This window comes from Marmota monax, unplaced genomic scaffold, assembly GCF_021218885.2.
Source record: "Marmota monax isolate L192 unplaced genomic scaffold, Marmota_monax_Labrador192_F-V1.1 WCK01_AAM20220418_F8-fsc00010, whole genome shotgun sequence".
NCBI lineage: Eukaryota > Metazoa > Chordata > Mammalia > Rodentia > Sciuridae > Marmota > Marmota monax.
Genome location: NW_026692321.1, coordinates 6,670,511 through 6,814,689, shown reverse-complemented (window position 1 = coordinate 6,814,689; position 144,179 = coordinate 6,670,511). Strand labels below are relative to the sequence as shown.

The following is a 144,179-nucleotide window of genomic DNA, read 5'->3' as shown; positions in this document are numbered from 1 at the left end:
CTAAGCCATATCCCCAGCCCAGGTGAATTTTTTAAGAAAGAAAGAAAAGAAATAGAATGCAGAAAAAAACAATTTACAAAACAACTTGAAGTACATTATTAATAGCATGAAAATGTTAACATTACTAGGATGTATTTGAAAAAAACACATTCTGAAGAAGAGCGCTACTACCTAAGGTAAAGATATAAAAAATAGTCCTCCATATAGATCTTTTAAACAATAAGAAGAGAAAAGGCTGAGTAGAGATTGCAGAAGCCTTGAAGTTGCTAATGCTGAGCCTGAATTCTGCAAGCTGACCCAAAAGAGAAATATTTGTATAGCTTGGAGATCCGACTTCATTGTGATCTCTTCTCCTCAGTGTCTCAGTGTGAGGCCTCAAAAATGTCACCACTATTACCACTGACCTCACTCTGCTCCAAAGGCATGAGTTGGTCATTTCCTCTCAGGCCAGGTGTCCCGACTCCCTCCTTGGTCTTCCCAAGCAGAGGTCCACAGTCACGGCTCCTTTGGTCATTCTCTGGGAGACAAAAATCCTCTTTGCTGATCAGCCTTCTTAGTGAGGAACAAACTTTGGCAGCCCTGTTCCCAGAGTCAGCCACTGCCCAAGTCTGAGTCCCAGCTGCCCGAGGCCATGGCAGTTGTAGGAAGCAAGACCTGGACTGGGCAGCCTCTGCCAGGACCCGCACTCTGCCTTCACTTTTTAAAATTTTCCTCGCACCTAGACTTTCTGAACTGCGGATTTTGGGAGGAAAAACACAAATCATCAATGACCTGGTCCCACACAATCTGTCCAAAGCCCTGTGAAGTTAGGACCTTCTTGTAATCCTGTTTCCCCAGGTTAGGAACTGTGGGTTAGTGACATTAGTCCTAGGCTCACACACAGAGAGTGGCACAGCAGAGGCAGGAACCACACCTGTGCCTGGATGCCACAGCAAGACACCCTGCCCGAGGTCATCTCGTCAACCCTTCTCCTGAGCAGTTAGAATGCCGGTTTCCTTAGGCAGCTCTCTCAGCTGGGTTCAAATAAGCTCTTTGTTCTTGCATTTGGTGAACCTCAAAGTACAGCCAAGTCAACAGATTTGAAAGAGAAGGAGGATTGACAGAGGAACGCTTCACAAATAGTAACACTTACCAAATATCCACGTAAAGCAGGTAATAAGGGTTTAGCCTTCCACTCCTAAATACTAGGGCAGTGTGCATTGGGTAGACACGGAAAGACAAGTCCAGAGAGGTTCTACAACTTTCTCAAGGTCAAGACTCAAACCCAGGGTTGCCTAATCCAGGGCTGTCTGTGCTCTTGACCAGTGTGTAGACACATATCAGTCAGGGGTCACTCGGAGGCAAAGCCTCTTCTGGAGGGGTGCTTCCTGGCTTCTGAGGCCCCTCTGTCAGGGCACAGAGGGTCAGTGGTTGTCCTGCCAGGCTGGCAGGCCTGCTCCAGCCTGGTCTCTGTGAAAGGGACACCTTCCCAGTGGTCCATCCCAGCAGGCTCTGACCTTGACCTCCATGGCTGAGGTTGCTTGTTTTCTATGAGGAAGGCAGGATTTGGCTTCAGAACAGACTCATGTCAAATGTAGACGTCTATAGGTACAAATATAGGTGTGTACAAATGAGTAATGAATAGCAAAAGTGAAGAAAAGAGGGTACAGAAGGAATACCTCCCATACCTGGCAGACACACACAGCAAACGGATAGTAACAAAGGCTGGGAGGCCCAGGAGAGGCTGCAAGTCGAGTCTCAGGAACAAGCTCCTTCCACTCCCTTCTGAACCTGAAATACGCAGCCTGGGCTCCAGGAAACCTGTCTTCTTAAAGGACAAAGAACAAATGTTCTAAAGTATCCTCAGGGCCTTGGCAAGTGCTCTAAAGGGCAAGCCTCCCTGTTTCTGGATGATGTGCGCATACATCCTTACCTCCTGAGTCAGAATAAACTTTCCCCAGAATCAGAGGCATAAAGAGTAAATATAATCATGTACAGAAAAAAAAAATAGTCAAGAATGCTGGTTATATGAAGTGTTGGTCACATCCAAATGCCTCTCCTTGTCTTTGGCTCCCATATCGAATAGTTTCATGTCCAGGACACAGTTCCACAGTTAGTTATTGATGGGATTCAAATTTCTAAGAGGTTAGGTGTTAAATATTTCAGGTCATCAACCTGGTACAAAGATCTCAGTTTAAAGTAGAAATAGCAACATGAACTAGACAAGGTAAACTCCTCTAACTTTATATTTTCCCTAAAAAACTTATCTGGAATCCTGGTAGCCACAGCCACCATCAGTGCCATTGGAAGATGTCCCTTTCACAGACTTGTCGTGCCCAGAGGAAAATGTTACTGTGCGGCTTCAGAAGAGCAGGTCTGGGCACCATAATATAAACTTCTCCCATTAAAAATATTTTATTAGCTATAAAACATGATGGGGTAATAGGGGCACATGACTAATGACAAACTTACAAATTACAAAAAATGATATTTCCTGTCGTGATTTTATATAATGCAATAAGGAATGCTTTGTTAGTATGATATCTTCTTCCATCATAACATTTTATGTTTTGCTGTTCTGCAAATTCATTTATTAGACCATCAAAATGTATACTTTTTGTAACTTCATTTTCAATCTATATAATTGAAAGTGACATCAGTCCATCTTGGCAGATGAAAGATCACAAGTGATTTTTGATAATCCTTAATTTTCGGGAGGTTCTTTCTGCTGATACAACGGTTACTGGAGCTGTTAAAAAGCTTTTTATAGATCTGGACGATTCTGGTACTTTATTACCAAGCACCAGTTGTACATCTAGAACTGAGGAATCTCACTTTTTTTTTCTAAAAAGATTTAACTCTTCATACAATTGTTTGTATGGGAACCTGGATTTTATTAAAAATATGAGATTGTTCAGTGGCTCTTGAGTGTTTCCTCTGGCTTTTCCTATAATTTGTGGAGGTCAAACAAGCAACTTAAAGTGACCTTATGATTTATATTTGATTCAGAACATCCTTTAGTGCATTCCATCACTATTACTTCAATTGCAATTAAACTTAACTTTAAAATTCCCTTTCTCATCAATAAGTGCTTCTTCTGAAGCTTCCTATGAAAGCAGTGTTCTTTCTCATCAAATATAATAATCATTAAATTTAACTCATTTTTATTCCTGTGATATTTGCTCTACAACATCATAGTGGTTTTCAAAGTCAGAGACTCAAAACTCTTGAAGAATTGTAAGAACTGGCTCATATCTTTTCTTACAATGTCCTTGGCTACACTTTATTTATCCTGTTGAGGTGAAACACACGTATCACAGAGCTAACTACCTGCCATTGTGCACTGCAGTGGCATTTGGTGCATTCACAGTGTGGTCCAAACACCTCTCTGCAGTTTCAAAAATTCTGATCACCCTGGAAAGACACCCCGTGCCCATTAAGCATTCCCCGCTGCCCTGCTCCCATATCCCGGAAACCACAGATTGGCTTTTGTCTCAATGGATTTCCCAATTCTAGATATTTCACTTAAAAGGAATCAAAGTGTTGGTCAGCTTTTCATCACTAGGACCAAAATACCTGGAAAAACAACAAAGAGGAGGAAGAGTTTATTTCAGTTCATGGTTTCCGAGGGCTCAGTCCGGGTTGGCTGGCTGCAAGGCAGGAACATCATGGAACCGTGTGGTGGAGAAAGGATGATCAGCTCAGGGCAGCTGGCGATGGGGCCGGGGGCAGGCAATAGTCCCAGGGTGTGCCCCCACTGGACTACTTCCCCCAGCCATGCCTACCTGCCTAGAGTTACCACCAGTAGCCCATTCAGATTATCCAATCATCAGATGGATTAATTCCCTGATGGGGTATAGCCCTCACCATCCAACCATGGCCTGAAAGACCACCCCTGACCTCGGCTGTGTTGGGGACCATATTTCAACAGATGAGCTCTTGGTGGGACATTTCAGGCCATGGCATAACATAGAATATGTGACCTTTGTGTCTGCCTTCTTCACTCATCAAGTTTCACCCAAATTATAGCATGTGCCAGTATCTCAATTTTTTAGCGCTTATTGATGGTATGTATATAATGCAACTTGTTTATCCCTTCATTGATGAATATTTATGCTGGTTCCACCATGTGAATAAAGCTGCTATGAAAATTTGTGGAAAAAAAAAATTGAACATCTGTTTTCAATTCTTTGGAGTATTTTTAGGGGTAGAGTTGCTGAGTCATACAGTATTTCTGTTTTGAACATTTGAGGAACCACTACATTTTTCCACGGGCTGCACTATTTCATATTCCATTCAGCAAGGTCAAAAGGTCCTTATTTCTGCACATCCTTGCCAACTCTTCTACTTTCCTTTTCTTTGCTTTTTTTTTTTAAATAGCCATCATATTGAATGTGAAATAGTCCTTTCTGTGGTTTTGGTTTGCATTTTCTTAATGTTCAATGATATTTACATTTTCCATGTGCTTGTTGGACATTTCTATGACTCCTCTGGAAATATAACCACTCCAGTCTGCTCATTTGGGGAATTCTATGCCTTATATTGATGAATTAGAAGTGCTCTTTATATATTCTGGATACTAAAACTTTATATCAGGTTTGTGATTTGCAAATATTTTCCCATTCTATGGGCTGCCTTTTCACTTTCTTAATTATACACTTTTTGATCCATAAAAGTTTTGAAATTTTATTAAATCAAATTTGTCTATTTTTCCTGTGCTGCTCATACTTGATGTCTAATCTGAGGATCCATTGCCAAATCAGAAGTCATGAAGACTTAAGCTAAGACTGTGTTTTTTTTTTCTGTTTTTGAGTGTTTTAACTTGACTTTTAGATCACAGTTTCATTTTAAGTTAATTTTTAGGTAACTGATTCATTTTAAGTTAATTTTTATATGAATGAAGAAGGGGCTAAACTTTATTCTTTTGTTTGTTTACTTGCTTGCTTGATTGATTGATTGATTTTGGTACCAGGGATTGAACCCAAGGGCACTTAGCCACTGAGCCACATCCCCAGACCTTTTTTTATTTTTCCTTCTGAGACAGGATCTCACTGAGTTGTTTAGAGCCTCGCTAAATTGCTGAGGCTGCCTTTGAACCTGCACACCTCCTGCCTCGGCCCCCTGCGTTGCTGGGATTACAGATGTGCACCACCACACCTGGCTTGAATGGGGTGTTCCAGTTGTCCCAGAACCATTTATTAGGATACTAGTCATTTACTTATGGAAAGGCCTTTCCACCATTGTTGAAAATCAGTTGGCTAGAGAAATTGGGGTTTATTTCTGGACTTTGAATTCTGTTCTGTTGGTCTGTAGGACTTCATGTTTGCCAGTGCCATGCTGCTTTGGTTACTATAACTCTGCAGTAAACTTTCAAGTTGGGAATGTATAAGGCCTACAGATTTGTACTGTCTTGTTTTGATATTCTTTTGGCTACTCAGGACCCCTGGAAATTTCACATGAATTTGAACATCAGCTTTTCCATTTCATTGGAATTGGGCCCCTAGAATTTCATCAACTCTGTAGCTCTCCTTTTAGGAAGGATTATCTTAACAATAGTAAGTCTTCTGATCCATGACCACAGGATGTCTTTTTATTCATGTTAATTTGGTCTTTTCAAGATTTTTTTTTTTTTTTAGTTTTTAATGTCCAAGCCTTTTACTTCCTCTCTTAAATGCATTCACAAGTAATTTATTCCTTTTCTTCCTTTGGATACTAGTATAAATGGAATTGTTTTTTTAATTTCTTTTTCTTTTTTTTTTGCCTTAATTTTGTTTTAAAGTGTTTGTGGTGCACACATAAAGCCAACTGACTTTCGTGTGTTGATTTTGTTTGCTGAAACTTGTCTGGATTTGCTTATTAGTTGGGGTAGGGTTTATTTTCATGGGCTCTTGGGTTTTCTATTAGAGATTATGTCATCACAAATAGAGATAATTTACTCCGCCCTTCCTGGTTTGGATTATTTGGCTCCCTTCTCTTGCCTCTTTGCTCAGGCTGAGAGGGTTGCGGAGCAGGCTGAGCACCGGCAGGACCACTGCATTCAGGAGCGGGCAGTTTGAGGGTTACTTAACAGGGTTCTCTCCAGCGTCTTCTTCTCCCCTCTGCTTCTTTCTAGTATTGAGAAACATTTTTGGTGAAGAACTTCAGTGGGTTTTGAACTCACCTGTAAATATATTTAAAAATGCCACCTCTTCCGGTGAAGCCAAAAAGCAGAGATGTAGGAAAGGCAGACATTCATGAGGCAAACTTCAGAAGCAAAAACAGGAAAAAGAATTCTACCTAATTGGGAATATGTATCCAGAGTCAGAGAAAAGCTAAATATTCGTATCCTGCATTTTGATCAGTGCCCCTTATAAAGCTGGAATAACATTTTTAAAATAAAATGTAATTAAGACCAGATTCCCAATCACCAGTTGGAAAGAAATCAGACTTAAAAAAATAATCATAACCAATTACATTGTTCTAAGAATGGTTTTAACAAATAATTTTAGTTAAAATGGTTTATTGAGTGGAAAAATAATTCATTTTAAGATTATGTGTCTCATTTTCATGTGCATAATTAGGAAGTAAATAAAAAGTACTGAAAGGTCAATGTAGTAGTATGTTGAGGCATAAATTCAAAGGTCTGCTCCTGAAAGTGTTGAGTGATCAAAAGGCTTTGGAAACTTGTCACAGACATGCATGTGTGTGATTCATGTCTAATAGCACACCATAACATTGAAGAAATCAGTTTTCAATCGTTTCCTTTCTAGCCTCCACAGCACACGGTGCAATACTTTGCACATAGCAAAGGATCAGCAATTACTTTTTGAGCAAATGAAATAATAAATGAACACATGAACTATGTTGTTACTGACCTGCAAATAATGGTGGAGCGCCCGATTCTTCCTGAAGCAGTGGTCTTCACACTGACTGGACTATTTCATGGAAAGTCAGCTGAGGTCAGAGAACCCACAAAACTTCCCTTCCAGCTTCCTCTCTTCCCCTGCCAACTTGTCTGCAGCCTTCCCTCTACCTAGCAGGTGCTCACTCAACCTGCTAATTCAATCCAGCAAGACTTCCCCATGAGATATGATTCAAACATACCCACAGCAAACAAAAGCCATTAAGAATTAGATGAATGTGCCAAGAAAATAAGGAAGAAAAATGCTTAGAAGAAAGCAAGGGAGATATTATTTTCTACCTTGCAGCTAAAAATCTTTCCACGATAGATCTCTTCATTTTAGTTTTTGAGTATTGGAAAGAACACCCCGGAAACCGACAACCCTGCAGAGACACAAACTACAAAGACATATGTGAACAGGTGTGTGCCAGGAAATAATTCCTCTGGAACGTGATGGGCAACGGGCTTTGATAAAGGTAAAGGAAGATCTTGTTTTATTTCCAGTACAAATATGTAAGCAACCCAGGGAGACCCCTCCCCAGTTCCCTGGACTTTTGCTTTATAATTAAGGAGAAAAGGACACAATAAAGAATTTCTTTAAAAATCATGTATTTCTATGACAAAAACCTGGGGAAAAGGACTTCTATTCTCAGTAATGTTGGGACAGATGACTTGAACCCAATCTTCTATCCACAAAGAAAGTAGAAGACGTCCTTAAGAACGCGAGGACATCCCCAAGCAACAAACAGACTGGACATCAAAACCGCAGGCTAGTGACAGTGCACAGGAGCCACTGCTGCTAAAATCCTTGACCAATCTGACTTTACACCAGCCAAACTCCCGTTGTTTTTTTTTTGTTTTGTTTTGTTTTGTTTTTTAAACTGAGAAAGTGAGTCTCAAATCTTTTCTGGTGATGTGTCCTAATCTACAATGCTGACCGCTGACCGTGCCACTGCCCTGTTGGATACCTTCCATTTCCCGCCAGATGAAGCCCAAACTCCTTGCCACGGTTTTCCTGACCTGATTTCTGCCTCCTCCTTCAGCCTGGCTTCACCTTCCTGTCACAGGAAGTGGCACCTCCAGGCTTTTGAGGACACCGTTCTTTCTTTCTAGACACTTGGTCGTCTCTGTATTTTTTCTTTCTTATTTTCTTGGCACATTCATCTAATTTTGCCCAAGCCCTTGCTGCTCGCCAGCTCCAAATCTCCAGGAAGGGCAGGTTCCGGAGCCCTTCCCCTGTGGCCCCTGGTTCCTGTCCTTCAGCTTACCGTCCCTACCCTCGGTTCTGCCACCGTCTGTTGCTGTTAGGTCTCCCACATGTGACAGCGGGTGCAGCGCTGTCACATGGCAGGTGTAAAAAACTGCAGAAAGGGTTCGTGAATGACCACAAGCAGCAGAGAGTATTTATCTGTTTTTATATCTAAGGACAGGATACAGGACAGAGCGAGGACAAGAAGGGATTCGCCCAGGTTCTACTTTCAGCCCTCTTACAAGCTGATCGGTTACAGGCACTCCATCCACTCAGCCATCAGTTACTCACCTGCAATATTCCTCATGTGTTATTGAACCAAACCCTACGAAGTTGCTGACATGATGTTCTTATGGTTCAAGCTCCTGTAACTGCTGCAGGGGGCAAGTGCCTCTCTGATCGTATTCCTGAGGGGAGATGTCTATGCAGACAATGTTGGTAGCACATAGCAAGTGCTCCTGAAAAGAATCGCTTTATACAGTTAATTCAAATGAAATGCAAACAGTGCTTTGGATCAGTAGATCCTCGGCCTCGTGTTCATTTGTGATCAGTTTGAGAATGTTGGTACTGAAGAGTCAGCTTCACCTAAGGCAGATGATGGAGTTAGCAGTATGTATAAACCAAGGCTGAAAACATCTGCCGGGTCTCCCCTGCTGAAACACAGGATGGAGGTCAATTTTAAAGTGAGTAGACTATGAAGCAGGGCATTTTAGGGGAGACATAATGAGCACTGAGATTTCAACAGGTGTTTTATGTGGACTTTGAGCAGTCCCTGTTCCTGCTTAATGAATCTGCGGTCCTAGCTCCACAAACATCACAGGGAGAAGATAAAAGCATGTGGGAGGGAAGCCAGAGACTGCGATGAAGCAGTCCCAAGTGGCCTCGGTCACAAATGGGTCTCCAGGCACCTCAACGCTGCTTTCCCTATGAAGGCTGCAGAAATGAACTGAAAAGGTGGTTTTCTTGTTAAAAATGATACCATAACAGCTCTCCAAAGCTCCTCACCACCTTCGACCTCACGCACACAGCTGGGAGCTTGGACGCTGGCCTGTGTGCTGTCCTTTTATCCCCCACAGCTCCCACCAGAGAGTGTGAAAACTGAATTATAGGCTTCAAAAGACAGTTTTTCTTACAGCCCAAGTAGGATGTGAGACAGGCCAAGTTACCATGTCTGCTTAGAGACCCCGGAGGACCACCAGACAACAGCCTCCTCCTGCGGGCATGGGTTGACTGGGCACATGCTTGGGGACAGGCAAGCACTTAATAAACTATCGACAACCAAAATATCAGAATCAGAAAATCAAGAGTTTGCATCTTGGTGTTGTAGAAAAAGCACATGATGTGGAATCAGAGTCCTAGTTCAAATTCTTATTCTGCCACCTCATCATTTCCAGGCTACTCCTCACAGGGTTTCAGTTTCCTTATCTGAGAAGTAGGGAGAATAATACCTGCCACAAGTAATTGTGAACACTAAATATGATGATTATTTCAGAAACACTTGAACCTCACATTCCGTGTGCAGAAGTCATTCAGCAAAGACCCAGGTCCCATAAATGTGACCTGAAACCAACTAAATCATTTCCCCCTTGAATAATTATTTGTCTTCTCATCATTTTGCATGAAATCACTCCCTGAAGCTCAGCGAGGATGACAATCACAATTAGAAAACTTCACCTGGCTTGAGTGTGGATCTTCAATGACCACATAAGGTCCCTTACCCCCTGCTGCCCTCCTTCCTTGGCAGAGGACCCCTGCTGATCTCAAAGTGCTTGGAATCACTCCTCAACTGTACCCTTGTGTTAGGTTCTTGTTTATGCAGGCCTTCAAGGTCAAACATAGCAACTGCATGTTGTGCTGCGGTAGCACCTGGTGCATGGGTAGTGGGAACATTTAGCTCACACTTGCTTTATAATTTTTCTTCATCACAAAGTCCTGTACCTGACCTCCAGGAGCAAGTAACAATCTCCCCTAACCCTCAGGGGTTTTTGTTGTTTGTTTGTTTGTTTTTAACCTTAAAACAGGTATAATGATAGAAACATGAGGAATAATGAGGGTCAAGTATATCTTTCCTAAATGTGGGTACATTTTAGTGCTTAGTGAATAGCCATTACTGTCACAGTAACGTAGGTAAATACAGATGCAGATACAGATTTCATAATGACTAGCCCTGTGATGCTAAGCAGGTGAAACTGTTTCTGAGACCCTTTTTCTTGTCTATAGAAATGAAATGAAGGCTATCTATCCCTCAGGACTGCTAGAGAAATTAGAGAACACAGAGAAAGCTGCTGGGCCCTTGGACTCTTTTTTTTTTCATCTTTTTTCCTTCTCTAAACACCTGACTCTGATGCTCTGAGCTTATTTCCTCCAGAGTGTCCTTCAGAGAGGGATGCAGCAAAGGTGGCTGCTTCAAGAGGCCCCAACCAGCAGGTGGTGACTTCCAGGGAGGAGAAAGCCACCCGCCACAAGACCAGCAGAGTCCTGGCTCTGGTTCTGTCTTACCTTAAGAGCCAAAAGAGTATGCAGAGGGGCTGGGGATGTGGCTCAAGTGGTAGCGCGCTCGCCTGGCATGCGTGCGGCCCGGGTTCGATCCTCAGCACCACATACAAAGATGTTGTGTCCGCTAAATAAAAATAAAATTCTCTCTCTCTCTCTCTCTCTTACAAAAAAAAAAGAGTATGCAGAGGGGTCAGTTCACACTCGTGTCTGCCCCTCAGCTATTCTTCAAGCTCCCACGGTTTGGCTCTTGGTTATAAAATAACGTGAAGCTCTGACAGTTTGAGAAGCTTGTAAAATAACCAGAGCAGGAAGGAGAGGAAAAGCACTGGAGGGTGCAGATGGGGTTTGCAGCTGCTAGAGGAGCATTAGCCTGACACACAGCCCAACATCTACTGTGGAGCCCAAGTTCCCTTCACACAAAGGTCACCGTCACTTCAGTGTGAATAAAATCATGCTGAAGGTATGGTGCTGCGTATGCCGTTCATCTTTCCTGCATCCTGAAAGGTTTCAGCTTGGCAGCATCCTCCCCTCCACGGAGCCAACTGCCGGTGGGAAATGTCGTTCTGCTGGCATATGCATAGCTCTGCCCCTTGCTTAGGCACCTGGGATTTCCAGATCAAAGCTGCCAATCCCGTGAAGGGAGGCACCACTGGGTGGAGGAGAGCCGTTCGTCACTGGGGATGCCCAGGAGTTCATTTCTCTTCTGCCTCCTTCCCTGGTCTGCTCCTTCTTCCTACGTCAAGCTGTCAATGTCAGTTAAGCAAATGAACCTCTGCCCTCTGTGCCCCACGCAGGAAGGAGCCATGGCCCAGCTGCCCTCTCGTGATGAATGGGGGAGGTGTGGTGGGACAGAGGGGTCGCCAGGTTGCCAAGTGCATCATCCCAGAGAAAGGACGGAGCTCCTCTGTGGAAGGAGCTGCCCCTGCCCAGGCTTCCGCTCCTGCCAAGCTCTTCTCAGGTGTGAGAAGTGAAATAAATTGCCTGAAGATAGAGAGCAAAGAAGTGAAGGCATGCTTGAAACAGGCTGAGCCCAGATCTCATTCACTTGTCCTTGCTCACACAGTCAGGGCCATATGGGATACATTTCTGGGGACAGTATCCTCATCAAAGAACCTTAATTGGAAATGCAGTACAATCAGTTATTTCCTGGACGTGGCAGACCTCACAGAAGCTGCCTGTGAGCATCCACCACACACAACACAGCAATTGCATGTTTGGAACGAAAAACTCAACACTGTGCTATGTTTTGCTTATTCTGAGACTCACACACAGCCTCCTTAATTAATTCTCTGTGATCTCATGGAGTTTTGCTTAAAGCATGTAAAAAACTGGGGGTTGGGCCATAAAGTAAGAATAAACCAATTCAAAAGTTAAAAATCATATAGAATATGCTCTCTGACCACAATGAAATTAAGCTACAAAGATGCCTTCAAACATTTGGAAATTAAGCAAGACGCAAGCAAATATTGTATGCGTCAAAATGGAAACTAAAACAGACATTAGGAACTGTTTTCAGATGACTGGAAATGCACACCGTGCTAATTGTAAAATGGGGTAAAAGCATCATTAGAGGGAAATTTATACTGAAATTAAACACCAAGAAATCAAAAAAGATAAGAAACATAATAGCAGAAAAACAAAGTAGAAAACAGATGAAAACAAAACCCCCTAATCTTTGTTTCCTGAAAAGATTACTAAAAATTACAAATTAAAATAGGATGAAGGGAAGAGAGGAGAGGAACACAGAGACAGAGATGCATGAGTTACCAACATCAGAAACCACAAGGACGTTAATGACAAAGCCAAATCTGTGAAGTCTGCCAAGTGCCCAATGACAGTGACATGGATCAATAAATGGTGGCATAATTATACAATAGGATGCTACAAAGCAATGGAAATTACTTGACTCCTGCTACAGGCTTCAACATAGATGAACATCCAAAGCTTAGTATTGAGCAAAAGTGGCCTGATGCAAAACAGCACTTACTCTAACGTTAATATTCAGTTGAAAAACAAGCAAAACCAATGGATGGGAATGAAAGCAGCAGGTACCTTGCAAAGGAAGGAGGGGCTAAGGAGCCCCCAGGACATTGGTAATATTCCACTTCTGCATCTGGATGGTGCTCATAAGGAAGTGACTATTTTTGAAATGTTGTTAAGCTACACATTGTGATTTGTGTATTCTTGTATGTTGATATTTAACTTCTCCTTTAAAATAGTGGATGACATCTTAACAAAAGGATGCCATGTTTCAATGGAACTTGGTGGGAGACTGTATTTTCCTTATTTGATGCTTCTGTGGTTATAAGAAAACTTTGTAGATGAAGGGAAAAGATAGAGAAGGTCAATGGGCTCCAGGATTTTGGAGCAGCAGTTAGAGACACATATACACATTTGGGTTTTTGTATCAAATAGACTCTGGAATAAAATCTCGCTTTGGCCTCCTGAGAGCTTTGCAACTCTGGGCAAGTCACTGCAAGTTTCCTTACCTATGAATTGTGGATGATGAAATCTACCTGATAAATTTGCTAGGAGAATTAAATATTCATTGTACACAGCAGGTTCTTAAATAACCACTAGTATATTCTCTACAACAGTTTTTCAAAGTAATGCATGGGGCTGTAAACATTTCAGAGAAAGCATTTCCCCCATCTTTCCCTATTGGTCTTTTGTTTATGTGATCATCCAGAGGCCTCAAAGTACAAACCAAACCAAACCAAACAGGAATGAGGATGAGTAGTGTCCTTTTGTAGTTCAGGTTGGCATCAGTAAAAGCATGTTCCCGGGATTAGACTAAGGAAAAGGAGGTGTGTTGGGAGAACAAAATAGAGATCAAAAATCATCTAACCGAATTCAAGGCTATTCACTGTGGAAATCCACTTTGGGGCAGATATGACATTTTATTCTGTGTATTGCACAATAAAAAAAAAGAGAACGTTTATTAACTGCTATTTTCTACATGTTAGGAAATCATTTCAAGGATGGTTATGTTCTGTTGACTACATGTGAAAAAGGAAAAGGATAGAAACCTTTGATTTTGACCAATTAATATTTCTAGTTGGTATTTGTGGTTTTGCAGAAAAAGTCTGGTAACAGAAGATAAGAAGTATCTGTATCTCCTATGGGGAAAATATTTCCTGTGGGAATTTTAGGTGAAAAAAGTGACATTAAGACTTTTTATTTAAGGAGAATCTGTTGAAGTTGACTCTTGAATTCCTTTTTCTTTTATGGGCTAACCTACTGAAAAGATGCAGTCCACAAAGACCAATCACACATAGATAACTAGACGAGTCACTTGCTAAGTCCAGGTTTTATTATTCCTGCCTATGAAAGAAGAGAATTCGACTTCACTGGATAATGAACGAAGACTGAGCTGGGCCTTGATTGACATGTATGATAAATATTGATTTTCCTGAATTTTACACGTGATCAAGTACACTTAATTATAGAGAAAGCATTTCCTGTCTCCTCACTAAGACTTACAGCTAATTTCCCATTTTAGTTTGACAAATTTTCTTAGACGATCACCCTGTGTAGAATGTTACAGACAGAGACCCTGGCCCTGGCTCAGCCCTCAAATAGGATAAAAAAGAGGTGAACAAATAATTGAAACATGGTGCTCAACGTGCCAGAATAAATGTATGTGTCAGCAGGAATGGTGGTCTAAAGATCTGTAAAAACATCTACTCTTTAAAATCAATAGAGGGATTCCACCTCTTGGGTCCCCTTCTTCCTCCGGGAGAAGTCTTTTCTGCTGTCCTTTAATAAACTTCTAATTTCTACTCTGACCTTGCCTCGGCGTGCTTCTTTGGTGTTATTCTTCAACATTGGGGAAGCAAGGACTGGAAAGTTAGGAGATATGCCAGATTGCCTGGGATTGGATCTATCCAAAGGAGCTAATCCTGTAAGTAAAAGGGAAACTGAGGGACTCCCAGCAGCTGCCAGAGCCATTTTCGCTTTGGGGAATTTCCTCATCCTTCCCTGCACTGTAAGGATTGCTCCATCTCTGTCCACTTAAAAAGAAGGGACACTGAATGCAGTAAAGTCAGTCACACTGAGACCCTTGATTTTACACCTATAGTTGTCCCTATGTGAAAACATCTGGTCCACTCATGGGGAAATCTATGGTGCCACTGATAGGAGTCATAATTAAATGGAAGTTAAAAACCTGGAGAGATTTTTCTCTTATCTGGTCTCTCTATTTTAAAGGTTATTATAGATTGTTTCTTGGGGATGATCTTGGCTGAATGTTTATCTAAAAGATGATTTTTTTATTGTAACAATCTGGTATCTAAATGAGTTTGAAGCATTGCATAATCTTGCAGTTAAAAGTTGGGGTTAGGTAATTGTTTAGTTTGTGATTTCAGATAATTCATGCCAGAGAACTTAAATACTTAGGATAAAAAAATTAAAAGAATTCTACTTCCAAGTTGGCAAATAACTCCCAATCATTTAGTTTTATTTTGAACTGGGTAGCCTGAGAAGATTTCACTAGGAGTACCAGTGCATTAACTTGGGCAAGGATAGTAAATTATGATATGGTATCTGTTCCCCTCAGTGTGTAAGATTTAGGAAAAAATGTTGAATTGGAATGTTGGACTGGCTTATTGAAATAACATTGAATAGCAACAGTCTTAAATTTTTAAAGCTTAATTTTGGATATACATGGTAGTGTGTGGTTCTCTTTTAAGTTTTTTTTCAGGTGATTTAATGTAACTTAATACTACTTTAGGAACTTCAGAACAAAGGAAGTAGCTTAATGATCCTGAAGGAATTTCTTCTGATGGTGGCTTTTATATTATCAAGAAAGATCCTATTTTCAGTTTTGTGTGAGCAAGTTTTTCTAGTGTAGGAAAATGTAAAGGTATGAAATTTTATAAATTGTATCTTAAACTTGTATCATAATTTTCAACATCCAAACCTGAAAATTGTGACTTATGGTTAAAATGCCTTAGGCATGAGGTTTCTGCTCAGAATTCCAGTTTTCCCAGTTCCTTCCAGACCTCAGCCAGGACTTAAGTTGATATGCAAATAGAAGAAGCCTGGAGCTCAGTAGAAGACAGATCTGAGGCCCAAGGGAAAAAAAAGGAGTAAAAGTGTCTTTTTATGGGAATTCAAACTAGATTAAACCAAAAAGTAAATTGTATGGCATTTACTAATTACTGGCCGGTCCATTTTTTCTAGGACTTTTTTTCTTAGATTCTGTATTTTTTTTGAGCTCATGATTTTGATCCTACAGACAAGTTAATGTTTTTCTGATAAGTTCTATTTTTGATCAACTGGAGTTTTTTTTTTTTTTTTTAAACATTGCAATGAGATTTCACCTGAGAAAGCTACAAGGCCTTTACTATTGTGTTGTGTTACACTTGTGTTATGTGTTGTATGTCGGTATGTCTGTATGTGTGTATGTCCATATATCATGCAGTGATATGACAATTGACAGATGAGGAGCGCTCATGAAAAGTTAAAAAAATGGATCCAAATATCTGATTCACGTGATTCAAATAGCTCAATTTAAATTTGGCAAATAGATAAAAAAAAGAGGTCTTAAATTAAGCTTATAAGTTTTTCTAGGTGTTCAAAAAAGGCCCTAATAAAATGTTAAATCTGCTTAAATTCAAAAATTTACAAATATTGTTTCAAAATGTGAACAGAAAAAGGTTAACAGATGAGAAAGAGAAACTAAAAGGTTCTAGGTATGGATTTAATAGAGGGAAAATGTGTTTCTGGATAAGAGTCTATATGATTAAGTAATTAAGAGGGTTTAAGTAAATGATATAAAGAAGGTCTGTGTAAGTTTCTTATAAGTGTAAGTTTTTGAGCAAGTAATCTTAAAGAAATTAAACAGCTGGTTAAACAAGTACTGTTTTTAGAGAATTGTGCCATGTTATTTCTTTAAAAAGCTAAACTTGATTAATATAAAAACATCAATGTAATTGTGGTGTTAATGTGTCCATATCGTCCAGGTATACAAGTCTGTAAGGTAGAAGTTTTAAAAGAGCATTATATCAAGCTGGTGTTCTAAAGTTGTATGGTAATTTTAGGCTTAAAAAGAAAAACATGTTGGAGACTTATTTATATCATTTGTGTTCTATAACTGGACTTGTTATCAATAAGATATGTAAAGTTCTATGTTACTTTTTACACTGAGATACAATTTAAATGTATTTTTAAGCTAATGAGAGCCTAATCTGTGTGAAGGTTTTATTGCAAAACACAAAAGTACTTTGCTACTTTTCTACAAAAGGTTAAAAGCTTTCAGCCTTTCTTTAATTCATGTTTTAGATGTGATATTATGTTGTGTTTGCTCAAGTTCACAACAATTTATGTAGGCTTTGTAAAATGATGTTTAAAAAGCAAAGATCAGTTTCAGAACTACAGTACTTAAGATTTATGAAGAGCCCTGCCTTACTTGAGATAAGGCTCTGTCCCATCTCACTACATGTGAAAGTGACTATGAAAGAAGTAGGCCAGATTTCAGTACATTTAAAGTTGTGTCCAAAAGTTGGTTTTTGTCAAAATTACTAGGATCTCAAACAGGGGATTATAATGTATAACTCTGCCAAAATTCAAGGTAGCTATTACATGAACTAAATATGTTTTTACTCTTGATAATTTTATTTTGTAGTTTTCTTATAAATGGTCTAAAGATTGTTTTGCAGAGGTACTGCTTTAAGAACTCACAACCTGGGTTAATTTAAGATAAGGAGTTATCACCTACAGGATAGAGAGATAGACATTAAAGCCCAGTACTCTTAATATAAGGCTGTTGAAACTTATTTGCTGGATGTTTAAGATTAAGTTTTAAAATTAAAGTTAAATTAAAAGGGCCAAGAAAACCAATATTTGGCTCTTGCCCTCTAAGTCAGTCTGAATCAGGGAATAGGGGTCTTCTCCAAAGAGCTTTCAACTCTAGGCCACATAACCTCCCGATCAGGGAGATTAATGAGACCAGTGGAGGACAGAAAGCCAATCAGTGCATTTTCTGTGAAGAGGAGGGTCATCAGAAAAGGGAGACATCCCTGATGCTTCCAAGGGAAGCCACATGGTCAAGCAAGGCCTGGACCCATCCTAGCGCAAATGGCACTAGTGGAACTGAGAAGTTACCAGAGGACTCCCAGGGAAACTCAGCTGACTGTTAACAATAGATAGAAACAAAAGTCAGTTTGACTTGCTTCATCTTAAACACTTAGCAAAGACAGTCAAAGCCAAAATGCAGCTATCCCTGGGCATTTTAAATAATAATAATAGTTAAATGTAACTTCCAAAAATAAGTAAACTGGAGGCTACAAAAGAGATTCTCAGACAGGAATGCCTGATAACTATCAAAAGGAACTGCCAGAGTAGTTTTTAGTTAAAGGCCTTTATTTCTAACCTACACAGGTAGGCTTAGTGTTTGCTAGTATGGTTATCCAGCCCTAAGTAACAGAATTAAAGATTTCTCTATTAGACACAGAGATCATACTAGTAAAAGGATTTTGCAAGATCAGATGACATTAAATTATTAAACTATATCTTAAGGGAAAGAACATCTGTAACCCTAAAAGTTAAATGTTGTGTTTACATCCCTGACATTTCTGGCAATGTGACAAATGTCCTTAAAGATTTACATGCTCAGATAGAAGCCATGTCCTCAGCAACTTTGTCATGGAAACAATATCTTAGCTCCTGGTTCTTGGTACTTCCTGGTGGAAAACATTGTTAGTCTTTGTCTTTGCCATCATACTCATTGGCATATTCCTGTGCTATGGCATTTATTGCTGCATCAATATGGTTCCAGTACTAATGAATTCTTGTTTCTCTTATAGACCATCCATCACTCAAATGGCCCTCCAGACTATTACTTCTCAATCAGACTTCTATCATGGACCACTCGATAGACCCCATTTTTAAAGGGGGACTCCAAACTGCTTGCCCCACATCGTCCCTTTTCAGCCTGAAGAAGCCAGAAAGATCTTCTTTGCCCCCCTTCCTTACAGCATTAAGGAGTTCCCAAATTAGAGGGGGGAATGAAGCCAGATTTAAAGTTAGGTAGTCAGTGTAGTTAGGTAAATCGGGTCTAATATCGAGTGAAATCTAAAATGGAGGCCATGCGGAGAATGACTCAGGGAAAACACAGGACAACTCATGGGATGTTAATGAAGTCCCGAAAAGGCCCTAGGCCAAAGTCCACCTCAAAGAAATGTTAATGAACAGCAAAAAGGTGCTGACTCAGAAGTCCTTCCTGACCAGATTACTTCTTTGGCCCACCTGTGTCCCACCCCTTGGGCCTTCCCACCTACATTCCATCACCAAACTATAAAAAGGGGAGACAACCGCACTTCCACGGATTCCACCTCTTGGCCTCTTGGGTCCCCTTCTTCCTCCGGGAGAAGTCTTTTCTGCTGTCCTTTAATAAACTTCTAATTTCTACTCTGAAAAAAAAAATCAATAGAAACACTATCAATGGCAACATTTTGCTTTACCCCCCCCAAAAAAAAACTTTTTTGAGAACTCTCGAGATTCTTAACTCTGAAGACTTAGGGCGATTTAGGGAGGGTTTTTTTGTTTTTGTTTTTTTGTCTTCAGAAAAATGTTTGAATCTCAGTAAAAAAGAATGTTAGTTATGTGGCATCATAACTAACCCGATCCCCTTCCTCAGCACAGCTTTTCAGTAGACTTGAAATGACCTAGAAGATAGGTTTGCAGTGAAGATCAGTTGCCTGACTGTGACTTGAATGTGAGCAATGGGAATCAAGCTCCCCAATGCCTCAGACTTGAGAACAGTCGCTGTTCATTCTATCGGCACTTCCTTGACGAGATTTGTGTGAGTCAGCTTTTTATCACTGGGACAAAATACCTAAGAAAAATAATTCACAAGAGAAAATATTTATTTTGATTCATGGTTTCAGAGGTTTTAGTCAATGATCACCTGACTCCGTTGCTTTGGGACTGAGGTAAGGCTGGACACCATGGTGGGAGGGCGTGGCGCTGAAAAGCTACTCACTTCATGATATCCCAGAGGAGGAGAAAGAGACAGAAAAGAGCCAGGGACAGGGTATATTCCCCAAGGGCACACCCCCAAGGTCCCCACTCCCTTCCACTAGGTTTCTACCATGTCCCAGTAATACCATCAAACTATGAATCCCTAAGAGGATTAATCCTTAATGAGGTCAGAGTCCTCATGGTCAAACCACATTCTCACCGCCCCACCTCTGAATGTTGGGGACCAAGTATTCGACACTTTAGCCTTTGGAGAACGTTCCAGATCTAAACCATAACAAGTTTCAATGTCAGGCATTGCCTTCATTTGACTGGACTCAAAGTTTCTTATGAGAAAATAAAATTATCCCTGGATGTTGGTCAGAAACCATCTATGAGGAGCGATTAACTTCACAACTGCATGAAAAGGAGGGAGGTGTTAGAGTTAGTAAGGGATGAACAATAACAAAAGTCTTAAGTTAGAAAACTAGAGAATAGATGTGCATAGAGAGCCTTGGACATGTGTGGCCTATTCCTGAGGATCTACGAAGCCACATACATGCAGATGGCTGTCTGTCTGGGAAAGGTCTTTGAAAGGTTTATCTTTCAACTGTGGCTAACCTTATGACTCTCTAATGGTTGTATAGATTACTGAGGGAAAAAAATGTCTTGTAATCTTCTATGACTGCAATTTCTCCTTAAAGTTCTGCCAAATACCACTCTGTTTTGTTTTGTTTTTGTTTTTTTGTTTTTGTACCAGTGATGCCATCCAGGGGCCCTTAACTGAGCCACAACACTGACTCATTTTTTATTTTGAGTCAGAGTTTAAGTTGCTTAGGCCCTCATTAAGTTACTGAGGCTGGCCTCAGACTTGCAATCCTCCTGCCTCAGCTTCCTGAGCTGCTCAGATTACAGGCATGCACCACCACACCTGGCTAAACTTTGTATTTTGATGATATTTTATTAGGTGCATACAGGTTTATAATTGTCATAGCTTTAAATAGAATTCAATTTTTTTCATTATCATCTGTTACTCTCAATAGCTAATAATGCAATAAAGCCAAAGCTTTAACTGCTTTGCCTGATAGTAAAATAGATTAACTATATTGTGTTTAGCCTTTGCTTGGAGTGCCATTTTTATCTTTTCACTTTTGATGTTTCTGAATATTTTTGCCTTACACATCTTTTTAAAGTGAGTTTTAAGTGCTCTTTCTTCTTTTTCATTCAGTTCAAAAGTTTTTATTGTTATTTCCATTCAGATAACGTATAATGTAACTACTGATATATTTGGGTTTAAATTATCATTTCATCAGAACACAACAAAGCAGCAAAAACACATACAACTATAAAGCTGGACCAAATTTAGGTACTCTTTCAGGACAACAGGCATAAACAGACAGTCTGCCCGGGAGCTATTACATTGTTATAGTTTGCATCTGAAATGTCACCCAGAGGCTCCTGTGTGGAAGGCTTAGTCCCCAGCTGGTGGTGCTCTTGGTAGTGAAGGAAACGTAGCAGGTAAGGCCTACTTGGAAGAAGTAGGTCATTGGGCCGTGCCTTTAGAGGGGAGTGGGGACCCCAGCCCCGTTGTTTCTTGAGTTGAGCCCCTTTCCTCGATCGTGCACTTCAGATGTGAGGTACCACCTTGCCTTAGGCCTAAAAGCCACTTGGCCAATCAACCATGGACCAAACCTTTGAAACCATGAGGCAGATCAATTCAATGCCCTTCTTTATGCAAGGTTCATGACGCACAGAGATAATAACATCGTCCTGTTGGGCTGGTTAGGATTCCAGTAGAACAAAATCGAGTCAGCTTATTTATTTATGCCTGGGGAGAACACTGGGTCTACCTTGATCTGAACTAAGGTGGAAAAAAGTCGAAGGCCCAGGGCAGAAGGGCACTGGGAGGGCAGAATGATTTTCCACCATGTGCATCCTTACATAATTTTGCTTCCTGAATCATGTAAATGAACTTAAAAGTTCTAGGTGAGGAATTCTAGTCTGGTTTTTCACCTCAAATTTGAAGGTATGACCACATTTATCATCTTGCTCTGATTGTCTCTGTTAAGAAGTCATATGACAGTCTTTTGGGTGTGACTTGGAGAATATTTTCTTCCTGCATTTGATATGTTCTCTTGAATTTGTGTTTAAGAGTTGGCTATGACTTGCCTAGGGGAGTTACTGTTTCTGATTTGTGACCTGACATTTTCTTAAAATTTGAAAAATCTGTGTATTTATTTTGGACACTGCTCTGCACCCTCTCTGTCTCCCTCCTGATGACGCTCTGTACCTACGTGGGTTAGAGCTCTGACCTTGCCTCCTCATCTCAGCCTTTCCCTTGTGTTTTCCGTTCTTTGGTCTCTCAATGTTTTATTCTAAAAATGTCCCCCTGTCCTATTCTCAAGATCACCAATTCTTCAGTTTCTTCTGATATGGCCTTGAAAGTATCATGTTTTAAAATCATGTGTTGTATTTTTCCAGTCCTAAATTTTCTTAATTGATTTTCATATTTCTATTTTTTTGGCTGAATTTTTTACTTTAACTTTTATTTGATCTCTTTATAGATGCTAAATATTGTTATTTTAAAACTCGCACCTTATGGCTTGATTTTCGGAATTCTTATTTCTATTTTGCATCATATATTCATATTATATTTTTACTGCTTTGTTATTTCTTATCGAACACCAAACATTGTGCAGTCATCCACTATCTGTGGGAAATTGGTTTCAGAACAGGCTCAGATGCCAAAATTCATAGCTGCTCAACTCCCTTATGAAAAAACAATGTATTGTTTACGTACAATCTATGCACATATTCCTGTATACTCTAGTCATCTCTAGGTGACTTATAATACCAAATATAAAACAAACTCTATGTAAATAGTTGTTTGCTATATTATTTAGAGACTCATGACAATAAAAAGTCTGTACTTGTTCAATACAGACACAATAGTTTTGTTGTTTTTTGTTTTTTTTTTTTACATTTTTGATCCACAGCCAGTTGAATGTCTAGATGTGGCACCTATGCCATAGATCAACAACTGGACATAGGAGTTGATAGAAGTTATTTTAGCTCAGGGTGACATTTGTTTTCTCCAGAGAACAGGCAAGATCTGGAGGGAAGTATTAATTCAGATCATCTGTTATGGGATGACCTATGTCCCCCCACCCTCCAAATTCATATAAGGAACCCCTAACACTTAGTACTTCCTCATGTGTTGGTTATTGAGCAATAGGATTTTTTTTTTTTTTTAATTTTTTATTGTGGGTTGTTCAAAACATTACAAATTTCTTGACATATCATATTCCACACTTTGATTCTAGTGGGTTATGAACTCCCACCTTCACCCCATACACAGATTGCAGATTCACATCAGTTACACATCCATTGATTTACAAATTGCCATACTAGTGTCTGTTGTGCTCCGCTGCCTTTCCCATCATCCACCCTCCCCCCTCCCCACCTCTCCCCTCCCCTCCCCTCCTCTCTCTCTACCCCCTCCACTGTATAACCCTGAGGGTCTCCTTCCATTACCGTGCAATTTCCCTTCTCTCTCCCTTTCCCTCCCACCTCTCATCCCTGTTAAATGTTAATCTTCTTCTCCTGTTCTTCGTCCCTACTCTGTTCTTAGTTACTTTCCTTATATCAAAGAAGACATTTGGCATTTGTTTTTTAGGGATTGGCTAGCTTCACTTAGCATAATCTGCTCTAATACCATCCATTTCCCTGTAAATTCTATGATTTTGTCATTTTTTAATGCAGAGTAATACTCCATTGTGTATAAATGCCACATTTTTTTTATCCATTCGTCTATTGAAGGGCATCTAGGTTGGTTCCACAGTCTTGCTATTGTGAACTGTGCTGCTATGAACATCGATCTTTAAAGAGTAATCAGGGTAAAATGATGTCATTTGGTAACTATAGTCCAACACAATTAGTGTCCTCCTAAGAAGAAGATATTAGGCTCAAACACACAGAGGAAAGACCATGTGAGCACAAGGACAAGATGCCTCTCCGTAAGTCAGTAAGGGAGGCCTCGGAGGAAACCAACCCTGCAACACCTTGATCTCAGGCTCTCGTTCTGCAGAAGTGTGATAATTTCTGTCATTTAAGCCATCCAGCCTCTGGTACTTTGTCATGGCTCATACATCACCTTTATCAAAAACTGGAATCACTTAAAACCAGACTTTAATCGCTGTGAGATTCTGGGGGTAGTTCCCCCTTTCTTCTACAGTGCTGTCCACTCATGACCAAATTTGGGAACTACTTGGGTTCCCTCTCCTTGGTAGTGGGCATAGTTAATATTTTAAAGATGAAAAAAACCATATCTCAGAAAAGATACGTCACTTGCTCAAGGTCACAGAACTATCAGGGAAACGAGAAAGAGGGCAGAAAGAAAAATTCACGATGACTAGATTATCTCTTGAACTTGTAGTTCATGTTTTCGTTCAAGTTCCTGATGTTTCAGTCTGAGGCACTCAGCCCCCTGTTGGGATTTTGGCAGCCCCTATCTCTAGGTGCCATAGTTCCTTTTTTACAGGATTGACAACTTGCCATTAACACATCCATCTCCCTTCTCATGCTCTCTGTAGACAGAATTGACTTGTGACACATATTTGAGGTCATCCAGCAATGAGGAAGAGTTTTGAACAAAGCCTTGAAAAGTTTTTCTCCTTATTTTAGCATGGGGGAAGATTCCCAAATCAAGTAGATTACTTTTGCCGAGAAGAGAAACATATTTATCTTTATTCTAAACTGCTTATAATTTAATTTAATTTTAGCATCTCTAATAGAAAGACTACACTGACCAAATGAAGGGCATACTTGGTGTGCTGTGTGATGTTGGGAAAGTTTGTTTACCTCTCTGGACCTAATTCTCCTTTTCTGAAAAATGACATAGCAGATTATGCAAGCATATTTAAATCGTACCTCACATTATTCTTTGCTTTGAAAATTGTCTAATGATTAAGATTTGCCCTGTACATTTATTGTTTAATTAAGGGACCAATATATCTATGGAAGTACTGTGGGCTTCATGTTTGGGAATTAATTCTGGAATAGAATATTTCTTGGGCTTCTTTTAAACTCCAATTTCTCATTTTTCTAGAAACACTAACAGAAAACATTCTGCGTAAGTGGTTTCATTAGCAACCATAGAAAGCAAGCAAAATTGAAATCCATTTCTTGTTTACATTTTCTTTGAATTTAATCTGAAATTCTCAAAAGGGAAAGAAAGAAAAAAATCAGCTGGCATTAACCCTCTATGACAGTGTCCCTCCCACTGATTTCAGTTGAGGAGACTGAGGTCTGAGGGTCAAATGGCTGGAGCATCAGCTAGCATCATCTCCCTAGGCCTCTGACTGCTGAGAAGAACCCGGGTGTGTGCCCATCCCAGGATACACATCCCATTGTGGTAGCTATAAAACTCCACTTGTTCCAGAAGCTGCCTCCCTTTCCAATTCCCTTGAGACAAGACCCTTCAAGGGTGTTCAGAGGGACACAGAGGGGCTCTTCTCTACTGTGACAGCACATACCTGACTCAAAAACAACTTTTGTGAAATAATCACCTCATTCAGACTGATCAATAAACAACTGAAAATTAGAGTCAGGTGGGGCACAGTGGCTCACACCTCTAATCCCAGCAGCTCAGGAGGCGAAGGCAGGAGGACTGCAAGTTCAAAGCTAGACTCAGCAATTTAGTGAGACCCTAAGCAACTCAGTGACACCCTGTCTCTAAGTAAAAAATAAAAAGGGTGTGGCTCAGTGATTAAGTGTCCCTAGGTTCAATCTCCAGCAAAACAATAATAATAATAATAATAATAATAATAATAATAATAATGTAGCGTGGGGGGCATGAAAGTTCCTGTTGGCATTAAGTGGCTGATTCCCTTTACAGTGAGTGAATCTTGTGTTAGTAAATATACACTAGACTTTTTATTAATTGAATCGGTTTTAATACAGAAGGTGAAAAATAATGGCTTGAGTGATTTCTGTATAGCATTCACATTTAAATCTCTCTTTTATATGAGTAATTGGGAGCACACCAATACAGGTCAGGATTAAAGGATATTTATTAGGTGAAAGGCTTTAAGTTTAAAACTAGAGAAACAGCAGTCCATGACCTTTGACCTAAGCAACAGGTGGTAGACCAGTTATGCAAGTAAGATTTTTGTAACAGGATGGTGCTAGATTTCCGTCACTGTGACAAAATACCTGAGAGATGCCAACTTAAAGGTGGAGAGGTTTATTTGGGCTCAGGTCTCAGAGGTGGCCGTCCACTGTTGCTTGGCTCTCTCTTTTAGGCCTGTGGCAGGGCAGCAGCATACAGGGCAAGGAGCCTGTGGCGGAGCAGGCTGTCACCTCATGGCTGCCAGGAAGCAGAAAGAAGAAGAGCCAGGGTCCCAACTCTCCTCCAAAGACACAGCCCTGGTGACCTAACTTCCTCCCCCTAGGCCCCGCCTCTGGAAGGTTCCACCACCTCCCAATAGCACCCTCGGCTGGAGAATAAGCTCTTCACCTGTGGTTCTTTGGGGGACGACATTCCAGGCCCAACGCAGCAGGAATGCGAGGCAGAAAGCCAAGGCAGGTTCTCGTTAGCCAGAGACACTGCTCCAAGGGAGAGATGGGGGTGGAGATGCTCAGGGGTCAGGCGGGGTGATCTGAGCTGAATAATGAAGTGTGGATAACTTCAGCCAGAAACCGGACGGGCTAATACCTGGGAAACAGAGGACCTGCAGTAGGAGACGCCGTCCAGATGCTGATCAACTGTCCAAAACGCCAGGCAGCTGCTGGTATCCCTCCTGGCTGGTCCCAGAGATTCGCGAGCCCCACCCCGATGAGGACTGCAGAGGAGCCACGTGGACCTCTGCCCTCCACCCTAAGGTCTCACCTTAGAGGTACTCTATGGCTGCTCCTTCACTCCTCCCCAGGGGGCCCGTCCTCTGCCATCAATCACAAATGGAACGTCCCAAAGTTGAGAGTCCCTCTGCTCCACATATGTACTCTCCCCTCTTCTTTATCTCTAGACCCTAATTTCACCCTCTAAGAACCTTCTAACAGGCTCCTCCGAGGAGGAGAGAATCAGTGTTGAAATGCCCAAGTCACCCCAGTGAGTCGCCTGCCGTGGGCTCCCCTCCCCTGGAGCGCTGGTGGAACTGGGGGTGTGGAAGCCACTCTGTGATGGCTTCGCATTCCAGGAGACTCCTCAGCGGGCTGCAGAGACTATCCTGTGGCTCTGCAGAGGCCAACATAGCAGTGGTGTTATGTTGGAAAGAGCCACATGCAGGGAACTTTGGGGGCCTGTTAGGGTCTGTAAACAAGCCTGGATGGCGCCTGGCATTTTGCCAGAGGGAGTGGTTTGTGAAGTAAGGCCACCGAGCCATTAAGTGTGGAGATTCCTTATTGGTTGACTGCTGTCTCTATGTTAATTAGATAAGCTGTGTGGAATGTATAAACACCTCTGTTGTCCTACAATAAACGGCTCCCACACCTGCTGTATCAATCTACACAAGTTGCTCATCACCCCCCACCCCACCCCCGGTTTTTTTGCTGCAGCCGGACTGCAGCAGGGGCCTCTAAGCCATGAGGGTCATCTCCAGCCTCCAGCAAGTAAGAGCTCTGTGGTTTGCACCTGAAATGACCCCAAAAGCTCAGTGTCGAAGGTTTGGTCCCTGAGGGAGTGGTGCTCGATCCTGAGGGCTCTGACCTCATCAGCAGACCAGTCCACGGATGGATTCACAGTGTAATGGGCTACTGGCAGGTGGAGGAGACTTAGGAGGTAAAGCTCAGCTGAGGGAAGTGGGTCAGGGAGTACAGCCTTGAAGGCTATATCCCATCCCCGGCCACATCTTCTCTCTCCCTCTCTCTCTTTCCCTCTCAGTCGTTCTTGTACTCTCTTACTCTGGTTTCTCGTCAGCATCAGGTGAGTACCTCTGCTCTTCCACATGCTCCATGCCATGAGGCTCTGCCTCACCGAAGGCCCCAAAAAACAGAGCCAAGTGAGAGAAACCTCAGAAACTCTGATCCAAAATAAACCTTTCTTCCTTTAAAAGGATTTTCTCAGGTACTTTGTCACAGCAACAGAAAGCTGACTAACACAAGCCAAGATTCTCAGTCAAACAGCTAAAAGGAAACAGTCTACCCATAATTCCAATGAGAGCACAAGTGGATTTATTTTCCTAGCTTAGTATCCAGATGAGAATAGAGCCTGGCTAAGGCCTTAATTGCAACCTTGTGAGACCTTGAGCAGAAAACACACCTACACCGCTTCTGGACTCCCGATGCACTAATAGTGAGAGATGATAAATTTGTGCTATTTGAAGACACTAACTGTATGGTAATTTGTGACTCAGCAACAGAAAATTAATATGGCAACCTAGGCCTATTTTATGACTCCAACCAAACAGAGATCTGAGGAATGAACAATCTGTTCTCAGTGTACTTCACCTGTCCTCAACAGTGACCTGGCTTTTCTTCAGCTCCCCACGTTACAGATCCTCCTGACCTTCCACGAAGTGGATTGGGAGCCTGGGAGTGGTTAGAGTTTTTCTTGAACATAACACATAGATAAAATGATAGGAAGAAACCAAAGAGCACAGTATAAGACCACCTAAGGGAAAGCTGACAGAGGAGAGCTGTGTGGTCCGTGGAAAGCAGAAGACAGGGCAGGAGTGAGCTCATGTCATGCCCGCAGTCCTGGGTGAAGCTCATTGCCTGCCCATGGAGTTCAGGGTCCTGAGACAGGAGCAGAGAAGTGCACAGGGGCACTCTGATCTCACAGGCCTCCATCTCCAGAGCACCAGGGAGATGATCCTGTCCACAGAAGAGCTGGGCTCTGCTCTGCACACCCACGGGAACCAGAATGAGGTCTCTAGTATGCCTGGCTTTGTGCCACCCTGCAGACCATGGATGGGCGCGATGCCTCCCTTGAGTAGAGGACTTGCCTATGGCTCAGCACATCATGAGAGCATGCAGAAAGGATGCAGGGATCCTGACACCCAAGCCCCTGCTTTCCTCTCGAGGAGGGTGGTTCTCAACCCTGGACCTTGGAAAAAATGCCCTTCATCAGAGCAATTGATCATTTTCTCCAATGGTGGGAGGCAGGAATGGGGTTGGGGTTTCCCCCAATTTGTTTGTTACATTTTTTTTCTGAAAAAGTGATAAGCTTTCCAGGAGCTGCTACTATCCTGTTATATAGTTGGGGCTGAAAACATTTGCTTCATGCCATGCCACCATGAGAAGGTGGCGGCTTTAGAGCTCAGAGCAAAGCCAGCTCCAAGAGGACTTCAGGGAGGAAATTCTGAAACTTACAGATTTCAGCTGCCTGCTGCTCTGGAGATTCTCTTTTTCACAGCTTTAAGGGACACACACACACACACACACACACACACACACTCACACACTTTTTATTAACTTAGAATGAATAATGTGTCTTTCCTCCGGTCTGCAGTTTCTCTTCCAAGCTAAGATCATAAAGCTGTCCACTGTATTGTTAAAAATAAATAAGGCATTGAGCGCAGGGGGGAACCAGGATTCTTGTCTTGATGAATAACTTGTGTCATCCTGGGGAAGTCTGTTTGGTTGGCTTGAATGGCCTCGTCTGTAAAATTAGAAGGCTGACTTTGCATATCATCAGTCTTTCTAAGCTCTGAGTTTCTGATAATTTTATATCAAAAATATATAGACAAAGTATAGCTATGGCATAACTATGCAGATGGTGCATGAATGGGAAAGGTTTATGGGATACTTATTACTGGTAATTATATTTGGATGCTATGTGTGTGCATGTGCTTGTGTATATATGTGTGTGTTCTTTAGTTTTAGCTATGCTTCCCATGAAGAAAGGAAAGACCCATGGGCACTTGAAGTCCAGCTTGGTGCTTGTGAACTCCTTACTCATGGAGGCCACACATGCAGAGGCTACACAGACTCCTCATGTGCAGAGTTTACACGCATGCAGAGGCCACCCACATAGACTTTAAGAGTGGGACTCTGGAGCAACACAGGCAGAGCCCACCCTCTGCTTTAACACACAGTGATCTCATGACCATGCAAGACTTCAACCTCTGCTGGACTCTGATTCCTCATCTATAAAACTGGGATAATAATAATTCACAATTCAGAATAGCATGAGAATCCAGTGAGTCAAAAAGAAATTGCTCAATACAATGTCTGATGCCTAATATAATTTTGATAACTTTTGGCTATTGTTATGTGAATTTAATTAGCTAATATTTCCTGGCATCCCAGAACTGGTAACTATGATACCGGGGGCGGGTGTGTGTGTGTGACATTTTGACAGAGGTAGAAAATGTTTTGCTAGAAAATGTTCTCTTATTCTGTATTTTGCCAGGGTCAAAGAATTAATGAGTCCACTCTTTCTGCTAAAAAATATGTCTAGCCAGTGTGTTTGCAATCCCCAAAGCATGAAACATCAGTCAAAAGAGGAATTTTTCACAGTAATGGGAAAAAAAATACTTCTAAATTTTTCCCTCGAAAATCATGAGAAAACTTATTGCAAGAGTTCTCAGAATGTGGTTGGGAAATATCTCGGTATCTCTGGGACCTTTTCAGAGGGTCCATGGGTCAACTTTACTGCTGTGATAATACAAAAAGCCTACTTGTCTCTTTGCTCTCGTTCTGTCAGGTTTGACTGTGGGTTTCCCTGAGGTCCAGGAACTGGAACGACACCACAGTGCTGGCAGCCAGTGGTTCATGTGTGTGCTCGGGAATCTTTCGTTAAGAAAATATATATATTCGCTTTAATTTCCCTTACAGCAAATATTAATAGATACAGCTCACTTAAGCAAAGCACTTTGGAAAAAGCACTTAAACAAAGCACTTTAGAAATTTTTAAGGGTGGAAAGGGTTCCAAAACCAAACAAGTTGATAATCATGGTTCCAGCTATTCAAATCCACAACAGGATACACTTCATCATTGTAAAACATCTGTCTATCAAGCTTCTCATGATCCCAGCCCAGGAGCCCCCAGCACACTGCAGGTCAGAGCATCCCAGCTCCCCTGTACTTTGCAACCATCTAGGAACTTTAAAAACCACAAATGCTTAGGACTCCATGGTCCTGGGCCTGACATTCTTATTTAATGGGTATAGGGATTTGCCAGGGGATTCAGAATATTTAAATCTCCTAAAATTGTTCTGTTAAACGGCAGAAGTTGAGAACTACTGCTCTAGGACGGGTGATCCTAGGAGGGCAGGAAAGGGAAGAGGCTACTCTTGAGTCTCCTGGGTTTTCAGTGCTGAATGGAAGCAGAGACCCTCTGTCAAGCCTGGCCAGTGGAGCTGTTCCAGGGTCTCCCCCTCGGGAAACAACTTCAGAACCTGTGCGCATGGGCAGGAATATGAGCCCAATAGATTGAAATGTCAAATCTGAACTCTAGGATCTAGCATGGCTTAGACCATGCCCACCCCTCACTCTCTGGACCTTCCTGGCTCATGCAGAACCGTGGAAACTTGGCGCATTAGGGATCCGAGCCCTCCCCGCCGTGCCCTCTGCTAATCTAAATTGATAAATGAAGGAGCCACATGGAACACAATCTTTTTGCCGTCAGTCAGGTCAGCATGCCTGCCAAGACCCAGCAGGCTGAATCATCCTGTGGCAATTCCTAAGTGCTGCTCCCCAGAAATCACAGCCAGGCCAGAAAACTTGCTGTCTGTGTATCGGGAGATAGAAGACACCTGGGCCAAATCCCATGGTTGTCATGACAGCCAAGTCTAAAATAGACTTGCACACACAAGAGCCGTTTGGCTGACTCTGACCTACATGTGAGCATAAATATTATTCATGTTGGGAAGAAAGTGGTCCGTTTAATTCAGGGAGGTATTCAGAAATGCAGGCTGTGGATTTGCTCGATGGAGATATTGGAAAACTTGAAAAGAGCTCCTCAATTGTGAAGATGGTCATCGTTTGTGCTTTTTGCAATAATGTCCTTGTATAAGGTGACCTCAACATTCTGTAATTGCCACCTGGTTGCATGCTATGCATTCAGTCTGTATAAAGAGACACCTGAAGTTCCAAGGGCCCAAGGTGCAAAGGTGAACACTGCTTTGAATATCCTTACCCATCCTCCTTTGCCAGTTCTACCCATTCACAAGAAAAAGGGAAGGAAATAGAAAGCTGGGCGTGGAGACTGGGAGTAAGAAATAGCAGCCCCTGGAAATACCCTGGAATGAAAAATCAGGAAATCCTTCATCTCTCTTCATCTGTCTCCACTCCTTTGTGTTGGCTCTGCTGCATCCATTACAGCTCTACAATCACCTATAACATTTTCATGAGCAATAATCCTGGCATTTTCTCCAAACATTTCCACTGAATATTGTATTGGTTAAAGCACAGGATCCAGACCTGGGCCACCTAGCCTGACAGTCAGGAGTCACTTGAAGCTACCGAGCACTTGAACATGGTTGGTGTAGAGGACATTTTCTGAAAGTACCTAACAGAGGGTAAATATTTAGTATGAAAAATGTTGCAGCCATACATTTTTATACTGTTGCATATCAAATGTTGCAAGTGTGATTTTTTTATATTGGAAATGTTGCATCTGTAATGTTTTAATATTGACTACGTGTTGGCATTATTTTGGATATGTGTGGCTAAATGAGTGGTTTAAATTATATTCACCTGCTTTTTTTACTCTTTTAATATGTTTATTTAATATGTTTATTTAAAATTTTTAAGTACACATGTGGTTTATTGTAAATAGATGCACAGAAGATAGCTAGATGATAGATGATAGAGGGTGAAATGGAACAAGAGGAAGGAGAAGGGAAAGTGGGGCAGAGAGAGAGAGAGACAGAGAGGAGCCGGGCTGGGAGGGGAGCACAGGGTCTGCACTCATGTTTCCTTGACCTTGAACCTGGGCTTTTGCTGTAACTGTGGTTCTATGTGACCTTGATCACATTACTAAATAACCAACTCCATTTTCTGAAATGGAATGAAGGAAATAGTGCTTTGGAATGGCCGTGTAGATGAAAAACCAACATGGAGCCTTGTTTTTATTTTCATTACAAAGCAAAGTCTAAACTCCTTTCCCTGACCCTCAAATGCCCTCATAGTCTCATGCCCAGTTATTTCCTCAGCCCTCCATTCTTACCTCTCTTCGTTTTTTCATTCATTCTGTGTTCAGATCAAATGAATTTTGTGGAATTTACCTTGAGCTGTCACAGTGTTCTCCACTTCCACCCTAGGCCCAGGCCTGCTGCCAGCCCTCTGACCCATTGCACGTGAAGGCACCAGTTGCTAAGACCAAGCACTGAAGAGTCATCTAGGGCCCTTCTCTGGACACCTCCCACATTCCAGGCACCGCTGGCCAATTCTAATTCTGGAATATATCTAGAATTTTTCCTCTTCTCTCCCTCCCATTGCTCATCCCCATCACCCCCCACCGTCCCTCATCTGGGTCCCTGAAAAGCCTTCTCCTTCCTGCTGCGTCCCCTGGAACCTCTCCACTCGCTCCTTTCCCGGTGGGCTCCATCTCATGGTCCCATCTCTTCCCGAGTGCCACCTTCGCAGGGAGAACTCCCCAGCGGGCAGGTTAGCTACCTAGAAGAGCCCTGGACCACCCCAGGCCGTCACGGGAAAGCACTCATTTTTTATTTTTGCTGTAAAACAGCTTAGCATTTACTGCTCTGGGGTCGTCCTCTCATCCTTTGCATCCCCAGCCTGTCCTTCCCCAGGACTTGACAAGGACGCGACTCATGCCCAAGATTTAATGGATGTTTCTTTGCTTTTTCTCAGCGTGTGACCACACTGCTCCTTCTCTCGGGTTCTTCCTCTTCTTCTCTCTGAGACGTGATGAACTCCTGCCTCCTTTCAAGATGCAACTCAGTCATTAATGGCCGCGTTCCTTCACAGTTCGCCCACAGAACCCGTTGAGGACTGTCATTATGCTGCTATGTAACTGTGACTCTCTCTCTCTCCTCATTGACTGTGGGTCCTTCAGGATCAGAGTTGAATCTCTTATCTCTGAATTCCCACTGATCACAAGAAAACCTGGTATCCTTTTAGGGAGAAAAGCAAATGCATAGTGTCAGGCAAATGCATAGTGTCGGGCGAATTGGGTTGAAATCTCTCATTTTGCTAACGGCCAGCTTGAAAGGTGACACAGGACATTTCTGATTCTCCATTCCCTCACCTGTTAAATGGAAGCTTCCGGCATGATTCTCTTTCGGAATTGCTTCCATTTTCATAACCAAGTATTCAAATATTCCTTTATTTTTGCACAAATGAAAACGTACAGTACACATTAGCTTGCTCCCTGCTTCTTTCACTTAGCAATTTGTTTTAACTTAATTTAGAGATCTTTCCATATCTGCTGTGTAATGCTGCCTCATTCTTTTTGATAATTGTGTGTTATTATTATGGATAATCATGATTATTATCTGCTTCCCTATCGACAGGTATATTTAATCTTCTATAATTCCAAAATAAATATGCCTCAATTAACAGCCTTACTGTGTGTGTGGTCTGTGGAAACTCTACCAGTAAGTTAAAATTCTAAAATTAAAAGTGATTTCTGAATCACAAGATACAGCCATTTTTCATTCAGATGCTTTGATATTCATTTTTATTTTTGCATTTGACATGTCAAAGTTTTTTTTTTTTGTTGTTGTTGTTGACATTGGAGATGAACCCAGGGGCACATTACCACTGAACCAACTCCTCAACCCTTTTTCTTTTTTATTTTGAGACAGGGTCTCACTTAGTAGCTGAGGGCCTTTGTAAGTTGCTGAGGTCAGCCTCAAACTTGCAATCCTCCCATCTGAGACTCCAGAGTTGCTAGGATTACAGACATATGCCAGCACACCCAGATCCAATTATTATTAATGAGTAGTATGTTTAAACTCCCACCAGTAATTCATAATAGTATATGTTGTTTCGCAAATTCACTAATATGTTTCCAAATATTTTGATCTTTGCCAATTTTATAGTAGTAAATACAATCTAATAATTCATATTTGCATTTCCCTAATCATGAGTGGAGTATGTCTCTGTGTTTGACAGACTTTTATGCATTTTTCTATGAATTAATCCATCAGATAATTTCTCCATTAATCTACCACAATGTTAGTCTTTCCTAATTCACATCTAGAAATTTTTTTTATATTAAGAATAAGCAAATATGTTTTCTTATTATTTATTGTTTATTCATGTAGCAAAATTAATGATTTGTAGATATTTTTTTTTTTTACTTAAAGTCCTTTCCACTTCAGGATTTATTTTTACCTCTCTCATTTTCTTCTAGGATAGAGTTTTACTTCTTATGTTGAAGTCTTAGCTCCATCTATAATCCACTTTACTGTAAGTTGTGGAGGAACTCTCTGGGCTACTTTTCCAGATGGCTACCCAGTTGTCCCTACACTCTTTAAGGAATAATTGTTGGTTCTCTGTAATCATAAATTCTCAAGTGCATTTCATCTTAGTTCTATTGTTAAATGGATTCAAGTATCTCTGCCATTTGTTATAGCTCCCCTGCCCTACTGTTCTCAGAATTGTTCTGAGGGTAGAAGGTAATATCAATTAGTCTAACTCAGGATAGGTGCTCAATGAGTTTTATCTCTATTTTTAATCAAAGGCATCATTCCATTATTTCACTAATTTCAATATGTACTTAAATTCCTCTACTTAATAAAGAACTAAAGGAGTGATTGACTCAGCATTTATTGGCAACCGTTTAATTTAGCACCATCTAAAGGAATCAGTGGGGCAGAAAGTCTCCCTGCAAAGATCTTACCAGGCCCTGTCATGGCAACTGTTCGACAGTGAACTTCAAGGCAGGACAAGGGCATGTACCTGCAAGGGGAGGGAGAGAGACGGCTGTGTGAGAAAGAGAAGGGGGAGCTAATGCAGGTGTTGGCCTGATCCTTTAGTCTGTGATTAAAGTGACAAAAGAGTGCTGTGATTGACAGGCTCTAAGTGGAAGAACACCCCACCCCAAATGCCCAGACCTGAGCCACAGCACAGACCTGTGAACCAAGAATACATCTGTGAGCCAAAAAGAGACCTTCAGCCTGCAAAACCGAGTGGAAAGTAATGTGAAGCGGCTGAAATATCCATCCTGTGCAGGTCTTGCTGGCGGGGGCTGCTGGGCCAGGGTGACCCCGTCACTGAAAGCTATTTGTCCAGGGCTGAGCCAGCAGTGCTCTGACCTGGCTCCTTTAACTCTGCTGCCCCCTGAGCCTCACAGTATCCTGGGCCCACAGAGGATCTTTGGCTGCCTGAAATTAGATCCTTTAGGACTTTTGTGTTGGTGAGCTTTCCATTGCGGGAACAAGGTATCTGCATAAACAGTTCATGAGGAGGAAAGGTTTACTTTGGCTCATGATTTCAGGTTTCAGTTCATAGTTAGTTGATCCCATTGCTTTGGGGCCTGTAGTGCGAGAAGGCACCATGACAGGAGCGTGTGGCTAGGAGCCCGTGCCTCGAGGGAGAGGGGAGGCACATGGAGAGGAAGGGGGGTCCGTGCCCTGGCATTCACAGTCGGAAAGAGCAGTGACCGAAAGAGAAACTGGAAGAGGAATGGCAACCACCCCGAGGAGGGTGCGTCCTTGCACAAGGTGCCATTGGAGGGGGGAGGGGATTTGAGAATGTCCCCAAACGAAAGTACACATTCATTCAGAAGTAAGACTATAGTATTGTTTTCTGGACTTTATGTTACTTATGGTGTATTTCTGGTTTGAGAGTGTTCATCTTGTGATTTCTGTTTTCAATCTAAATATTTGCCTTTGTCTAAAACAAAGTATAATTTTTTTTTGGTCTTAAAGATAAAAAGACAGAAAAATGGACAGACAACCCAGGGTGTCCCCCACAGTGTCATGGGACATGAGCTGAGAGGGAACATATTTGGTTTAGTGGGGTCTGGAAAATAGAGTAAGTCACATCCAAATCAAGCCTCAATCAATCAGAACAGGTAAGGAAGGGTATTAGAATCATGTACGTTTGTTTGTTCCTGAAATTATCCACATTATAATGACAACAATTATCTTTGAGTACTTTCTATCTAGGAGTTATTTATTTTTCTTGCATGTACTTTTGCATTTTGTATACAATACCACATCTTAATCTCAAGAACAATTTGTATATTAGCTTCTATTATTATGTCCAACTAACAGATGAGGTATGTAAGGCTCAGAGACCTTGAATGACTTCCACAAGGCCACACAGCAGTCAGGAGGCTGAGTAGATGTGAGTATGATTTTGCCTGACTGTAAGACCAGACAGAGAAAGATGAGCAATGCAGATAATAATGATAATTGAAACTTCAAGTATGCAGCTTTATATAGTTACAAGCAGAATCTTTGAGATTAAAATTTAGTCTAAAAGTACAGTATTTGTCACTAAAAGTCTGCACTTAGGCAAACTTCCTTGACCTTCTCTGAACCTGCATTCCTCCTCTATAAAATGATGATATGCCTGCTAATTTATCCATCTGAAAATTGTGCACTTCTTTATTTCCCTGAACTATTCTGTACTTTTAGCACCAGGAAAAAAAAAATTCAATGCCATCAGCAGTCAGTTGTTAGATAGTTAAGAATCAGTTTACTTTTATATTAGAAAGTATAATATGAAAAGCAACTAGAAAATTCCTGGTACAACAAATGATAGGCCTGCTGATTTTTCTTTCAAGTGTATCACAGCTGTTGCAACTCACTGTAGAATCATGTCTTACAGGGACATTAAAATTAGATGAAATTATTAGCTGAGAAAATGCTTGCTACTATAACAAATAAATCTCCAAATTTCAGCTACTTAGCAAAAGAGTCATTTTTTTTTGCTTCGAATTGCAGTCCAATATTATTGTTGCGGTTTTGAAGACAACTTTCCTTCACATGCTGATTCAAGAATCCAGGGTACTTTTATTTCCAAGCTCCCCTGGGGTCACTTCAGCATGTTGCTCTTGGGGGACAGGAGAGGACAGCACACAAGATGTTCTCATTCCTCAAAGCCATGGCTTCTTCTCCACTCATGTTCCATGGGCTAAAACACTCGTTTCCAATTGAAAAAGAGGCTGGGGAAGGTGGTGGGAAGAAACTACATTGCTGAACAACAAGCAAACTGGGTGTCCACCCCGCTTTGTGACACTCTTCTTCCTACCCAGGGACTCACTCACATTGGGTTATAGCATTCAGTCAGCCATAACACATCCATGATCTGGAGGGAACAGACAGTGATATTTCCATCAAGCCAAGAGGAGACTACGCATGCTCTGTTGACCTTGAACTAACCAGACTGGGCATGAGTGCTCTCAACACATATCTATTGCATGAGAGTATAACTGGTACCGGCACAAGAACTAGAGATACAAACACTCAGTGGTCCATGGTCATGGTAGAGGAAGTCCCCGGAATAGCCCTGGGTATGCCCTCTGGGAGGAGGAGCTCCCCTGTCCATCATTCTCCATGACCATGGCAGTAAGTAGATCATTTTCCACTGTCCTCCATGTTCTCATGGGTGTTGGGGGCTGAAGGTCTTTTGGAGCTCACTTCCTGCTTTTGTGAACATTGGGATTCAAGAGTATTTTTGTTGAAATATCCAGAAAATTTGTTTCTTTGGCAATTTAATTTCCTCAAAAAGATTCTATTCCAGGTTGGATTGTATCACACAAAGTTAAAAAGGTGATCTTCTAACCACTAGTCCCTCAGAATATGACTTCATTTGGAGACAGGATCTTTATAAGGTTAAATTTGGGTTCTTAGGGTGCGTTCTATCCCAGCATGACTGGTATCCTTATAAGGAAAACAAATTTGAAAACAAACTTGTTTAGTTGGAAAGCACCATGGGAAGATGAGGATGGTCATCCACTGGCCCAGAGGGGAGGCCCGGAGCAAAGGCTCCGTAGACCGACTCCGCCAACACCTTGATTCTGGACTATGGCCTCCAGAAGTATACGCCCATCGATTTCCATTGCCTAAGGATCCCTCTTTGAGGAATTTTGTTATGGAAACCCTACTGTTTACTACCATTCCTGAAGACGTTTCTGGTCTATTGCAATGGATTCGTCTCAGGTACCAGAGTTCAAGTTCTTTTCAAGGCACCACGATTGGTTTTGTTTTCTTTCTCTGCTTCCTGATGCACACGTCTGTGTCTCTCAACTTCATATTTGAGATCATGGAGCCACCTGAAGGGACAGACTTGAATGGCAAGGACTCACCCCTCATCGGATCTTTTCCATAATGTTGATGCTCTTTGGATTTTAGCCAGGTAGACTCAACGACTCAACCACTCTTTATTTGATATTGACAATAGGCTGTCTTAGAGTTATGTCTTACCATTTAGGACCCAGTTGCCATTCACTGTCTAATCTGGCCAGGATGCAGGGTTCTGCACTCTGTTTCCTTATTCTTTTTCTCTCAAACCCATCTGATTTTTCCAGAGTCATCTCTTTCTTATAAAACCTGTTACAAGGCAAAGGCTGAATCACACTAAACTGGTTCTTTCTAACTGCAAAGTGACCCAGGCTTCGTAGGAATGAGGTCTGTTTGAAGGCGATGCTTTAATTGGAAGACTCAGCTAGTTCTTGGTTGTAGGTCCTGCCCAACTGCTAAGCCCATACCACTCATCTTGGGCATTGCTAAGTCCACACCCCTCAGGTATTTACCCAGTCCATACACTCGTCCTGGGCACTTACCAAGGTAGCATTTCATTTCCAATAGCAACTTTATTTGGGGAGTTGGGGTAATAGCAGCAGTGGTGACATATTAAACTCTAACGTTCAGTGATGTCTACAACAGAAGTTTACCTTTTTGCTCACATAATAGATGCATGTCAGAGCTCTTCGCACTTGTTTTGTGGTGTTTTCACGTGAGACCTCAGAGAGCCATGCTCCTTTCATGCTCAAACCTCATTCATGTCTGAGACATCATCGCCCTCTGCACCCAGTTTGCAAAATGAAGGTGGAAGATGGAGAAGACAGATGGCGTACACCACTCCTGCTCCCAGTCTGCTCTCTCAAAGCCATCCCTATGGCCCTTGCTAACCACAAGAGAGACCAAGGAATTGAGTCCAGCTGTGTGCCCAGGAGGAAGAGGGTGCATGCGTTTTGATGAACAGATGTTGTTCTGGCTGTTAGAGGTGTTAGGCCTACTTTATGGATGAGAGGTTGGAGGCCCAGAGAGATGAAGCAACTTGTCCAGGATCACACAGCTTCTAAAAGCAGCCCAGAGACGTGAATTGGTGTATATCTTCTTCAATTGGAAAAGAGGAAACCGGAGAAAACTAGTAGGATGGTTCATATTCTGGAAGCTGCAAATTTGCCACCAATTAGCAAATAAAAATACAAGCAATCAATTAAATTTGAATTTCAGAGAAGCAACAATAAAATATTTAGTATTTAGAAGTATGTCCCACGTAACCTGGACAGCTTACATAAAATGACTGTTTTAAGAGTTACAAATAGTTAAGCAGTACAAAGAAGCTAGAGAGATGAATGTGCAAAACATGTTTCAGTCTATTCCATGTAATACCCAAGACAGGATAATGCTTGGAAATGACAAGGATGCTATCTTTGGCTCAATCGGAGAAGGAGCTGGCAGTGAATTAGAACTGCTCTTCAAATGAGCTCCTCGTCACTGAAGTTGTGAGGTGAATCCTCCTTGAGGAACTAGCGGGGGAACCCCATGAACTGTGTTTTGTTTCTGAGAGACATTTTACATAAGGAACTTCTATGTGAGATGGTATTCTGAATTATTGCTGAGTATTGGGTGTGGCACTGGTGAAAAATAAGTAGACAATTATTCTAAGACACACCTTAGGAATAAGTCATTTGCAGTAGTTGGAAGGTAAATTAAATGTTTGCATTCTCTAAAATGCGGGTTTTATCACAAAATAACTGGGTAGACTTGATCTTGTTTGGCTTACGGCCTTTCTCTGAATTCCTTCTTACCATCTTATCCCATTCTGGCTATGACAAAGTCCCACCTGCTGAGTCACTCAGAAATAAAAGTACATCTCCCACAGTTCTAGAGTCTGGGAGGTGGGGTCTGGTAAGCCTTGTTCTCTCTCCAAAGATAGCGCCTGGATGGTGAGCCTCACAGGGAGGAAGGCAGCAAGAACACATGTGTGTCCTGAGGCACTGCTGGAAGGGAACCAGCCCCAATCCCAGGGCTGTAACCCTCGCAGCCTAACTGCCTCCACGAGGCCCCACTTCTTGATGCTGCCGCACAGGGGCCTAAGTTCCCACGGGAATGTTGGAGGGACACAATCATGAAACCACCGCCGGCCATTTCTGCTCAGATGCCATTAGCTTTTTCAACTCGTGCCTTTATTATTTAATACTCAGGGAAATATGGCAGGTGCTATTTGCCACATATCACAGATCAAACAAATGAGGTTCAGAGTTGTTCCAAGGACACATTTCTTAGCAGATGGAACTCATAAGACCTTGTGTTGAGTTTCTTAAGCCCTAATCTACCCATCTCTCCATTAAGGTTATTAAAAATATTTTCTGTTCCCCTGCCCACCCTTTTCATCTCTTCCCGATCTAGGACACACTTAAACTAAAGTAATAGCTGGAACATCACATGACCTGCATGCAGGGCAGTTAGATAAGAGAGACGATGGACCTCAGCACCATCTGCAGAAGGCTTTGTGTCCATGGTGGAAGTGCAGCTGGTAGAAGACCCAACCTCTCACGACCTCCTCCTGACCCCACCACAGCCACCTAAATGTGATATTCCACTCTCAGTTAAAGATGATCCATGAGTATTTTGTCTTGTTGTGTTTGTTTTTCAATAAGAGCAAATTAGAATGGCAAGTGAGAGACTGTCAGATCCCCAGCAGATGCAATCTTTGGCCGTGGCCTAAGACAGGCCTTCATCTTTCCATTAGAGCTGATGAAGCAATGACTCCTGGTCATCAAAAAGTGTTCCATTAAGCTCCACAGCTCTCCATTAATCTGCTCAGTATGTTTTTTAATACTTGGAAAATCCACATGAGTTTTCCATTCTGGCACCACTGGAGTGATTCATCCTTTTATTTTAGCAACAGTGTGGACACAAGAGGAGAGAAGGTGAATGTCAAGGGGATTTTAGAGGTTGGAGTGCGGAAAGGGCAGAGGACATGCCAGAATCATCTCGGCTGCCTAGGAGTGAACAAGTGAGCCGAAAACATGTGTTTCATAACCTAAATGTGAGTCCTGAGCCAAAGAAGGAAGCCGCACTGTGAGTTTGAAGCAGTCTATTCATGAAAAAACTGATGTCGTAAATTTCAAGTTAGCTTCATCAACCTAATCAGATGACCCCAATTGGATTTCACTGAATCTGGTTGTTTTGGGGGTTGTTTTTTTTTTTTGGTTTTTTTAGTTATTGACAAATCCTCAACCTTTCCCTTTACCTGTTTCGTTGGTTTGGATCCACATTGCTTTGTCAAATTCACTTGTACAAGTAGATATTACAGAATAAATTTTTTGTTTAGTTTTCATTATATTGTCTTCAACATTACTGAGGTATAATGAGAAATAGGAATGGTACATATCTACAGTACACTGCAATGTTCTGCTCTATGGATACACGGTGACATAATTGCCACTGTCCAATCAATTAGTATCTCCTTTCCTTCCCAGAGTTATCTTTGTGTGTTCCTGTCAAGTTGGGTGAAGATCACTTAAGATCTACTCTCCTAGCAGTTTCTTATATACAGTAACTTGTTATTAACCAGAGTCAACACACTCTACAGTAGATCTCAAGGACTCACTCCTCCTATTTGTGACAAATGGAGAATTGTTTATTTTAGAAGCAGTTTTAGAAACACCTTGGGGCTGGACTGTAGTTCAGTGGTAGAGTGCCTGCCTATCATGAGCAAGGCCCTGACTTCCATCCGAACACCGTAAAAACAGAACATGCGCACCTCAGGCTTCCCTGGGAGTGACCTGATGATCTGTCTCTCATTAGTACAGTTGTTTAAAATAGGGAGCCTTGTTCATTCATCTCCGGCACCTATATTTTAAATCTCTTCTTCCCTTTCTAATGATTTCCTCATGTGTGGGCTAGGTGTCTACTATGTGAAATTAAAATTCCTGACTCTGAATTATCTGAAATGCCTCCCACATATTATTAGCAGATGGTTAAATTAGCATGTTAAATGAAACAGCTCTGAGCAAAAAACCGGAAATGATTATCTCACTGTTATTGTCCAAAAGATGGTGGCTACTTTGTTTTTTGTTTTTTTTTTTTTCAGATACACATTTTATTACTTTTCTATCAGTGCTATAACATATAACCACAAACATGGTGGCTTAATACAGAACACATTTATTCTACTGCAGAGTCAAAATCAGGCATCAGCAGGCTCACGAGGGCAGGGCCATGCTCCCTCTAGGACACAGAGAAGCATCATTTCTTTGTCTTCGAAAGCTTCTAGAGGTACCGCTCTGAACTGCTTCACTTGCAGTCCTTTCCAGCAAATAAGCCAGCTACAAAGCATCTGGTTTGTCCTCACAGGCCTTTTGTCTAAGGTCAAATCTTTGCATCCTTCACAAGAGAACATTACATTCAGGGCCCACACAGAATTTCATAATGGTCTCCCCATCTCAAAATCCTTAGTTTGATCACATCTGCAAAGTCACCTTTGTCACATAAGATAACAGTCACAGGTTCCAGATGTTGGGATGTGGGTATCTTTAGAGACCATTTGTCAGCCTAATACATCATGTAAGAATGATTTTCTTTTTCTTTTTTTTTAATTTTTATTGTTGGTTGTTCAAAACATTACATAGTTCTTGATATATCATATTTCACACTTTGATTCAAGTGGGTTATGAACTCCCATTTTTACCCCGTTTACAGATTGCAGAATCACATCAGTTACACATCCATTGATTTACATATTGCCATACTAGTGACTGTCGTGTTCTGCTGCCTTTCCTATCCTCTACTATCCCCCATCCCCTCCCCTCCCCTCCCCTCTTCTCTCTCTACCCCCTCTACTGTCATTCATTTCTCCCCCTTGTATTATTTTTCCCTTTCCCCTCACTTCCTCTTGTATGTAATTTTGTATAACCCTGAGGGTCTCCTTCCATTTCCATGCAATTTCCCTTCTCTCTCCCTTTCCCTCCCACCTCTCATCCCTGTTTACTGTTAATCTTCTTCTCATGCTCTTCGTCCCTACTCTGTTCTTAGTTACTCTCCTTATATCAAAGAAGACATTTGGCATTTGTTTTTTAGGGATTGGCTAGCTTCACTTAGCATAATCTGCTCTAATGCCATCCATTTCCCTGCAAATTCTATGATTTTGTCATTTTTTAATGCAGAGTAATACTCCATTGTGTATAAATGCCACATTTTTTTTTATCCATTCGTCTATTGAAGGGCATCTAGGTTGGGTCCACAGTCTTGCTATTGTGAATTGTGCTGCTATGAACATCGATGTAGCAGTGTCCCTGTAGCATGCTCTTTTTAGGTCTTTAGGGAATAGACCGAGAAGGGGAATAGCTGGGTCAAATGGTGGCTCCATTCCCAGCTTTCCAAGAAATCTCCATACTGCTTTCCAAATTGGCTGCACCAATTTGCAGTCCCACCAGCAATGTACAATTGTACCCTTTTCCCCACATCCTCGCCAGCACTTGTTGTTGTTTGACTTCATAATGGCTGCCAATCTAACTGGAGTGAGATGGTATCTTAGGGTGGTTTTGATTTGCATTTCTCTGACAGCTAGAGATGGTGAGCATTTTTTCATGTACTTGTTGATTGATTGTATGTCCTCCTCTGAGAAGTGTCTGTTCAGGTCCTTGGCCCATTTGTTGATTGGGTTATTTGTTATCTTATTGTCTAATTTTTTGAGTTCTTTGTATACTCTGGATATTAGGGCTCTATCTGAAGTGTGAGGAGTAAAGATTTGTTCCCAGGATGTGGGCTCCCTATTTACCTCTCTTATTGTTTCTTTTGCTGAGAAAAAACTTTTTAGTTTGAGTAAGTCCCATTTGTTGATTCTTGTTTTTAACTCTTGTGCTATGGGTGTCTACTTTGATTGAGCTCTTCAGTCAGGTATTTAGTCAGGAATGTTCTTGAGCAGATCCAGTATTAGGGAGCTGCTTCTGGATTGATAGAATATCATTTTTCAAATGATTCAGAGCACTTTGGAGATCTTTTCTTTCTTTAATTTTAATTTGTTATATATGACAACAGGATGCATTTCAATTCATATTACATGTATCGAGCACAATTTTTCATGTCTCTGGTTGTACACAATCCTTCATGTCTTCATACATGTACTTAGGGTCATGATGACCATCACATTCCACCATCTTCCCTACCCCAAGCCCCTTCCCTTACCCTCCGTCTCCTTTCCCCTTTGCCCTATCTAGAGTTCATTTAATCCTCCCATTCCCCCCACTCACCCCTTCCCCGCAGCATATTATGGATCAGCATCCTTAAATCAGAGAAATCATTCGGCACTTTGGAGATCTTTTTGGAGACTTTGAAGTCACCAGGAAAGAAGGTATTTGGGAAGTCAGGTGGATTCGCATTTAAGTCTCAGCTCAGCCTCCAGGAGGCCAGTTGATTGTGAGAAAGTGACTTCTTTCCTCCTCTAGTTGGTGACAGATGACTGTTGTGTGAAGAATAAATTTAACATATGCAGAGAACCCCGCAGCATGTAGGAAACTCTCAGCAAATAAAATTTTAAAATGTGGTACTTCTGCATTTATTAAACAAGTTTGGCATTATTTATCCTGTTTACCATTAGTTGGCATAAATTGGATTATCACCCTGACCGACAGTATCAGAAAACTACTTTTAAGAGATCAGAACAATGCAGAATAGTAGAGTCAAAATAATAATATGTTACAAGACAATAAAGGTTCACTGGGGGAAATGCTCTCAATTCAAACATTAAGAATGAAAATAAAAGTTTTAAAGTATTTTTTAATTTTCTTTACTAACAGGTAACTAATGGTACAAATGAATGGGTTTTGCTGTGACGTTTTCGCACATGCATATGCTGAGGATTTCTCATCCCTGTCCCCATCCCCACCCTCACACCCTTTCCTCTCCCTCCCCTTCTCTTGGCCCCTCCCTTAGTCCCTAATAGTCCTCCTTCTACTTTCAGGTTGTTGTTTATTGCTTCTTCTTTTTATCTTTTTTAAGTTTTGTTTGTTTGTCTTAGTTTCCACAAATGACAGAAAACATGTGCCACTTGTCTTTTGGTGTCTGGCATGTTTCAAGCTTGACATGATGTCTTCCAGTTCCATTCATTTTCCTGAAAGTGACAGAATTTCACTCTTCTTGAAGCATCTTTTTAATATATAGCTGAGTTTGTGAAAAAAGAAAGAAAAGCACCATAAATGCAAAAATACCAACAATAAAACAGAAAGGTAGCAATTAGAGCTTGTGATTTTTGCTGAATTTAAATCCCCCAAGGTAGCATCTGCTGACCTGATTAAACTGGATCCAGGGAATGCAACAGTCTTAAGGGGAAAAGAGAAAATTTATTGTGTTAGTGAAAGGTGGGCAGCAGGAGCCGAGACCTACTGTCACCAGGCAGTACTCTGAATGGCGGAAACTTGACAGAAATACGGGCTAGACAGTATCCATCCACCAGCGAAGACAATTAAGGAATTTTTCCATCCATCATCCATGTCTTAGAAGAAGTAAAACTCTCTTCCCAAAATTTAAAACCAAAGAAAACATCATGGTGTGTGAAGAGAAAGAGTGACCTGGGGTAAAATATTAGAGTCTTTGAATTTGACAGGATGGTAGAGAGAGTAATTATCTCTATATTTTATAAGACAGGTATGCATATTATCACTTTAATAGTAAACACTAGAAAAAAGAGATGTTATAACTTCAAAACTAGTAGAAACGTACAAATGGAATTTTTAAAAATCTTCGATCAATTCAGGAAAAAAAAAGATTAGATGGGATGAAAGAAAAAAGCGGATTCAAATCCAATTATTTAAATAATCGGACAATATAAATTAACCGAATTTATATCTATAAACAGAGAGCAAAACTGTATCATTAAAATCAAATTAAAAAGAATGTTATAGCAAGGTAATAAAAATGACAATATGATGTAGAAGATGAAATAAAGAAAGAAAATAGATGATAGAAAATTATAGAAGAAAAGTGAGCTCAACATTCAAATTAGAGTAATTTCACAGAAAGAAAATACTGAAGTATGGTCTATAATCATACTATTAAACTACAAATCAGTAGTGAGATGATATCTAGAAAGTCCCAAATATTCCAATACTAACTTCAAAATAATCAATAGAACAAAGAAGAAATCACAAGAATAAATGAAAGCTAACTTGAACAATAAAATCACAACATACTGAAAATTGTGGAACAGAGTGTTAAACGTTTATATTCAGAAATTAGAAACAAATAGGCAAAGTTTCCTCATGAAATTAAGGGGAGGGAGAACAGTACTAAGTTAAATTTGAAAAGTAAAGGAATGTACATAATAAACTCAAAAGCAGAAACACATGAAATAAAAGACAAAAATCAATGGAGAAAATCAGTATTGTGAAGTCGATTCTCTGAGGTGACCAACAAGGCTGCCAAACAGATGGACAGAAGGAGAAGACAGGGTCGCACACACTGAGGAAAACAGGAGGCACAGTGTGGGGTGTGTTTTGAGATAGCAATTGACTCCGTTGGGAGTCAAAGGCTCAGAAGTATACCCCTTGATATAAAATGAGTATTGATATAATATTGGTGTATAAAATCAGTAAGAAGAAGTTAAAATTATTCATTGATGCAGGGACAATGGTGGGGACGGTATATGAAAGCCTTGTCATCACCTCTCAGGCACAGACATTCTGAGAGAAGCACACTGTCCCCAACTTCATAAGGACCTTTCTGGAGAGCAGAGCTCTACTTTCTCTTGCAAGTGGCGATTCACAAACCCGTGGGAATGTCACTCCCTCAAACTCTGACTGGTTCTTCCGTCCGTGGTGTGTGTGCGCCAGCTCCCTCCATCCAAATGCACGAGTCCGTGATGTCATTTCTGCACCAATTCTCATCTTCCTGGGGGATTTCTTTCTAATCCCTCTCTATGGTAACTACCTTGATAAATACCTTTCTTTCAAGAATGAGCTTCTTAAATAAACGACCTACTCTCCAATCGTCTTCTTGTGGTCTTTGGGAAAAGTGGGCAACCAATATAGTTATCATATTTTAAAAATTAGAGGGAAGAGAAGAAGGAAGGGGGGGGAAGAGAATGAGGAGGAGGGACATGGGAAGGAGGAGATTGGATTCCTTCTTCAGAATCCTGAAAATCAACTTAAAATTAATTCAAGCTCTGAGAATGTAAAACTTGAATTATCAAAGATGGTGGAGAATAACAGCATTTCCAAAATGTAGAAAGACCTCAAAAAATCGGCTCTTCCATAGAAGCAATTATAACCAGCCCCCTGCCCACAAAATGTCAAAATAAACTTTTTCCAAACTCTGGAAATGAACCGATGTTATACATAGTTCAATCAAGATTATTGAGTCAGAGGATAAAAAGGGAAAAAAAGAATGAATAAAGCTCGACAGAGTCTCTGAAACCTGTGTGCCACCAACAAGGACACTAACATATTCATAATGAGGTATTCAAAAGGAGAAAAAGAGATAAAGAGGTCAAAAGAATCTTTGAAAACACATTGGCAGAAGATTTCTAAAATTTAGTGGAAAACATGAATCCGCTCTTCCGAGAAGTTCAATGAACGTGCAGTGGGAAAATTTGAAGAGGTTCACACCTGACACATCATAGTCAGACTATTAGAAGATAAAGGCGGGTGGGGAACTTTGAAATCAGGAAGAGAGACCTGACTCATGGGGGCAAGGGCCTCCCAGGAGACTAACAGCTGATGTCTCCTCAGGAATTCGGAAGTCAAAGACAGTAAGGTGACATAGTCAAAGTGCTGATAAACAAAAGGATTGGGATCCAAGAATCCTATATAGCAAAACTGTCCTTCAAAAACAAAGGAGAAATAAAGATGGTCACACATAAACAAAACTGAGGTAACTTGTCTCGAGAAAGTCAGAAGGAGGCCATTTAGGGTCGAATAAAAGTTAACACTAGAAGTACCCTGAGAGGATATGGGGAGGAAGGCACAGGTAAGGTAAGCATGCAGATAAAGACAGCGAGAGCATGACGCTACCTTTCTGCCATTACTTGGTTTTTCTCCTATCTCACTTAAAAGACAATTGCACAAGGCAGTAACTGTGAAGTTGTGCTGGTGGGCTGAGAGTGTATGAAGATGGAATCCCCTCGACACAAACTACCTAGAGGAAGAGGTAGGAGATGAACGTGTATTGGCACTGTTTTGTATACTAGTGAAATGATAGACAAAATGATAGACAAAATCAAATTGTCTAAAATTAAAATAGTAATTGCATTCACCAGGACAAGCAGGAAGAACTAGAGAGTGAGAAAGAGAGAGACAGAGAAATTACAAGCAAATTAAATGATTCCCAATAAACCTTATGTCTCACCCTCTACTTACAAGTGTCTCTCTTGGTCTCCTAGCAACCTGTCCCACTTCCCTAGCACAACTGGGCTGTGGACACTGTACTCTAGAAACACAGTTTCTATATGGACTATAATATGTGCGTAAGTGTTCAGATCAACATAGATTTTAAGACCTCAAAGTCAGTCAGAAGTTATGCATGCTTACATCCAAAGGCTGATAAAGGATCTGAATAATTTTAATTTAATGGGAAATTATAAAGTAATGAAGATGTAGGAAGTAGAAATAACATCTGTATTTATATTTACATACATACACATATATGTCATATGGGTGTGTATATATAACAAAGTAGACACTGAAAATTAAAAAGTCAAGTTCCAAAAGAGCACCATATGAAGTTTTTAAATGTCCAAAATAATACCAGACTTTTCAAAGACACTTACATATATTCATAAAAGTTAATGGAAGCTCATTTTGAGAAACTAATGTGCCTCCATTTTTAAAAATAAATGAATAACAGCAGCTTCTACCTCAAGGCCTGTCCTAAGGAAGGGGGTGTGACCCTTGTCCTTGGAAAAACCCACAGAGCACTCCTAAGTGCCGCAGTCCGGCTGCAGCAAAATAACCGGGGGGTGACGAACAACTTGTGCAGATTGATACAGCAGGAGTGGAAGCCGTTTATTGCAGGACAGGAACAGTATTTATACATTCCACACAGCTTATCTAATTAGCATAAACTAGATACATCAGTCAACCGATAAGGAATCTCCACACTTAATGGCTCGCTGGTGTTACTTCACAAACCACTCCCTCTGGCATTTTGCCAGGAGCCATCCTGACTTGTTTACAGACTCTAACACTAAGTACATTCCCACCCTGCTCAGTTGTTTGTCTGTAAATAACAGGAGAGGTCTGCGGTGCCAGGTGTCCCTGACTCAGTCAGGCTAGGTGAGGACCCATAGCAACCCCCTAGCAACCTCCAATCAGCATGAGACAGGGAAAATACCCAGGATGCCAGATGACCCCCCAGTAGTTTATGGTGGTTGATAACATGTTGGGAAACCATGTAGTTCAGCACGTACACTCCTCCTGGCCTAAACCAATCAGTTAAAATAAACCCCCTTCTTGTACTAACCAATCACCCCTACCCAACTTGTTCCCGCCAGTGAACGTGCTAATCAATGTTAAGAGTTGTTGTTTGATCTTCCCGAGGTATGGAATGATTTGCTGTGTGATATTGTGACGCATAGAGCATCCCCCCAAAACTTGTAAATCCTCAGTGAACAAAGGACCGGGACTCACTCCCTGGGACCGCTTCGTGGGGAATGGTTGTGAGTCCAGGCTCGAGCTTGCAATAAAGACTCTTGTGGGATTGCATCGGATTCGGCTCCTGGAGGTCTATTGGGGTCCCACGAATCTGGCATAACAATTTGAATAATGAACCCCTACCCCAGGTTGGTGCTTACAGTTGCTGTGGCTTGGGAGAGAAGGGCAGGACTTACAGAGACTTCAACTAAACCATTCTTAAGCTGAAACATGAACACATTCTTTACATATTTTTATGTAACAGGAATAATTAATCATTGGGAATTTTAACTAAAAATTTTAATTAAAAACATAAATACCTCAATAGTTGAACTAAGTAGATCCTTACTTTGAAAATGAGTCACTCAGATTTGCAGGTGATTACAGTATCTGGGACCTGAGAAACGTTAGACACTGGCTCTAATTTTTCTAATAAGAGTAGAGGAGTAAGAAGAGATTTGGGGGAAAAGTGATGAGTTCAGATCACCACACGTTATTCAGATGGAGTCAGAGGAACACACGAGCTATTTGAACTGTTTTTCTGGAGCTCGGAGAAAGCTGGACATATTTATTTCAGTGCCACACACAAAAACTGGTAGTTTCAGTGATGAGATTTTTTTAAGAAGAGCACAGTTAGAAAAAAAGTAGTATGCTCTAAGAAGTTGCTTGCCAAGAAAACAAAACTTTTTAATAAAGAGATAGCCACACAGCCCCATGGAACACACAAGAGGCTCAGGCCAGAGGGTCACAAGTTTAAGGCCAGTGCAGGCAAAGTAGTGAGACCCTGCCTCAAAAAAAAAAAAAAAAGTGAAATGGGCTGGTGATGGAGCTCAGGACAGAGTGCCCTGGGTTCAATCCCCAGTACCATACCACAAAAAAAGAGAGAGAGAGAGAGAGAGAGTACACCAACTCTGCCAAATGCTGCTGAAAGATCATGCAAGAAAAATATTGAAATTGCCTATTGTATTGAGCAATATGAAAATGTCAGGCTATTTTAGGATTTAAAAATATATGAGCCTTAAGTTGCCTTTGGTGATGACTTAATGGCCAAAACAAATCTCCACAGCCATAGTTACCTTGAGTTCAGAGCCTCAGAGAAATAAAACTCAGTTCTACTCAAACAACGACTCAATTCAAGGCACTCAACAGTTTTGTCTCCAAGAGGAGAGGCGTTGCAGCTAGTGTGGGCTGGGCTGCTGCTACCCAACATGCGTGGACTCTCAAGGGGTCAGTGCCACCACTTCTGACTTCCCTCCTGCCCTTGGTAGATCTTCATGGACTTCCAGGCCAGTTAGCCAGCCCCAGGAAAACAGGGTAGGTTCCACTTGATTTGAGGGTTAAAAACCATAGAAATGTATCCAGCAGAAAAATATTGCTGGGATTGCCAAGGGTAGTCAGGGATTCCTGACAACTGTGTCCACCCTTCCTTTAGCTCACACTGTCTCTGCTCAGCAGTGCCTGCAGAGCCTTAGACTCAAGCCCCACTCTCCTAGTGAATACAACACTTTTGTACTAATTATACCTTTTTTAAGTTTTTTTCTCTAAATATTCAAGTATATAAGAATGCTAGTTGCTACTTTAAATAGGAAATTATTTTTATTTATTTTCCAACATGAAGCAAACTTTATTTTCTTACACCTTTATTAGCATAAAAGGCAATATTAGCAAAACTTTTTGGATTCATAACCTTGAACCCACAGGTGAAGAGTTTGAATTGATTTCTGTGATTGCCTGAAATTAATGAAGACTATGATGACTCTCCAAAATTTGACTTGTAAATTAATTTGGCTGGGAAAGCAAATGTGTGCACTCCAACTTTTGGAAATGAATAGACAATGTTTTAAGACCCATTCAAAGCAGTAATCATCCATTGCACAGGAAACCAATAATTAATTTGTTTTTCTTATTTGGTCATGCTGAGAAGAGCTGTTGCTATTCAATTTATCTTAATATAACTTAAAATAATGGCTTTGGTGGATTTTTATTGCTTCATGGCATTTATTTTTATGTTTTCTAATTCAGTAGTGGATTTGACATGTGGAAGGATTAGAAGATATTCTGAGACCCTCCATCGCTGCCTTGAAATGCAGGCTCCTGCGCTGATTACATATGTGTGTACACAGAAGACTAAAGGATTTCCTCCAGATTTCCTTTTGAAAATCGTTTTCTTCTGTTTGAACAGAGCACAGACCCACACAGTTAAGCCTTTAAAGAATGTTGTCGATTTAGTCCAAGGGTGAACTGAAGCCCAGAGAATAGAGCCACTCTAAAAATCACAAAGTGTTTGGGAAGAAGATCTTCCCCAATTCTAGGCTTTCCTTCCATGGGAAGGGAGTTCAGTTCCTCTGCCAAAGGAACTAAAGCCTTCATAACGCTTCTTCAAGGTGGAGAGGAGAACTACCCAAGGGGCAGCCATCTAGACAGGGGACCACTGCACTGGGAGCGGGGTATTCTGGCTGTTTCAGAGTTTTCAGTTCATGGTCAACCAGCTCCATGCTCTCCATGCGTTTAGGCCTATGGCAAGGCAGAAAGGTCATGTTGGAAGGATGTGGCAGAGGTAAGCTAGGAAGCAGAGAGAGAAAGGGTCATGTGACAAGACAGACTCCCCAAGAGCACACCCTAAGGACACTCTCTTCCACGGGGTTCCCCCTCCTGAAATTTCTGCCTCTTTCCAATTGTCCATTCAGCTATGAATCCGCCAGTGGGTGAATCCATTCATGAGCTCAGAGCCCTCATGGTCTGAATTTGACCAGCTCTCCAGGGTGGCCAGATACCAAGGGTGGGGATTGTACACTTGGGTTTCCCTCTCTGTCCTTGTAGAGTCTAGTTTCAGTAAGAATCCTGCTCTTGATATATATTTACAAGTCAAATGCAATTTTTAAAAATATGTGTTACATTCTATCATTTTTTTTAGGCAGGGATAAAAGCAGCAGTAGTGCAATATCTAACACAAGTGTTTATTAAAAATCGAGTACAGCCAGGTGTGTTGGCACACACCTGTAATCCCAGCAGCTGGGGAGGCTGAAGCAGGAGGATCAAGAATTCAAAGCCTTGTAATGAGGCTGGAAGATGGCGGCGAGGGGAGTGCATTGCCCCCGTGTGCTGCTTCACTGTGTGGGAGTATGACAAGTCAGGACGGCTAAAGGCTATCTTGTTAGGAATTTCCAGCAATAGTGGGGTGCCCCGGAACCTGGAGGAAGGATTTCCATCGCACGAGGATCGGCTACGGGGACTCAAACGCGAGAGGTTTGTCGCACGGAGGGTAACACTGCTTATTCAGCAAATCGCCCCGCGGCTAGAGTCTGCAGCGCGCGCTGGGAAACGAGGAGATAGCGACGCAGGAATACAGCGCTGCAGTTTCTGCCAGCCGTGCAAGCACCGTACTCAGGGCTGAATTCTGGGTTCGAGACGGGGGAAGGAAGCGGTCCATCTCGGTTCTCCACACCGGTCAGACCACAGAGGAGGCCAGCGGCCACCATGTTGGAAAGCTGACGTCACCATCCCTGTGTTTGACGGACCGCAGCTCATTCAGCCATAGAACAGGTAATTTCAGGCTGCCATTCGCCTGCGGCTTGCAGACAGATTGCTAGGGTTCAGTGCCTGGGTGCTTCTTAGAACCTGCTCTTATCGGAGCGAACACCGAGCGCGGGGCGGCCGAGTTCCGGCTCCCGGAACCGCCCTGGCCCAGGGCTGGGGAGCCTGCGGAGGCTGCTTCTTGGACCCTGCTCCTATCAGAGCATACACCAAGCACTAAGCGGCCGAATTCCGGCTCCCAGAACTGAGCCCGCGGGGACTGCTTCTTGGAGCCTACTCTTATCGGAGCTTACACCGAGCACGGAGCGGCCGAGTTCCGGCTCCCGGAACTGCCCTGGCCCAGGGCTAGGAGCCCACGGAAACTGCTTCTCGGTCCGGGTCCTGCTGAGGGCCGGTCAGGACTCACCCGTTGCTTTGGTTGCCCGGCAAGGGGAACGAAATGCTGCCATTCGCATAGGATACCAACATGGCAGAGATCTGATGTCAGCAGAAAGCGGCGGAGGAGAGAACTTCATCAATACCAGCGGCGACAGAAACAGTTGGTCTCCTGGTAGGGGGGGTGAGGCACAGACACCCGAGTCTCCTCGATTTGTCGTCGAGCCAGAGGGGAGGAGCCAGGCCGCCGCCAGCGCCCGGAGCAGGCCCAGCGGCTCGCCAGCGTGGTGACCGCATGACCCCAATTAGAGAGGGGGCGGAGCGGAGCCGCAAGGTGGGCAGACCCGCGACCCAGTGGTACACGGGCTTGGTAGGAGGGGCGGGGCAGAGCCGCCGCCCGCGCTTGCAAGGTAAACAGACCTGTGACAGACTGGCGGGTCAGGCCCAGTGGCCTGCCAGCGTGGTACACACGTCACCCCAACTGGAGTAGGGGCAGAGCAGATCCTTCGCCCACGCCCGGATCAGGCCCTGCCGGTGTGGTGGTCACGTGAACCCAATTGGAGTGGGGGCGGAGCGGAACCGCCACCCGTGCCCACAGGGTGAGCAGACCTGTGACCAACCTGCAGATTAGGCCCAGGGGTCCGCAGGCGTGGTAGGAGGGGCAGGGCAGATCCGCCGCCCGCGCCTGCAAGGTAGGCAGACCTGCGACAGACCGGCGGATCAGGCCCAGGAGCCTGCCGGCGTGGTACACACACCACCCTAATTGGAGTAGGGGCAGAGCAGAGTCGCCGCCCGTGCCAGGAACAGGCCCAGCGACCTGCAGGCGGGGTAGCCACGACACCCCAATTGGAGTAGGGGCAGAGCAGAGCCACCACCCGTGCCCGAAAGGTGGGCAGATCTGCGACCGACCAGCGGGACAGGCCCAGTGGCCTGCCGGTACGACAGACACATCACCCCATTTGGAGTAGGGGCAGAGTAGAGCAGCCGCCCGCGCCTGCAGGGTAGGCAAACCTGCAACCGACCGGCGGATCAGGCCCGGTGGCCTGCCGGCATGGTACACTCGTCACCCCAATTGGAGTAGGGGCAGAACAGAGCCGCCGCCAGCGCCCAGAACAGGCCCAGTGACCTGCCAGCGTGGTAGTCACGACACCCCAATTGGAATAAGGAGAGAGCAGAGCCGCCGCCCGCGCCTGCAGGAAAGATACGCAAGCAGTATGAAAAGACAAGGAAAGAAAGGACCACAAGCAATGCAGGTCAACGCAACTTTAGAAGAGGTAACAGCTGCAGCAGATGGAATGTCAGATAAAGAATTCAGGATATACATGCTTCAGATGATCTGGAGTATCAAGGAAGACATTAGACAGCAAAATCAGACAATGAAAGATCACTTCGACAACGAATTACGCAAACAAATCCAGGAAGCAAAGGATCAACTATACAGGGAGATAGAGGTTATAAAAAACAAACAAACAGAAATCCTAGAAATGCAGGAAGCAATAAACCAACTTAAAAACTCAATGGAGAATACTACCAGCAGAGTAGAACACTTAGAAGATAGAACATCAGACAATGAAGACAAAGTATTTCAACTTGAAAAGAACATACACAGCTCAGCAAGACTGTTAAGAAACCATGAGCAGAACATCCAAGAAATATGGGATAACATTAAGAGACCAAACTTAAGAGTCATTGGGATACAGGAAGGTACAGAGCTCCAAACCAAAGGAATGAGCAGTCTATTCAATGAAATAATACGAGAAAACTTCCCAGACTTGAAGAATGAGACAGAATCCCAAATCCTAGAAGCCTACAGGACGCCAAATGTGCAAAATCATAAGAGATCCACACCTAGACACATTATAATGAAGATGCCCAACATACAGAATAAGGAGAGAATTTTAAAAGCTACAAGAGAAAGGAAGCAGATTACATTTAGGGGTAAGCCAATCAGGATAACAGCTGACTTTTCAACACAGACTCTGAAAGCTAGAAGATCCTGGAATAACATATTTCAAACACTGAAAGAAAATGGGTTCCAACCAAGAATTGTGTATCCAGCGAAATTAAGCTGGATATTAAGGAAATTAAGGAAATAGAAATTAAGGAAATAGAAGAAACCATAAAAAGACTACCAACTAAGAAAAGCCCAGGACCGGATGGGTATACAGCAGAATTTTACAAAACCTTTAAAGAAGAACTAATACCAATACTTTTCAAGCTACTTCAGGAAATAGAAAAAGAGGGAGAACTTCCAAATTCATTCTACGAGGCCAACATCACCCTGATACCTAAACCAGACAAAGACACTTCAAAGAAAGAAAACTACAGACCAATATCTCTAATGAACCTAGATGCACAAATCCTCAATAAAATTCTGGCGAATCGGATACAAAAACATATCAAAAAAATTGTGCACCATGATCAAGTAGGATTCATCCCTGGGATGCAAGGCTGGTTCAATATACGGAAATCAATAAATGTTATTCACCACATCAATAGACTTAAAAATAAGAACCATATGATCATCTCGATAGATGCGGAAAAAGCATTCGACAAAGTACAGCATCCCTTTATGTTCAAAACTCTAGAAAAACTAGGGATAACAGGAACATACCTCAATATTGTAAAAGCAATCTATGCTAAGCCTCAGGCTAGCATCATTCTGAATGGAGAAAAACTGAAGGCATTCCCTCTAAAATCTGGAACAAGACAGGGATGCCCTCTCTCTCCACTTCTGTTCAACATAGTTCTTGAAACACTAGCCAGAGCAATTAGACAGACGAAAGAAATTAAAGGCATAAAAATAGGAAAAGAAGAACTTAAATTATCACTATTTGCAGATGATATGCTTCTATACCTAGCAGACCCAAAAGACTCTACAAAGAAACTATTAGAGCTAATAAATGAATTCAGCAAAGTGGCAGGATATAAAATCAACAAGCATAAATCAAAGGCATTCCTGTATATCAGCGACAAATCCTCTGAAATGGAAATGAGGACAACCACTCCATTCACAATATCTTCAAAAAAAATAAAATACTTGGGAATCAACCTAACAAAAGAGGTGAAAGACTTATACAATGAAAACTACAGAACCCTAAAGAGAGAAATAGAAGAAGATCTTAGAAGATGGAAAAATATACCCTGTTCATGGATAGGCAGAACTAACATCATCAAAATGGCGATATTACCAAAAGTTCTCTATAGGTTTAATGCAATGCCAATCAAAATCCCAACGGCATTTCTTGTAGAAATAGAGAAAGCAATCATGAAATTCATATGGCAAAATAAAAGACCCAGAATACCAAAAACAATGCTAAGCAGGAAGTGTGAATCTGGCGGTATAGCGATACCAGACTTCAAACTATACTACAGAGCAATAGTAACAAAAACAGCATGGTACTGGTACCAAAACAGGCAGGTGGACCAATGGTACAGAATAGAGGACACAGAAACCAATCCACAAAACTACAACTATCTTATATTTGATAAAAGGGCTAAAAGCATGCAATGGAGGAAGGATAGCATCTTCAACAAATGGTGCTGGGAAAACTGGAAATCCATATGCAACAAAATGAAACTGAATCCCTTTCTCTCGCCATGCACAAAAGTGAATTCAAAATGGATCAAGGAGCTTGATATCAAATCAGAGACACGCCGTCTGATAGAAGAAAAAGTTGGCTACGATCTACAGTCGGTGGGGTCGGGCTCCAAATTCCTCAATAGGACACCCATAGCACAAAAGTTAATAACTAGAATCAACAAATGGGACTTACTCAAACTAAAAAGTTTTTTCTCAGCAAAAGAAACAATAAGAGAGGTAAATAGGGAGCCTACACCCTGGGAACAAATCTTTACTCCTCACACTTCAGATAGAGCCCTAATATCCAGAGTATACAAAGAACTCAAAAAATTAGACAATAAGAGAACAAACAACCCAATCAATAAATGGGCCAAGGACCTGAACAGACACTTCTCAGAGGAGGACATACAGTCAATCAACAAGTACATGAAAAAATGCTCACCATCTCTAGCAGTCAGAGAAATGCAAATCAAAACCACCCTAAGATACTATCTCACTCCAGTTAGATTGGCAGCCATTATGAAGTCAAACAACAACAAGTGCTGGCGAGGATGTGGGGAAAAGCGTACACTTGTACATTGCTGGTGGGACTGCAGATTGGTGCAGCCAATTTGGAAAGCAGTATGGAGATTTCATGGAAAGCTGGGAATGGAGCCACCATTTGACCCAGCTATTCCCCTTCTTGGTCTATTCCCTAAAGACCTAAAAAGAGCATGCTACAGGGACACTGCTACATCGATGTTCATAGCAGCACAAATCACAATAGCAAGGCTGTGGAACCAACCTAGATGCCCTTCAATAGACGAATGGATAAAAAAAAATGTGGCATTTATACACAATGGAGTATTACTCTGCATTAAAAAATGACAAAATCATAGAATTTGCAGGGAAATGGATGGCATTAGAGCAGATTATGCTAAGTGAAGCTAGCCAATCCCTAAAAAACAAATGCCAAATGTCTTCTTTGATATAAGGAGAGTAACTAAGATCAGAGTAGGGACGAAGAGCAGGAGAAGAAGATTAACATTTAACAGGGATGAGAGGTGGGAGGGAAAGGGAGAGAGAAGGGAAATTGCATGGAAATGGAAGGAGACCCTCAGGGTTATACAGTGGAGGGGGTAGAGAGAGAGGAGGGGAGGGGAGGGGAGAGGTGGGGGGGGGATGGTGGAGGATGGGAAAGGCAGCGGAGCACAACAGACACTAGTATGGCAATATGTAAATCAATGGATGTGTAACTGATGTGATTCTGCATTCTGTGTATGGGGTGAAGGTGGGAGTTCACAACCCGCTTGAATCAAAGTGTGGAATATGATATGTCAAGAAATTTGTAATGTTTTGAACAACCAACAATAAAAAAATAAAAAAAAGAAAAGAAAACTGCTGTAATGATACAATTCAGAGTTTAACATCTTGAGACACTCTTTTCTAGTCAGCCAAACTAGAAAAGAAAGAGTACAAGTTGCTACACTGAATGCTAGAAAGACCTAAAACTTCTGTCTAAATAAAGATAAATTTTTATTCTGAGAAAAAAAAAAAAAAAGAATTCAAAGGCAGCCTCAGCAACTTAGCAAGGCCCTAAGAAAATCAGCAAGACCCTGTCTCTAAACAAAATATAAAAAAGGGCTGGGGCTGTGGCTCAGCGGTTAAGCGTCCTCGAGTTCAATCCCTGGTACTAAAAGAAAAAAGAAATTGAGTGTAGGTGAAAAAAATGGAGTTGTCTTCTAGGCTATTTTATTCAAACTCTTAAAATTTTTGAGTCAAAATATGGTTTCACTTATGGTATAAAAGCATAGTACACACGATGTCTATGATGTAAGACCAAAGGTGATACAATGCAGAGTACACCCTGGGGACCTCGGGATGGCGCACAATGACGTGGTTCCCACAAACTAGAAGTTTCCTGCTCAATTCGAAGCATATTTGACTATGTCAGATATACCCAGATCCTTCCAAAGACACCAAATGAGTTCTGGCCTTCAAGTTGGTCTTTGAAGATACTTATTAACAAATAGATGTGACGAACTTGGAACATAGAAAAACTGGGGATGAAGGGTGAGCAGAGGAGTGGAATGTGACAGAACTTATCTGGTTTCTCAGGTTCACTCAGAAGGTCGATCCTCACAGCAGGTCTATCTGCAAGGACAAAAGGGCTTGTAATGGCCAGCACAGAGTCCTTTCCACTCTCACAGGCCAATTCCAGCTACCCTCATCAAAGCAAGGTCATTTGCAGACAGATTTTACCAGGACCTCATTCATCAAGTGCCTTTTCTGAGTAGATTACTTGAGTGTGCAATACTGTTGAAATGAAGGTGAAACATCAGCGAGCAAAACCGCAGCAGGGAAGAAATGGAGGGATAACGGAGGAATTCCACTGAACCTAATCCCAGGAAGCTGATTGCACTGTCAGCTTGGAAGGCAACCCCAGCTAGAACAGGAAGTGAACGGGCTCCAAGAAGACTGTCTTCAAGATGAGGATGAAACAGATTCCAAGGCATAAATAGAAGGAGTAAGAAGCTGGATGAGAGGGGAATTCAGTGGCGTGGAGAAGAAAGCACAGATTTCTCCATCAAGACCAACAGACTGGTCACTTGGAGAGTCTCCGGAACACCGAGCCTTAACTACAGCAGCAAAAATACCAAATTCATACAACACACACTAAAATACAGCAAAGTTTAAGCCACTTGTTCATTGTAAGAAAGAAAAATCCCTTAGCCTTGGACAGTAGAAACAGTCTCTTTAAAATCTCACAAATCTTAACTCTGGACCCATAAAAATAGAAATGAAGTCGCAGCACCATGAGGGGTTTTACATGGAAAACTGTTTAAACAGTAATAATTATGCAGATGTTGCTTTTGCTTTTAAAACAAAGATAGGCAAAATCTGGAGGACTTAAGTATTTTTATAGATCAGTATATGTCACCTAAAGTGGATAGACGTCGGGAAGTACAAGAGTTGGGGCAAGAGAGGGAAATACAGAGCCATAGTCTCTGGTGGTAAGTCGGTGGGAAGTCAAGAGACGTATGTCTGTTTTTCAATATTATGTCATAAATATTTGTCAAATATTTATCATTTTTACATTTTATCATAAAGTGTGTTTATTAAATTTTGCTCATTTAAAAAAAATATTGTGTATACTCTTACAAACATTTGAGTAAATAAAACTTTAGGCGTTCCTATTAAAAAAGGTTTAAAAAATTATCTTCAGAGAACCCCAAATCCGCAAGACCAAGAAAGAAACTGAATTTACAAAGGCAACCAACTGTAATAGTTAAAACTAGACGTGTCTGGGAGTAGTGAAAATCTTGATAGCTATTGTTTACACAAGATAAAAGTTTGTGTCTCTCATAGAAAAATCTAGAAGGCAATCCAGAGCAGACACAGCACACAAAGTCCTCAGTGACCTAGTTTTATTTTATTTCATCTTTTTTCTGTACTGTGGGAGTCATCATTCACAAGTTTACTTCATTGTCCAGAAGAGCTGCTTGAGCTGCAGCAATTGAGTCTATATTCCAGCCAGCAGAAATAAGGAAGAGATAGAGAAGGAACCACCGGCATACAATGAGTGACCTAAAGAAAAATCCCTAGAAGCTGGCACATTCCTTTGATTCTTACATGCTATTGATCAAAACATGGTCCCACAGCCATGCCTAATTACAAGGAAAGACAGGAAATGTACTCATTCTGTAAGTCTACATTCAAAAAATAAATTAAAACCTAGGTTCTGTTGTGACAATATCTGTGTCACCAACTAAAGGCCTAGGAGGAAAACTAAATTTGGAAGGAGAACTAAAGCAGTGCAGTATAAGTGATATTCTCAGTTTTCCTAGGACCAGTTCAATGAAGCATGCTGCTAACTCAGGAATGAGAAATATATATATATAAAAAAAAAACTCAATTCAGAGATTCATTTTTTGGTATACAAAATTTAGGATCAGAAAAGCAAAAGACTAAGATGCTTTGCATCATTAAGTACATCAGCACTTACACTGAAAACATAAAGCTTTATAAATGAAAAAAAAAAAAAAGAAGGAAGACTTCATCAATACTATCCCCAGCTCAAATAAGATACGGTAAGACCTAAGCCTGGTTTGCAAGGGTTGAAGAGGGAAGGAAAAGAAGCCATTGACTTGGGTGACTCGGGTCATTGCATCTTTGCACGTGGGACACAACTTCCAGTCTTTCATCCTCCTGTTGTCCCCTTTCTGGAAATTCTTCAGTGTGTGACTCTCCACATCCTCCTCCAAGATTTAGAACTGAGGTGATGGTACAAGATGCCATCTGTCCATCAGGCGAGGAGAAAGACTTCGCCGCACCCTGTTCTCAAGTTCTCCTGCTGAAGACTGTGTGCCCAAGGCTCCCTCAAGCCGATCACACGCACAGACACAAAAAACACACAAGTGAATCTAAACCACGTGAGTATTGACTGCCCTTCTATCAAGCAACAACACGTGGAAGGGCAAAAGCTATCACTTCCTCTTCTCTTTCATTCTTACTCCTCTCCTTAACTGCTGTTAAGCCCCCCAAACTGGGATCACTGGGTACAGAGTTTTCTATTTTTACTTTTTATAGAAACCTCTGACTTTTAAAGGAGAGGTAGTAATTTACACTCTTAATGCTCGTGCCCAGTCCTACACACAAGTTTTTATATATTTGCCAATATAAGGGTTGAAAAAATATTGTTTCTTTAATTTGTGTTTATCTGACTACTGGGGAAAATCAATATCACATTATATGTTTGCCATCATTTGTACTTATTTTCTCTAATAAGTTATTTAAATATTTTCCCATTTTCTGTTTTTCTTTTTTTATCAGCTTATAAAACTATGCACATAAAAACAATATTTTTCCTGTCATCTGTATTGCAAATAATTTCTCTATTACTTATTTTTAACTCTTCATTATTTTTTCATAAAACTTGTACACATTTTTTGTTGTTCTTGTTGTTTTGTTGTTTGTTTTGTTTTGGTACTGGGGATTGAACTCAGGGGCACTTGACCACTGAGCCACATCTCCAGCCCTATTTTGTCCTTTTTATTTCGAGACAGGGTCTCACTGAGTGGCTTTGCTGAGGCTGGCTTTGAACTTGCGATCCTCCTGCCTCAGCCTTCTGAGACACTGGGATTACAGGCATGTGCCACCTCGCCCAGCTCCTTTTTTAATGTATAGGATTTTTTCCTAATTTTTAAGAAGCATCAACCTGGGCACTTGAACAGGGACCCGGGAATCCTCTCTAAAGGTAGGTAAGTTACATGTGGATCTGACTCCCAGGAGCAAGTCTACTAGAGCAGTCAGGAGTTTACATCATCCTCTCGTGCAGCAGAATCCACCAGGTCTTCAGCAACCTGAGGAGGTCCAGGATCCCAGCACTCTCTGGGGAGCAATGAATAACTCTGAGCAGGAGTTATGGTCACCTACTCAGTCATAGCTGTATCCTCATTTTGCATCAAAAGCAATTTTTTGATGCAAAAAGCATGCCTTTGTCGTTAAATGCCACCTTACGAATCACAATAGTGAATTTTTTACAGTGTGCTGCAGGAAAACAATCTCCAAATAATGGCATACATGTGTATTGCATTCGCAATTTGCTTTCACAAAAGATTCATTTAATCGGTTTTCCCGACATGCCAGTGTGTTTCACCATCTCTGTCTTCAGATGGAGAAACAGATTTACAGAGGTGAGAAGTGATGCGCTCCACTGGAACAAGGAGCGGTGGAGCTGGGCTGGGCCCCGCCCACTGCCCCCAGACACTAAAAATCCTAGTCAATTCTACACATGAAAAGGAAAGGCATAATTAAAGGCACTCTCCCATGCACTAGATATTTTGTAAATGTGCAATTCTGAAATCTGTCTGATGGCACTTGGGGTGGAGGCCCTTCTTTCGTTTTATTTTTCTTCTCCCATATAGATCCTCCTTCTGAATTTAAATCCCTACCTTCTTGGTGTCTGATCTGGGAAACAGACGCTTGCCCTGTGAGATGGGTTTCTTGAATAAGTGGTGACCTTTACTCCCTAGGTGCCCCTTTTACCTGTGGTGTTCTTCCTCTCCTTGTCTCAAAGCTGTTTCTTAAAGAGAGAGTCCTAGGTTCTCAAAATAATAAAAAGCTATTTAAGGAAAGAAGAAAATTATCAAAGTGAAATCGTTTACTACTGAGCTGTTAGTTAAAGCTTATTTCAGAGGAGATCAAAAAGGATGAAGCATGAACTCAAGGAAAACAGCTCTTTGGTCTGCGCAATGGTGGGGCCAAGAGATGGCTCTGCCGTCCACCGGCAGGTGTGCTCCTGACCCCCGTGAGGATGGCCCAGTGAAGGCAGCACTGATGCCCTTTATCAGCTTCTTGCTGTGTCCAGGCTGTTCTTTGTAAATGGACTATTTCACCTAAACATTCGCACAGACCCAGCCGACTCCTAGGGCCTGTTGACAGAGCCTCGGAGAACCAAGAGTGCCAGGCCCCAAGGGGCTAGCCTGGGTGTCGGCCGCCCTGTGTTGGGCCTTTGCACATAATCAAACTTGGTTCTGTGACCAATCTGCCAACGGTTCTTTTGCTCAATTCCAGATCAAAATCACAAAGAGGAAAAGAATAGCTCTTCAGGCCCTGTTGGCTCTCAGCTCCTGGCGTGACCAGCTCAGCCGTGGGCACTGTTGCTCAATCTGAGAGAGAAATTCTGAAAAGGCAGACAGTGCTGTCCGAGCAAGGCCGGACTGGGGCCAGTGCGTGGTGTCCCGTTCCCTGCCCGGCTGGCCGGGGCGTGCAGCTGAGAAGGTGGGCTGGGCAGGCCCGTGGGCAGCCCCGTGGGCAGCCGTCGGACAGGAACTCAGAACTTTTGCACATGTCCTCTCAGCTCTTTGCTCTTGGCACCACGGTCTGAGCTTGACGTGGTGACCTGCTCCTGCACTCTGCTGTCAGGAGGTGGGGGAGTGCTCAGCATTGCCCCCTCCCCAGGAAGCTGCAGGACAGTCCATGGACAAGGCCTGAAGGAGTCTGGTCACAGCTTCAGCAGAGGGCGATGACAGCAGCATTCGTGGCAGTGGTGGGTTTGGCACCAACAGTGGGATGGCTATTGCCATCAGTGACAGAGGTAGCAGTGACTCTGCAGTTCCTGGTGGGACATGCTGCTGTCCACTATGCCTCTCACCCCATCCCGGCAGGGCTCTGATAGTGGCCATGGCCGGTGCCTGGCATCGCAGGACCCCATCCCAACCCAACTCCATCCTACCAGTGTGGCCACGGGCTGTATCCCAGACTAAGCTGTCCCTAAAAGCAACATGTGACCAAAAAAAGACATAAAAGGTATAGAAAAATAAGCAAATCCTTTGAGGAGAGTTGGACACCCCCCTCCAATCCCATCTCAGTATGGACCCTGGGGCAGACAGAGCAGGTACTAATTGAAGAATCTGTTAGAGAAAACTTCTGAGGAAATTGGAATCTCTTGTGCAAATGTGATCTTTACCTAACCATCATGTGGTAGATGTAGCCGAAGATAATTTTTTAAACAAAAAAGAAAATGAATTTGAGGTAAGAAACTCATTATACAAGATACAATCCTTTTGGAAAGAAAAGTATTATTTAACACATTTCCCTGTGTGAGATGGCTCCAGATTGTAGGATGACTTTTCTGTATTGGAGTTCACTCAAATCCCATCTTGGGTACAATGTGCTTACAGATCTAAGTCTAAAAATATCCCTTTGTATTTTGGAACTTATAACTAGTCTACTAAGTGGGCAAAAAAAGAGTTGCAAATTTACCGTTCTTTTATTACTTAGGTGAATTGTCACAGAGCACATTGTTTATGACCTCTGTTATGTCAAAGAGATGACATTTTTTTAAAGCCTTGGTGAAATTCCTTGAACACATACAGTTCAAGGATTCCATTCAATGGAATCCTTTCCCGCTTTGATTCAAAGACTGGCTGGTTTTACTTCAGAACAGACATTCTAACACTCTTGAAGGTTTTTGTTGATGGACGGATCCACGGAAGATCCTGAACTTACTGTCAAACTGCAGAAAACTCCACTACAATCAAGAGTTGCAGCAACACTGTCAAATGACCTTTGATGAAACCAACCTACATAAAGGACTCAGGAAACTGTGTAGGTTTGTTGTTTTGATTGCAGGGTCTTCTCTGTGTTTCACAGTGGTTTGATTATACAAGCAAATCCAGGGAGTGGCATTCAGAAGTCCAGTCAGTGAACACTGATCAAGTGCTCCTGCCTCTTAGATGCCTTTATTTTGGAGAAACACTATGACAAAGGAAATCTGATGTACTTAGAAAAATATATGCCAAATTAAGAAAACAGAGAAGGATTGGTTATCATTGGTGGACTCATTTTTGTAGGTAGTATACTTTAGAATAAGAGCAATTTTTTTCTCCACATCTAACATTGGTGGCAGGAAGAGGTGTCCTGTTCATCTACTCCTGTCTATTAACATCTCAGGGAAGCTGTAGAGCAAAGAACTTGACCTTTATCCTCTGGAAACTTCGGAGTGGCATCCTGTGCTCTCCAACACACATGGCTACTTCATAAAAATTACTTAAAATAAAATCAAATTCAAAGCTCAATTTCTCAATCATACAAGCCACATTTCTCATACTTATTAATCAAATGTGGCTAGTACCTAACCTGGTACAGCACAGATTAGAAAATCCCCTTCACTATGGAAAACTCTAGTGGTAGTGTAGGTTAGAGATTAAGTAGCCTATGAGCAACAACAAGTCTGATGGCCTGCCAAATTTTGGGTTCTCTTAACTCTCTTTCTATGGCACTGAGACAAAAGTGGAAAGATCCAATGGATTAAAAAAAAATCAGTCCAAGAACTCATTATTCAGAGATTCCCTATTAATCAAAATTTTTATTAATTGAATTATGATTTAAGCTGTTTCTCAACCAGGACAACCACATTGGATTCTGGCACAAGAAAGGCATGAACTTTCCTTGGATAAAGATATAAATATTTGGGCTCATTACAGATGTTTGCTCACTCAGAGTGATGAAGCAGTTGGCATTGCAATAGAAACCAAAGCATGAGGCAGGGACTTAGCAATTAAGTAGTAAGCAACAAGAAAGCCAATACCAGACACTAGAAGGCTGAGGAGCCCTTTCATTCATAGAAAGACATTTTATTACACTGTTCCACTGATCATTTTGAAGGCAGAATCAATGTCTCCTGGACTAGAGCAGAAACAATCAGTGCTGTGTGTCAAAGGTTACTGGCTGAGCTCACCAAAGCATTGGAAGAAAAGCTTAAGATGAAAAACGTCCAGTTTGAAAGAGAGTATAGTGACACTATTCTTTTTTTTTTTTTTAATTTGAAGATCAGTTAAAAACCGGGCTTATAGAATTAGAATAGCAATAAAAATTTGAGAAGTGTTTTGAGTGACATTTGTTCCTTAAAATTTAGTTCTGGGGCTGGGGTCATGGCTCAATGGTAGAGCATTTGCCTGGCACATGTAAGGCACTGGGTTCAATCCTCAACACCACATTAAAAAAATGAACAGAATAAAGGTCTCTGTCCATCTACAACTTTTAAAAAATTAAAAACAAAAAGAATTTAGCTCTATGTCAAAATTCAGACTAGGAGTGCAGTTTTCACTCAAGTTCATTATCTCAGACGAACTCAGTAAGGTAAGAGAAAGAGGTTGTGGGCAAGAAAGCAAAGAAATATATAAGATTGAAAAAATAGGTCAAAAGCTAACTATGCATGGGTATTCTATAAGGAAACAACTATAAGAAGCAAGGGGAATTACCTACAAGTCTTGGAGGAAGCTGCATTCCCAAAGAAGCCATGAGTCTAAACAATTGATCAATCACTCTTTCAATTGACATCGACTTGAGTATTCGAGAGTAAAACAACTTCAGGCCCCAATTTGCATTCAAGGAAAAAATGTTCTCCAACACCTCAGATTTGACAATGGAGAAAAACAGCGGGAACGAAGATGTTCTTAGCCCTTTCATTAATTCACTCAGGGTAAAGATTGTGGATCCACCAACAACATATAGTTGAAAAAAATTTTGGAACAATGAAAAACTTTTTTTCTGATTTTATAAGGTCATTGAAATCAGCTAGATTGGCTTCTTTGTTAGAGTTTTATTCGATAATGCTGATGACATTATGTGTTTATCAACATACCTCAAAACTCAAACTCTTGATGGTGTACCAAACATGGGCCTTAAATTATTTTTTTTCAACACAACAATCATAGTCAATTAACTTCTACTTTTTTTTTTCAGTGCTAGGATTGAAGCCAGGACCTCAGGCATGCTAGGGAGGCGCTCACCACGGAGCTACACCTCCAGCCCTTTTTATTTTTATAAAGAATACAAGACAGGGGTTGGGGATACAGCTTAGTTCATAGAGTGCTTGCCTTGCATGCATAAGGCCCTGGGTTCAATTCCCAGCACCACACACAAAAAAAGAAAAAATACAAGATAGGTCAGCTAAGTTTCCCAGACTGGCCTCAAACTTACAATTCTCCTGCCTCAGTCTCCGAAGTAGCTGTGATACAAATGTGCACCACAACATCCAACAACTTGTTGCTTTTCTTGAAGAAGGCGAGTAGTGAATGTTGGTGTGATGAGGGTCAGGCCCTACATTTGAAGGGAATTGCCTTAAGGGAGTCTCAGATATCATAATCCAGGAATAATCCATCAACACTTGAACTCAAGAAATTGTTCAGGCAATTACAATACAACACTCTCTACCTCCTCTTATTCCCACGGGCTATGACTAGACCCACAATATTGCACTTGAACTCCTGGTCTGGAGAAGTACTAATGAAAAGAGTGTGACTTGGAAGTTGCCAGTTGTTTTCCTTGGAAGACACAACTTTTCACTTTGGAAAAGAATTCATGGACTTCACTTTGGAAAAGATTCATGATTCACAAAACAGGAAGGCAAAAGTGGTGTGGCGGGAGGTCACAACAGGGCGTGACAGCTGCCCTGCGCCCAGACATGAGCAGTCACTGGTGATCTCGAACGCCAGGCACGGAGCACATTTGGCTCAGAGGATCACTGAGGAAGTGGTTTTGTTCCTCATTCAAAGTCTGGCAGGGGCTTCAGTGGGAATCTGAGCATCCCAACAAGAGAGATGCAGGACACGATGCAGACACAGTTTTATAGTGTGACAGGATGACCCAAGCAGAAGCCAAACTGGTCTGTTGTCCCCAAACTGGTCTGTTGCTTTATTTGTCTCGCTGCATGGCCATTAGAGGAAAAAGCAACATCTTAGGAGTAAGTTCATTAAGATTCCTAGAAAATGTGGAGAAGAATCCCCCTCCCCCCAAAAAGTATCTGTCTACTAATTTGTTTCATGAACCACAAACGTGAAGATTTAATTCAAGAAAAATTTTAAAATCTTATTTACACCATAGCTGTTTAAAATTGCTTATACCTGGTATACAAAGATAACTAATACATATGAATTGTGAGGTCTTATATCCACAAGTTTTCAGGCGCCTATGTATATATATGATCCTTATCTTCTTAGTGCATGAGACGATGAAGGCTCAGGAGAGTTGATCATGGTGGGCAAATCTCACACCTGGCAGGTGGGCAGGATCTGACTATCTAGGCTTCTGACTCCAGAGCCTGCCGTAGACCTTGACCTGTGAATGTGCTGCCTCAGCATGAGCTTGCAGCATGAGCTTCTGCCTGCTCAGTGGCTCAGCGTGTCAGTACTGTTTCACCATCAGGCCATTTAGCAAAGCTGTCATTTTATCCTGAGACTATGTGCCATTCTGTGCTGTGTTCACATGCTTCAAGACGGCTTCTCTGTGGTGTCCCAGTTGAATGTTCTCTTGTTCCCTGGGCATCCCTGGGACCCAGAGCAGTGGAGCGGCCATGGTTAACACTGGACTAAGAACAGCACTATCACAGTTATGTTTATAGACACAGTTCCCACGTGATGGCATGACTTCATATATCAAATGCTCTTCAAAACACTGTTGCAGGTCTCTGATATTTCCAGAAACATGATGGATTAGACACCAAGAAAACTTCTCATGCAAAAGCAACTCAAATTAATGAAAACAATGTTGGATCCAACATTTCTGAAGGAATTGAAAAGTTGGCAAAGAAAATGAAAAGCTTACAGATGTTAAAAATATTATGGAAGAAGAAATCTTGAGAGGTAAACAAATACTAAAATTTGCTTTTGCATAAAAGTATCGATGCTGAATGACGCCAATTTAAGCCTCTACTTTGAGGCATAGGTGCTGTGGACAGGAGATGAAGCTTAAACTCCCCTCGGGCATGGAAACACATAGGAGATTGAATATCAATATGAAACACTAGATAACTTTGCCCCCTCTTGGGATGGCTGCCTCATGGATATGTGGCTTTCATAAAGTCATTTAATATAGTTATTGCTTTGACGTCTACTTTTAGGCCTGATAGAAGTTGTTTGAAATCCAGTTGTACCCCATCACCTTTAGCCTAGTTAAAATCTCCTCTTCCCATGTGATTGGTTGAAAAACGGCCCACATGCACTTCATTCCACTGACCCCAAACCTAAAACATCCCACAGCTGCATAATGACAAAATTGAATTAATGGTCAATGCCAGAGTCACTGAGATAAGTCACTTAGAAGATTTTGTGCCCATTTTCTTAAACCTACACTATCCACAATGGCGGAGGGAAAGTCTAAGAGATAATGCTGTGGACCTTAATAAAATCCCATTTTATGGGAGAGAACTTATGGCTTCTCTCCTCTCCACACTGGTTGAGCTCCCTTCTTCCCATCAGTCTCCCATCAGCACCCCTAACCTCTCAGGACCTGTAAGTAATAAGCTGCTTCTGCTTCATGCACATTGGCTTCTCCCCTCAGTGAGTCTCACCTGACTGACTCTCTGAGCTTGACTTTCCCAAGTCAGCTCTCCTAGAAAGAGGCTCCTTTGACTGAGGGTACAAGAAACAACAACAACAACAACAACAAAGAGACCTCAAAAACAAATCAGGATAAAATCACAACAACAAAAATCATAACGGTGACTTATACCCAATAGGAATTCATTGGTCACAATTCTAGAGCCCAGGAAGTCCTAAAACTAAATCCTGGCAGATTCAGTGTCTGACGAGTGTCTACTTCCTGGTTCATCAATGGCCATTTTGTTATAACCTCACACAGTATTCTCTTGGACCTTTCTAATAAGTGCACTAATCCCATTCCTGAGGACTCCCCCCTAGTGACTTACCACCTCCCAAAGACCCTGCCTCCTCATATCACACTGGGGACTGAGATTTAACATATGCATTTAAGGGGATCACAAGCATTAAGTCCACATCACTTATTATTTAATGGATGCAATAAAAATCAGCAAAAAGGATTTGAAGTCATAATAATTTTATATCCAGGTGTGGAGATGGTAACCAAATGGAGTAATATAATTGTTGAAAGAAGAATGGTTAAGAAAAGGTGGTGCTGGTTGTGTAAATTCGTGCAGGTCCCTTCATCACAGCTGCATCAGGTAAGCAGGAATTCTAATGGCTAACAAATAGCCCTCCTGATTACACTTAAATACAGTCATGACCTTGAGAACAGGCTTCAAGGATAAAGTTCTACACATCCCTCAGACTCCATAATGGATTGGTCCCCTGCAGATGGTGAAATCTGCAGATGTCCAAAGGTCCTCTGTATAAAATGACACAGTGTTTGCATATAACTTACATGCAAATACCCCCATATACCTTAAATCCCCCTCAGCCCTCCCTAGACTTTAAAAATTTATAGATTACTTATCATACCTAAAAAATGCAAATGTTATAATCATTGTTGATATGCCTGTTATCATTTAGGAAATAATGATAAGGAAAAAGTCTGCCCATGCTTAGTATACATGCAATTTTATCTTTCAAATATTTTTCATCCACATTTGATTGAATTCCACCATTGGGGAACCAGTGGATATAGAGGGCTGACTGTATACGCGGAGTAGGAATATTTTGTGTTCTGAATCTTTCCACTACAAGTCTGCTGAATAATAGATCAAAGGGCAGAAACATTAGCATTTTGTAGATCTTCATAGCTTTCAGCACAGCAAGATTTAGTTTTGGAAATATGGAACAGCATCAAACATGTTTCATGAGTGTAGCTGGGGCTCCTCATGGGCTTTCCTACTGGCACCGTTTCTCTTCCTCTTCCCATTTCTATTCTACATGAAAGAAGTCAGACTGTTTGGAAACATACTAGTGTGAGAAATACACACCAACAAAACCGTAACCCCTCCAGGCAAATCCTTATTTTCAGATGATCAGGACTTTAAATGATACATCAGCAATTATTAGTAGTAAATTATCAGATAATGTGATGCATTTAACAGAGTTGATAGTTGAGGAATATCATAAAGCTCTCTGTTCAAGAGTTTAGTGGCTGTTTCCTCTTTTAAAAACGTAATTAATTTTTGAAGTAAAATTGCATTTGTGACCACAAAATTCACATTTGTAGGACAACCCATTCTAGAACACTATATCTTATCATCTTTACAACTCTAAAGGTGTGAATTCATTTTTTTTAACTTTCTTAACAGTTTCTTAGAATCTAGCAACAGTTTCTAAGTGAAACAGGATGTCTGTATCCTACCAATTTCAAATCTGAGTTCATTTTGACCTCCATGCTATTAAGAGCCAGTAGTCAATACGACAGGTAGCTTTGACTAATCTTATGTTGTTCCAAATACACCTATTTATGACTCCCCGGAGATCTTGAAAGTAGTCAATATATGCAAGATCGACCAAGAACAATAACTGAATGAAAAATTTGCCAGGTTTCACATTATGCATGCAAGCTGCATCCACAGAAGGCATCCTACAATATGGAAAATAATTAGTGAAACCCAAAGATTCTCTCACAGAAGAGAGAGATTCTTATTTTCACCACAATGTAAGGAGATAACAGCACTGTGAAATATCTGAAAGTTGAAAAAGCAATTCTGTTGTACGTGAAGACTTTTGATAATATGACAATCCTAGAGTTGCTTGCCATTTCCTCATAAGTTAGCCATGAAATGAAAACAAATTCTCAGTCTTTTATTCCCTATATAATTACATCAGTAGTAGAAAAGCTGAAGTGATAAGGAAAAAATCCTCAAAATGATAAAATTCATTAATCATTTCAACTGATAGAACAACAAAGTATCTAGAAATGTACCTAGAAAAGTTTTAAAAAAATAAAAATAGTAGACCCTCTTTTAACAATGCACACAGCAAAACTTGCAACCCAAAGATATTTTAGAACCCCAAACAATCAATCAATAAATATTTTATTGTAAAATTTGCAGGGAAAATAATGGATTCCAGTGAAAAAGAAAATGGAAACATTGAAAATATTCTGAGTGACATGTAGAACACAGGTTAAGAATTAAAAATAACAATGGAATTTGTTCTGAAATATGCCATTTAAATGAAAATTCAATGATTTTGTTACAATATTGGATACTTTGAGTCAAAATGTTTATTTTTAGAAACATTCAAGGTATTCAATCCCATATAATATAATCATTCATGAGTGAAAGTGACACTATCAGAAAAGTGCTAGAAAGGTGATTTGCACCAATTTTTAAGATTTGATCCAATCCATAGTCATCTCCCCCACCATATAAACTTAGCCATATTTCTGAGTTTCTCTCTTTGTACCCAAAATTTTCTCCTAAATCTCTCATTGCCATTCTGGTATAGGGTCAGGCTGCAAATTAGGAAGTGTAGAATATAAAGCTAAGGCTTTATAGGAGCAGGTCCTCAAGGTCCTTGAGTGTCTTGCTGAAGGCGATGGAGCATTGGTTATCAAAGGGGACTATGCAGGGAAGTGACACAGTCAGACCAGTTTTGTTTGTTTGTTGTTGTTGTTGTTCTGGGGATTGAACCCAGGGCCTTGTGCATGTGAGTCAAGCACTCTGCCAACTGAGCTATATCCCCAGCCCTGGGTGCCATTCTGAATTACTCCCATACTCATCCTTAATCCACTCCATCACTACAGCCGAGAATTCTAGCTGCTGGACATATTTCCAGTAAGTACCCTTTTCTCTTTGGCTTGAAAATTCTACTACTTTGAATATAAATTTCATCATGCCATCCTCCTATTGACAAGTGTTTGGCTTCATGTTTTGATGTTAACAGACTAACCCTCTCACATGAAAATACACAAGTTTTGAGGTAAATGTTTTCAGGCATTTGTTACATGAAAACAAATTCTCGGTCTTTTATTCCTTATATAATTACATTAGTAGCCAAAAAGCTAAAGTGATAAGGAAAAAATACTCTAAATGATAAAAATTCACTAATCATTTCAACTGATAGAACAACAAAGTGTTTAGAAATGTACCTAAAAAAGGTCAGTGCAAGACTGTGATTCTTTAGAGAATAAAAGCTCATAAGGAAACTTCCGCCGTCACCCTATCTTCACCCTGTTGAGGGGCGATTTCCTAACTGTGCAGAGGAAGACAGTAAGTGACTGTCATGGTCCTCGTGAGTTTAGGAGACAGAGGGCAGAATGTGCAGCTGCTGACGTAGCAACGACATTGCTGGAGGAGGTATCAGGGCAGGGGCAGCTTATTAAAGGGGATGCCCTTGAAGTTTGAGAGTTCTCTGCAGGTCCATGACCAAAGGTTGGGATGAGGGTGCTCAGGTTGAAGCTCTTTAAGAACCATCTTTATGAGGTGGAGGGTGGGTAAAAGATACTAAATGGTACACAGTACTCAGACTGGAGTTCTAGATCAGCACAGGTGAGAGATTTTGTTAACACCTGACATTCCTATGAGATCAGAAAGTTCATGCTTTGAAGTAACACCACCCTCTAGATTAAAGGATACTCCAGACCCATCCTAATAAAGCATTAAGTCAAGCTTTGATAAGGTCAGGGGAGAGCCACTGGTAAGTGAACTACCTGCTGGGGCAAACCCAACAATCCTTAAAGGAAAATGACACAAGCAAGATTCCTGACAGTGTATCAATGATAATGTCCAACATAATACCAAAAATTACTGGATATGTACAGAAACAGGAAAATGTGGCTCATAATACCTAAGAAATTATTTTTTTGTATCCCTTATTGACTTAAATTATTAAATGCATTTAGTTAATGCAAAATTTATTGGAACCACATGAATAAGACTAAAATAAACATTTGAATGGCATGCTGGACCATACCATTTGTGACCTCACACTTATTTCTGATATTGCGCTTACTCCTGCTAATCTTTCACACACACAATGTAGGTTGGACTCCCATGACACTTCACTGTGTTTTCTTATCATGTGTCCTCTGTGACCTTTAAAATGCCATGCTCTAGAATTCAATAGTTCCAGCTTTCCAAAGTGTACTACTCACCCTCTACCTTCAGAACCATTTTATACTCAAACCACAAATTAAATAGTATTTCATCAAGGAATGCTATTTCTTTGGCTGCTTTAAGCAGCTTTGCAGTATTCTCTCACACCATTTACACACACCACTTCAACACACTCCTGCACACACACACGAATACATACACATATGTATTTGAGAAGTGTTTGCTAAGTCTTGAGACATTGGTTACTTGTCTTTCAGAATGTAATTCCTCTAATTGTTACAAAATTAAGTTATTTTAAAATAAATTCATGTTGTAAGTTCATTACTAGAGTTTACATTCAAATATATGACCATAATAAGCATTTATAAAGAAAATATGGCTTTAATTGTATGAAAGTTACTTAAAAACAAAAAAAAAAAATGCTCATTTCAAATATTCCACTTTTTAATCTTTGTCTTAGAGGCTTTTTTATATACACAAACACACATGTAACCACCAAAAAATAACAAAATTCCCATTTTCTACAGGTTATGTTTAAAGCTTTTGGGCCATTTTTGTTTGTTTGTTTTTTATATATTCCTCATCAGTTATTTACATCTCTGTAAGGGGCTTCCATTCTTATTGCTCAGGACATCCCACCCTCTAAGACCAATATTTCTGGTTCTATATTATATATTTTTTTATATTTACCTGTTACCACAATAAATCAACACGTATCTGGAGGCTTAATACAACATCAATGTGTTATATCCCAGTTCTATAGGTCAGAAGTCCAGGTGGTGGTGTACGGTCCTTCTGCCCACATCTCAGAAGACTGGATTCAAGGTGTCAGCTGGCTGGCTCATTTCTGGAGATGCCTGGGGAGAAGTCACTTCCAGTCTCATTCAGAATTTTGCCAGAGTTCAATCCTTCCAGTTACAGGGTCACAGACCCCATTTCCTTGCTGGCTGACAGCTGGGATCCTCTCCAAGCTCCGTAGGCATTCCTTATCTAGAACCCACACTCTCACCTTCCCACTCCTGCCCCCGCCCCTCCGTCCCGCCTTCCAACCAACAATAGCAGATGGAGTCCTTCTCATGTTTGGAATCTCTGATTTCTCCTTCTGCCTTATCTCTTCTGCTCAAAAATGTTTAGCTTTTAGCAATCCATATGATTAGATGGGGCCCACCCCAGTAAGCCAGGAAAATCTCCCTATCTTTAGGTCTATGAAGCTTTTACATCTGTCGACTTCCTCTTTCCATGGAATAGACTACATTTGCAGTTTCAGGGATTAGGGCATGGGCATCTCTTTGGGGAGTTATTCTGCCTGCCAATCTTAGTATTCATAGCCTGTAGGTTTTATTATATTGTTGGAACAAAGCTTCCTGTCGATGTCACCCACTCCTCTGCAAAGGGTCGTGGCAGACTGACTTCACAGGAATTGTGGTTTATAACCACGTATTTGGCTCATGGCACTGGAACATAAAAAAGAGAAGAGGGTATATCTGTTTGAGGAAAGCACTCAAAACGTCAGCCTATTTCTATTAAAAAAATAAAAAAGGGTATTTCCAGACATGTTTGTGTATTATTGTCCTACCTTCAATCACCTCATCTGGGCATGGTGAATACATTTAGCCAGGTGCCTGGATTTATTTTTAGCAATTGACATTAGTTCCTCCTTCTCAAAAAACAATATACTTAATAATCTCAGGATTTGCTTTACTGGAACATAATACAAGAAGAATGGAGCTCATCAATGGCTGACACAAATAACTACACAAATAATTATATTTATTTTCTCCAAGGCACTTCACTTAGACAATTCCTGAACCTCCATCATGGGGGAGACACTGCATCTGGCACAAGGTCTGAATATATCTATTGTTACATGGAACCTACGCGTCCATATTCCTCATGTCTCAAAAGTAAGCCTCCATGATCATCTGGAGTTTTTCCAACTGCTCATTGATTTGGCACATTACAGTAAGAGCCCTCTCCTGCTTGTGGTTCCTACAAGGTGAGTATCATTTTCTCCATACACAATCAGGAAACTAAGTCTTCCAGTACATCACCTCTAGTCACCTCGCTTGGAATTCAGTCCAGTCTCTTGGACTCCAAAAGCAATACTGTAATTACTAAATCACATCTGAAAATACAGACTGACCCATTTTGAAGTCATGACAAAACACTAGGGAAACCTTTTGGAAAATAACCCTGGACCCCTAATTTTAAGCCTTATAAACAGTCCCGAGGTAGCAGCAGTGAGAAGATGGTCACGTCTCTATCTTTCTTTTTTCTGGTTCTTTATAAACTAGGCTTCTTCAAAATAAAAGCAAATGGGGCTTGTCATCCATCTGCCCCACTGTGTGCATGGTTTTCTTCTTTAAGAACTAAAGTGCTGTGGGAAGAGGCCGGCCCTGCTCTTGTCCAAAGCACCAAACCACGCTGTACTTCAGTCGATGTTTTGTGTGGTATTTAATTTTGTGTTGTTGACCCGTATCATCAGTTTACTTTTAATCAACCACCAGTTCAGTAGGGTGTGCACACATCTGAAGTGCATAGTGTTCAACTAGAAATCATTAAATGCATTTGTATGAGGATGACTTGGGTTTTAACTTTGCCTTAGTCCTGTCTTCCTGAGCAGCTTTGGGTAGATAGGCCTCACCGTCCCTCTTGGTAGGTAAAATTTATTTGAGTGACATGAATAAGGATCATTCTTCTCTCTCCTCCTGCACTTTGTCCCTATCTCATGGACCTCACCACGTGCTGAGGACTCATCAGCACCAGCTACTGCTTCCTGCCTATGTCCACAGACACATCAGGATCTGGAGGACAGCTAAGGCCGGAGGCTGAACCGACAGCTGTTGTCTGGTCTGCCTCTTAGATAACCTTTCCCCAGAGCCATTTCCACCATCTCCGTCCCTCTCTAGAAATGTCTGAGCTCTGCTTTACATCTCATATAAAATCCAAGATCCTCAAATTAGTGTCCCGGGCCAGGCTCCTGTGTCCTCCTGCTCATCCCTCTGTAAGGTCTCCAGCTCTCAATGTCGTCACAGACCCCGGAAGCAGACTTGGCCTTGAACAAATACTAGTGTCTCTGAGCTTGATCCCTTACCTCACCAAGTGAGGAGGTTCAATGTGATGACTTTACATTTCTGCTGCATCATTAGGATTCCTCTTAGGAATCAGCAGCTAAGCTAAGCAAAATGTAGGCACAACTGACGGTTCAATTACCAAGGGCCTATCTGAATATGTTACTTTAGAGGTTTTTACAAACTTTCTTGAAAGTGGGAAATTTTAAATACATATACAAGCGGAAAGAATAGGGTGGTGAATGTGAATATACCGCTTGCAACTTCTTTGATAATTCCAAAGCAAATCCATTGCCTGATGTCATGTCATCTATACATAAATCAGAATGTATACCTAAGCGATAATATTTTTAAAGCACAACCATGATACTATCTTCACAACTAAATAAAGTTATTTAATATTACCAATTATCTGGTCTTGCTCAATTCTTCTCTTGGGGAATTTTTAATGACACATTGAATGGAAATCTGCTTTGACAATAACGTGCTAGATTCACTGACACCAGATCTCTGCCATGCCCCAAAACTCAGTTAATTTATATACTTGGAGCATAAATAACAAAGCTGAAAATTATATAGTTTTTTAAAATCCCAATGCTAAAAGCAAAGGCTCCAGAGTTTCAAAGAAATTAGTATCGTTCCAGGGGTAATCCATTAAAAAGTGTTCATGAGAGTTTTGGCTTACTGAATTATTTTTAAGATGAATGGTATCAGATGTATAAAGCCAACACCGAGAGAAACAAATGATACTAACTGGGAAGAAATAATTTCAACAGGCCCACATGATGCAAAATTTCTAGAATTTTAATGGAGATAGTGATCGTAGAGGAAAGACAGCTGCCCAAATAAATTGGCGGCGGGAGCAGGGGTAATAAATCAGAGAATTTTTATCAAACAGAGGTTGTAAATTGGCTCTGCTAGAGGCTGAATTAAGCCTGTAGCTGTGTTTTATTTGACTTAGTCATTCGATACTTTCAATAGGCCATATGAGGAAGAAAGACTTCCTGTGCATTTCTGGAGTGTGATCTGAATACAGAAGGTGTGACCTGTGCTCCTTACAGCTGTCCTCTCACTTTTTTGATTGATTAAGAAGCCTCCTTAGCCAGGCCACAGGCTACTGGGTCTCACCCTCTTCTTGCTTTTCACCCTGGCTACTAGATTCAAAGACAGCTAGATGATCGATAGATACATAGATAGATAGATAGATAGATAGATAGATAGATAGATGATAGGCAGGCACACAGCATTTGAGTTTGTAATACTGTTGTAAAGCAAAGCAGTTTTTCTTTCAAATACATACAATGACTAATGTTGCTCTCCATTAGTGATTATTCACTACTGTTTGGAAACAACCTTTCTATTCAAAATGCAATGACTGAACCTCAAATCTATGCAAGGAACTGGGCCTGAAGCAAGTAAAGAGAGACCACTGAGTCCTGTCCCAAAGGGTCCTGGGCTCTGGATCTCCTGAGGAGTCAAACATGTAAAGTTGTCACTCATGTCCTGTGGCAACCACTACGTTTGAAGTTGAGGAGAGTTGAGTTAATTCTTCCCAGGACTGGAAGGTAAAGGGTCTAGGAAAATCCTAGGAAGTATTCACATCCTCTAGGGTAATGAAAGAGATAGATACTAATTGTACCAATGTTACATTTATAGATTTATAAGTCAGAAGTTTGCTTGAGAAATGTTTTTCAGCTACCTTTCTGTAGACTTGTTTCTGCAACTCTATAAAGCCCTCATTACTGCCATAAAATATTGCAAATGATTCCTAGACCTACTCTTCTTCACCAAAGTACAAATCATACTTCAATAAGGTGTTAAACTTAATATATTTTCTATTCAGGCCATTAATACGTGTCCAACACTCATTTCTTCAAAAAGATAAGAACCATGACAAATATTGTAGAATTATTTGGATGACCATAGATTTCATGAGATCCAAGATACAATTTCTCCTCATAAAGTTGCTCTTCCTTTACTATTCAACAGACACCAAGGGACCCTTGCCATAGAACTAAAAGCACAAAATTTCAGAGTTAAATGGTCTTCTGAAGTCACATGCTCCAGTCTCCTGGCTCTAGATGAGCCAATTCTTGAGGCATCTAGAAGAGCTGGAGATATTTGAAGACAAGTCCAGGGGTTCAGTCTCAAAGCCATCCTCCCCCAGTGGCCTCTGCAGGGCTTAATCAGAATTAATAAAGGCTTCTTCCTCCTACAAACATGCTGCTCTGATACGAGACCATTCACTCCCTCCCCCCCTCCCCAGGGAAAGATAATTGAACAGCATCCTCCTCCAGGAGTGCTTGACATACTTGAACCCAGTTGTTTTTGTTCCAGGGCAGAGGTCTTCTGCAAAATCAAAGCATCACGGGGGACCCCTCTTCACCCTGATTCTTGCAATCATGCCAGAAGTATTTCAGAAATGTCATTCAGAGTACCAGGGCTGAGTTTATTAGAAGAGAGAGAAAAGCAGAGAGGACTCTCTCCAGGGAGAGAACGGGTCCTCCCAGAGACACCGATGGCCTGCCTGTCCTGTCCTCCAGTTTTACTGAGGCCCCAGAAACATTTTCAGAGAGTCCCACCCAAGTCTACCTCTTGACTTTTGACTGACAGCAGGATGACACCAGACTTTTAAGTCCCTAATGGGCAGGACAACTCTTGGCTACTTGGCCCAGGCTGACTGGTCCTAATTGGAATCTGGTTTTTACAGATTTTATGGTTAGGGCGAATTATCCTTATCTCCCTGAGTTCTGGGATCTGGTCTGCCTAAGGGTCACAAAAGTGCCCTCACCTTGGGATGACTTGTGTTCTTTATATCAGTGTTTCCATCCTTGGTTTCTCCTGAAGATCCCAGGTTGTTTGCTGAGGAATGTAACACATCCTGTTGGCTGAAGCCCAGCAGACCTGCAGATAACTTGCTTTTTAAATTTTTTTATTTTAAAGAAAGCATGCTGGGGTCAGACAGTGGGTCCTGTTTATGGAATTCTTCCCTTAACCTCATGGTCCCACCTCTCACATCTGTTCCCTGTCATCTTCAGTGGCTTTATGTTGCCACATGTCTGAGTGTGATTGATTGAGCTGGACTCTTAAACATTCCAGTTGGTTGAATGTCACTTCTGTCGCCTCCTGGATCATCTGGCCTGATGTGACCCACCTCCCAAAGCTCACTGGGAATCCCCAATTCTCCATCCACTGTTGCTTTTCTGTGGATCTGCTGCAATTTCCATGTATTTTATTTTGAAATAGGAAATAAAATTTGGTCCCCTTAATCTAATAATGGCTTAATGAATATTTGTACAAACCAGAAGTAAATTCATACTCATCAAGAAATTAGAGAGCTTGACCCAGAGGTTGTGTCCACCCCTTTGAGAAAAATGATGGCGGTTGTTTACAAGTGTATAAACCAGGAATCTCCCTTCCAGCCGCCGCTCACTCATCCCCGATTTCCCCGGTTCCACTCTTTGACGTTGGAGCCTCTTCCTCCCAAGTTTCACTACTGCTGGCCTGGAATCTGCTTCTTGCTTTGCACCTGCACAGCTGCTACTAAATATGCCTCCTCTGTTTCCGTCTTTCCACTGAAACTAAAGCAATCTGGAAGGTCCCAATCTGCCTGTGCGGTTCCCCTGTTTAAAATTAGTCCCTTGTTCCAAAAGCAAACCTCCCGGCCTGGCACGGGACATTCTCCAAGATGTGGCCTATTTACATTTCACAGTTATCTCTCAATTCCCGTCTGTGATCTGAACCCCAGAGACACCAGCCTATTTAGGTCCTCCAAACCCGGTTGGGGGCTCCTACTTCCCTGCCTGTCCACATCCTGTGGAGGCACCCTCTAGGCCCACTTTGCCTCTGCCCTCCCACTGGTTTGGCCAGCCCTCGCTAATGCCACCTACCTCCCAGCAGAGCTCTGCCTGCTTGACTCTCATTGAATCTCAAAGAGAAGAAAGTTCTCCCTGCTCTGGTCTAAAGTCCGCCTCCCTCATCCAATTTCTTAGCACCAAATAGTTTCATCCTAGGGTGATTGATAGTAGGAATGTCTACTTCTCCTTTGGGGGAACCCCATTGCCACCCACAAGAATGTGGTCCTAAATTATAGCCCCAGAAGGAAACATAAAATTGCATTAGACCATAATGGTTTCACTCCAGTCCATTTGGGGGTTTTTGGTCTTGGAGACCGTGGGCAGGACATCAAGAGCAGTGCAGGAAGAAGTCAGCGTATGCCCTTTTGCAGCTCTGTGGCCTTCAGCTGGAAGTAATAGGAAGCGGCCATGCGTGTCTTGCCTTCAGCCCTATAGACCTGTGCTCCCAGTCTCCAGTGAGAGCGTAAACAGAAATATGCAGAGGCCTACTCTCTCCCCGAGCAAGCCTGCATTGACCTGAATGCCAATGCACATGGGGAGGAGTTAGGTTTTCTGTTTGCAAATCCTTTGTTTTCAGAGAACCATGTTTTTGCAGCTTCATCACAAATTTTGAAACATGTCTTTTTCTTGTGTTCAAGTTCACTGTGACTTTGGTTTTCCCAGGAATAACCAGTGGCATTTGCTTTACTGTTTGACCTTTACAGAATACACAGATTCAAGATGCTTAGGATAGATGTCCCCACCCAGCTCCCAATACTAAGAACCACATTAGGAGGTGGGAGGGAGGCTTTGAATATTTCCAGCCTCCCTTCTGGAACTCTTGCCTTTATTACCCCCAGACTTCAACTCTATGGACTCTTTTCCATTTGGGGGGTAGGGGGACACTGGGATTGAACACAGGGGTTCTTTACCACTGAGAAACATCCCCAGGGCTTTAGATTTTTCATTTTGAGTCAAGTTCTTTGTAAGTTGCCCAGACTGGCCTCAAACTTGTGATCCTCCTGCCCTAGCCTCGTGAGTAGCTGGGATCTCAGGCGTGTCCCACAGCAGACCGCTCCATTCCATTTCTGAAGAAGGCTCAGAAACTGATTCCTGCTACACATGTTGTTCTTTCTCCTTGTAAAGTTTCCCTGCTCACCCCAGAGCTTCACAGAGTCCGAACCTTCAAGTACCTCCAGCTGAGGATTCCAAGTGTGTGAATCGCTTGCTGTCACCATGACAAATACCAGAGATAAACAATTGAAAAAAAAAGGGGAAAGTTTATTTTGGCTTCAGGTTTCCATCCATGGCTGGTTGGCTCTGCTGTTCTGGCTGTTGTGAGGCAGAACATCATGGTGGTGTCGGGGGGCCACATGGTGGAGAAAAGCTGCTCACCTCATGGCCTCCAGGAAGCAGAAGAGGAACCAGAGAGGAAGGGGCGGGACCAATAGCCCCATCAAGGGCATGTCCCCAATGACCTACTTCCTTCTGCTAGGTGCCACCCCTTAAAGGTTCTACCACCTCACCATGGCATCAAGGAGTGGCCACCAAGCCATTAATACATGGCCTTTGGGGAACATCCGAGATCCAATCTGGAGCATCAGGCAGGGTCGGCCCTTCTGCGTCACACCGGCCATATGTGTGTTTGCAGACTCCTGAGCCCCAGGAGGACCGGAGCCACATTATTCTAATTTGCCTATCTCTGTGGGCTGGACACCATTTGCATAATTAGTATTTTTCAAACAATTTTCCCCAAACAAAAGATTATTCTGGCCTAGAATTAAATTCTCTATTCTTTGGTAGGTATTATTTTTAATTAATTTTTAAATTTGTTTTAATTAGTTATACTTGACAGTAGAATGCATTCATGCACTGATATATTATACATAGATGGGATATAATTTTTCATTTTTCTGAGTGTACATGTTGCAGAATCACATTGGCCATGCAGTCACTATATACATAAAGTGATAGTGTCTGTTTCATTCTACTATCTTTCCTATCCACACCACCCTCTCCTCCCCTCCCATCACTTCCCTCTACCTAATCTAAGAATCTAATCTATTCTTCCCTAGTGCCCCTAATCTATTCTTCCCTAGTGCCCCCCCCCCCTTATTGTGAATTAGCATCCACATATTACAGAAAACATTCGGCCTTTGGCTTTGTGGGATTGGCTTATTTCACTTAGCATAATATTCTCCAACTTCATCCATTTACTGGCAAATGTCATAATTTTACTCTTCCTTAAAGCTGAGTTATATTCCATTGAATATATATATCACATTTTCTTCATCTATTGAGGGACATCTAGGTTGGTTCCATTGTTTACCTATTGTGAATTGAGCTGCTATAAACATTGATGTGGCTGCGTCACTATAGTGTGCTGATTTTAAGTCCTTTGGGTATAAATCAAGGAGTGGGATAGCTGGGTTGAATGGTGGTTCCATTCCAAGTTTTCTGAGGAATCTCCATACTGCTTTCCGTAGTGGTTGCACCAATTTGCATTCCCACCAGCAATGTATGAGTGTGCCCTTTTCCCCACAGCCTTTCCAACATTTATTGTTGCCTGTATTCTTGATGATTGCCATTCTGACAGGAGTGAGATGAAATCCTAGAATAGTTTTGATTTGCATTTCTCTATTTGCTAGAGATGTTGAACAATTTTTCATGGATTTGTTGATCAATTGTATTTCTTCTTCGTGTGAAGTGTCTGTTCAGTTCTTAGCCCATTTATTGATTGGGTTATTTTTTTTTTTTTGCTGTTAAGTTTTTTGAGTTCATTATATATCCTAGAAATTAATGCTTTATTGGAGGTGCATGTGGTAAAGACTTTCTCCCAGTCTATAGGCTCTCTCCCCACATTATTGTTTCCTGAGAAAGCTGAGAAGAAGCTTTTTAATTTGAATCCCTCCCATTTATTGGTCCTTGATTTTACTTCTTGCGCTTTAGGAGTCTTGTTAGGCCAACATGGTGCAGATTTGGGCCTATTTTTCTTCTATTAGGTGCAGGGTCTCTGTTCTAGTGCCTATGTCTTTGATCCACTTTGAGTTGATTTTTGTGCAGGGTGAGAGAGAGAGGTTTAATTTCATTTTGCTACATATGGATTTCCAGTTTTGCCAGCACCATTTGTTGAAGAGGCTACCTTTTCTCCAGTGAATGTTTTGGCACCCTTGTCTCATAAGAGATAACCGTATTTATGTGGGTTTGTCTCTGGGTCCTCTATTCTGTACTATTGGTCTACAAATCACGGTTGTAATGTGCCAGAGCCCTCAGTACACACTCAGTTATCTTCCTACTCTTGTGACCATCAGTGGACAGCAGGAGGAAGTCATAGGTTCTCCCAGTTTCCAGCTATTGTGGGATAATCATGAGACTTTATTTACCAAGGATGTTTCTACTTTGAAGAAAACAACATCCTGTCCCCAAATTCCAATTTCTATTTCTAAAATATAAAATTCTTGCTAAAGAAGAATGTTATCATCACCACTACTTATACACAAAACCTGTCACTGCTACTATTGTAAAATAATAAGCCCTCGGATTTCAACGCCAGGACCAAGCTGGAAAACAGTCTGCTATCCCTGGGAACTTGACACTATTTAACAAGTAGAGCTCAACACAGGCTGCTGAAGAACAGGGTTCCTGTGATTTCCCCTGGGACATTCTTACCACCAAGAGCAGGTAGGAGTAGTCTGCTAGAAAAGACACCAGTGTTTGTGTGGGGGATGGCTGATGGTTAAATTGTTAACTAGTCAACTGTTATAACTTACATATTTCGACCACAAATTCTTTAGAGTTTTTTGTTATTGTTGTTGTTATATTTTCTAATCAAAACATGTAGGAAATCTGTCTTTTTGACCAGGATTATTTGGATTTAAAAATGAGGTTGTCCCCAATAGGTCCTGTGTTAATGCAGGAAGTGAAATGATCAGATTATGAGAGCTTTAACCCAATCAGAAGATTAATCCATTTGACGGATCACTCATTTGAATGGACTAATTATGCAGGTGGGACATGGCTGGAGGAGGTGAGCCTTCTCATTTCTGGGCCCAAAGCAATGCAGTTGGCTGACTGTGGACTGAAATTCCCAAACCATGAGCCCTACATAAACCTTTCCTCATCTAAGTTGGTCGTGCTGGGCATTTTGGTCACAGTGAGGCAAAACTAACAAGGAAGGAGATGATGTGCAAGATCTTATGTTCCTGTGCAATCTCTAGACCCTTCTTATCTAATCCATTAGCGCTGAAAGCTGTCTCTCAAACATTTTGCTAATCTTTCTCTGTTCTACGAGGAATTCCATCCAACTTCAACATAAACACATTTTTGCCATGAAGAGACACCTAATCTTTGCCTTGTTATTTTAAACCACTATAAAGAAATGAATACAGTATTCTACCATTGGATATATGTGTATCTAGTCCCACAAGAATGCATGTGCATCCTACAAGATTTAGGTACTGATTATTATAAATATCTGTGAATTCAGTTTATTTTCATCATATCCTTAAAAAAAAACTATTAAGAACTGTATCCCTCCAAAATACTTATCAAGCAACTTCTAAGAGATCCCTTAGTAGATATTCAGAAAATATTTTAAATGAATTAATATTTACTTATACCATTCAATAAGGTAGCCACTAGCCACATTCAAGTAGAAATTAATTGAAATAAAATAAAACATTCAGCTCCTAGCCTCATTTCATGTGCTCAATACCCTGACTTCCAGGATGGATTTACTGTGCAATGTGAGTGTTTTGCCGAGCCTGGAGATTGGCTTCCCAGTGAAAGTGCCACAGCTTGGATTATTTAGAAGGATCTGAGAAAGCAATGAGCGCATTCTGCAGGCACGGCCGCTGCCTCTCTGCAGACCCATCAGCCACATGTGACAGGAGAGCTTTCCAGCTCCTATATGTCTCATTGTCGTCTGTTATATTAACAAAGAGTGCCTGGCCAGGACCCATCAGTCATCTCCACAAAGAGCTATTTCTGTCGTCTTTCTTCTTCCACAACTGCAAAGATTGATTTGAGGCAGATAACCTTTTTGTGTGTGTTCCTGTGTGCCGGCTGGATGCAGCTGTTCCCAAATGCAGCATCAATACATGGTTTATGAGTCAGGTTTGTTTGTTTATTTATTTATTTAATGTAATGTGTGAAGCTAATCATCTTGATTATGACACAAAAAAACATTTGCCTTGAAATCTCGACCGCTGTGTTCCATCTCTCCATCTTGCTGTGAGCGCAGCATTCCTGAAAGGTTCATTGCTGGGACTAGATGTTTTGAATCTCAATTTTGGAATTCAGCTCCACTGCAGGATGCGGCAGAGCACAGACGTGAGTAGCCTACACAGCTGGGCTTCTGTCTTAGCCTGGCTCCACTGGAAAACAGAACCGAAGACTTTATTCAGGGAGTGCAAACCCAGGGTAGAGAGGATGAAGGTCAAGGTGAAGTGACAGATGAGCTCAGGAAAAGCACCCACCAGCTGCTTCCCCACAAGGCTAGGGGTCACCGTGGGCAGCTCCATGCTCACAGTCATCAGGGAGACTGCAACAAACACCCTTGCCTTAATGCAGCTTTTGCAGGGAGACAAGACAGGATTTACCCACCTAACTCCTTCCCCTCCCATCAACTACATTGCCCCACAGAAAATTAACACCTCCAGAACCCTGGGTAGCACGGAGCCCCTGCAGCAGTAGGTCGAGATGCCAGATCTCAGCACAGTCAATGTTGTTAGTGACCAGACATCTCCCTGTGGATGGGCTTGGTGGGAGTGGGGAGGACACGTAAGCCAGACTCCAGCCATCTCCTAGAGCTTCAAAGGCTGTGCCTGTGAGCAAGGTCTGAGAGATGGCAGTGCTTTGGAAGGAAGGAGAGTCAGATGGTTGAGGGAATCCAAAGGGGTACGAGATTTCTGGGCCCAGACAGCTTCTCTGCTTACACCCCTGCAGAACGCAACTTCAGTGGTAGGAATTATTACTAAATGGAAAAACTATATCCTCCCCAGCATCTTCAAAGTAATTCCATTCTGATAGAAAAGGACTTAGGATGAGTGAGTACTACTCCTCCAATCCTGCTTACAAGAAACTTAATGCTGAGTAACTGGTGTTTGACAGACTTGAGCTCCTAAGGAGACTTACTGGTAGTGAGCTTTCCCTTTCCAATCAACCAGGAGGAGTGACTTAAATGCACTAATGCCTCTGTTTCCTTCTGTCCCAGAGGGAGGTCATATGACTACATATTGACTGGTGAAGAAATGAGCCTGGGGGTGACACCCAAGCTTGGAAGACTCCCCTGAGTTTGGTCCTAGGAAGGAGTCTGAGAGTCCCCAGGGAGCTGGGGCTGTAAACCTGCAGCACTGAGAGGAGGAAGTAGACGGCCCTAGGTCTTCAAGTAGGGGAGGCCAGGGGTGCGAAAGATGAACTACAAGGGCCCTCGCTCCCCAAAGACTAAAGGGAAGGTGAGGAAGAGAAAGCTCAGTGTGTGCAGAGGAAGGAGACCCGAGTCCATCGCGGGATTGTAAGACCACTGTGCATTACAGCAAAGGCACCAGCGGACCCCAAGACAATGGTGATCAGTACTTTGGGAGCAACTTAACGATGGGTCAGTAGCACCAGTCACATGAAAGCCATCGGAGACACACTTAAGTCTTTCAACAAAACATTAAAGGGAGCATGTTGGTCGGGCCACTCTGGTTTCTATGTAGAAAATGGGACTGGAATGGGTTTTTTAGGACAGAAATCAGTTTAGAGACAATGGTCACGGACCAAGTGACAGGATGAAGCTCTGAATATGGCAGAGGCATGGCACAGGGGCCGCAGGAGGAGGGAGCTCATTCTCAGGTGAGACCCAGGAGGGGCTTCCAAGTGTGGCTATCTATCCAGAAGATGACATTATAATGTAGACCTCAGGCCAAGGCCTGGGCTCAGGAATGAGCATCAGAAGGCACAGAAGACACAATGATGTGATCCTTGTCGCTCCCACTGTTGCCCAGTATGAAGAACAACAGGTTCTGACAAAACACCAGCAGCCACTTTTACACTGATGTGGTATAAAGCACACGCGTGCTTCTTCAGTCTCTCTTGCCAGCTCAGTGACACTGGGACAAGCCACAGTGATGAGGTGTCAGGCAGGGACCCCTCAGGGACACTGGACCACTAGACATGATGCAGAAGACAGAAGCTAACAAAGGGATCTCAGTAGACAGGATGGACCATCGAGAACCAGGTCACGCACATCTGTGGCAGGACAAGCGGTCAGCAGAGAAATCCAGGAGAACACGGACAGGTGGGGACAAGGGACACACAGCACTGGGGCAGCTCCAGCACTAAGCCTCCAATATCAGTGACATGGGTGCCCTGCAAGTGAAGCTGGTGCCTTCATGTGGTTTCACCTGAGCAGAGGAGGACCAGAAGAAGCCTGGATTTAAACCTTTAGTGGGCCACAGAGAGGGAGGAGGAAGAGAATAGAAGAGTAAACTCTGGAGCCCGAGTCCCTGGTTTTACCCCCCTGCTCTCTCCAGTGTCTCCTGCCCTCAGTTGTGGTCACTGTGGCCACAGTCAGCCCAGCCCTTCCCTAAGGATCCTAAGTTGTGCTATGGATACAGCACAGGGGAGGCACCCCCATCCTGCCAGACAGGCATGGATGCCCACGAGAGCCTCGGCAATAGAAGTGCTTCACCAAGATCTGCTTCTGGACTTGTTCCCCAGAGCCTCTAGAGATACACCCCCATGAGCTCAGCAGGTGTGTGCTGCCCTCTCCAATGACACACAGACTCAGTGACAGTCTTCCAGCCTCTAGCTCACCATAAATAAGGGTTTGTTTTTTTACCACCTCTTGCACAAAATAAGTGAACTTTCTTCAAAACAGGGGTGGGAACGACAAGAAGGGCATGCAATTATTTATTTATTATTATTTATTACATGCAATGATTGACTTATTATTATCTATTATGCTGCAGATAGTTCAAAGTGGACAGGAGGTTGTTTTATTTTTGGTTTTTTTTTTGGAGGTGGAAACAGAAATCCGAACACAACAAGTGCTGCCTTCAGGGAGCTCAATGCCAAACAGAGATGAAACACAAAGGTGAATAGCCGGGAGGCCACACAGAGAGGGACGCTGCTCTAGGAAATGAGTCACCCAGGAGGAGCCCGAAGAGGAGAACTCTCCAACGGGCCAAGATGGGGCCCGGGAGGGTGAAGTTACTGAAGAGCCCGTGGGTCAGTGGGTAGGGAAGCCCCATGGTAGGCGGTAACTCTGGAGCAGGACTGAGCACAAGGAGAAGGAAGCATCAGTGTGAGCTTCACCTCCAGGACCGGGTTGTGTGATTGTCATTGTTCTTTTCTTTCTCCTTTTTTTCCAATACTAGGTATTGAATCCAAACCCTGGAACATCTGCACATCCTAGGCAGGCCCTCTTCAGCCGCATCCTCGGTCGTCGAGGAGTATATGATCTTACTCAGAATAAGTGTTAAAAAGCCATTAATCTCTGATAGAAAGAATAGCAAATTGAGGGAGAATGTATGCCCTAAAGACAGGCTGCCTGGATTTGTAGGTGTTCTACTAATATCTTTCTTTTTTTAATCAATTTTTAAAAATTTTTGTTTCAACATGATTTTCTAATTTTTTATTTATATATGACATCGGAATGCATTACAATTCTTATTACACATACAAAGAACAATTTTTCATATCTCCGGTTGTATACAAAGTATATTCACACCAATTCATGTCTTCATACATGTACTTTGGGTAATAATAATCATCACGTTCCACCATCATTTCTAACCCCATGCCCTCTCCCTTCCCCTTCAACCCCTCTGCCCTATCTAGAGTTCATTAAGTGAGATTCTTAGCCTTTCTGTGCCTCCCATGTAAAGTGCAGGTAATGAAATGACCCCTCCCCAGAGGGCCGCAAAGTGCTTAGGAGAATTCTGGACATTTTGCATTCAGTAAAATATCATTATTACCATTATCTTCATTTTCTAAAGGATCAAATAAAAATGCAGGTTTAAATACTGGTTGTCTGATCCTTCCTCTAATTTGTTGTCAATAACAACAAATTATTGTGATATAAAGAAGATTAAAAACACTGACACTAATTTTCGCCATTTGACAATAATTAAAAGAAGTTTTTAAGCATCTTGATGTGCCCTGTCCAGAGGAACTTCCTTTAGTTACAGACATGTTCAGATCTGCACTGTCCAGGGGGGAGGCTCCTGGCCACATCTGAACATTGAGCTCTTAAAGTATTCTAGAATACCTCAGGAATCGGACCTTAAATGTTAATCATTGTAATTAATAAATCTAAATTTAAAAGCTTACATTGATTCAGTTACTTGAAAACTTCTATATATACTTGGAACAACTTGGGTATATGAATCCATACTTTCAAGTGCAAACTTTATAAAAATTAAATATAGATCAAATTTTTCCAATGAAAATTAAGCAATTCCCCACCTTGCTCAACCCATCACAGTACTGGCAGGGTGAGGGTGAACCCTCCCTTTAAAACTATCCATGCACTATCTCCTTTTCTTTAAACATACCTCCGAAAGATCTTCAACTTTTAGCTTCAGAGGATTTTTAAGTGTGGGGAGGAGTCAACATATACTTAGCTTTATTTGTACAAGGAACCACGTACAATGGCTCCGAGTCCTCCCCGGAGTGGCACCTCACCAGACAAGGTTCGTGTCTGTGCTGTGTGTGTTCAAGATGGGGCCATCTTCTCCAGGTTGTTGATTGTTTCCTTTTTATACCACCCAACAATTCAGAGTTTACTATGTCAACTTGGGAAAAGAAGAAGAGTCAGTTTCAAGTAAAGACTGCACCTTGCACAATGGGAATGTAAAGTCCTTCACAGTCACAATTGATCCAGGGCTTTGCTAAACGCCATTCACGTGCTGGGATTTTAGCCTACCATATTGCATTTGAATCCTATCAAACCCTCTAAGATGGGTTCAATAATAATTCTATTTATAGATAAGGAGGGTATTTGAACTCTGGAGAGCCTCAGCTGGTAAATCATAGAATTATTTTAAGTTTTCTTAAACCTCAAGCTCTTGCTCTGTGTAAAGAGATGACTTAGATCCTAAAAGAAGCATTGTATCCATCCACCTGAATTCTCAATGAATCCTGGAGTTACATCTGTTACTTTCTTGTAATCTGACTGTTATGTTTCATCATTTGATTTAATTATCCAAACACAAAATGCTATCCAAATTGAAGGCTGTGTCTTTACTTCAAGATACTTCAAAATGATAGTGAAAATTATTGCTGATAAGTCTTCCTAAATTTATATGTAGGACTATATATTATGGCTTAGGTCTGGAATGTCCCCCAGAAAGCTCATGTTTTGAAGGCTGGGTCCACAAACCAGCAAGGTTTAGCCATGGGGCTCTTGGGAAGTTATTGGATCAGGAAGGCCATAATTTCATCAGTGGATTAATCCATTTGGTAGAATTATTATTTAAATGAACTATAGTGTGTTGACTGTAGGCAGGTGGAATGTGACTAGAGGAAGTAGGAGCCTGAAGGCATGGCTTGGGGACTAGACAGGTTCGTGTTTCTCTCTCTCTCTCTCTCTCTCTCTCTCTCTCTCTCTCTCTCTCTCTCTCTCTCTCTCTTTCTCTCTCTCTCTCTCTCTCATTCCTGGCTCCCAGGAACTGAGCAGTTTCCTCCACACACCCTTCCACTATGATGTTCTGCCTTATCTCAGGCCCAGAATAATGAAGTCCACCAAGTGTGGACTGATTCTTCCGAAACCATGAGCCAAAATACATCTTTCTTCCTCTAAATAGTTCTTGTCAAGTATTTGATCCCAGGATGACAAGGTGACTAACACACCACACAAGGGAAAGTGACATCCCATTTCCAAATTATGAACCACTCCTTCCTTGTAGCACATGCCTAAATCTCCTGCTCTTTTCGTTATTCTTAGGCCTTCTTTGAGAAATCTAGAGCAATTTGAACTTTTGAAAGTTAAATGTCAGTAATAAAAAATATCTAATATCTGTAAATGTCTCTATTAGATCGAATAGTCCACTCAATTCTAGTGAAACTGACACATAGTTTCATAGAAAACTTTAAAATTTCCATTAAGTTCTTGTCTGACAAGATTCCTTCTACCATTCTTGATTTGCATTATAAAAATAAAAAGCATGCATGTCTCCAGCTCACCAACTCATTTGATGAGAGCAAAGGGTGCAATTTGCAAGTAGAGACCTCAGCAGACAGTCTGGATGTCAAGAGATGTCACCATCACTGCAATGTCTGTCCTCTGACTCCTGAGTGTCACCAAGTACACAAAGTAGGTAAGTTCATGTGACGGTGACAGACAGGAATGCAGATTGTCAAAGCTTTTGAGTGCAAAAGAATGATGATACATTCTGATGTTTTTGTGAATGAGGCCATAGGTGAGTGCATGCCTTCCTAGCCCCACACTGAGCCTGCCTAATGATCCAATCCCACTCCATATAGAAGACCTCTTAATGAAAGGGAGCAGAATCAAAATGTGCTCTGAATGTGATTCTGACCCTAAAGAACACTGTAGAGCTTGCTCTTCTGCTACAGAATAGATAGCCACTCACATCCTGAAGTTCAGTTCTCATGTACCCAAGAATGACACCACTTTTGTGAGGTTGAGGAGGATATTTTTATGGGAGGGGACAAACAATGATCATCGAGCCACGGCTATATTTTTTTTTTCCATTGGTAAAGAAACTGTAGCACAAAGAGGTCAGTTTCCATGGCTATACTAAAGGACTAGTCAGTTACATGAAGGTGCCTATTCTTGGGATTAGAATTGAAATACTCCAGATCTGGACAGAAAGACTGAAGTGAGCTTCTGTGACTAGTGTGTCAGCTAGCTCTCCATGGCTATCCCTAAATATCTGAAGAAAACCGACTTAAGGGGAGGGAAGATTTATTTGGACTCCTAGCTTCCGCCCATGATTGGTGGGTGCCAATGCTTTTAGGCTTGCAGGGGCAGGGATGGCTGACTGAAGGGTGTGGCCCACGAAGCTGCTCTCTGCAGGGCAGCCAGAAAGCAGAGTGTGAGGAAGAAGTACCCTCAGGCCACAGCCCAGTGACCCCTCCCTTCAACAAGGCCCCGCCTCTTACAGTCTCCACCAACTCACAACAGTCCCTCCAATTGTGAACCCATGAGTGGATCAGTCTAGTGATGAGGTCAGAGCCCTCAGAATCCTATTCCCCCAAAGCCCTGAACCCTGCTACCCTGGAGACCAAGCCTTCAGCACATGAGCCTTTGGGAGCTCTCTGACTCCAGTCTATAACACCTAAGTAAGACTGTCCGGATCTCGGCTCCTGGGAGAAAAGCCGCAAGGAACGGGCAAACCAACACCTGAAAATACTTCTTCAAATCCTGACTTCATCTTTCTTGTATATATACCCAGAAGTGGGACTGCTAGATCATATTACAATTCTATTTCCCATTTTTTGAGGGACACCCACACTGTTTTCCATAGGGGTTCCACTATTTTACATTCCCACCAACAATGTTAAAGTTTCCAATTTCTTCGTATCTTCTCCCACTGTATTAGTTTGCTTTCTGACACTATAACAATGTTCCTGAGGTAATCAACTTGTAAAGAAAACAGGTTGATTTGGGCTCCCGTTTTTGGAGGTTCTATTGCATGATCAAGTGGTTTCAATGATTTGGGCCTTGGGTGCAACAGCAAATCATGGCAGAAACACATGGCAGAGGAGAACCACTCACCTCATCAGCCAGGAACCAAACAGAGGGAAGTTGGGACTGGGGTCCCTCAATCCCCTTTCAAGGGCGTGCCCCTAATGACCTAGAAACCTCTCACTAGGCTCCACCTCTTAGAGGCTCCACCACCTCTCCGTAGCACAACCCTGGGGACCAAACCTTTAACACAGGGGTCTTTGGGGCCACTAAACTTCCAAACCATAACACCAACTTATCTTTTGTACTTTTGGTGCTCATCATCCTAACGGTTGTAGACAGTCTCTCATTTTGGTTTGATTTGCAATGTCCATCCATAAATGGGTGGGTAAGGAAAACGTGGCATCCCATAAACATAAAGTGGGATGTCATCCGCTCTTAGGAAAAGTAGGAAGTTCTGCCATCTGTGCAAACAGGAGGAACCTGGAAGGCATTTTGCTAAATGAAACAAGGCAGTCACAGAAGGATGATGCTGTGTGGCCCGTGCAGGAGGCATTTAGGGCTATGAGAGTGAGGACAGCGCAGAGCTGTGGCTGTCGCGGACAGCTGGGGAAATGAAGGCACTGCCATTTACTAACATGAAGCCTCAGCCCACGAGGTGGGGAAGTGGCGGAGCTCGGTGTCTGTAGGGGGAGCGCTGAGCTAGGCACTTGAAGACATCCTGAGCAAATCCCATGTTAAGTGTTTTTACCACCATTTTTCTTAAATAAGAAAGACTGTGGCCACAGAGAGTGTGCTAGATCTTGCAATCCCTCTGCTGGTCGAACAGAATTTGAAAGGCATAGTGATGACTTATTGGGGAGGAGGCCAGGTGGCAGTTAGATGCCATAAACACGATTCCTATCCCATGGCCTAGTCAGAACTCCAGCACAGCCCGCAGGCCTGGCCCTGGGCTGCTGCTCCCTGCGTCTTGCTGACCACGTACCTGAACTCTGAGAGGCCTGCGGGTGAGGGAAGGTGGTTCCCACGAAGGTGGAGCCAGCCTCAGGGACAGCAGTGACATCTCTCATCGCCATGCTCTTCAAGGATAATAACTGGGAACCTTGGGCACGTCCCCCTCACAGGGACTCATCTGTCCTTGCGGAGCCTCAGCCTGGCTGCTGCTGCGCCCAGGTGTAGCTGGGCAAGGACAGGAGGAAACGTGACTTTGCTGAGGTTTTCCCGTCACTCAGGTTATATATATTTCTTTATGGGAAATTGTTCTGAACGTGGAAAGCATGCCAAGGTTTTCTGCCGGACGCTGTTTCCTGTTTTGTACAAGTTTTGGGTTCGTGTTGCTTTAGATCAGCCCCTATTTTGGTTTTCATTGTGTTTTGTGCTTCTTGCCCAACCAGGCAAGCCAGGATACTCAGTGGCAGTAACTGCTTGCAGATCATAAATCACTTTCTAAGACTGTATTGGGTGATCCCACAACCATGATGTGAGGTAGGAAACTCTCAGCCCCTGGTTCAAGGAGTTATTTCCACTCCCTGTTCTGTGTTTCAAATCTTCCCTCATTTTGCATTCGGTCTGCGCCTGGTTTTCTCCCTTGGATAGTTGAGCCGTAAGTCAAACTGAACTAACTGATTGGATGTTGCCAATAGGCCATTCATCAGTCCAATCAGCCAAGAGGTGTGGAGGGCCTCCCCAGGCAGGTCCCAGAGCAGGAAAAGCAAAGTCTAAAGAAAAAGCAATTGTTCTGAACCCGTGGAGAACTCCCTCCTCACTACCACTGCCTTTGCAGGTGCTAAGGGAACCTGAGAGGTGTGGGCACTCAGGAGCTGGAGCAAAGCCACTCTGATGACCAGACTCATCTTTCCCCAACATAGCCAACTCCCTAGCAGTGATCCACACCTCAGGATGCAGTGCTTGGCTATTTCCCTGGTTCCCTGCCCTCTCCTTACTGAGAATCCCGTTCCCTCACTCAAAACTGGTCTCAGTCATCCCCTGTCCACACTGGCGGCCAGGCCTGGCGCCTACTCACCTTCTTTGAAGGTTTGGTGGGTCTCCTTTGCAAACCAGGTGAGCCTGGCTTTGGTTGCTGAGGAAGACATTGATTATCTGTTTAGTTTATAGACAGCTGTGGGTTAACTCAGATTCTTTTTTTCCAGTAGATGCATGAGTGTTTTTCTAGAAGGATATCAGCTTTAATTTTTCAAATGTAATGGCGTGATGTTGTTTGGAACATTCTCTTGTGGAACTTGGGTCTTTTCTGCTTCTGTTTTTCTACCCTGTGTGTGTCTAATCTTGCTCACCAATGGCATTTCTCACTTGTTCTTAATAGTGCTGAAAGCCTGCATGTTTTATTAATTTTTACAAAGAACCACTCTCTGATTGTGTTGATAATCACATATTTTGTTTGTTTTTTCACAAAAAAAGGTAAATACACTATGCCTTATGGAAAAATCCCAGGGATCCCGTATCCTGAGCATCACCTGGAAGAAGAGGGCCCTTCTCTTCATGAGAGCCGAGCAGCCCAGGGCCCAGCAGCAGGACCTACAGGACACTGGCCTCTGGCTGCCCTGCCAGCACCTCCACTCCCCAGTAGAGAAGCAGTGGGCCCCGTGCTGCAGGCCGGGCCTGAGTAGTCTCGTGTGCACCACCATTAGGTTTCTAAAGGAAACAGTGATTTTATTTTTCCTTCTTGGGCTTTGTATTGATAACAATTTCTATATTCCCTGAAATTTGGGAATCTATATATTACCATTCTAGACTTATATAATATACATTATTATATGTATGTTCTTAAGTGTGTTTTCATAGAAAGTCAAGGTGTGGTGGCCAAGTGTGGTGGCACACATCTGAAATCCCAGAGACCCAGGAGGCTGAGGCAGGAGGATCACAAGTTCAAAACCAGCCTCAGCAATTTAGTGAGACCCTGAGAAACTTAGTGAGACTCTGTCTCAGAATAAAAAAGATTAAAAGGGCTGGAGATGTATAGCTCAGTGGTAAAACACCCCTGGGTTCAATCCCTAGTACCAAAAAAAGAAAAAGAAAAGAAAGTCTAGTTGTGTGTTTGCTGTCCCTCTGCAGAGTACACACCTCTTACCATGTTCTAATGGCCACTCAATACAAATAACCCTTGCCTAGAGAGTTTTAATTTTACATTTTAGTATGAAATAGTTATCACATAACCAATAATTTCTGACATATTGTACTAACTTCCGTACTCACTTCCTGTTATGACTTTCACCCTGCCTGGATTCTTTCTTACCTCTCTGAATGTTCAATAGAAATACCGCTAATGAGACGGTGGGTAGTAAGATCTTTTAGTCTTCCTGTCCCCTGCCCTCCACCCTGAGTGATGCTCTTCCAGGCTACATACTCCAGTTTCCTGGTACCGTTTCCTCAGCTTGTTGGAGGCTGTGTTTATGTCTCTTCTCACATCTCTTTCAGCCAAGGAGAAGATTGCCCAAGTGGACCAGATTCCCAGCAAGGGCACCTGATGTATCCCAAACTTGACTTTGCAAACTGATATAGGGATCCTGAGAAGGGAGGTTGTGAAGAAGTCCCCAGATTCTACGGCCACCTCACAGAGACCTCTATCCTGCCACCTCACAGAGACCCTCGTCCTGTCATGGTGGACTGGCGTGATGGCCAGAGGAGGCGGGAACCAGAGCTCGGGCATCCTGGAGGCTTACAGTCATGGTGTCCTTGTTAAAAAAAATAAATAAATAACATGTGGTTCCCACTTCTTAATGCCATTCGTGTTTTGTTTTAAAATTCTCCTGATCCTGGGAATAACCTCGCTATGGAGATGATCTCACTGGACCTGACCCTAGGTCTTTCAAGAAGCTTTTCTTCAACTCCATGAAAGCTGAGTCTTTGTCCCAGACTCTGTGCAGAGCCAGCCCAGCACCTGGCCCACAGAGGGCTGATAGTCGGCCAATTCATTAAATTAAATCGGTCTGAATTATTTCAAGAAGTGAGTTTCGCATCAGGTATTAAAAGAATTGTTTAGCAGAAGGGACCTTGAAGGATACTGAAGGGAGTGGCGTGTAAACAACATTAGAAAAGGTGGAACAAGCAAGACCCATAGAGGTATAGCCCAGGAAACCACCGGATTTGACCAAGTAATATTCCAGGCCACATTCTATTAGAAATTCTAGTATAATTTAAATAGTGAGCAAAGGAAAGATAAGCTGTTAGAACACAGTGCATAGTGAAGATCATAATATGTTTAGGGTTTTCCAACACAAAATACCCTACCGCACCGCAGTGTATACACCACGTTCTCCATGTTATACACAACTGCATTCTGTTATAATGGACAGTTATATTCATTTACAACAAATGAAATAAACAGAAGGAACAAATTTTGCCTTCTCATTTTTTAAAAAAAAAAACATCTCAGAAAAATTCTGGTTGCATGCCCCCACTGCTCTCCTTCATTCTCCAAACAGATTTGGCAAGAGTCCAGGGCCCTTGCTAGTCTTTCTTTATTGTTTGACCTATTTTTCTCCAGCCCATGGTAACTAGCCATGTGTGATGCAGGCCACTGTTCTCATGGGCCATGGATGGTTTAACTGGAATACTCCTGGGTTCTGATGACTGGGGACAAGTGTCTTTGGTGGACAAACCCAGATGTAGCACAAATGGCAACAGAGCATATGGAGAAATCAGTAAGAAGGAAGAGCTGAGTCAGAAGGCCAGCCCCCAAGTAAAACTCATCTTACAAAATATCTTGGTAAGTTTTGAAATATTGCATGCATTGAGATGCTACCCACATACACTCTCTAACCATGTCTATTCTACAACTAATAGATAAAAAACTTCCTTTGAAGAAATCAGCAACCGGAAAAGCATAGGAACGAGGCTTATTATTCTCATTGAGATGACCATCTGACAGCATTGATTTTAATAATCTAGGAATGTGGCTCTCTACAGTGATTTTTACCTCTTTTTCATCCAATTTCTTAATTGGTACAGGAAAAAAAAAAGATCACTCTTGAGAAAATCAAGAAATTATTCATAAATTTTTATTTCACTAATTCTAATATAAATGATGATTGGACTTTCTATAGATTAACTTCAAGTCTGAGCTGGAAAAGAATGTGAAAAAATAATTCTGAGACAGACTATTTTTCATTAGTATTTAATTGGTTGCAAATTTTGCTGTCTCAAAAAAGTTTCTGCTCTTTGCTCCATTAAATAAGTTCTGTCATTGTTCAAAGTAATTATAGCTTTGGGGAAATTTTCCCAATAAAAGCTTAGAATGAAAAAAAAGAAAGAAAAGAAAAGGAAGCCTAACAATTACTGATAAAAGCTCAGTTAATGGCTTTTGGTTCCCAGACCTTCTCAGAGTCCTGAGCAGTGTGAATGTCTCCGGCCTATGTGGGTGGGTTAGGTGAATGCTCCTAATTGACTTAGACAAGAGAGAGCTGTCAGGGAAGCAAACAGATTTTTTTCCACTTAACAATTTCCCTATATGTCTGAGCATTTCCTGAATGGTGGGGTTCACTGGGCTATTTAATATATACAGTGTATATGGAAAACATCTGCAGATTCTCTGCTCTTGCCAGTTCCTCAATTGTTTGTTCGAATTCCCAGTATGAGGGCTCCTAGATCCATCTGCAAAACACTCACTTTGATCCAGTGAGGCCCAACCTTGTTTAAGCATTTGAATTCCTGATGTTATTGCTTCCTGGCTATGTGGTTCCCAACTTAGATCAATGATTTGAATTATTTTATGCATAAGGCCTATTACCCTTTTATGCATAAGGTCAATTTCCCTTCTCTGAATTTTAGGATGTCGTCTTCTTTTTTGTTGTTGTTGTTGTTATATATTGAATCCAGGGCAATTTCACATGAAGCAAAGACCCACCAGCTTGTACAGACTTCTTCCTACATTTTCCTGTAGCTCAAAGAAAGAACCACATGAGATTCTACCAATTATATTAGATCCCCCACTTTAGGAATCCATTCAGATCTCTCTTGTATCATCTAAGCATATGGGAAGAATTTAATAAATGTTTGTTAATAAATGCTTCTTACTAGTTTGAGCAAAACAAAGGGGTCAATTTGTTGATCATTTTTTATCTTAGTGTTGAGGAGTAAACTGATGCACAAATGCTTCTTTACTTAAAATGGGGTCATGTCCTGATGACCCCATCATAGGTTAAGAATCTAATCTGTCAAAAATTCACTTAATCCACAGAGCCCGCCACAGCTGGCAATAGAACCGTGGAATACCTTGAGATCACCTTGCTGCCCGGGACCTGGGGCTCTCTGCTCCCGCTCATCATCATGAGAGATTATTAGACCACTCACCACTAGCCTAGGAAAAGATCAAAATTCAAAATGTAAAGCACAGTTCTTACTTGATGCATCTCACTTTTAAACCATCATGAACTTGAAGAATGGGAGCCAGTGGAAGTCAAACTATCATAAGGTAAGGACAGTTTGTAAATTTGCTCCACTTTCCACAGGAACACAAGTACATAGTTAGCTCTTGAGCTTTCCAAAGGTACCTGGCATTCTTGGTTAAATTTACTTTAATTCTCACAGCAAAATCCTGAAGTCAACAGCACTGTCACCATTTTAAAGATGAGGATGATAAGACTTAGAAAGGTTAATTGGTCCTCACAGCCACTTTGCCCCAGCAAAGTAAGGAACTAAAGGAGAACTTCTACCCCTATTTCAGAGCACACTTGATCATGAACAAAACCCCCAACCATGTACATCTTCTTTCTCTATATAGCAATGCTATATTACAGAAAAGGGAGAGATCTCTCAGTCCAATTCAGGTCCCCTAGTAGAGTAATGCCGAAGGGCTCAGCCATCAATAATGAAAATGTCCATTTTTGCAAATGGCCAAACCTCTAGAAACATTCCACCCAGAGTCTACTCTATTCTTCTAGATAGAACACCGGAAACTCCAAGTAGAGGCCACACCTAGAGTCTGTGAGCAAAAGTAATGAAATGGCTATCCACACAGCTTCCAGAGGAGATATCAGCAGGCCTTGGTGGAGGTCTGGGTGGCTAATGCTAAAACAGCACAATGCGATTATCCTCTAAGCCGATCAACTCTAGCTCACTGTCTATTTTTGAAGTCAAGTTTTATTGGAACACTGCTATTCTCATCCCATGAAACATTTTGGAGGGCTGCTTTCACAGCCCAATAGCAAAGCTGAGTAGTGGCTACAGAGAGTATATGGCTGGAAAAGCTTAACCTATTTACCAATGGGTCCATCATGGGAAGTTGTGGCATGGTGCTGGGGCAGGCATCTAATGTTATAGTAACATCAAATCCTTGACACTTTGAGAATCCCTGTGCAATTCCAAGCCTGATATAATTCCAAGCCCTTTACAACCAATATATTCTGAACCACTAAAGGTAAGGTTCAGTTATAATTGATAAATTCTATACTGAGATCAGCAATAAAAGATTCAAATTTATTTCTTCCTCACATAAAAATATGAGGTACGTAATTCAGATAATTCACTGTGCTCCAAAAACTCTTTGAAATTCAAGTATTTTTGAATCATTCACTTCCTCCTGGATGTGGTCCCCAACCTTGGGGTCCAAGATGGCGACCGGGGCTCTAAGTATCACTTACAGCAGAGAAGAGATAAAGAGGAAAGGGGAAAAGGGACAAAGGAGCCAAAACAGATGGTTTTCTGGGAAGTGGACATACAACATATGTGCTTATCCTGTTGACCAGCCACACGGGAAGTTGGAAGTTGCAACCTCTACCCAAACCCAACCCAACACTGGATGGAGGCTGCCCATCATGGAGTCTTTCTCCCTTTCCAGAGGGTAGCCTTGGTGCTGAAGGGTGGCTTCTCAGCCTGGGATTCGATTTTCCAGCATCTCCTATAATAATCAATAGATATGAACAGAGATGGAGTGGGTACTTCAGGCCAGGGTAATTCTGCCTTTCCACATTCCACTGCCTTCTATTTGTTTATTGACATTCTAGAAAAATGTGGAAGCCTGTTGTTATAAAGATGGGGGAGTCACGAGAGGGACCGAATCTGGATCTCTGAATTACTGACTGGAGAAGAGTCTCCTGCTAATGAGAAACTCACACTTTAGACTTTATGTGTGCAAGAAATAAACTTCTCTTGTGTTGGACCACTTAAATTCTTCGAGATTAAATTCTTAGAGCCCATCTTATTTTCCACCATGCATTATAATTATGGTTATAACATTATATTTAATACTAATGAGAATGCCATGATAATTTCTCACTAAATCTCTATAAACTCAATATGTTCTACATTGCCTATTACCACAGTAGGTGTGGAATAAACTCTGGGCAAACTATTACCAAGCAATAGAGGCATGCACAAAAATCATGGGAATACCAAGCAAATAGTATTTAATTCAACCTGAGAACATTATATTTAATTTCCAACCCAGGACCATGTATGTCATAATATTATATTTTACATTAAGCATAAATGTTCCATTGAATGAATTTTCTAGTTTATATTCAATGGAATGTTTTGTTCCATCTTACATTGCACATTTAAATGGTGGTGTCCGTGCAGACTAGATAGGCACCTCGTATATTCAAAAGAGAAGGCTGTGGACTCTGGGAAAATTTATGAAGAGTGACTTCAAGGAGAAAGATCAACTTACAGGTAATGTGGGGCTCTTGTTCAGACCCCGAAGTGGCCATTGCCTGGAACACAGAGAGGCTTTCTTCAAGCTGTCGTTTTGAAATATCCACACTCTATTCTTGTGGCAGGCAGAGCATTTCCCACCAACATGGAAACCCAGAGTGCTGATAACTCTTGATGACAAGTGAGTTGGCAAACATTCTTCCTTCGTAAATGGCACCCTTAGATGACCGCCTGGCTTGCCCTGCTACCCACTTTCTTTCCTCTCGCCCTGCCCTTCGCTGGAGCAAAGCTTTCCTGTCCTGACACTTTATGACCTCAACAGCTCCTGGCAGTCTCCTCGGCACCCAGCATCCTGTTTCTCTGCGTAGGACTTTCGTGTCTTGGGATTGAAACTGCTCTCCTACGCAGCTTTAATTTCCCCCAAGCTGTAGTACAGGGCCTTGCACGTAGTAGCAAATACGTGACTTAGTTTCAAATGCGATTTAAACTAGTTGGCCCAGTTTACAGGAAAACTGAGGAGAAAAACTACATTTAGTACTGGGATAGGAAGAAAAATTAATTAAAAGTGGAATCCTTGAGGGAAAATGTGAGTCTCGAGGCTGCAATATGTTGGAACAAGTTCTGGGCTGGGTGGCGGGAGGCTCAGATTCTGATCCTAGCTTGGCCACCAACTGAGTGACCTTGGGCAAGCCAGGTGACCACTGCATTTCAAGGCCCTTATTCCTAAAATGAGGCAGGAGACGACCTCTGCAGGCCACTCATGACCCAACACCTTTTCCAGAAAGAGAAGGCCTCACTTCAAAATTAGACAGGCTGTCTACTTGTGAAGTCATCGACCACTTTTATTTCATTTAATGGCTTAGTTTATTTCAGTGGGAGAGATGCATACAAACTTTCTGAGATGAGGAGAACTGCCAGTGAGGTATGAAAGCAGGCAGCCTCTTACAATTCCAACTTGAAAGTTTCAGTGGCCACGAAGAGAAGCAGAGAATGGAGCCCACAAGGTCTGCCTGGGCCAGGGAAGACCAGTGCTTGCTACCAAGGCACTACCAATTAATTTTCAATCAACAAATATAAAGTGTGCATATTTATTGTAACACACATGATATTTTGAAATACATATACATTGTGAAATGGCTAAATCAAGGGACTTAACATTAGCCACAGAATTTTTGGAGTGAAACATTTGGAATTTACTCTTTTAGCAATTCTCAAGTGTACTTATTATTATTACTATTATTAATCTACTTAATAATAATGCATTATTAGTAGGAACTAGAGTCACCATGTTGTACAGTAGATCTCCTGAACTTCTTAACATCGAACTGAAATTTTCTATCCTGTGACTAATGTTTTCTCTTTCTATAATATTCTGCCTAGCAAACTACATCTTAGCAGGTAGCACTGACTGTACATTTGAAACTCCCGGCCTGGGTTCACTGAGGCAATAGAACTTGTCTGAGAAGCGAAAAGTTCAAGAATCCACCTCTCAATTGTGGATCAAGAACGCTGGGGTCTGGGTGTGGTTTGTCTCTCAAGGGTTCTGGTGCTGAGAGCTGGGTCCCCAGTGTGTGGTGTTGAGTAGCAGTAGAGATTTTAAGAGGTGGGGACTAGAGGAAGGTGGTACGTCACTGGGCACACTGCCCTTGGAAGAGATTAACGTAGGTCTCTGTGGTCCTGCTTAGTTCTAGCAAGAGCAGATTATTATAAAAAGAGCAAGACTGGCCCCTCTCAGGGCTGGCTTCATGTCTCACCATGTGATCTCTCCCTCCCACACATGCTTCCACATGATGCCCTCTGACATACTGTCATGTAAACAAAGGCCCTCCCCCAAGGCTGAACAGATGGAGCTGCCTGGTCTTGGGCATTTAAATAAAACTCTTTTCTTTATAAGGAGTCCAGCCTCAGGCATTGCATTCTAGCAACACACAGTGAGCTGATACAGAAAGCTTGCTAACAACAATGCGGACACCATACAACTAGAAAAAGCCAGGAGCCAGGGGCCAACACCTTCTCCAGCTCATCCTTGGAGGCTACTTGAGAGGCAGACTTGGCTTACAGGGGCTGTAATTATCTAGCTGAAATAGGAAAATTAGTGGGACAGATATTGGTGTCCTGTGGTCCAGCAACTCCACTTACACAGTTCTAGACAGTAGCAGAGGGCAGGAAGGGTCTCATTAAACTGTCCAAAAATAAGACTTTGCCATTTGGATAAGTCATTTCTGGACTCCAGAAGCCTCAGAGCTTATGAAAACTCCAGGTGAGGAACAGAACCCTAGAGAATAGTATTGAGTTTTAAATAATTCCCCTCGATGATGGTAGTGCAGCTACACGGGTGTCTTGGCTGTCACTCAGATACAGTGGACACTTCCTTGCTCCAGGGCCATTGCTCTAATGAGTCCTCTTCTGCCATGATCTTTCCCCAGATTCTACCTGTTAATTCCTTCATCTCCTTCAAGGCTCGGTTTATCTTGCACCTTCCACACCAGGCCCTCCTCTAACCCCACAGAAGGCTGCCTTGGTCTCCTTCTGTCTGGATGCCACTCTTGCCCTACCCTGTCCAGTTCTACCTTTCTTTCTGACACAGAACTCACCACTTTCACACATATCATATAATTTAATTATCCATTGGTTCCGAGTCCCTGGTTTTACCACCTTCTCTCCCCCAGACTGCATGGTCCCTGGAGGTAGGGATCTTTGGTTGTTGCTATTCACGGATAAATCCCAAGCACCTAGACACCAGTGCCTGATGCACAGCTGATGCTCAGAAGTGTCTGGTGACTAAATAGCAGAATGAATGGGATTGTAGGAAAGCCCCCTGGTTTTCATTGACTCTAGAAATATGAAAGCAATCTGATAGCTCTTCTGGCTGCATCTGAGGAGTTGGTCATACAGAATTCATAAGAATCAAACAAATCCAAAGCACCTTATGAACTTTTGAGAATACATGGGGGAAAAAAAACTGTAGAAGACTAAATTAGGTCTTCAAAGATGCTCTCTCCATTTCACAGATTGGAAGATTAAAGCTTAGAGAGCTCGATTAACCTGCCCATAGTAAGAATGAGGTTTCGTTATAAGTGATTTAGATGCTTGAACTAACTTAATGAATGTTCACATCAGCCATGAAGTAGGGAGCATTAGAGTCTCCCTTTTGCAGATGGGGAACCTGAGACATGAAGTCATCAAATGCCTTCCCCATGTTCACATGGAAGAAAGCGTCACCCTGTCACTCCCATGTACCACACGGCCTCTAACAATTCTTCCAGCATCTCTGGAAGACCTCCTTCAAACAGTCCTGATGAGTGTTATTCTGAATACTCTAGGAAACAGTCCCAAACATTTTATGTTTCACATTATCAAATATTGTGCTTGATTTTCACAAAAACGTTGACATGGATACAAAAATGCTCATTTTTGGTCTAGGACTGGGGGTGGGGGTCATCACTGGGGGCAGCTGTACCCATCCCCTATTGAGTAAGGACTGTAAAAGGCTCAACATCTGTCACCGCTCTTCCTCACACAGTGCAGGATGGGTTCAGTGGCTCTTCCGTTGGTGGGAATGGAAAGCAATAAAGCAGATCAAAAAGAAAGGGACTCTGTTTTCTCCCTCTTCCAAGCAGATGGTTCCCCAGCCCTCCCCGCACCCCTTCCCTGCAGGGGTGATAAGCCCAGCCTCACCCCAGACCCCAGGCAAAGCCCACTTCACTTGCTCAGAGTGATCAGAGGCCATCCTCTCTGAAGAGCAGCTTTGGTCATCCTTGGCCTCTGTGCTTGGAAATAACTAGAGAGATCAAATGGAGGACTAAAGATGAGGTCATCTGGGGTCTGGCAACCAGATGGGGTCCCCAGACCTCTGCTTCTCGAACTATGTACATAGAAAGCAAGTTTGTTTTTCTTGATCCTTACAAGACCAAAATTTGTAAAATATTTTCCAAATGAATTACCAGGGGTGGGGGTGAAAAGAAACGCAAAAGTCCGATTTGTGTTATTATTAGATTTCATTAGATTAATATCTAAATAATAGATCAGATTTAATTAGATCGTTACAAAAATTATAAATTTATAAAAATTGCTCTATCAGGTCCTTATTAAAAGTTTTGAATAGCTTACCCTTGATTTCTATATTTATCCCATGGAGGACAAGTAAGCAGATCTGGGGACCACACATTGAGTGGCAATGCCCTAGAACAGGCCGTGTGGCCTGGGACCTGCCTTAGGTGACAGCAGAGGAAAATACTATGACTTAAAAAGCAAATCCAAGCTCAGCATCCAAGGGAAAGACACAACTCAGCCCAGTGAGGGCAATAAGCAGAGATCAAATACAAGTGTTGCCACTGAGCAGAGGTAGGAAAGAGGGACGAGCTGGTGGAGGGATCAGAAGACCCCCAGACCTCAGATCAGTATTTTGGCTAATCGGTCGTACGTGGACTGTATGTTTAGCACACAGTTGGAACACGGCTAAACATGAGCTCAGGAGACGTGGAATTCCCCTCGAGAAGCAACAGAGTCCTCTTTCATCCATGCCCCTTTATAAGGTCAGGGTACTGGCTGCCTGTCCTTAAATATGTAAACTGAGTAAGTCCATCCTGGTTTGAGTAGGAATCCAGGAGAAGGAAGCATCCATTTTGAGAACAACCAGGATTATATGTCACTTGATCCCAGGAAGCTTTGCTATGGGGTCGGTCTCTTCCTGCACGGTGCTTCCTGGTGAACTTGTCCCAGGGATTTCTATTCCCCTCCACTTGCTGATGCTTCGGATGTTCAAGTTGAGATTCATTGCCAGTGCCTTGGACCTGTTGTTACTCCTCTTCATGGCCGCCTCCAGCCAGTACCGTAGGCTTCCCAGGAGCTACTAAGATGGCAGGGAAATGTTGTTTTTCTCCAGAAATTAGAGCTTCAAGGGCTCTTTAGAGTCTTGTTCTTTTTATTTCATAGTCCTCTCTGCAGGAGAATGAAGTACACCTTTTCCCTGGGATTTCACCTCTTGACATTTGAGAGTTGCCAGCCATGTTCAATCTTTATCAGCCAGAATCCCCAGACAGAGGACAGAACCCCATTTTCCAGCTCTCTCCCATTACAGGGTGCCGCTGCCTCCTCACAACACCCCAGAATGGGCATCCTTTCCCCTGCCCTGCATTGGGGGTTTTGTTCCAGAAGCCCGCTTTCAGCCCCAGATCCTCTCGGCCATGTATTCCAACAAACATAAAGGTTCTCATTTTAAAAAGACCTCTGCGTAACCTGTCCGGATAGGCAGAATTGTAAAGGGAGCAAGGAGATTGAGTTTCCCGGCCCATAACAACTCCTGGACACAGTTGGCTAAGGGAATTGATATCCATGTGACAAGCCACCTTCTCAAAGGCACTGTCTTCAATGCAATCGCCATATCAGACACGAATTGTCTATTGTCCATTCATTTGAAAACCTTTCCTCTGAAGAGCTCTGTGTAATAACAGCTAAGTGTTGGTTACTTGACAAATGATCGGGAAGTCCCATCTAGAGCTTGGGGAACTACACAGAAGCAAAGGATGAATTAAAAAAAAATGCCAAAGGGAAATGGTTCCCAACTAAGAGTGACTCCCCTCCCTCACCTACCCCACTCTGGGGACATTTGGCAATGTCTGGAGACTTTATAATGTTCATGATTAGGGGTGTGGGTGGTACTCTTGGCCTCTGGAGGGTCAAGACCACAGAAGCAGCTAAACATCCCACTCCACAGCAGGACCTCCTCTGCCCGCTGGATGAGACACAGACTTATCCAGTGCCTAATGCCAGGAGTGCAAATTTGAAAAACCCACACCACTGAAGGGCAAGTAATTAATAATTGTGACATAGATTGGTTTGATACCTGAATTTGGTAGGTCAGTCACCTGAATTATCCCAAAGATCAATGTACAGTTGTAGGGCTTGCTTTGACAAATAGAAAAACAGCATTAGCTTGGGAAATCAACTGCTGAGCAACGCGTGCCTCTTAGGACCAAGGTGCAATGGGTGAGTTTACCTTCGCAAGTCCGTGTCTCCTCTGGCAATCACTGTGGCATACCCTGGAACCACTGCATGGCTCTCCCTCCTCGTTTGCACCCCAGCAGAGGCTTCACTTTACAGTGTGATCCTGGAAAAGGATGAAAAAAGTGGCACATGGTGTCTTCCTTCTCCAAGCATCTAGCCCAGGAGTCCTAGTACTTGAATGTGCACTTGAAGCCCCCTAGGGGGCTGTCTTGATGAAGTGCTCATTCTGACTCAGCGGGTCCTGAGTATGCCCGAGACTCAGCATTGCTAACAGGCTCTCCGGGCAGGTCCAAGGGCCACACTTTGAGTAGCATTGTTCTAGGGCATATCCTTGTTCTTGATCGTGGTCCTGATCAAAATATTACTTCAACTACAGATCATCCCCGACTTCCGGCAGTTTTATTTATGATTGACTTTAAGATGATGTTGAAGTAACCCACTTTGAGTAGAAACCATACTTTGAATTTTTTGATCTTTTCATGGGTGAGTGAGTGTGATGTCCTCATGATTCTAGGCGGCAGCAGCAGCAAGACACAGCTGCTGATGGGCCACATAAGATATTTAATACGGGAGTGCAGGGGCTGGGGTTGTGGCTCAGTGGTAGAGCACGGAGTTTGATTCCCAGCACCACATATAAATAAATAAAATAAAGATCCATTGACAACTAAAAGATATTCAATACTTTTAGAGTAGGCTCAGTTTTGTATGATTTACCAAACTGCAGGCTAACGTGAGGACTCAGAGCTGTTTAACATAAACTAGATTAAGCTGGGATGCTCAGTAGGCTAGGTGTAATCAATGCATTTTTAACATATGATGTTACAATGGGTTCATTGGAACATAGTCACCCCATCATAAGCTGAGGAGCACCTGTATTCAGACCTGAGGCTTACCTCCTAAAGAAGCGAGGAAGACCACACGGAGTGGAGGACAAGGGATGCATTTGAATTAAAGCGCGTATTTAATTCTGAATCTTCCTCACAATATTTTGTGACCCTGGATGAATTAACCAATTTTTCTGATATCCGTTTTCTCATCTTCATATGGATAGATAATCATTTCATATGATGGGTGGCAAGGATTAAATAAGATCATGGGTCCTCAGTCCTTTATCCAAAATACTTATAGCCAGATGTATTAAAAATCCAGAATATATTTAAATTTCTAAAAAGTACCAAGGTGCATGTAAGATATATTATATAACAGGCCCGGAGGCGTGTGGAGCGGTGGCCTGTAATCGAACACATTAATATTCATGCAGCAAAATATATGAATACTGTACCAAGCAGCAGAATAAGGACTATAAACAGCTGAAGTTTGCATCGGGCTTTCTTGCCAATATTTTCAGATCAGGTATGAGTTATAAGGAAGCTTCCAGTTGCCTGAGCTTCTCTGGCTTTGGAAACTCTGGGCCACAGGACTGACAACCTATCCTTGGTCTGGAAGAACATTAATCATTCTGCTGGAAGAGCAGGATGTATTCCTTTCCTCCCAATCTTACAGACTAAGGAGGCAAAGCCCCTGAGACAAGGACGAGCTGTGGGCGGGCATTAACCCTGGGTGTAGTGTACCCAAGCCAAGGAGAGCCCAGCAGGCCCAGGCGGGACCTGAGGTCAAAGCCACACCAGCCCCTAGAAGAGCTCCACAGTGAATCCTGTCATCACTCTAAGCCATATGCAAACACACACACACACACACACACACACATTTGCACACACATGTGCTCACACTCCTAAAACCATCAGGACCTGGGGCGTGGCTAAACTCAGAATTTGGAGTCAGGCAGAAAGTAGAGATGGAATGTCAAATATCTTCTGAGAAAAAAACACACCCTAATTCCCCCTTTAGTTCTTAAAATTAGATAAGAATTTCCCTATGGAGAGTCTTTGACAACAGTTCTCCAAAATGTCTGAAGAAAGGGCTGAGCACGGTGGTGCACGCCTATAATCACAGTGTCTTGGGAGGCTGAGACAGGAGGATGGCAAGTTCAAAGCCAGCCTCAGCAACTGCGAGGCACTAAGCAACTCAGTGAGACCCTGTCTCTAAATAAAATTCAAAATAGGGCTGGGGATGTGGCTCAGTGGTCGAGTGCCCCTGAGTTCAATCCCCAGTACCAAAAAAAAAAAAATGTCTGAATCAAAAAATGGGCACCAGACAAAAGGCTGCGTCAAGTCATGACCCTTCATTTACATGAACAATCTGATGGTTGCATGTGTGGCTCTTTTTTTTCTTTCTTTCTTTCTTTTTAAATTATTTGATGTTACAGTCACAGCTCTTTGTGCCACACACTTGGAGGTGAACATGTTGCACAGCATTAAGGAAAAGCAAGACCTCTTGTCATGTCAATCCATCTGTCCAACGCTTGTCATAGAATCTTATTTTTCAGGACAGGGAATGCAACTAGAGCTGAATAGGAATGTGGGACTTACCTGTGGCTTTCGCAGCAAGGTGTGCCTTCCCTGGACCTGTGGTCAGAGGCTCGAGTCTGCTCCATTTTCTGAACAGTTGGTGAGTGGTCAAGGTCTGATCACAAGCTGCAGGATTTCACCCTACAATGTAATGCACTCTGCAATGGAAATGGGAGGCTGAGAGCATTGCTCTGGAGATGATTCTAGGGCTGACTGTGTGTGTGGTGATTCGAGGAGTGGCTTCTGAAGCAGCCTGCCTGAGAGTGCTGTGTAACTCCGCTGCCTGCTGACGCTGTGACATTTAGCTCCAGTGTTTTGTTGATCTGTTTCCTCACATTTAAAATAAAGATAATAATAGGCACTGCTTCCTAGAGCTGCTGTGAGCGCTGAAATGAGTTCATCACACAAGAGAAGAGCACATAGAGGAGGCCTCTGTGGGAACTGCTACTATTCTATTAATCTAGCTTCTGCTTCTGGACTGAATTGGATTGCAAGCCAGGCCCTGTTGACCACGCTGACAGCTCTCCACACCAGATGGAGGTTAGGATCCTTCATCTTTCAGGGTTACCATTAGTTATCCCGACTTCACAGGTGAGGAAACTGACGCTGGGTGAGTTTAAGTGACTTGCCTAAGTCCACACAGCTAACCAGAGGCAAGGGCCACCTTTGGAAACCACAAACACATAATTCCAAATTCCAGATACTGCTGTCTAGTCTCCAGACTTCCACACAACCTGTAAAACTCACCTAGAAAGTTGAAGGACACAGCCAAGGTCATCATGCTGTAAGGAGCACAGTAGGACAGCTGAAGACACTGGCTACCAAGAAACCAGTCGAGGAACACAAACGGCAAAGGAAAATCCCTTGATTGATATCACCGCCATGCCACTCAGCCTAAAGTATGTCGATGGCAAAAGCTGTGGACAGGTAGAATGTCCTGGAAAACACAGGGCGAGTCTCTGAATCAGGTAAGTCCAGCCACCTGAGCAAATGGCAGCTGCAGCCTTATTTTCCTCCTTAGCAGCTCAGGCCAGCACGCCTCCCAGTGGACACAGCTCCGACTCCCCCAGGGCTGCCGGCTCCTCCGGCACAGGGAGAAGAGAAAGTCCTGCCTTGGGCCCGGGGGTGGCAAGACGGGGGCCTGTGTGGTCTGGCAGGAGGTTTCCTTGTCTGAGCAAGGAGGACGCTAACTCTCAACTGGGTGGTGGGGAGAGGCGTCCCATTTCCCCCTGTGTCCACGGCTGCCTCTGAGGCGCAGGACAGGGAAGCGGCTCAGCTCAGTGAAAACACTTCCCAACAAGGAACCTGTAGCTAGCCTGCGGCTCTGACCCCCAGCCAGGAATGTGGGGGAGAGGGAGCGAGAAACCTCTCAGCAGAGATCCTGGTTGGAAAGAATCACTTTAAAATGTGGCTATAATTTCTCTGAAGAAAAAGAGACACATTCAGGGTCATTCTAAAATAGTCTTTGCAGAGACATCTGTTCCGGTGACAGCTTCGCTAAACCAAGTAAGTAGGCAATGCTTCTAGTTTCCTGTCAAGCAGATCAAAGTGTGTTTGCATGTAGAATAATACATTTTAGTAATGAATCCCCTGCATGTAGCAATATTAAATTAGAGGTGGATCAGGTGGGGCAGGGCTGGAGACGATGGCACGCGGCTGTGCCAATGGCCTTCCTATGGCTGTTACAGGCAGGAGGAGTGGGGTGGAGGTGACTGGGGGACGTTGATGCGACTGATAGCATCTCCCACTCGGGCTGGGAGATGACTCACCAGCCACAGACTCATTAGCACAGGGTCACCCAAGGACTGAGCAGTTCTTTTCAGAAAAGAGGCACAGACATCCAGCACTCTTCTTGCATTTCAATAACTCTCTTTCAAAGAGGAGAAACTGGCTCTGCGAGACCAGAATCTGAGTCCTCTGATGAAAAGATTTATTGCTCTAATTAGGAACGATTTTACTGATTTCTAATAAAATTCTCAATATCAGGTTAACAGTTTGTGTTCTTTCATTTTGTTTGCTTTGTTGTTGTTGTCGTTCAGAAGTGCTGTCCCTGTCCCACACCTATCCACAATTTTGCACCTGTGAGCTCTCGTGGGGCCTGGGCATCAGCATTCCAGCATATAGGACCCAGGCGCATTGCTGTTCTCCTCGGTAATATAGATGCCTGGGTGGGTTTGTGCCCACCATGAGGCCCTTCCCTGATCCTGCTGCTCTCCTGCACACTCATCACTCTCCAAGCCAAGGCCTCCAAACCCTGGGAATGATTCTGGACCTACTGGCTCTCTTTCTTCAAACCAAGTCTGTGTTCTCAGTCTTCTTCACACTGGATTGCTGTTCCCTCCTCGCCATCCTCAGTGAGGTGCTAGCCACAATTCCCAGCCCTCTCCTCCCCTATCCTGACACAGCCATCCTAACTGTTGGTCTCCCTGCCCCACTGCCTTGAACACTTCTTTACATGCAAATCTGATCAACATTATTTAACACTTCAAGGTCATCCCCTTGCCTTGAACCTCTTTTCTGTGCAGCTATCCAAGGCCCTAGTCATCTGTTACATGGATTAGATCTCCTGGCACCTACCCTTTAATACCAGTGCTGAACTTCAGGCAAGCACTACTACTTAAAATTCTCCCAACCGCCATGTTGTTTCACCCATTTGACTTTTCCTGAAGCTGAAATACCCTGCATCCCTTCAATAAGTCACAGTTGCTGACAGTGTAGTATTTCAATGCCATTGACATTCACAGGTTTGGAGGTCTTGGGTAAGTCCTGCTATACCTTTGGGCCTAGGGTTCCAGTTCTACAAAGAGGTGCTTTGGAACTTGAATAACAAGGCAAATAGGCTCATCACAACTACATGTGTATCGAATGTACACTTGAAAGGTAATTTGAACAATTTCATCTTCCCTTGAACATTTGGATTAAGGGCCTCCCATTCACAGATCTGGGTCCCTGGTTGTGGGTTCCTGTGGGCATGGCTCATCTCTTTGGAGACCTTTATTCTCCTTCACCTCACCAAACACTAAATCAGAATCATTTAGGTATTTTTTCTAAAATTTTCCTTCTTTTTATTTGTTTTTGTACATTATTTCACTTTAAATGTTCAGTTTAAACCTGAATTTGAAATCTGTGTTCTGACTAGGGGGTCTGCGGGGCCACCCAAGGTAATGGCAGTGTTCTACATCTTGGCTGGGACAGGGTTACACAGGTGTACACCAATGTAAAAACTTTACTCAACTTTGGGCCTGAGAGTTGATATATCTTGCTACACACAAGTTGTATCCTGACATGAATAAATAAATAAATACCATCAGAGTAGATTACACTTGTGGTATAGCTTGGCACTATTCCACAATGATGCTGATGGATCACTTTTTCTCTGAGAAATCCACTATCACTGTGAAAGGTGAAATTTGTCCCATGTGTGGTCTAGGAGACACATTCTTGTTCAGCTCATTCCTCACCCAGGTAGGTGGTTGGTGAGGAGCAGTCTTGCTTTCTCCTCCACTCCCTAGAACTCTGGACAAAAATAGATAGATAGATAGATAGATAGATAGATACATACATACATACATACATACATAGCCACACTCTCACTAGTAATAAAAGCTCTGAAAGGTTATAAATTTTCTTTTTTGGTACCAGTGATTGGACCCAGGAGCACTTAACCACTGAGCTACAACCCTAGCCCTTTTTTGTATTTTATTTAGAGACAGGGTCTCACTGAGTTGCTCAGGGCCTTGCTAAGTTGCTGAGGCTGGCTTTGAATTTGCAATCCTCCTGCCTCAGCCTTCTGAACCACTGGGATTGCAGACAGGTGTGTGTGTGTGTGTGTGCCACTGCACCCAGCAAGGTTATAAATTTTCTGTCTGCACCTCTGCTCTCCCTGAACACTGGGCACCAGCCAGGTCAACACAGTCGGTATCAATATTTCACATATGAAAAGCAAACTTCTCTCACTTATCAACCTCAGTCTTCCCAGAGACTTTTACCCTTTCCTGGCTATTTGCTTGGACAGCAGCACCAAATGCAAAATTATTTTTTATAATTATTGTTACATGATATTTTTAGTATATGCAATTGGAAAATTGCCTTCCTCATATTTTCTAATGCAGGCAAATGAATGTATATAAGAATCAGCTTTGAAAAATAGCATCTCAGAGGGTGCTATTTTGGTTATTTTCTTTTGTTGCTATTTTTCTGAGTATTTCATCTTGGCCATGGTCACTAAGATGTTGGCCTTCTAGGGGGAGATGAAGGCATCCTGCAGAAGGGGTTCACACAACAGCCTGTGCACTGATGTTTGTAGCAGCTTTATTAACAGGAATGCAGAGCAGATTAAATGTTGTCAGGGGCTAAGAAGGTGAAAGGAGAGGACAGGAATGACAGAGGAATAAACGGTGTGGCCACCAAGGGAAGCACAGGGGCTATGGTTTGAATGTCTGTCTCCCAAAAGTTGATGTATGGGAAACTGAATCCCCAATGCATTTGCTCTTAATGATACCCAGAGGTGAGGCCTCTGCAGGTGACTAGGAGTAGAGAAGGTCCAAAGGGTGGGGCCTCTGTGATGATGTCAGAAGTGGCTTTTTAAGAAGAGTAAGAGCGACCCCAGCTAGCTTACATGCTCCATCACCCCGTGATGGAACTTTCTGCCATGTCTTGATGCAGGAAAAAGACCCTCACCAGATGCCAAGCAGGTGCTAGTGCCATTGCCTCCAGAGCTGGGGACAAAACAAACTTCTATTTTTCGTTGATTGCCTGGCCTCAGGATTTCTTTATAGCAACAGAAAATAGACTAAGACAACAGGGGACCCTTATGGTGACTGCAGTCTTCTATATGTGGATCAGATCATTGGCGATAACCTGCTGGTGATACTGTCCCTACAGTTCTTCAAGGTGTTCCCACGGAGGGACATGGGTAAAGATCTCTGTATTACTGCTTACAGTTGCATGTGAATTGACACTATCTAAAAAACAATAATTACTTTTAAAAACTGGGAAAAACAATGGAAGGGATTCATCAGACTTAGAGGGTAGGATCACGGTGCATCTGGATGAGGAAGGTGTGAGGAGAAGGAGGTCCACCCACCAGAGGCCTCCTCTCCACTCTAACACAGCAGAGGTGTGAGGCCTGCTGCTCCTTAAGAGACAAGTGTGGCGGAGAGGGGAGGCAACTCACCCCTTCTTCATCCCCAGGGAATGGCGGAAAGCACTCAGAGAACGGGGAGCACATTGGGCTGAAGTGGTCTTCATTTGGTATCAGAATCGGACAGAGAAAGGGATGATACTGGAGTCCCCTGCCATTGCTCCCCTTAGACAGTCTCAGAAGGTGGCACCAACGTGAGCAGAGTCAGATCAGCTTTGAGCTTGGTGTGGTTAGGGAAAAGGGACCTCTAGGGGTTTGCTTTAAGCCACCTTCTGTTCTGACTTTCATCAACTCCAAGGTGTGCACAGAGAATGGCAGCATGGCAAGTGGCCACCAGGACCTCAGGGGATGTCGGCCAGGACTAGTCCCAGAGTCCCAACTCCTCTGTTGGCCAGACACACCGACACCCTGGGAAGGAGGGGCTGGGAAGGGGAGGAACGTCCTGCTGGGGAGCAGAGGAGGTGCTGGGTGCATCCTGATTCCACAGAGCTTCTGCGCCCCTCCCAGACTCTGCCCTATGTGTATCCTTTACAATAAGATTTTAATCATTCATCATAGTGCTTTCCTGGTGTCTCTGAGTTGGGCTAGAAAATAATGAAAACCAAGGGATCATGGAAGCTCCTGAATCTATAGCCAGTAGGTCAGAAGTGGAAGGGGCCTGGGTGCCACAAACTGTGGCCGGTGTATGACACAAGGACCATATCTGGTGGAGGTCAAGGAAAGTCTTGTCTGAGTCTTTAACCTGTAACTCCAGGTGTTTAGCACCAACATTAAATTGCAGTCCACCCATGCTGCAGGCCTAACCTCGGACTCTCACGGAGGAAAGCTTGTCTTGCTCATTGTCCAGCAAGAAAGTCATAAGACCAAACTCTATGCTTTGGGACAAAGTGCTGTCCAAACACTGGCAAGCGCAATTTCCTTGCTCCTTTGACAAGGAGTTATTCCCCTGTTGCTGGGGGGTCAGACTACGTGGCAGTGACATGACATGGATGTATCACCTCTGGCCTATCATGACTGTCATATATAAATTGACACATACCCACTAAAAAAGCTATTTTTGCTCTGCAATAAAGCAGACACTGTTCTCTGAAACTGTCTCTGGAGGGGTTTCTCCATGTCCTCAAGATCCCCACAGTTGGTTGTTGGAGGGTCAAGCCCCCCAGCACAACCATGCTCGAGTGTGTGGACAGCAGGTCTTGGGTGGTCTTCTCTACACCAGCACCCCTGATGTGCTTGGGGACATGTTTGTTTACATGGATGTCTCTCCCACACAACTGGGGCTACTTTGGGGAGCAAACAGGGGACAGACTCAGGTTTTATAGAATCTGAAGACTTTGGAAGAGTGGATGGCTCTGTGCGCAGAAGCACTTTACCACAGCATGTGACCCTATGCACACATTCCTCAGGCCTCGGCTGAAGCCAGGAGGGCCCCGAGGGCCTGAGCTGGAGAGTCATTAGCTTCCCAGGAATCGGCCCTGGCCAGGATTGCACCTCGCTCCTCCTGGCCTCTGGCTCACACTGGACATTCAGAGGCTCCTGCCCCGCATGTTCGCAGCCAATGGAAGATTAAGTGGTGAAGCCGCAAATACAGCTCCAAGTAATCGCGAGTCATTTCTTAACCTTACATTTAAAAGATGATTTGATTCTTTCTATTTAGACGAAAGGGGCTCTGCTTCTTCCCTTGAGGACTGACCTCACTATTTTTGCCTGAGTTCCTGAAGTGGGACTTGAAGGGATTTACAGGCTGTGAGTACCAGGCCCGAGCACACAGAGCTGGGGAACCTGGTCATCTGCTATTTGCAGCCCGATTAGAAAAATCCCCCAAGGAACATGTGTTTTCATTTCAATGTTAAGTCACAAAAGAACCAAGGAAATGGATCTAAAATGCAAACTGAGGGCCCATTTTAAGCACACGGAGATTTGAGGTCTCTGTTCTCCGAGGAGAATCCGAGCCCTTAGGTTGCTGCGCCAGCTGCTAGGGTTTAGCGCCAAGGGTCAGCAGCTCTCACAGATACCAGTTTCTAGCAGCCTGTTCCTCTAGCACGTCCTGCTTCTCCAGCCACAGAGAATTCTAGATCTTAATTCCCTCCTTCTTTCCTGCCCTCCTTGGTTGGGCCTCCAAAGCAGGGTAGGAGTCACACGAACCTGAATTCTGCCTCAGAGAGCCCCTCCTGGGCCCACTGAACCACCCGATGTCCCCAGGCTCCCTTCCCCCATAAGATCCCAGTCCCCAGGAGCTCCCGCCATCTTGACATCTTCCTGGCCCATTTCAGGTTTACTTTGTATAAAAGAGAAACTCTACATTTTCATTTTATCTGAGACGAAAATAAATTCAGAGAAGTTATTTGGAATTACTGGCCAGCTTCTGTCTCCAAGTTGAGACAATGTTGAGACACTGCTGCTCATGGACACCAACACACCTGGGTGTTCAGCCATGGGCTGTGGAGGGTCCGGAGGAGGGGATAGGCCATCCCAGGATATGCAAAAGAGTGGGAAATCATGCTAATATAAACTCAAGGTCAGACAGCCAAATAAAGAGATGATGCACAGGACGGAGGACCATTTCCCAAGGGAAGAGGTGCTTTTTCCTCCAGGGGACCAGGATTCATTATTGAATAACTAAGATGTTGACTGTCTCAGCCCCAGGAGGACACCAGCCTGGGTTGCTGCCTCCGTGCCTGCTCCCCAGGCAGAGCTGATGAAATGGGCACTTGGGCCAGGGTCACTGGGAGTTCAGAGCAGCCCGCACAGCAATGAGCTGGAAGCCTTTCAATTAGGTTCACGAGACGATGAAGTCATCCTGGATCCCAATCAGCTGATTAAAAATAATCACATTCCATTCCCAGAGAACTTGAGTGTTTTAAGGGTAGGGGAAACTCTGATACTTTCATATGATTATCTCACTGTAACGACTTGGAAGATGGAAAGGAAACCAGTGTCTTCCCAGCAGCCACCACTGCCGGGGCACCCTGCTGGCTGCTTTTGCCTTGTTCCTGAATCAAGTCTGGAAGGCAGAGCTTCATCTTGGAGATGAGGAGGCTGCAGGGTGCAGGAACTTCAGGCAACTTTCTAATCTAAACAACAATGGAGAGAAAGTCGGTTCCATTTGACTCTGCATCCAGCCTAGCCACAGCCTCCAGTCCACGTCCTTCTCCCTCCAGCCTGACCAACAGCAGATTCCCAGCAGTGCCCTGGTTGTCCCCCAGGCTGGCTGACACACTCCACCGTGGCTGCACATTCACTCAGCAATGCTCAGCGGCTGATGCTAACACTCATGTACCAAGGCACTGCTACTCTAGGTGCCATTCACCACATTTCTGGAACACATTCCTCAAGCAAATAGGCAAAAGCGTTCTCCTTTTCAATATGAAACCTTGCCTTGGGCTTCACTTGCCATCACCACAAGGCTTGTGCCCTCCAGCCCTCTTCCTTCCACCCACACATAGTCCTGGCCTCCGGGTCTCAGGTCAACGCCCTTATTGCACAGTCAGACCCGAGCCCATCAGCTGGATGTGGCCACTGCCCCTCCTTCCAGTCATCTCTGCTCCTCAAGAGGAACTTACCTCAGGGCCCATGTCCTTGAGTACCCCAGGACTGGGAGCTCCTTCCTCCTCTCTACATTGTATCCCTCTCAGTTCCTTGAAGATCCTGCCTGAGATAAAGGAAAGCAAAGGACTCAGCTTGGACTCTTAATTGTTTCACTTTATGCAAAACAATCTCTCTGCTTCGCAGTGTCTGCAAGTGCCCTCCTCCTGGGACTGTAGGATCCCTTTGGTTGTTTGCGGGCACACACATGCACACTATGGCCACAGGCCCCTTGTCGGCCGTAGTACCTGGAATGCAGCAGGCCAGGGAATCACTGTCTCCCTTCTGTACAATGAGGCATTGTCTTGCAGACAAGAGCCCTGTTCAAGCCTTGCCAGTGGCCTCTGTGGTCCCCAGGGCAGCCCATGGAGGCAGGAAGAGGTCACTGATATTGGCAGGACTGATGGCAGGCTTTTACCTTCAGCTCAGCCAGGTTGAGAAATTGTCTCTCTCCTGAAATCAGGGGGCGCTAGAGGACTGAGAAGCACAAATCAAACTCGTGGGCAACCAGCTAAGCAGAAGAGGTGCCGGGTGCATGTTTCCATGGAGGAACAGAACTCCTAGCCCAGGCTTCTCCATGGAGACCATCCACCTGCTCTCCTCCCTGTAGGAACATCTCCCTGGGAAATGCACCAAGCGTCAGGAGCTTTTATAGGGAGCCCAGAGTGGCAGCAAAGGGCTCTGGAGGGTCCCAGGGCTCCGAGATAGAACATCACTAAGAAAGAAGGATAGCTTCTGGTGGCCCCTTAGCAGACAGTCTGGGTAGCCATCCAAACCATTGCTTTCTACTTTTCTAAAAGGACTAAACTCTCATCAATGCTGCTGTCATCTGAGTGATGGTGGATCTTAGACATATTTTAATTTTGCAGCCAAGAGATTTCCCTACGTTTCATTTTATATGACTATAACTAACAAATGACTAATACTCACATGCTGTTTTCCGATTCACAGAATGCCTTCACAGACATTATTGCATGTAACTGTCCTACCCCGCTGTGAGGGCAGGAAAGTTGTTCTGTTTAACAGATGAGGAAATTCGCATTCTCTCTACACCACCAGCTCAATAAGCAGGAAACCAGGATTCAAACCTGGTTCCGTTGACTCCAGGTACCAAGTCCTTGCCCGGATTTACCCTTGTGAAAACACCTCCTAGTTTTTCTAGTGCTTCGCCTGATCCGTGAGAAGTAACGTCCCACTACTTCTTGAATGTGTCAGATCCAGGAAAACGTGGAACTCCTTTCTGCACAGACAAGTAAATCACACCTTAGGGGAATGACCTGATTCCTCCAACAGCGGCGTGGAGCAGCACGTGGGTCAGGATGCTGGACTGCAGTAATATCCACGGTAGCAAGGGCACTGAACATGGAGCAAGGAGCATCTGCAAGGCTCTAGAACACTCTTGGGTCTTGTGCTCGTGCTAATCTGTGAGTAATGTAGCTTTGTTCATTTCAAGAAAATATTATTGACATATTGGGAAGTAGGACCAGCTACTACTTGTTCTGTTGTTGTTTATTTGTTTGTGGTTATGGTGCTGGGGAGCAAAGCCAGGTACCAGTTGAGCCATATCCCAGCCCCCACTACTTGTTAATTAGGGAAGCATGACAGGTGTGCGTGATCACAGGGTGGGTATGCAGGTGAGTTCCAGGGTGCTACGAGAATGCAGAGGAAGTTGAAATCCCAAAGACGTGCCGTCGTTGAAGAAAGCTTCTTCGCAGATGCCGTGGAATTCACAGTCATAGAACTGGAATAATGAAAATCTTCAGTTTTTGCTTCTCCCTACCTGTGAGGCGAACCCAGCAGAACTGGAATAGTCAGCTTCTGGCTTTTAGAGAAGTGCGAGGAATAAATGAGGTGATCTCACAAGCCCTAGAGAGCCCTGAGTGTGGTTCCAGACACTCCCCAGCATGCAGTAAATGCTCCCTTCCCTGATGGTAACAGCCGCACATCCTGAGCATCAGCCTCCAGAGGAGCCCCTTTCTCCTGCCTCCATTTCAAAAATAAGTTCAAGGACGTCTTTCATGTGAGTCCTTCCCCAGCCACTCCAGAGGGGAGTGGCCGCCTCCTCCACTTGTGCATAATTACATTGGTCCTGGGCTCTGATGCCCACATCTGCCCTGTGCCATGACTTCCTCCTGAGGGCATGTCTCCTGTCACCCTCTATCCTTAGCCAGTGCTGATCTCTTTGGTGCCTTTTACGTGCTCTGTGAATGGTTGGCAAATATATTAGGGATCCAAAGATCAGTAAGAACATGGACCTTAACTTTATGAAGCTCACAGTGCAAATTTTAGATTATCTAAAGAGCACTTTATTCTATAAATACCCATTGAGCTCCTGCCCACATCCTGAGCAAGGTGCTCAAGTGCCAGTCTACAATTCTGTTTGCTTCCTTATAAAACTATCCTCACTTAGTGGAAGGCCAGGCAAATAGAACAAAATTACCAGATCACAGAGCTTTGGGCCTTTTAGGTACCCCAATTTCCCGAGTAACAGAGGATCCAAGTGGACCCAAACTCTGAGGTTGTCACCGTGTGAGACACGTCACCAACTTCACGAAGCTGCTGTTGGTCTCCAAGAGGTCAGCAGGCCCCTTACTGGATACGAGGGTATGTCAACCTCAGGCTGCGATGAAGGGAAGACAAGAGGCAGCAAACTGGCCCTGGGGGGTCACAGCCGTGCTGCTGACCCCTGTGTGAGTGCAGGACACCAGGGGACAGGCTGCGATCAGAAGAAAGGGAAGGGCCCTTCCCAGGTAGGTGCCTGGAAGAAGGGGGCAGGCTATGCAGCCAGGCTCCATGCTTTCACACTGCAAGGACGGGGACAATCTAGAGTCAGGGAGGCCACACAGTGTAACCAGCCTTCTGCCCCTGGGTGTTTGGCCTGCGGTATCACGCAGCAGGCTGGTGCAGGGCAGACCGATGTGTATGACAACAAGTCTAAAGAGCTCCTGTTGGCATCTAAGACCCGTCATCCACCGTGTGGTACAGTGTCAGCCAGGCCAAGAGAACTGTGGGTCCCAGGCACCCTGCCAACATGGGCTCCATCCTGCAGCATCATGACATTGATCCCAATGTGATTCAGAGGACACTTTGTCATGATGTCTAGGGCTACCTTTCCCTGTCCCCCAAACAGTAAGGCCCGCAAGAGCTTCAATTACTGACACATCTCAGGTTTCATGGCCATACCTGATGCCTAGTACATGCTCAATAAAACTTGCAGAATGAGAACTTGCTAAATGCTCCACCGTGCGCACCACATATAAATGTCAGCTGTCAAGAGTTGTTCTTTCTCAAGGAACTTATTACTTTTTGTTCTTCCAATACATGATCGGTCTGTTTTGAGAAGAGCAAGTAAACACAAAGACATTGCATTTCTCTTCCTTAACTTCTTTGAATGCCATCCTCCTTCCCTCTCCCCTCCCCCACTGCCTCACTCCCCCGCTGGGGGAAGAACAGACCCAAGTTCACTCCGGCACATGAGCCCTGAGCAAGGGTATGTGAGGATAATGAATCCATGGAAAGTCAACAGAAATATTTATCCCAAGTCCCTTCGTGTCAGGCTCTGACAGCTTGCCTTCTGTCTCCACCACTATGTTCATGTCAATAAATCTGCTAAACCCCTCCACCCACCTGCTCTCTTCCCAAGGCAGAGAAGCTGTGAAGAATGGCTGTTCTGTCTTAAAAGAAAATCACACCACTCCTCAAGGCACATTTGAAGTGCACCTTGACAGAGAACCGTGCCTTTGGAAACCTTGTCTAAAATATCTAAGTCTGAAAAATTAGGTGCTGACCTCATTGTGATACAACAGCTGCAGTCACACTGTAGGTAGAGTGTGCGTGTGTGTTTGTGTGTGTGTGTGTGTGTGTGTGTGTGAGAGAGAGAGAGAGAGAGAGAGAGAGAGAGAGAGAGAGAGAGAGAGATTTGAAGCCTTTCCCTTGCAGAGGTCACAGTGTAATGAAGGAAATGTCCGTCTTCCTAACTTTTGACTCAGGTCAGAGTTTCAGCCATTCTATTGAGTCGACCATATTTCTGAAATAGAAGCCTTGGAAACACAAAAACTCAAAGTCAAATTCCAGTTTCCACCTCAGCTATACAACAATCAAGCACATTACTTAACCTCTTTGATCCTCATTTATCACAGGTACGCACTGGGGCAACGGGAGTTAGAAGATAACACAGGGGTCACATCAGAAAACACGCATTAAACACAGAGCTCGGCATCTGGCACTTAGTAGGACTTCACATAACAGGCTGGGGGATTTATCCCACGTCATGGACACACAGAGGTGTTCAATATGGCCAGCCACCCACTGAGGCAATGATGTGCCTGGTTCTCTTTCCTTCCCTGGGGATGGTTACGACATTGAAGTAGGATGGCAGAGTTGAGAGGAGAGTGAGGGGGAAGACCAGGTGTTCTTAGGTGCTGTTACTGGCGCCCAGGGTTAGGGACCCCATGAATGCTCCTGCAGAGGTCGCCAATCTCCCCAGGAAGGACAAGGTGCTAAAGCTAGGGCCTCATTGTCTCCAAGTATCCAGCTGAATTTGAGCCAGTCCCCTTCCTTCTGGGGCCTCAATTTCCTACATGAAAGAAAGTGTTTGGATTAGATCAGGTAGTCAAGCATGACAGCAGCTGCTCAGGAGGAAGAGAGCCCTGGAAGGGGACTCCAGAGGCCCAGCTGAGGCTGCCCCGGCCTTCAAGGTCAACAGCTCCGTGTTCATCTGTTTGAGGTTCTCAGCTCCTGTCTCCTGCAGGAAATTTAATGTGAGCAACAGATGACTTTCAATGCTAAAGTGTTAACCAAGAGAAAGACAAACAAGCAAGGGTCCAACTTCTAGAGACACAAACTCACCTCTCTATAAAGTAACAAAAAGCCATTTACAAAGCTGCAGCCATTTCAATCCTCTGAAAATCAACTGCAGCTGTACAGTGAATGGAGAACCACACCTCTGAAAACCACTGCAGTTCTGGGAAGACCAGGGAACCCGCCCCAGTCTATCAACAGGTCACCCAGGTTACAGGAGACAATGAAAAGAGTAAACCTCACTGCCACTCCCAGGGACCTCCCCAGAGGCAGGGAATTGTCAGTTCAAGGACAAAGGCATTCATTCTCCCCAAGTTCCCTGTTCCGGCACTTGGATCAGCATCCCCTTATCAGAGAGAACATTTGGCCTTTGTTTTTTGGGGATTGGTTTACTTTGCTTAGCATGATATTCTCCAACACCATCCATTCACCTGCAAATGCCATAATTTCATTCTCTTTTAATGCTGATTAGTATTCCATGGTGTATATGTCCCATGGTGGAATGAGATGGACATCATCACCCTAGGTACATGCATGACTGCACATATGGTGCAACCCTACAGTGTGTACAAGGAGAAAAATGAAAAGTTGTGCTCCATTTTTATACAATGAATCAAAATGTATTCTGCTATCTTGTCTAACTAATTAGGAAAAAAAGAGAGGAAGGGAGAGAGGGAGAGAGAAAAAGAGAGAAAGCTAAAAAAAGAAATTCAAAAAAGAACAGAGGTATCAAGCAGAGCAGATGACTTTACTGTCCTGAGGCCAAACTCCTTTCAAGGCAAGCAACAGATCAATAAACTAGGCAAGGAATAAACTGTCAAAGTAGCCAGGGACTTTAGAGATGCTTGGGGAAGATGAGGCATCCCATGCATCCTGAGTTGATCACAGGCCGTGCATGCACCCAGCAGAGATGGAAGAAAAACACAGTACTGATCTTTAGAGTCTGTGTGCTTGCCTATACAGAGATGTGAAAAGAGAGCCATCCCAGGCAAAAGAAAATCCAGAGTACATATGACACTGCCTAAAGTTTGAATATAAATGTAAATCTATTCTTCTAATCCATGCTCAGTACACACAAAATCTTCTCCAGAATAGACCATGTGCTGGGCCACAAAATAGAAACAGGTTTTAGTTCATGTAAGAAGATAGAAATCATGCAAAGTCTATCTTTTTACAATAGTGAAATTAGACATTGACAAAGAAAGATATCTGAAAAATCCCTAATATTTAGAAATTAAAAAAATATGAATTTGGTGTCAACACACCTTATATATAATCAGAGATATGATAAATTATGGTATAATGGTGTATTAAGAATTGAATGCAAAAAAACAATATGAAAAAACATTTAAAATCACAAAGAAAATTGATAAAATATTAACAACAAAAATTTATCACAACATAATCAAATGTATGAGTTGCAGCTAAAGCATTGCTTAGAGGTAAATGCATAGCTTTAAACACCCATATTAATAATTTAAACTTCCACTTTAAGAAAAAGAAGAACAAGAAAAACACAAAACAGACAGAAGGAAGGAAAAATAAAAATTGAAGTGTAAATCAAGGAAATGGAAGCAAAAAAAAAATAGGGAAAATAAATGAAGACAAAATTTATATTTTTAACAAGATAACAAGATCAGTAAGTCTTTAGCTAGGTTGACACAGAAATAAAAGATACCAATTACCAAAATCAGGAATAAAAGAATATTTATTCATCATAAGAATTGTAAGAATATTTTACTCACATGTGACAGTCCTATATTTCAAAAAATTCCTAAGGAGTGTACAAAAAAACTACCAGAATAAGTGAGTTTAGGAAGTTTGCAGTCTGTAGTAGCAATGAACAATCCAACATTAAAGTTTGATGCAATTCACAATAGCATCAAAAAGAATATTTAGAACAATTTTCAACAAATAAGAGCATTGTATGTACTCTGGAAACTATGATATTGATGGGAGAAAATGGAAAAATATTCCATGTGCACGCATTTGAAGACTTAACACTGGAGAGTAACAGTTCTGTGTAATTTAACCTGTAGATTCAACACAATCCCTATCAACATCTTAGCCAAACTTTTAACAAAATTAACGAGATCGCCTGCATTTATATGCCAATAAAAAGGACAGAGAAGAGCCAAACAATTTGAAAAAGAAGAACAAAGATGGAGAACACCATCCAGCTTCAAAACCTGCCATAGTGCTATAGTCATCAAGAAAGTAGGAAAGGACAGCTATATGCTGTACTCATCACTGGAATGGAATTAAGTGCCTGGAAAAGAAGAAGTTCCTCATTAATTATGACCAATGAGTTTTCAACAAGGACACACAAGCAATGCAGAGTGGTTATCTTTTCCAAAAATGGCAAATGGTACTGCAAAAAAAAAGGGTCTGTAGCTCAGCGGTTGAGCACTTGCCTTACACGTGCGAGGCACTGGGCTTGATCCTCAGCACCACATAAAAATAAATAATTTTTCTTTAAAAAAAAGGAGATCCATTTACAAAAACAACCACAGACTTCTATTTCCTTCACACACACACACACACACAAAAAAAAAACTAACTGCAAACAGATAATATGTTAAATATGGGAGTTTAAATGATAAAGCTTCTAGAAGACTCAAATCTTTGGTTAGAAAAAAAGTCATGAGACACAATATCAAACACATGAGTCATTAACAGGAAAAAATACCAAAAGAAGGTAAATTAGACTCAGTTAAAACATTTGCACTTCAAAAGACATCATTAATAAAGATTTTTTTAAAAGCTAAAATAAAAAAGTGAGCAAAGAATTTTTTTTTCTGGTAAATCCCTGAGATTTAACCCAGGGATCCTTTACCACTGAGATACATCCCCAGCCCTTTTTATTTACTTTTTAATTTTGAGACAGGGTCTCACTAAGTTGCTTAGGGCCCTCCTAAGTTGCTGAGGTTGGCTGTGAACTTGCAATTCTCCTGTCCCAGCCTCCCAGATTGCTAGGATTGCAAGTGTGCACCACCACACCCAGCAGGCAAAAGATTTGAAACAAGAGCTCTCTGAATTAGTCAGCTTGCTATCAATATGACAAAACACCCAGGATAATCGACTCTGAAAGAGGGAAAGTTCATTTTAGCTCAGTTTCAGAGGTTCCAATCCATGGTCTCTGGGACCATTGCTTCTGGGCTTGTGGCAAGACAGTCCATCATGGTGGGAGCACATGACAGAAGAGGCTCCTTTTATGGGAGCTGGGAGGCCAAGAGAGAGGGGAAGGAGCTGGTGTCCCAATGTCCCCTTCAAGGAGACACTCCAGAGCCCTAACTTCTTCAAAGTTCCACCACCTCCCAGTAGCACCATGGGCTGGAAACCAAGCTTTTACCACACGGGCTTTGGAGAGCCTTTCAGATCCCAATATAATATTCACCAATAAGGAAGATAAGTGACTAATAGGCACATGGAGTGGTCCTTATCATGGGTAATTAGTCAAATTCCACCATCACTGTCATGGCTGCAATAAAAAAGGCAGACAGTGTCAAATGTTGACAGGGACATGGAGTAACTGGAACCCTACACGTTGTGATGGGAACTAAAAGTGGTACAGCCCTTCGGAAAACAATGAGGAAGTTTCTTAAAATGTTAACCATTAATCTTATGAAACCTAATAGACCTCTTTTGGGATTCCCAAAAACAAAAATAAGTCCCCCTGAGCCTTGCACATGAACACACATAGTATCCTGATTCAAAATAGCCCAAACTGTCAACAACCCAACTGTCCGTCGCAGAGTAGATGCACAAACAAAACTCACGATGACCACACATTGGAATCCTACCTGGTGATCAAAGGAACAAATACCAATACTTGCTCCGACAAAAACAAACCACAAAAATGTTATGTCAAGTGCAAGGAAACCAGAACCCAAGACCACCTACTATATATTCCATCCATGAGAAATATCCGGAAAGACTAGTTAAGAGTCACAAAAATAAATCAGTTTGTCTGAAGCTGGGGGTAAGGTGGGGATTGACTGAAAATGGGCTTGAGGAAATATTGGGGAGAGGAGGTGGAGATGTTCTAAAACTGGGTTTTGGTTAAAGGTGCACGACTCTGAACTAAACTTTCTAAAACTCATTGAAATGCATACCTGTAATAGGTGAATTTTATGGATTGTCAATTACAAATGAAGCTGTAAAAAATAGAAAGCAGACAGGCAGCTGCAAATGAAAAAGAAAAAGAACAACCCTCCCCGACTACCACCCAGCTTAATGTTCTTTGTGTCTCTCACACTGTGTGTAGCTAAGACCCTTGATCCCATGCCATTTCTGCCAGCCCTTGAGGTCTGAGGAGACCCCATGCCTTGATTCCCCTGAATTTCTCAATTCTTCTTGCTAGGTAACGTTTCCCTGCTTCCACGACCCATAATTTACACATCTCAGAGCAGATCCCTTACATGTGCCTCTTTCCTCTGCCAGATTCAAGTTGAGCAGATCCTCAGATTACCCAGGCAATAACTGTTTTATAGTCTAATAATGTTTCCTTCTGCATTTTTGAGCAGGAAGTCCTGTGTGGGGGAGAGTTACTATTTTCTGGTATAAAATTTACCAATAAGATTGACTACACAGAAAATACTCTCCCTTGGCCATAGCAGAGCTGTTTCCTCCACCTCCAAACCCCACTGGGCAAGGACATGCGTGGGCAGCACAGGAGCTTAGTACCGAGTTTGGATTCAGGCTGACTCCAGCTCTGAACCTGCAGCTGTGTGGAGCATCACCGCCTGGGCTGCTCTTCTGACTTTGATTGACTGGACAGTCCCGCATTCTGGAAGACTGTCTCCTCTGCAAGTGGATTTGTCCTCAAGACATGTGGGGATTACAACTGCAGGGCCATCTATGGTATGTGACAACCTCAGGCTGTGAAGCTCGGGCAAAGCCGGCAGGCAGATGCTAGGTGGAGCTTACTTGTAGAGATCTCTGTGCTCACCCGACAGCACCTTAGACTGCAAGGATGTCATCCTGCAATCACCCCAAGTCCTCAGCCTATGTGGTGCCAAGAGCAGGTCCTGTGTTCTGTCTCAAGTCACAGAAGATAGAGTCTAGATAAATAATAGTGACTTCGTGTGAATCCTAGCCGGTGTATCACTATCGGTTCCCCCCACACCCTCCTCTGGGGATACGCGTCCTCAGGAGAGCCCACCCACCTCAGCATTCTCCCACTGTTGAGAATTCAACATGTCTGGTCTAGCTCAGCTCGTCCATCTTCATCGTGGTTGTCAGAATAATTTTTCAAAGAAATATAATCACCTTCATGCTCATTTCTCCTAGCACACTCCCCCCACCTCTGGGATAAATCTGGACACCAAGCCTCGTACCCACCCTGACAGCCCACCTCTGCTGGGTTCAGGTCTCCTGCAAGCAGCAATCTGTCAGACCACTTGTGTGTCCTGAACAAGCCTCCCTCGTCCGTGGTCAGTGCCTAGCACTCGGCTGCCACCTCCGCTGGCTTCTTCCTCTGCAAATGTTCACTGCTTCTTTGAGCCTCAACTGCAAGGTAACCTCCTCTCTGAGATCTTTCCAAATTGAACTCCACCCCAGTGATAGTCACTTCCTTTTCTTTGTCCCATGGAACCTCACGGATACATCTTTGAAAGTATCTTTGTGCCAATGCAACATAGTTGCTCACATGCCAGCCCCCCAGCAAGACCTCACACTTCTCCAAGGCTGCCATGTCTTGTGTTTGCTATGTGTCACCCATGGGGTGGAAGAGGAGAAACAGAAAATAACTGGTAACTAGTTAATAATAAGATATCATGAGGAGGAAGGAGGAAGAGGCAGGACTACTCCAAGCCTTATAGCTTGGGGAAGCCACAGGAGTTAAAGGAAGAGCTGAGAGGAAGAGGGCAGAGGAGGCTTTGAGGAAGAAGACATTTACTACACTGTGTGGGTGTGGGATCATGGGCTTCCCTAGGGGTTGTCAGGAGGACAATGTGTCTGTGAGTCTGAAAGATCCTCCCTGTCTGAGGCTCAGGAGAAACATCACATTTGGAAGTACAAACTTTTAAAAATCACTGGCTTGGGGATATCATCATAGGTCTTAAGTCTACGTAAAGTAGGACGATAATTAATGATGTTGCATACTGGTTATTTGCCAAGACAGCAGATTTTAGGTGCCCTACACACACACACACACACACACACACACACACGACCACATGAGAATGAGATGCAAATCTGCTTGACTACAGAATTCACTCCTTCACTATGGATATCAAGAAAAGTATATCAAAGCATCATACTGTACATCTAAAATATATGTAATAATAAAAGAATATGTTTAAGAAGCCTGGGTAATCAAAGATTTAAATAGCAAACATCAAGATGATGAGAAGATAAGCCATAGACTGGGAGAAAACATTTGTGAAAGACACATTACATAAAGGATTCTATCCAAAATATACAGAGGACATTTAGAATTCTGGGCAAAAGACCTAAGCAGACACCCCACAAAAAAAAAGATGGGCAGATGACAGGTAGACATATGAAAAGTTGCTCCACATTATACATCATTAGGGAATTGCAAATTACAGCAATTATGAGATACCAACTAGAGCAGCCAAAATCCAAACCACTGACACAGCCAAATGCTAGTGAGGATGTGAAGTGACAGGAGGTACCAGTCGTTGCTGGTGGGAGTACAAGATGGCGCAGCCACTTCGGAAAAGATTGGTGGTTTCTCCCATCACTAAACACACTCTTATCACATGATCCAACCAACAATCCCACTCTCTGGTATTTACACAGATGAATGGAAAACATGTACAAAAGAAAATAAAACTGCATACAATTGTTTACAGCAGCTTTGTTTATAATTGCTGAAACTAGGAAACAGCCAAGATGTCCTTTGGTGGTAAATGGAGAAATAAACTGTGGTACATCCAGACAATGGAGTATTATTCAGTGATAAAATTGAACTATGAATCCATTAGAAGACATAGAAGGAACTTAAATGCACATAACCAAATAGAAGAGTCCAGTGTGAAAAGGCTACAACTTGTAAAATTCCAAATACACAATATTCTGGAAAAGGCAAAACTATGGAGACATTTTTTTTTTCTTTTTTTAAAATATGTTACCAGGGGTTGGAGGAAGAGAGGCATAAATAGACCAGGCCCAGAGGGTTTTTAGATCTGCAAAACTATTCTGCAGAATTCTACTGAGATGGATGTTTGACAAACTTAGAACGGACACCACCAAAAGCAAATCCTCAGGTGAACTGTGGACTTCTTCAGGTGTCCACAGTGTTTCTGTTGGGCTACCGCACATGAGTCACTCTGGCAGGATGTTGATAACGGGAGAGGCTGCCCATGTTTGGGACAGGGAACTCTCTAAACTTTCCGCTGCGTGTTGCTAGGAACTTAAAACTACTGTTAAAAAATGAAGCTTATCAGCTTAAAGTAGACAGAAGAATAAGAGTCAAGAACCGAGAAGAGGAAAACTGCAGCCCCTCAGAACACGGGAAGGAGATGTGTTCCTCAGATTCTTTCTGCCCCGAGGTCTCGTGAGGAGGCAGGGGTGGCAGCCTGTCTGTTTGGGGCTCTGGGATTCTAAGTGCTGTTTATACCGCCTTCAACTGTCTGTTTTCAGCTCCATCCTCACCCCACCCCACGTTCCAAAATGCCTGATGTCAACAATTCCTGGGTCTTGCTCAGTGTCTGAGGTGCAGACTGCCTCCACTCTATCTCCTCTTCCTCCCCCTGGCATTAAGCTTTTGAAGTCCATTAAGGTTAATTAGCATCTGTCCTTCAACTTTCCTGCTCCAGAATCTCTGGCCACGTTCTCCTCCCCACTCTGCTACTTTTTGGGATTAAAGCCAGTTTAGCAGTGCTGCAGGAGACAGGCCAGGTAAATGTCTACAGTCAAAATGCCAGCTTTAACAGGAACTCAGTTCTTTTCATCAACTCTTCAGAAGGCCAGATGGCCCTGTCTCAAACACTGAGTTTTTTACCCTGAAATCACAGGGATTTTAATTCTGAGATGACTGTAGATACTGCTGAAGTTGGAGTTTGGTCATAGACTCGTTATTTCCAAGCAAGCACAGTCCAAATGCTGTAGGTGCTCAATAAACACTTGTTGGTTGATATCTGCTTATTGCTGCCTATCACTTAGATGTCCTCTCCAAATTCCTGACACACACACAAATCCATTATCAGATGGAGCAAAGACCCTTGTCTTAGTCCATTTTCTGAAGCTAATAACACCATCCCACAGACTGTAGACACTAAATAAACCAACCAACCAACCACCTGGAGGGAGATGCAAGGGAGCGGGCACTGACTCGTGGAGCCTGTGCTCAGAAACCCATAGCAATAAGCCAGGAAAGACTTGGCCTTTTCCATTTCTTAAAAAAAAACAAAAACAAAAAAAAACCAATTTCATCTTTAATTTTTCTCTGCACCTAGGTTTTGAAACTGTGGTCCCTTTCAGTAGTGCTGATGGGGAAAGATACAATGTGGCTCTGAGGACAGCCTTGGGGGCAACAGTTAGGTGGTGAGACCCTAGAGAAGCCTGGGCAGAGACCCAGGAGGGCAGAACCAGCATTGCCTGCTCACCAGCACCTCTCAAGCCAGATGGTGCCTTTCCGTGTTTCCAGAGGATCCCTGTTTAGCTTTGAAATGAGTGGCCCTGTTCTCATCCAGCAGCTCTTCAATCCCTAGTTCATATCCCTAATGCACCTGGACATGAGCCAGTGAGACTGCAGTTTGGAAAATTAGTGTGGCCCATCATCCCACAGTGTTGATTTTATTTAATAATAAATACCTTTATGAATTATTATTGCATAAAACAGTAACAGTTATATTATGGGATGAGGCAAAGCTCATTGCGATGCTTTTAAAGATGAAAGGAATAATTCCCCAAAGCATTTCATCCACAGGCAATGAACGCCTGGAGCTCTGGCCCCCAGAACCCTGCTCTCTGCCTCCTTCAAGGTAGCGCTTCCCTTACGCTGTTCGCATCCTCAGTGCGACCTGGGCCCTGGCCCAAGCCAGGCGGTGACTAAGAGAGGATCTCCATCCCCAGGGATTTTGCATCTGGCTGTGTAAGAGGACACAGCATGCGGCTCCTGAGGGGACACTGAGGCGGGTGAGGAGCCAGACAGCATGTTGAGGGGACAACAATGCTGTGAAAGGGATTGGAGTGACCTCTATGAGCAGACAACTCTCAAAGCAAAATCTAAGCCTTGAGAAGGAGCCCGCTGTGCAGATCTGGGGTGTCTCCAGGCAGAGGGCGGGGCAAGCAGAACCCCGAGACAGGAGGGAGCTGTGTCCAAGGACACACGTCCAACAGCACACTGGGGTTCGAGGAATGAGGGGACTCCGTGGGCGGAGGGGACCACTTTCCACACATTTGATGCCAGAGTCAGAAGCACTGAAGAGCCAGCTTCCAGGCTCCCCGAGACCTACTGATTCCGCATCTAAGAGGCAGGGTCCAGGTTCTCCGGGGATTCTTCCCCACCACACCTACACCCGAAAGTTTAAGAACATTGTTTTAAAGAAATTCAAGTTGACACATTTTTGAAAGAATAATGTCAGCTAAGGTGACTCTCGGAATTTCTTCACAGATCAGACTTCAATGATGTCTTTCAAAACTCCACCTTATATCCTTTCCTAGTGAACCCAAAACTTCCTCAGACTCCCTTTTTCAGGTGTTATGGTGTGAATATATGTGTCCCTCCAAAATCTGTATATTGGAACCTGACCTCCAAGGTGGTGGTATTAGGAGGTGGAACCTTAGGGAGGTGACAAGGTCAGGAGGTCAGAGCTCTCAGACATGGGATAAGATTTTTATAGAAGAGACTCAAGGGAGCTGGTTAGCCCTTCTTACCCCTCCACTATCAAAGGACAAGAAGGTGCCATCTGTGAAGAAGAGGGCCTGGCCAGGCACCAAACCTGCAGGGGCCTTGGATCTTGAACTTCCCAGTCCCCAGAACTGTAAGAAAAAAAACCCTATGTTGATTTTAAATTGTCCAATGTAACATATTTTGTTACAGTAGCGCAAAGACATCTGGGTGACTTTGAGGGAGTACAGAGAAGATGATTCACCTCAGGATAAAAGGGGCTGATATTTCAGAGGAGACCCAGTTGTCCCCCTGGACTGCTGTGGCCGCCCATGCTTGGTTCCTCATGTGAAATGAGGAAGCACTGGAACTTGAATGGCAACAGCTGTTCTCATGAATTAACTGTCTCTGAATTTAGAAAATTGCTGTGTTCCACCAGACTATCTTCCCAGCTGGTTAAATGAAGACAAACAGAGACAATTATTATGATTTTGTGCAGTGGTGGGGGGTTTTCTACAGAAGTTACAGTATTTCTATATTTTTTACATTAGAGATAAAAAGAGATAAATGACTTCAATTTTCTTGGAATTTCAATTACAGGGATGGAATTGTCCCCGAGATAAGAGAGAAGTTGAGAATTCAGAATTCAGAGACATCCTATTAAAGACAAGCTCTGGATCATCCGTGCCCACAGAACTGTGGGGTGCAGGACCCTCAGATCTGCTCTTATCTGCAACTGCATTAGTAGTTTCTTCTTGGCATGTACCAGTTTCTCAGCGAAGGGAGTGACCTCGCTATCCCCCAGAATGTAGACCATGGAGAACCACGGTACTGCCACTTCCAAGGGAAGCCATGCTGCTCAGGGGATCCTGAGCTCTGTGCCTCTCTAACGTGCCTCACCAGGAGAAGAAGAGGAGGAGACACAGCTGTCACCACCAGGAGACAGAGGAAGGCAGCTTAACCAAGGCTCCTGGTTCAGTCCTGGAACACAATGACTAATGCGTCACACATTTCTGAGCTTATGTAGCACGTTCATCAGGGTCATCCTTTGGTTTTCACAGTGGCCCTGAGTAGCTGGGTTTGCCTCCACAAAGAAAGAGCCTCAGAAGGATTCAAGATCGCCCCAGAGGACCCAACATTAGGGTGACAACATATTCTCAATCTAGACCTAGCTTTTCTTGTAGATCACCCTTCGTGTGACTACAATATCCTGCCAGACTTTTCCTCCTCCATGCCTGAAAAAAAATATTTTACTTAATATAGGCAACCTGAAGTAACAGGCAAGAGATCTGGGGTCTCGCTGGGCATGGTAGTGCCCACCTGTAATACCAGTGGCTCAGGAGGCTGAGACAGATGGATCCCAAATTCAAAGTCAGCCTCAGCAAAAACAAGGTGCTAAGTAACTCAGTGAGACCCTGTCTCTAAATAAAATACAAAATAGGGGTGGTGATGTGGCTCAGTAGACAAGTGCCTCTGAGTTCAATCCCTGGTACCACCCCTCAAAAAAAAAGATAAAGATCTGGGGTCTCATGGATCTCCAGCTAATTTAGTTTTCTCCTACTGGTCCTGGTTTAGGAGAATAAACGGGCTCAGATGAAGTAATTTTTCTCTAAAATCAGTTTATTCTATGAAGAAAATATTAGGGAATATGTGCACTATGGAAAATTGTATATTACATGCATACACGTTTGTGCATATTTTGGAGTCTCATCCATGCTTCAGAACCTGTTCCTAGCACTTGGACTCCAGGCTGGAGTTTGGAGAATCTCAAGGATACATAGTTTGATCCTACCAGGTCTACAAGTAGCTTAGACCTGGTGGATTCCAAGAAAACCTTTGCTCAGCACATTCCTTCTTTTCATTTGTACATGCTTTAAAATATATAACCTTACACCAGGCTGATTTATACAAAAGACAGTCAAGAGAACAGAAAGCTCCATTTTTTATCTGCAGCCATGTTAAGGTAGTGAGTCAAGTCCCCTTCCCCTTGACGCATTTCAGAGTCACTCAATGCCTGGTGGCTTCCCCTGGTGCACCCAGCTGGCACCTGGTCCTCCAGGAGGTCCCAAGGTGACACTATCAGGTGGGCTGCTGAGGGGTTGCTGGAGCTGGGGAGCACCAGCGCCCCTCCAGGCTGCCCCACTTTGCCCTTGTGACACGTGTGTGCTTCCTCGCCAGCTCTGGCTCATGTGTGTGTTCACTCTCAAAGTCAGAGGAATCTCAATCTGAGAATTCACACTAAGGAAGTCTCCAAATGAAGAAGCCTAGGATCTTAAGAGCAAAACAGAGTTAGGAAATAGCAGCTGCACGTGCATCTGTGAGAGCCTTCAGAAATACCGTGTGGCCAGGGCACCGGAGATGGTGGGCGACACCTTGATTCCTAGTTAAGTCAAAATCGATGCAGTAAAACTACTTCCTCGACTATGCCTAGGACTGTATGCCATTTAACTTGTTTCCGTGATTTTCTTTTGGTGTCATTTCATCTGAACATTCAGTGCTTTTCTGAAGACAAAAAGATTTCTTACCTGACTTTTTACAAACATTTCAAACAGACACTGAGTCATTTTTTTCTGAACCGTTTAACCCAGGGTCTCTGAGTCATGCATATAAATTTTATATTAAGGTAAATCAGAAAACTTGAAGGTAAGGGAAGAGGTGACTTCATACACACATGTACACGCATATAGAGAGAGCTTTTGTCTGAAAATTATTTGGGGGTTTCATAAGGAATGAAGAGAGTTCTCCTTAGAACGCTCAAAGAACTGCTCATGACTCCACAGTGTCATTAAAGAAGGTAGAAATGGCACTTGCTCTTTGAAGATAGAGCACTTCAGAAACCAACTGTGGAGAAGGAAGGCGTCCCATCACAGGGAGGCTCCCGGTCACAGGGGACTCCTCCAGGCAGAGCTGCAGAGGGTGGAGGGGTGGTGCCAGGTGTGTCCCTCTCATGGGGGAGGAAGTTCAGGGAGGCCATGGTGGGAGGTGAGGCTGGAGACTGCGGCCTCGTGATATAAGCCCTTGCCCTTGTGCTTTCCAAGGTCGGCTGTGGGGAGACTGAACAGGAGGCTGAATTTTGAGGGGTCATCCAGAGAATGTCACCAGAGTTCCCCTCTCACATGTGTCCTTGGCATCACCATGACCTCTTCTGTGGCATAACATCGATAATAGTTGGTCGTCTTTGTCCCTAGTTTTGTTCAAAATTCCTAACACATTTGGAATCCCCAAGTGATAGGAGTCTCTTCTAATCTTTAAAAAAGAAAAACCCTTTGAGTTTGCTAATGAGATGACTCAGGGAGGGACCTGGCTAGCCTCAGGATGGGGCTGGTCACCAGGAAGACCGACGGCTTAAAGTTGGGACTTTCAGCCCCACTCCTTGACCTCTGGAGGGAAGGGCTAGACTCTTAGCTCTACAAGAACTCTTGAACAATGAGATTAGATGAGCTCTTAGATTGCTGAGTACATGGAACTGCTAGGAGGGTGGCACCCTTGGAGAAAGCAGGGAGCTCCCTGTAACCACCCTATGCACCTCCTTACTCTGGCAACCTAACTCTCTTGTGATGTCCCTAAGCACAATTTTTTCCCTGAGCTCTGTGAACCTTCTAGAGAATTATCAAGCTCAGTAATAGGAGGGGTTCATGTGAATCTCCAATTGGTAGCTGGTCGGTTAAAAGCACAGGAGGCCTGGACTTGGCATTGACATCTGAACTTTGTGGGGCACATCGCCCTGGCATCATGAAAGTTTGGTCCAGAAGCCAGGGTTTGCTGGTCAGAAACTGTGGCTCAAAGGCTCAGGGCCACTCAGTAAAAGGGAAGTGGCAGAACTCAAAGTTCCACAGCCTGCCCAGGGTCTTGTTTTCTTCCTTGACCAAGTTGTCTTTCCCCATGAGTCCAGTTGATGAACGAGGACTTCAGGGCAGGCTTCAGGGCATGTGTGGGAGGGCAGAAGCTCACGTTGTGCAGGTCCTACAAGTGGGATCACATGGAGACAGGTGTGTACTCCAAATTGTAGGTAGGACACATCTCAACTGAAAGCATCCTGTGCTTCTAAAACATGTAATGAAGATTGCAAGTCAGTCTTGGGAGGTTCTTCATAGTGAGCGGAACTTGCTCTCCTGAAGCCAGTATTGAAGAGTCCTGAGTTAAAGTCGCTAGGAAAGGCCAGAAGCAGGCTCGCCGTTTTCACAACCCTCTCTACACCCATGTCCTGTCTGCTGAGATTCCAGAAAGGAGAAAGCCCAAGGAGCCAGTCCAGGAACCTCACTTGGCCCGCTAAGGAGGGCGATGCGGGCGCAGGGAACTGTTTTGTATATCCCTGACATTTCTACCTCGAGGCCACGTCTCTCCATCATGGCCAGGTCTGCAAACATCCCGAGGTTGAGACCTCAGGCTGGGGAGGGCTGCACAGCCATCTCTGCTTGACGTCCTCATGGGGGTGAGGACTGGCTCACGGGGGTCCTCCACAAGGCAGAAAATCCAGTGACCCTCTCACAGTAGTAACAGACAGTTTTGCTGTGTCCTGTTTTCCTTGAGGACACGGCCCCCCATCACCTTCAGAATGAAACTCTGACTGTGATAGGCATCCAGTGTCCTCTGAGCCCGTCTCCCGCCGCCCTCTTCCACTCCCCACTCTCTGCATCCTGGTTCTCAAGCTTGAGAGCCTTCCGAGTCCCCCAACCTCTGAAGCCATGACCTTCTCCATCTCGGCTGAACACCACCCTCATTTAAAACTCCCCTCAATGAGTTTCTGAAAGACCTAGAGAAAAATAATTTCCCCTCCCAACACACCTCATATGAAATGGCGGTGCACGGGCTTCTCCAGGTGACCGCCCAGGGGAGGCCCCTGTGAACTTTCTGCAGTTTGCTGTTGGTCCATGTGTTTGACATGCCTTAGCCACACAAGATGTGATTTGGGGGTTTAGCTGTCAATGAATGTTGGGCTTAAAATGATGCACTGGTATCTCAGAATGTTCCCATTGGGGTCTCGGGGGGTCTTCTTCATCCTTCTCTCTTCTCTTGGCCTGGGAAGAAGGAAGCTCACAGACCCTATCATCATGGATGGTGAAGCCTTCCCACCAACAGCCCCTGCACAGCCCGTGCCTGACACGGCTTGCTGAAAGGTAGCGTAACTCTCAGAGGGTAGGGAGGACTTTAGAGCTGGTGATAAAAGTTCCCATGCCGCTTAGACCATGAACTGTCTGTGTGCTCAGCCCTGGAATCCTCAGCACCTCCCCAGCAGTTGGCCAGCACCCAAGAGCCCTGATACCCAGGACCAAGTTAAAGGAAACTTTCAAAGTCAAGGTGAGGCTTGAAGAAGCAAAGAAAAGCTTTTCAGGGGGATGAGGGTAGCGTTGCAGGATCCCAGTGGGAAATGGCCCTGGATTTAAAAAGAAAGAAAAAAAGAGGAAAAAGGGACTGTCAAGTCCCTGTCTGAACAGGGGTGGTATTCCTCTCCCCTGGAGTGTCTCCAAAGGATCAGACATTTAATTAGGTATAAAGATTGTTTTCCTGTCTTTGCCACTTTCTGGCTAATTGCTAATTGGTAGGAATGCGTGCTTTTAGAAGAAAGACAAGAGTAATGTTGGAAGCCTTCAATAAGGATGACAGTTACAGCAACAGAAGAAACAAGCCATCGACTGGCAGAAGATGATGCTCAGTTTTTGAGGTATATTGATGTGAACATGCATTATAAATATTTGTTGTATGGCATGTATCAATAGCTATGATTGAAGCATTAGGCCATAGTAATTAGTCTCTATGTGTTCTGGCAAGTTGGAATCAGGACTGCTTGCCTTCTGACGCTGTCATGTTGACAAAGTCAGGAAGCAGGGTCCATTGAGGGTCAGTGCCACCCTTGGACTTCTGGTATGTCGCCAGATGAAGTGCTAAGTCATTACTCTCTGGAACAATTGAGACCAAACACTAAGTCATCTTAAGTGAACAGTGTGGTCTAGGGAGCCCAGAGTGTCATAGCAGATACCATGAAGAATCACAAAGCCTTTCCACCCAGGGCCTCAAAGGGACTTATGAAACAAGCATGTGACACTTGCCACCAGAATTGACACATGCTCTGTCAGACAATACCAGGTATGCATTTGTGTCAAACCACATTATGCATCTTGTCACTTAGCCAAAGATCATGGCATTATTCAGACATATTCATGCTGGGGTCTGTGTCCAAATGAGTGGCCACCAACCAGAAAAGAGGAGGTAATATCAACTTCATAAGAGTTGTTTTGTTAAATATACTGAGGGTGTGTGCAGCAATTTAGAATTGAAATTAAAAAAAAAAAAAAACTTTTCAATTTGGAATGGAACCACCTTTTGACCCAGCTATCCCACTCCTCGGTTTATATCCAAAGGATTTAAAATCAGCATATGATAGTAATGCATCCACATCAATGTTCATAGCAGCTCAATTCACAATAGCTAAACTGTGGAAGCAACCTAGATGCCCTTCAATAGATGAACAGATAAAGAAACTGTGGTATCTATACACAATGGAATATCACTTAGCTTTAAAAGAGAATAAAATCATGGCATTTGCAGGTAAATGGATGGAGTTGGAGAATATAATGCTAAGTAAAGTAAGACAATTCCAAAAAAATCAAATGCTGAATGTTTTCTCTGATATAAGGAGGCTGATTCATAGTGGGTATGGGAGGTCATGGGAGGATTAGTCGAACTCTAGATAGGGCAAAGGGGAGGGGGGGAAAGGGAAGGGGCCTGTGGGTAAGAAAGACAGTGGAATGAGATGGACTTCATTACTCTAAGTACATATATGAAGACACAAATGGTGTGACTCTGTGTTGTACAACCAGAGTTATGAAAATTTGTGCTCTAGGGCTGGGGCTGGGGCTCAGCGGTAGCACACTTGCCTGGCATGTGTGAGGCATTGGGTTCGATTCTCAGCACCATGTATAAATAAATAAAGCACCACGTATAAATAAATATTTGATAGTCTATCAACAACTAAGAAAAATTAAAAAACAAAAAGAAAAATTGTGCTCTATGTACTATGAATTGAAATGCATTCTGCTGTCATGTATAAAAAAATTAGAATAAATTAAAAAAAAAACAAAAAAAGAACTGGGGAAGTAGCTCAGTGACAAAGCACCCCTGGATTTAATCCCAGTCAAAAACTTTTAAAAAATGAAAAAAGAAAAAGAACTACCACTTCTTGCTATGTTATTTCCAGATTTATCTATGCAATTACAAAAATTTACAAGGACATATGAAAGTGTTATTTAATCAGAAATAGAATCTTACTGTTTAAAAAAAATACTTTTCAACATGTGACTTTTCCTTCCTCACAGCAAATCCATGAGAGAGGCAAGAACAATTTAAGGATACACTGAAAATCAGAGAAATCATGTAAGTTTCACAAAAGTCATTGATGGGGCAAAACCCCTTGGCAGGGATTGCATTTGTGAGTGGCATGGCGGGGGTGTGACCTGCGCTCTACTGCAAACCCCAAGGGAATTTCTACTTTTCCAAAGCCTCTCCTCCCTCACCTCCTCCTCTTCCCTTCCTCCTCCTCCCTCTTTCACTGGATCAACTGCTTCCAGCAGCATGGCAAGAGGTCTGCCGTGACCCAGAAGGCATCGGCAGCTCCTACCACATGGCACACAAACACACATGGGTGACATCCTCAGTGTTGGGTTCTTCGGAGAGCCCGCAGCTGCACACATGTGGAATGAGTCGGATAGTTTGAAGGCAGTTCCCCAAACCTGCCCACTGGACTTCCTCAAAACAGTATTCCAATCCGTAGATGTCAAACTTTGTTGATAATCCACAGTACCGGAAAAATCCTTTTGATCACAGACCTGTCAATACAGATTACTTGGTTATAAATTTGCCTGTATCTTTATAAGTCCGTCTCAATACCAATGCGTGATGTATAGGATGAAACTGCAATGCTTTCAAATTGGTGAAAAATGACACAAATTTTGGATTTTTATTTTCTTTATTTCATCTATTAGTAGAGCAAATAGACAATGATATATAACTTTTTCAGAGAGAAGTACGTGATCAAATAAGTTTTATTATTTTTTAAACTTCTTAGTTTAAGTTTTTCATTCAGAAACTTAAAAGATCTGTTTTTAATTTTGATTCATTTCCAATTTTGGCTTTATTGATTGCTGTAGATGCAAAGGTTACCCAAAATTATACGCAAAGTAAAGAAGTGCATTGTCATATGATATGTGCTTAATAAATTATGCTAATTTCCAATCTTTTCCACTGATAATGCAAACACTTTATTGAAATAAATATTGATGTCAATCAGTAATTATAGTGAACTAACATAGTGGCCTTTACATTTTTCTGTTTTTGCATCACATCTTTAATTCAAGGATTTCTGAGAAGGAGGCTAGAAGACCAAAACTCTGAAGTAAAGAATTTTGGAAATTCATATTATATCATATCCATTTGTCATTATTAGTTTAATCTATGTTTAAAAATTATCTTTTTGTACATAGAACTCTCCATGACCCTGGTGGCAATCACCATGATAGCTTATAATTTCATGAAATAGTAACTTCTACCCTGATATGATGAAAAATATTATGAAAGTTTTCTGTTAACAAAAAAAAAGAAGAAAATATTACTTATCAACATAGTTTAGGAAATAAAAGTAATAATCAATTTTAGGAAAGTAAACCTATACTGATAACAAATTATCTAGCTATTAATGGGAAACACAAAGATTTTCTGAATTGGGTCAAACCCCCAAATATTGTATGACTTTATATCACAAATGACAACTATCCCTTATTGCATGTATGAGTGTGTGGACAGGATTTGAACTAATACTGCATATATAAAACAAATGTGTTCATAATCTACTTTCAAACTCTGTGGCCAAGAAAGTGTTAAATTGTAGTTATTTCTATTGCCCAGATAGCTTATTTTTTCAGCGAGCAGGCTTGAAATGATTCATTAATTTTAGCAACAAAACTGCAAAACAGCTGAAACATATCTAACCACTCTTGTTGAAAATGTTCTCATCAAAAATTTCCTTCAAAAATCAGCTATTTGACTCACTTTGGAAAACATAATATCACCTCAAAGGGACAAATGAAATACAGCCCACCCTCTGTCTGCCAAGATTCTGAAGCCACAGATTCAATTAACCGCAGATTGAAAATATTTTTTAAAAAATAAATTATATTTTTACTGACCACATATAGACTTTTTCCTCATCATTATTCTCTAAACTAA

At 42.8% G+C, this 144,179-nt stretch overlaps 1 long non-coding RNA gene across 4 annotated transcripts; it reads right to left on the bottom strand.

Annotated features, from left to right (window-relative positions):
* Window positions 1–45,603: 45,603 nt before the first annotated feature.
* On the bottom strand, window positions 45,604–113,040 carry LOC124090610 (uncharacterized). Of its 4 annotated transcripts, XR_009226545.1 has the most exons (4): window positions 112,378–113,036; window positions 111,652–111,788; window positions 109,215–109,325; window positions 87,070–87,341 (listed from the first exon to the last, which is right to left on the bottom strand). It is a non-coding gene; the product is annotated as an uncharacterized LOC124090610 (long non-coding RNA). The 4 variants fall into 4 exon arrangements; XR_009226544.1 differs by lacking the exon at window positions 87,070–87,341 and adding an exon at window positions 45,604–45,823 and having other exon boundaries at window positions 111,652–113,040; XR_006851168.2 differs by having other exon boundaries at window positions 111,652–113,036.
* Between the last annotated feature and the right edge of the window lie 31,139 nt (window positions 113,041–144,179).